Source organism: Microcaecilia unicolor, chromosome 1 (assembly GCF_901765095.1).
Source record: "Microcaecilia unicolor chromosome 1, aMicUni1.1, whole genome shotgun sequence".
NCBI lineage: Eukaryota > Metazoa > Chordata > Amphibia > Gymnophiona > Siphonopidae > Microcaecilia > Microcaecilia unicolor.
This window is the reverse complement of record NC_044031.1, coordinates 332,961,320-333,105,498: the sequence shown is the minus strand read 5'-3', so window position 1 is coordinate 333,105,498 and position 144,179 is coordinate 332,961,320.

Sequence of the window (144,179 nt, the reverse complement as noted above, 5' to 3'; positions counted from 1 at the left end):
GCAATCTGCTTAAGTGCAAGGGTCTAGGACCAAAGAAATGCATGCTGTTAACCGGAACGTGCACTTAACCGTTGTGACCCAAAGAAGCTTCACATCTGATAAACATATGTACAGTATTGTTTATTATTATATACGTACAGTATACAGTCTCCGTTAACTGACGTTAGGCTTACTTAAAGTAATCAGTTATAGTCCTCTGTACACTATTGGGTCTGTGAGTTCCATAGACTACGTCTGCCAGACGGTAAAAACTGTCATAGCACTGACATCCAGTGGCCTCCAGATAGGCCTGCATGGTGTTGAGACTCTCCAGCGCGCTTGCAAAAGTGACAGGAGGTTGTTGAATTTCATCAGCATGTGCCTCACTGCTGATTTCATCATCATCTGTTTCATCATCAGCCATTGCCTGCTGTTGTCAGCTGTTTGTAGATCGTAATCAACAGCTACATAGTGATGAAACTTCTCTTCAGTAACACCAGCTTGGATGTCAATAGTCTGTTCATCTGACATGTTTGCAACTGCTGCATCTGTTTCGTCCCTCTCCACATCCTTAACAAAACTTGTCCGCTTGTAGCAGTTCACAATGGTTGCCTGTGTAACATGATTCCAGGCTTCTTTCTGCATATGTAGGGAACAGTGATAAATTACACGCCAGTTCAACAGCACGTTTATCCTTGCCAGTCTGGTCATCCATAACGCTCATCAGACGACGTAGCAAAAGAGCCCAATAATGTTGTTTGAAATTAGCTATTATGCTCTGATCCATAGGTTGGATCAGAGAGGTAGTGTTTGGTGGCAGGAAGACCACCTTGATGTTAGACAGCCTGACATCATCTCTGTGTGCAGCACAATTATCACAAAGCAACAAAACCTGACGATTTTGTGCCCGCATTCTAGTGTCTAACTTCCTTAGTCACTGCTTCCAAATTTCCCCAGTCATCCATGAATTTGCATTAGCCTCATATGACACAGGAAGTCACAACTCTTTGAAGCAATGGGGCTGTTTGCTCTTTCCAATGACGAGGGGTTCCAACTTCTCACTCCCATCCATATTGCAGCAAAGGAGGATCGTCAGTCGGTCCTTCGACGTTTTATGTCCAGTAGTTTCGGCATGTTTGAATGCAAGTGTTCCATCAGGAATCGCTCGCCAGTAGAGACCGTTTTCATCAGCATTGAAAATGTCACGAGGTGCAAACTCGTTCAAGATGGTAGGAAGAACTGAAACAACCCAATTTTCAGCACCAAAGTCATCAGCATCTTGTTTCTCACCATGCTGTTTCTTGAATTTTATGTTGTTCCTCCCCTTCCATCTTTCCAACCATCCAACAGTGGCTTTGAATTCAGTTAGTCCAAGATTTTCAGCTAGCTGGTTAGCTTTCTCCATAAGCAGTGGACCACTGACAGGAAACTGTCTGCTCCTGACTTGAGAAAACCACCGAAGAAGAACATCTTCTACCTCCTCAGCTTTTCCCGCCCTTTTACGTTTCCTGTGTGGATTTGTATTGTTTTACCAGTCTTCCAGAAGCTGATCTTTCTGCTTCAAGACACGTGAAATCTGACTGGGATTGACACCATATTCTTTAGCAATAGATGCTTGACTTTGTTTTCTAATTTTTTAAGAACTTCTATTTGTTCAGCTAGTGTTAAAGTCTTACAGTTCTGCTGCAATGACGATGACTCCAGTGTACACTCTAACAACATTCTTTTGCTTATTCTGCCTATGGCAGTTAAAGGGGTAGTAAATTTGAAATCTCGTTGGTTGTTAGGTTCCAATCGGCTTCCATATTCCGTGTGCGTGCTTATGCGAAGTCTTTCCTGGAGCGGGCTTAAACCATGCATATAAGCGAATCTTGCACTTATCAGTGGTGCGCTAAACCAAAGTTTGTCCCCATAGAAATTGATGGCACCAAAAATGGGACCGAAGTATGGCATGCAGTTAAACAGAGCATGCGCTTATCCGACGTGCACATAAATGGAGTGCACTGTACTTATCTTCTGGGAAAGGCTCTCCAGGCTCAATGGAGCCGTCCATTTCTCTAGTCAAGGTTTCATCAGGAGCCAGTACAAATAGATCCTGCCTTCTCAGAGCAGGTCCCATGTTGTAACTTCCTACAGCCAAAGATAAAAGAAGTGACAACCCTCATACTGGTTTCACAAGCACACAAGCAAAAAAAACCACAGAAAGATCCTCCAATTTATTGCTGCATTAAGGCCCTCTGGTTCAATGGAAAACAGTCTGTTAATCCATTTCTGCTCCAGCTGTAGCAAATTCTTTCCCTGATCTTCATATCATTTATGGACCAAGCAGCTTATTACAGAATTGACAGATAGAGGGTATCCTCGTAAAGTCTTGAAAGCTGCCTATAAGTGAGCTAAATTAAATAATTATGCTTTACTATTGCAGTGTAAAGGTGATAAAGGAAGCAAGAATTGATCTTGCATTTGGACTGCAAAAACCTAAGGAAGTGGTACAGTATAGAGAGTGAAGTACTATAATGCATGAAAGAAGAATAAAACTTGAGTGTGATTGTATCTGATGATCTTAAAGTGGCCAAACAGGTAGAGAAGGCAACAGCAATGGCAGAAGGATGCTTGGGTGCCTAAGTAGAGGACTGACCAGTAGGAAAAGGAGGGCAAGGGGTAGTTAGTGGGGTTCCCCAGGGATCTGTGCTGGGACCACTGCTTTTTAACATATTCATAAATGATCTAGAGATGGGAGGTCTTTTTTTCCTCCTATATAAAAAGACTATGTTTTGTATATGAGGTAGGGATGCACTTTATATAGAGTTGATATTTATTGAGTTCTATATAATGTTAGGAGTTTGGTTTTGATTCACAGAGTCACAGGAGGTTGATGTTTACCAGTGATAATTGCAAGCATACACCAACCCCAAACGACTTTTTCAAGCTAAGCGATTTTTCAAACTTTGGAGGACATGGATTCAGTTATATGAACAGTGAAGAAAGTTTTATATATATACTACTAAAAAAGGCCCATTTCTTAACGCAATGAAACGGGCACTAGCAATGTAATGAGTTCCTGCCATTAATGTTTCCACGGTTGTATTCTGAATATAATTGTTGTTTACATGTGTAAGATTTCTTTATATACAGTAGTTTTTTTTGTAAACTGTGTTACAATGTGATAAAAGTTTTCCTTGTTCAGGCCCTTCAATCAGTTTAACAATCACATCAGAAGAGCTCCTTACTCGTGAGAATGCAACATACAGTTGCCCATGTGAGAGACTTGAGAGTGACAGTGTATTTTACAGACAGTGTAAGAGAGAGATACACAGAGTGATTGTGTGTGTGTGTGTGTGTGAGTGACAAAGTGATTAAATGTTTGTCTTCCCTTCCATTCTGTGCAGTTGCCTCCACTGATGTTCGTACCTCCCTGTATATCATTGTTTGTTAGAGATTCAATCCACTCCACTTCCCTCCTCCAGGTTCATTCTGTCTGATTGGTTCCTGTGATGTCGCTTTTGTTTGCTTGGCAACTATGCAGCATTCTGTTTCCTTGACGTGAGGGCGGGGGCAGTGAGAGCCAATGAAATGCTGAATGACAGACTTACGAACCCTTCACTGTCACAGTGCCACGGAGTCAGCTTCAGAATGTTGGAGGTGCTTTTTATTATATAGGATAATGCATAGAATGGTTGATACTCCAAAAAGTAATAACTAACTGAAGATTGCTTGAAATGGTAGGAGGCAGGGGAATAGTGCAATGATAGAACAGTATTTATACCTCCAATGATATGCACTTTATTCACACTGAGCACCAACAAAATCTTTATTTTTTATTTTTTTTAGTATAAATATAAGTTTATGAATAGGTTTATACTGATATAAATATAGTAGTAGTTTGAGTTTGATATTGGTATTATAGTATAGAGCCCAGACAAATTGAATATATTAAATATTAGCTGCCAAATTCTTGACTATTCTTCAAGCTTTACCTTGATCCCTCCTCATATTATCCACACACTATTGAAAATGTTGCTATCATCTGCAAAGAGGCAAACCTTACATGACAGCCCTTCTGCAATCCCACTCACTAAGTAAGATCCAATCTTTGTGGCTCATCACTGGTAACATCCCCTCAGAGTGAACTTCATTCCTCCAGTCCTCTGTTACCTTCCATTCAACCAGTTTACAATCCAGCCTGCCACTTTAGGACACATACCAAAGGCATTCACTGTGTGATTTGTCTGTCCAGAACCATGTTGAAGGCTTTGCTAAAATCTAAGTACTGCCACATCTATAATGAAGCTGTTCATGGAGCTAGGCAGGTCCTTGATCATGCAAGGCCTTATGATTAGACTCCTCACCTTGAATTTTATTTGAAAAAGCACTCAGAACAACTTTTTAATATATGACATAATGTGTTCCTTGAAACTACAGGCATACAAATCAAAATTGAGACATGTCAAGTTCCACTAGTATTTTATAACAAGAACTGTTGATGCAGTTGACACATGGAGAAATGGATATTAATGTGCCAGTTAAATAAGGCAGAAGCATCTGGGGCCCTTTTACAAAGGCATGTAAGGACCGATGCACACCCAGCACATGCCAAATTGGCATTACTGCCCAGCTACCATGTGCACCGAATGGTAATTCTGAATTTGGCGTGTGCCGAAAACACGCTGTAGAAAATAATTGTCTATTTTCTACTGCAGGGGCATTCCCGGCGGTAATTGGCAGTTGGCATGCACTGAATGGTTACAGAGTGAGTAATGCATGAGCCCTTACCACTAAGTCAATGGGTGGCATTAAGGGCTCAGGCCATATATATATATAGATACGCGCTGGTTTTCATTTTGTTGCACATCCATTTTCAAGTCCCAAAAAATGATCCACCACTCATCCAATAATGCACCCACACTACCACAGGCCAATTTTTGGTGTACCTTTGTAAAAGGGCCCCAGACCTCAACATTTCTAAAATGTCAATGGTACATAAATGGTTATGTGCCATTGACATAAATATATATGGCAACATATACATTTATATGGTGGGACATAAGAATAGCCATACTGGGTCAGACTAATGGTCCATCTTGCCTAGCATCCTATTTCCAACAGTGGCCAATCTAGGTCACTAGTACCTGGCAAAAACCCAAATAGTGCATTAAGGAAAAGAGGAAAGAGAGAGTAAAAAACACACACCCTCCCCTACGTAAAAATCAAAAAGAAAATTAGGGAGAAATGTAACATATAGAGGATCCTAAAAAACCTCCAGAATGTACAATCCTTATTTATTTCCATTAAAAAAATTTTTTTATTCATCAAGGGACAGAATGGCATCAGAAATAGGTGAAAGAAAGCTATAAGACCTCTTATTGCACTCAGCTATTTCAGGTCAAAGCTTATGTTGTAACATCAATCATTTGCCAGACAGTCCCTATAATTAATCTTACTGACTTTTATTCAATTTCAAAATATAAAAATATCATCACTAATGTCAAAAAAGTGACTACTTATCTTTGAGTGTGTGGCCTGCATAGTGCGCTAGTAACTGCAATTAATGTCACCCAATGCCCACTTGGAATAATGGCATTTCGGTCAATGAGAGGCCTACATCCAGGGCTAAAAGCAAGCAATCACAGAATATTCAAAGTTGCTAAAGAGCAACAACTGGCAAAAAATATTGTTTCCTTGAATGTAAAAATAAACAGTAAGGATTGTACATTGTAGAGGTTTCTAAGGATCTGCTACATGTTACATTTCTCCCTAATTTTCTTCTTGAAAAACCTAAATAGTAGCAACATTCCATGTTACTAATCCCAGGGCAAGCATGAATGTTTAAGGGGTCCTTTTACAAAGCTGCGGCAAAAGGGGGCCTGTGCTGGCATCAGTGCTTGTTTTTTGACATGCACCGAGGCCCAAGGTCTTTCTTTTTTTAAAGAAATGGCCATTTGGCAAGTAAAGCACTTGCCGTGCGGCCATTTCAGAGAGGGGGAGCACTTACCAGTACCAACTGAGGTGGCAGTAAGGGCTCCCGTGCTAACCTGGCAGTAACCGCTGAGTACACTCTGGAGAGAGTAGTGGATGCTTGGAATGCCCTCCCGCGGGAGGTGGTGGAAATGAAAACGGTAACAGAATTCAAACATGCGTGGGATAAACATAAAGGAATCCTGTTCAGAAGGAATGGATCCTCAGGAGTTTAGCCGAGATTGGGTGGCAGAGCCAGTGGTGGGAGGTGGGCTGGTGGTGGTGAGGCGGGGATAGTGCTGAGCATACTCATACGGTCTGTGCCAGAGCCGGTGGTGGGAGGCGGGACTGGTGTTTGGGAGGCGGGGATAGTGCTGGGCAGATTTATACGGTCTGTGCCAGAGCCGGTGGTGGAAGGCGGGACTGGTGGTTGGGAGGCGGGGATAGTGCTGGGCAGACTTATACTGACTGTGCCCTGAAGAGGACAGGTACAAATCAAAGTAGGGTATACACAAAAAGTAGCACATATGCGTTTATCTTGTTGGGCAGACTGGATGGACCGTGCAGGTCTTTTTCTGCCGTCATCTACTATGTTACTATTAGTCCCCTGATCCTCCAATCACCCCCCCCCCCATCCATTTCCTCATCTGATCCCCCAACACCAAGCAAATTCCCTATTCCAATCAGATCCACTCATTTCAATTCCCCACTCCCTGATCTGATCCCCTATTCGGATTCTCAACTCCTTGATCTTATCCCAAATTCCCCCAGCAACCTTGTCAAGTTCTTTCTACCTATCCCCAACCTAACCCTCCTATCATCCCCCTAGCCCCCCCCCCCCCCCAATCCATCCCAGGACTTAACTGGAGGTGAGATCTGGTGGTTCAGTAGCACAGAATGGGTGAAATCACCCTCTGCGCTGCTGTGTTTGGTGCCAGGTTCAAAATGGGGCTCTGACCCCTAGCAGTAGTCTTACAATACTACAGCTAAGGGTCTTTTATATATTGACATGAGACTACTGCTAGAGGTCAGCAATATTATTTCAAATGTTTATGTTTATTAAAAGCTTGCTTTATCACTAGTCTTGATCACTGCTGAATCAATGCAATTTACATAATAAAAATAACAGGACAAATGTAAAGAAAATGAAAAATGAACTCTATTCTCAAAAAGTAAAACATACACACCAAGAGCAAGCATACACTGAGTCAATAGAGTTTGCTGGTAGTATCAGTTCTCCAACTGCGATGCTAGAACTCAGTCAAAAATAATTTGAAATAAATTAGTCTTTAAAATGGCTCTGAACTGTTCATAAGAAGATTCAGAATATAAATCAAGGGGCAAATTCTTGCAATGGACTACCAGGCCTTAAATCCAGATAAGTCCTGGAGATAGATGTGGTATCAGGGGGATCCAGAGGGGTGGGTGAGAATTGGTTTTGGAGACAGATGTGAGTAGCTTGTGGGGTGGGGATTGTTGGATTATTTGTAGTAAATAATTAGCAGATTTTATACACACAGCTTCAGCTTTAGAAATGTTAATTTCTTTTCTTCATCTCTCTCACATACACCCCAGAATAATTCACTGCTGAGTCACTTTAAAGTTGAAGTAACAAAACATCTGTTTACTCACAGTTTGTAGTTAGATTATATTCAGACAGGCTTATATATACATAATACTATACATTTGGATTATCAGCTCTTTCCATGTGCTTAGATGGTAATGGATGCTCACACCATAGATCCTCAGGTTAGGAGAGATCATGAGCTCCATGTGCTGTGCCTAACCCCCACAGGAAGTTGCATGGCTGTGACCTCTCTAGGCAATTTACATCAGAGGTCACAGAGTAATCACAGAGAAAAAATTGGTGACAGGCAATGCATGTAAAATACAATACATTATTCCAACAGGGATTGGGAGGATTAGGATCAGAATGAGGAGGGGGGTCAGAATAAGTGATCTAATATAGGGGAAAGGGGATGGGATGGGACTTGATATACCACCTTTCTTGTGGTTACAATCAAAGCAGTTTACGTATTATATGCAGGTACTTATTTTGTATGTGAGGCAATGGAGAGTTAAGTGACTTGTCCAGAGTCACAAGGAACATCAGTGAGAATCAACCCCAGTTCCCCAGGACCAAAGTCCACTGTTCTTATTTTTAGCATGTGCTGAGAACGATAGTGCGCCTTTGTAGAAGGACCCCTTAATGTGTCCTCTTAAAGTGGCAATAAGTGCAATCATGCTATTGGCAGGAATAACAGCACACGGTACCAACCCATATATTGTCTATCACCACTGGCCATGCCTCTAAACTGCCCATGTCATATTTAGTTCTGACTCTACCAACATTAAGCAGTTAGCATGAGTGTGCCACTGCACTGCTGGTTTTAATATGCAGTAGATGTTAGCACATGTCGACAGTAAAACTCTTGCTAACTCCTTAATGCAGCTTATTATAAGATCCCCTAAATGCTTGCTCAGTAACAATGTGTGCTCAGTTACTAACCTGTATTAGGTACTAAAAGATGCCTAACACAGCTAAAAATAGAGTACCGTGGGATGCGCGCAGGTATCCTGAGGTAACTTTCAAATGTGCATGCACTATCCATGTGCTAAAAAAAAAATCAGGTTTTTTTTTTAGGCTGGTGTGAGCCCTTTCAGTCTATAAAATGGGTGGCGGTAAGTGTTCTAGCAGTAATTTTTTTAAATGGTCATGTGATAACGTGTTAGTCTCACTCACACACACAAGGAGCGACTCAGGCTGCACATACTGCAGCAGGACATGTGTACCCACTCCTACCCTAGCTGATATAATATTTAACCATCTCTCTGACCTCATGTGCAACTTTCTTTAAATCAGTCACCTTAATTTCTAACTCTTTTTACTCTCTTACCTATCTATATGTTCCATCTTTGCTTTACCCTTCACTATCAATTAAAATGTTCTATTATGCATGGTGTTGACTTTGTAAGTAGTATACCATGCCATAATTTGTATTGTTGTTTGAATATTTTTACTGCTGTAATTACCTATTGCTCACATTTGATTTATTTTTGCTATACACTGCCTTGAGTGAATTCCTTCAAAAAGGTGGTAAATAAATCCTAATAAATAAATAAATAAAAAAAAATTAGTGCCTGGCCATTAATACAAAAAATAGAAATAAGCCATTTTACAGCTGCAGCAAAAAATGGTCTTAGCACATGGGAATGACCCATGTAAGGGCACACTAAGGCCACTTATTGTCACAGCGTATTAAACGAATGTGAATTTGTTAGTGTAGATTAGGTTCTTTAACAGCAAGTGCAAAAAAAGGTTATTGCTTGCAACATTGATATAATGGGCATTAACATGGCTTTTTTTATGAATGTCTACAAGGAACTGACCCCCCCCCCCCCCCCCCTTAAAATCAAGAAAAAATCGAACAGAAATTAAAATGTTTTGACTGTGCAGATCCCTAATATATGCATCAACATACTTCTTTATTTCTGGGATTCTTGAGGTTATTAAAGGCTTGAGAAGTTACAGCTAACCAGTTACACCTAATGCCACTTTTGAAATGAACAAAGTAAACACAGAAAAGTCAGGCAAAATGTGTTAGTCAATAAATCATACATTACAATTTTCAACCTAGTGTAAGCAAGTTGGCTGACCCACTAAAGTCTATGGGCCAAAGCACCAATAATGCATGTAGTAAATTATAGATGAGGTGTGTGTTCTCTGAATCTTTTCTATTTCTTCCCCTATATTGTTTACACAAGTGTAAGTTTTATGTCGCTATACCTGCTGTACACTGCCTTCAATAAAGACAGTTAATAATCCTTAGTAAGTAAATAAAAAAGAAAATACAGTACAGTGAAAGTTGATCATTGCTGCTAAATGTTTGCATTTTCTCTAGGTGAAAAAGTATTGAATATGTTAAAATCTGTCCCATAACAATATCCTGAAATTATATTTATTATGACATGGCTTTCAAACTTATCTTGGGGGAATACCAGTCGGTCAGGTTTTAGGAAATTCACAATGATATGCATTAGATATAGTTGCATATGTTGCTTCCACTGTATTCAAATCTATCTTATATGCATTCCTTTTTGATGTCCTAAAATTCTGACTGGTTATGGCTGGTTCTCGCATGGTACAGATATAAGAACCACTGTATTAGAACATCTGTATTTTATATTTGTGTACCAACCTTACAAATTGCAGCAAATACAATCATATATAAACATTAACTTAAGGCTATTTTTAAGTTGTCTTATTATTTTACAATGTAAGAGGAAGTTTTGAAAAAGTAACCTGTCGTAAACACACTTAACAATCATTAGAAAATTAAACAAAAGCAATTGACTGTAAAGCTCAAAGAAATAAAAAAATGTAGGATGTGTGATTTGGTAGAAGAGGATAGAAACATTGAAGTAGGGAAAATGACAGATAAAAGCCAAATGGCCTATCCAGTCTGCCCATCCATACCATCTACTATCCTTTCCTCTCCATTAGAGATCCTATGTGCTTGTCCCCTGCTTTCTTGAATTCAGATATAGAACAGAATTATAAGCATATAGACATGTTGTAGATGTCAAGAGTTTACACAAAACTACAAGCATTTTCTTAATACTGATAATAATAATAATAATAATGATCATTTTAGTTTAATGGAATGTGCTTTTTGTTAAGGATTCAATGATAGAAATTAATATGTCCTCAAGTAGTTGTTCCTGGACATTCCTTCTCAAACAAGTTTCGCCTTTTTTATGAAATGCCAGACCAGACTGAATTATTATAGCATGATGGCTCTGAGTTATTGAACAAGTGCCAAGTAATACAAATCCTATTGGTCATGTACACAAGATTGATTAAGAATTTGACAATAGGGTCCTTTATTTTTTGCAGATTAAATTCCAAGATTAAGAATCCTAGGGTCATTTTGTATGGTTGCCTTCAAGAAATTTATTACATGACAGTGGATCAAATCCCCAAACACTTGCATAACTAGACTTTGAAAAAAAACACACATAACATTGTTTACTGTCTTCCATCTTCTTTCTAGCTGGTTTTTTTTCTAGAGACATTGTATATACTCTTGATTAGAAATAATGTCGGGATAGGTGCTATTTACATATGAGGTGGTTTATACATATAGATGGGTATACACGAGTTAAGTAGCAATTAAAAAAAAGCTGCTGACTTATGCATGACTCACCTGCTTTGAGTCATTCATAAGCATAGATAACTACTCATCTGATCCTTGATTTTGGTGGAGTGCTTGAGGTATAATTGTGCTTATTCCATTGGTGTTTAAAACCACCACAAATGTGAAAGAAAAAAAAGGACATTATTCAAATAAAACATATTCTCAAAGTTAAATCCTTTCAAATTTAGACCCTTGGAGGGTCTTTTACTAAGCCATGGTACTTGTTTTAGCTCATTGTAGAAAAACCTGTAAATTAACACAGGAATATAGCATATGCTGTACAGAGCCAATATCAGCTTGCAGGACCAACAAAGATTAGAAGCTTCTTTATTTACTTGGTTTTGTTTCACAGGGGTCCATAAAATCTTGTGCACCATAAAAAGTAAGAATTGCAGTGACTTGCCCAGAGTCACAAGGAGCTGCAGTGGGAATTGAACTCACTTCCCCAGAATCAAAGTTCACTGCACTAACCACTAGGCTACTCCTAAAGGTCTATTGGGGTTAGATTCTTTGCATGGCACAGAAAAAAAATCAGTGCCAAAATAGGGCTATTCAGATTGCACATAAATGCCAATTAAATCTAATTAGTGCCAATAATTGTTTGTTAAAAAACAATTATTGGTGTAAATTAGCTTGTTATTCAATTAAATTGTGCACAAAATTTGGGTGCTTACAAAAATTTGCGTGCACAATTTTTGGCGGCTTTTATAGAATTAGGGGGTTGATCTTGGACCAAAAGAGAAGCCAATGTTTATTGAATAAAAAGGTATTGGTTTTCTGAGACCATATGGATTATACCATCATATTTTTAGAAGAATGCTTCCTAATTATGAATTAATAGAATTTAGAGGCCAACCTCAAAAACAGCAATGCCTCTGACAGCAATAAAAAGAGTTCTGGATCAGATACATTGGAAAGGATATCTACAAAGTGGGCACTTGGCACTCATTCATTTCCCTTTAATGACATAGAAGACACCGGATTCCATTTTTTGGGGAGTATGTGGAATTTATTAAGGCTGCAGCTGGGAAACGCAAAACACAATGCTTAGTTTTCATCATAACAAAATTCCTTAACTGGTAAACCCTAACTATCGCTTCTTATAGGGTACACAGCCTTTCAAAATATAATCTTCTTGCATCACACAGGCGTTGCTGTCCAAGAACCCTGCCCATGCTTTATGTGCTGTCTATGGGCACCCATTGTCCTTGGGCTGCTCCCATCGAAGGAAGGGCCAATCCCACTTTGATAGCAGCTGGGAGATTACATAGTCCCAATGTTCTTTTCCTTTGGGTAGACACGAACCATGTGGCCATAACTTTCTTAAATCAACTTTCTATTTAAAGAACAGACTTTAATACTTAACTTTGAACTCTTATCTGGTGAGGTGCTGTGTACCCGTTCCTAACTGCACTAAACTACTCATGTATCCTCTGCAGCAACTAAATTTGAATTAGGGTGGGTGGGGAGGGAAGCTCCATCTTTTGAATTTCCTTTGTTTGCCTCTCCTACTTCCTCCCCCTCTGATTTTCTTTTCCTGTATATTTGATCCTTCTTCCTCGACATCCCTCCCTAAACCTTAGCCCTTTGCCTGCTGCTAACATCATTCCCTTTAATTCTAGCTCCCTGTCTCCCTAGCCTCTCACCATTTCCCCTCCCTCTTCTTTGCTGGCAATCCAGCCATTTGTAGGCAGCCCCCTCTTATTGCAGGTTGCCTTGTTCTTAACTAATATACAGGAATATCATCGAATATAACTAAAACATTGTAAGGGAGGTAAGGAATACTTATTTTGTAGTCTTAAAATGTGAGAAAAGATTTCAGTTATATAACGTCCTTTAAAAGATGCATTCCACAGTTAATCCAGCTAGGCCAAAAAATGGGTTTTCAATATACAGTGCAATCCACTTAAGTGCAAGGGTCTGGGACCAAAGAAATGCATGCAGTTAATCGGAGCGTGCACTTAACCGTTGTGACCCAAAGAAGCTTGACATCTGATAAACATATGTACAGTACTGTTTATTATTATACGTACAGTATACAGTGTCCGTTAACTGACGTTAGGCTTCCTTGAAGTAATCATTTATAGTCCTCTGTACACTACTGGGTCTTTGAGTTCATAGACTACATCTGGCATATGGTAAAAACTGTCATAGCACTGACATCCAGTGGCCTCCAGATAGGCCCGCATGGTGTTGAGACTCTCCAGCGCTCTTGCAAAAGTGACAGGAGGAGGTTGTTGAATTTCATCAGCATGTGCCTTGCTGCTCATTTCATCCTCTGTTTCATCATCAGCCGTTATTGCCTGCGTGTAGGCGCATATATCGACATCAGTGCTGTCGTCAGCTGTTTGTAGATCGTAATCAACAGCTATGTAGCGATGAAACTCCTCTTCAGTAACACCGACTGGGATGTCAATAACATGTTCATCTGACGCGTTTGCAACAGCTGCATCTGTTTCATCCCTCTGCACATCCTTAACAAAGCTTTCCCACTTGTAGCAGTTCACAATGGTTGCCTGTGTAACATGATTCCAGGCTTCGTTCTGCATATTTAGGGAATCCAACAGTGATAGATTACGAGCCAGTTCAACAGCATGTTTATCCTTACCAGTCTGGTCATCCATAACGCTCATCAGTCATCCATGATTTTGCATTAGCTTCGTATGACACAGGAAGTCACTTAACTTTCTTGAAGCAATGGGGCTGTTTGTTCTTTCCAATGACAGGGGGTTCCAACTTCTCACTCCCATCCATATTGCAGCAAAGGAGGATCATCAGTCGGTCATTCGACATTTTACCTCCAGTTGTTTCGGCATGTTTGAATGCAAGTGTTCCATCAGGAATCGCTCACCAGTAGAGACTGTTTTCATCAGCATTGAAAATGTCATGAGGTGGAAACTCATTCAAGATGGTAGGAAGAAATGAAGCAACCCAATTTTCAGCACCAAAGTCATCAGTGTCTTGTTTCTCACCATGCTGTTTCTTGAATTTTATGCTGTTCTCTCCTTCCATCTTTCCAACCATCCAACAGTGGCTTTGAATTCAGTTAGTCCAAGACTTTCAGCTAGCTGGTTAGCTTTCTCCATAAGCAGTACATAAGTATTGCCATACTGGGAAAGACCAAAGGTCCATCGAGCCCAACACCCTCTTTCCAACAGTGGCCAATCCAGGTCACAAATACCCAGCAAGATCCCAAAAATGTACAAAACATTTTATACTGCTTATCCCAGAAATAGTGGATTTTCCTCAAGTCCATTTAATAACGGTCTATGGATTTTTCCTTTAGGAAGCTGTCCAAACCTTTTTTAAACTCCGCTAAGCTAACCGCCTTTACCACATTCTCTGGCAACGAAGTCCAGAGTTTAATTACACATTGAGTGAAGAAATTTTAAATTTACTACATTGTAGCTTCATCACATGCCCCCTAGTCCTAGTATTTTTGGAAAGCGTGAACAGACGCTTCACGTCTACCCGTTCAACTCCACTCATTATTTTATAGTAGACCACTGACAGGAAACTATTTAGTACATGTTTCTTTAACTTCTATGCTGAGTGTATATATATTTACCTCAGTAGTATCTTGCATGGAAGTCCTAAGTAGAAGATCAAGTTATGTGCACCAATAAACAGGTATGGAAGAAAAATTGACCTGATTGCAATAGACATTTAGGACTTGATTCAGTAAATAGTGCCCAAATTTGAGTTCAGAAAAAAATGTGCAGTGAGCGCTATTCTATATACCGTGCTCTGAGTTGCGCACCAGTTATAGAATAAAGCTTAGTGTTGGGATCTGTGCCCGATTTTTGGCATGAGAATTTACTCCTACTGAAACCTGGTTAAAATCCTCATGCCTAAATTAGGTGCAGATCCCCCAAATTCTATAGTGAACACCTGGATCCCCCATGCCCCTACTATGGCCATGCCCCCTTTTCACTTGTGTACTCAAAAATGTATGCGTACATCTTTATTGAAAAGATACCATGCGTAAAATCAAATTGCTGCCAATTAGCACCAATAATTGATTGTTGGTGCCTGATTATTACTCGTTACTCAATAAAAGTTGTATGCACAAATGTATGCATACAATTTTGAGCACCATTTATAGAACTTGGGAGTATGTAGCTTAAGTTCTGTTTTAGTCCTATTGATAGTGTAACCAGATAAGGCACTAAAACCCTCAGTTTTGAATACTTCCACAACCATTCAGGGGGTGAAGTATATAACAATACATCATCTGCATAAGCAGATAATTCATATAACCAGTAAACCTGTTAAACTACCTCAATAGAATCAGATCCACATATACTGATAAGTAGGGGGTCTAACGTTACAATAAATAAGAGTGGGGAGAGTAGCAACCTTGTCTGCTACTCCTTGACAATTGAAATTGCCAGACAGGGTACAGTTAATGCTTAAGTGAGTGGAGGTATTGGTGTACAATATTTTGACCATACCAATAAACATTGTCCCCAGTTGGAACGTCTCTTAAAACTGAGAACAAAAAAAGTGTCATTCTATATAATCAAAAGCTTTTCTAGCATACAGAGAGATAATACAGACAAGAAATTGTTCTGAAATTTTTAGCCAATAGAAAATCTCAACCAGCTTTCTCTAATACCATTATTGAAGCCACAGTAAAGGTACCTTTACCCTGTTAAACTGGAAATAAAATAGCAATGAAGTGTTAACAATTTTGGTGATAAGAACTTATTAAAATGTTACTGTTAAACAATTTTCTCCCAAGCTTTTTTGCACTTGAGAAATAATATGACTGGATATATGTCTTAGAGTGTGATTGGTATATTAAATTGAGCACAATCAGTAAGAAAAGGTACCAAACGTTACTTCCTGTTCCGGGACAGAGGGAGCATGGAAACGAACGACGCTGACTGGCGCGCGGCACCCCCCCAGCGGCGTGCACCTGGGGAGGACCGTCCCCCCCCCTTGGTACGCCACTGAGATGGACCACTGGACTGACCCAGAATAGCTATTCTTATGTTCTTATATGCTTATACTCCCAGGTGCCTGCCTCACTGCTGCCTTCACTTCCAGACCGGTTCACCGTCACTTGGAGAGGGGAGGGCAGGGGAGATAGGGGACATGCTGGACAGGGAGGGGAGGGGAGGTGATAGAGAATTGCTGGACATAGAGGGGAGGGCAGGGGAGAGAGGAGAATCGTGACCAGGTAATATTTCAATGGAGCGCGGGAGCAGGAATGGACGGGAGTGGGCCCTCAGGAAAAAGGTGCCGGTACGCTGTACCGGCGCGTACCGGCACAAAAAAAGCACTGGAAACAACCCAATTTTCAGCACCAAAGTCATCAGTGTCTTGTTTCTCACCATGCTGTTTCTTGAATTTTATGCTGTTCTCTCCTTCCATCTTTCCAACCATCCAACAGTGGCTTTGAATTCAGTTAGTCTAAGACTTTCACCTAGCTGGTTAGCTTTCTCCATAAGCAGTACATAAGTATTGCCATACTGGGAAAGAACAAAGGTCCATCGAGCCCAGCATCCTGTTTCCAAAAGTGGCCAATCCAAGTCACAGATACCCAGCAAGATCCCAAAAATGTACAAAGCATTTTATACTGCTTATCCCAGAAATAGTGGATTTTACCCAAGTCCATTTAATAACGGTCTATGGACTTTTCCTTTAGGAAGCTGCCCAAACCTTTTTTAAACTCCGCTAAGCTAACCGCCTTTACCACATTCTCTGGCAACGAATTCCAGAGTTTAATTACACATTGAGTGAAGAAAAGTTTCTCCGATTCATTTTAAATTTACTACATTGTAGTTTCATCGCATGCCCCCTAGTCCTAGTATTTTTGGAAATCGTGAACAGACGCTTCACATCTACCCGTTCAACTCCACTCATTATTTTATAGTAGACCACTGACAGGAAACTGTCTGCTCCTGACTCGAGAAAACCACCTAAGTAGAGCATCTTCTACCTCCTGAGCTTTTCCCACCCGTTTTTGTTTCCATTGTGGATTTGTATTGTTTAGCCAGTCTGCCAGAAGCTGGACTTTCTGCTTCAAGATACATGAAATTTGACTGGGATTGACACCATATTCTTTAGCAATAGATGCTTGACTTTGTTTGTTTTCTAATTTTTTAAGAACTTCTATTCATTCAGCCAGTGTTAAAGTCTTACAGATCTGCCGCAAATACGACGACGACCCCAGTGTACGCTCTAACATTCTTTTGCTTATTCTGCCTGTGGCAGTTAAAGGGGTGGTAAATTTGAAATCTCATTGGTTGTCACACGCCAATCGGCTTCCACATTCCGTGCGCGCACGTATGCGGAGTCTTTCTTGCAGACAGCGGTCTTGAACCATGCATAAAAGCGAATCTTGCACTTATCAGTGGTGCGCTAAACCAAAGTTTGTCCCCATGGAAAAATTGATGGTGCCAAAAATGGGACCGAAGTACAGCATGCAGTTAAACAGAGCATGCGCTTATGCGACGTGCACTTAAATGGAGTGCACTGTATACTGAATAGAGGATATCCCCATAAAGAGCATCTGTTATAATTAAGATAGCAGAAGAAAGAGTCTCAATTGCCATGAGAGTATCTTGTAATATGGAGATGTCCTTTTTGTCTTCATTGATGCAGAACTAAATCTGGAAGGGGGTATGCAAGACTCTATTCTATTAACATCCAAATGGGCAAGTCATCCACAGTATAATCCTTAAAGCCACCAAGTCCTAACCCTTAATAAAAAAATCCCAAATATAAACTTCAAAAGCAGGAAAGCCTACTTCTCCTGCATCCCTGGGATGCTTTAATTTATGGTGGGAAATACAGGGTAGTCTGTTCTGTCATAAAAAGCATGTGGAATTGGATAGGGATCACTCACAAGTAATGTATTTGAGGTGCTTTCACCATTTTAATAGACTCCAGTCTGTCCCACCATGGGGACCAAGGTTCCAGAGGAGAAATTATGGACCGAGAAATTATAGACCGGTGAGTCTGATTTCGATGCCTTGCAAAATGGTAGAGACTATTGTAAAGAACAAAATTACAGAGCATATTCAAAAGCATGGATTAATCAGCAAGTCAGCATGGATTTAGTGAAGGGAAATCTTGCCTCACCAATCTACTACATTTTTTTGAAGGTAATTAAATTTGCTGATGACTCAAAGTCATTAAATTGTGGGAGAATTGTGAAAAAAAAGAGGATCTTACGAGACTGGGAGACTGAGCGTCTAAATGGCAGATGACATTTAATATGAGCAAGCACAAAGTGATGCATGTGAGAAAGAGGAACCCAAATTATAGCTACGTCATGCAAGGTTCCACGTTAGGAGTCACGGACCAAGAAATGGATCTAGGTGTCGTCGTTTATGATACGTTGCCTTCTGCTCAGTGTGCTGCTGTGGCTAAGAAAGCAAATAGAATGTTAGGTATTATTAGAAAAGGAATGGAAAACAAAAATGAGGATGTTGTAATGCCTTTGTATCGCTCCATGGTGCGACCGCACCTCAAATATTGTGTTCAATTCTGGTCGCCGCATCGTAAAAAAGATAAAGTGGATTAGAAAAGGTAAAGAGTAGGGCGACGAAAATGATAAAGTGGATGGGACGACTTCTCTATGAGGAAAGGCTAAAGCGGCTAGGGCTCTTCAGCTTGGAGAAAAGGCGGCTGAGGGGAGATATGATAGAGGTCTAAAAAGTAATGAGTGAAGTTGAACGGGTAGATGTGAAGCGTCTGTTCACACTTTCCAAAAATACTAGGACTAGGGGGCATGTGATGAAGCTACAATGTAGTAAATTTAAAACTAATCAGAGAAAAAGTTTCTTCACTCAACGTGTAATTAAACCGTGGAATTCGTTGCCAGAGAATGAAAAAATGGCGGTTAGCTTAGCATAGTTTAAAAAAGGTTTGGACGGCTTCCTAAAGGAAAAGTCCATAGACCATTATTAAATGGACCTGGGGAAAATCCACTATTTCTGGAATAAGTAGTACAGAATGTTTTGTACTTTTTTGGGATCTTGCCAGGTATTTGTGACCTGGATTGGCCACTGCTGAAAACAGGATACTGGGCTCGATGGACCCCAGTATGGCAATACTTGTGTACTTATGAGATACAATGGGGACTATTTAGTACATGTTTCTTTAACTTCTGTGCTGAGTGTATATATATTTACCTCAGTAGTATCTTGCATGGAAGTCCTAAGTAGAAGATCAAGTTATGTGCACCAATAAACAGGTATGGAAGAAAAATTGACCTGATTGCAATAGACATTTAGGACTTGATTCAGTAAATAGTGCCCAAATTTGAGTTCAGAAAAAAATGTGCAGTGAGCGCTATTCTATAAACTGTGCTCAGAGATGCGCACCAGTTATAGAATAAAGCTTAGTGTTGGGATCTGTGCCCGATTTTTGGCATGAGAATTTACTCCTACTGAAACCTGGTTAAAATCCTCATGCCTAAATTAGGTGCAGATCCCCCAAATTCTATAGTGAACACCTGGATCCCCCATGCCCCTACTATGGCCATGCCCCCTTTTCACTTGTGTACTCAAAAATGTATGCGTACATCTTTATTGAAAAGATACCATGCGTAAAATCAAATTGCTGCCAATTAGCACCAATAATTGATTGTTGGTGCCTGATTATTACTCGTTACTCAATAAAAGTTGTATGCACAAATGTATGCATACAATTTTGAGCACCATTTATAGAACTTGGGAGTATGTAGCTTAAGTTCTGTTTTAGTCCTATTGATAGTGTAACCAGATAAGGCACTAAAACCCTCAGTTTTGAATACTTCCACAACCATTCAGGGGGTGAAGTATATAACAATACATCATCTGCATAAGCAGATAATTCATATAACCAGTAAACCTGTTAAACTACCTCAATAGAATCAGATCCACATATACTGATAAGTAGGGGGTCTAACGTTACAATAAATAAGAGTGGGGAGAGTAGCAACCTTGTCTGCTACTCCTTGACAATTGAAATTGCCAGACAGGGTACAGTTAATGCTTAAGTGAGTGGAGGTATTGGTGTACAATATTTTGACCATACCAATAAACATTGTCCCCAGTTGGAACGTCTCTTAAAACTGAGAACAAAAAAAGTGTCATTCTATATAATCAAAAGCTTTTCTAGCATACAGAGAGATAATACAGACAAGAAATTGTTCTGAAATTTTTAGCCAATAGAAAATCTCAACCAGCTTTCTCTAATACCATTATTGAAGCCACAGTAAAGGTACCTTTACCCTGTTAAACTGGAAATAAAATAGCAATGAAGTGTTAACAATTTTGGTGATAAGAACTTATTAAAATGTTACTGTTAAACAATTTTCTCCCAAGCTTTTTTGCACTTGAGAAATAATATGACTGGATATATGTCTTAGAGTGTGATTGGTATATTAAATTGAGCACAATCAGTAAGAAAAGGTACCAAACGTTACATCCTGTTCCGGGACAGAGGGAGCATGGAAACGAACGACGCTGACTGGCGCGCGGCACCCCCCCAGCGGCGTGCACCTGGGGAGGACCGTCCCCCCCCTTGGTACGCCACTGAGATGGACCACTGGACTGACCCAGAATAGCTATTCTTATGTTCTTATATGCTTATACTCCCAGGTGCCTGCCTCACTGCTGCCTTCACTTCCAGACCGGTTCACCGTCACTTGGAGAGGGGAGGGCAGGGGAGATAGGGGACATGCTGGACAGGGAGGGGAGGGGAGGTGATAGAGAATTGCTGGACATAGAGGGGAGGGCAGGGGAGAGAGGAGAATCGTGACCAGGTAATATTTCAATGGAGCGCGGGAGCAGGAATGGACGGGAGTGGGCCCTCAGGAAAAAGGTGCCGGTACGCTGTACCGGCGCGTACCGGCACAAAAAAAGCACTGGAAACAACCCAATTTTCAGCACCAAAGTCATCAGTGTCTTGTTTCTCACCATGCTGTTTCTTGAATTTTATGCTGTTCTCTCCTTCCATCTTTCCAACCATCCAACAGTGGCTTTGAATTCAGTTAGTCTAAGACTTTCACCTAGCTGGTTAGCTTTCTCCATAAGCAGTACATAAGTATTGCCATACTGGGAAAGAACAAAGGTCCATCGAGCCCAGCATCCTGTTTCCAAAAGTGGCCAATCCAAGTCATAGATACCCAGCAAGATCCCAAAAATGTACAAAGCATTTTATACTGCTTATCCCAGAAATAGTGGATTTTACCCAAGTCCATTTAATAACGGTCTATGGACTTTTCCTTTAGGAAGCTGCCCAAACCTTTTTTAAACTCCGCTAAGCTAACCGCCTTTACCACATTCTCTGGCAACGAATTCCAGAGTTTAATTACACATTGAGTGAAGAAAAGTTTCTCCGATTCATTTTAAATTTACTACATTGTAGTTTCATCGCATGCCCCCTAGTCCTAGTATTTTTGGAAATCGTGAACAGACGCTTCACATCTACCCGTTCAACTCCACTCATTATTTTATAGTAGACCACTGACAGGAAACTGTCTGCTCCTGACTCGAGAAAACCACCTAAGTAGAGCATCTTCTACCTCCTGAGCTTTTCCCACCCGTTTTTGTTTCCATTGTGGATTTGTATTGTTTAGCCAGTCTGCCAGAAGCTGGACTTTCTGCTTCAAGATACATGAAATTTGACTGGGATTGACACCATATTCTTTAGCAATAGATGCTTGACTTTGTTTGTTTTCTAATTTTTTAAGAACTTCTATTCATTCAGCCAGTGTTAAAGTCTTACAGATCTGCCGCAAATACGACGACGACCCCAGTGTACGCTCTAACATTCTTTTGCTTATTCTGCCTGTGGCAGTTAAAGGGGTGGTAAATTTGAAATCTCATTGGTTGTCACACGCCAATCGGCTTCCACATTCCGTGCGCGCACGTATGCGGAGTCTTTCTTGCAGACAGCGGTCTTGAACCATGCATAAAAGCGAATCTTGCACTTATCAGTGGTGCGCTAAACCAAAGTTTGTCCCCATGGAAAAATTGATGGTGCCAAAAATGGGACCGAAGTACAGCATGCAGTTAAACAGAGCATGCGCTTATGCGACGTGCACTTAAATGGAGTGCACTGTATACTGAATAGAGGATATCCCCATAAAGAGCATCTGTTATAATTAAGATAGCAGAAGAAAGAGTCTCAATTGCCATGAGAGTATCTTGTAATATGGAGATGTCCTTTTTGTCTTCATTGATGCAGAACTAAATCTGGAAGGGGGTATGCAAGACTCTATTCTATTAACATCCAAATGGGCAAGTCATCCACAGTATAATCCTTAAAGCCACCAAGTCCTAACCCTTAATAAAAAAATCCCAAATATAAACTTCAAAAGCAGGAAAGCCTACTTCTCCTGCATCCCTGGGATGCTTTAATTTATGGTGGGCAATACAGGGTAGTCTGTTCTGTCATAAAAAGCATGTGGAATTGGATAGGGATCACTCACAAGTAATGTATTTGAGGTGCTTTCACCATTTTAATAGACTCCAGTCTGTCCCACCATGGGGACCAAGGTTCCAGAGGAGAAATTATGGACCGAGAAATTATAGACCGGTGAGTCTGATTTCGATGCCTTGCAAAATGGTAGAGACTATTGTAAAGAACAAAATTACAGAGCATATTCAAAAGCATGGATTAATCAGCAAAGTCAGCATGGATTTAGTGAAGGGAAATCTTGCCTCACCAATCTACTACATTTTTTTGAAGGTAATTAAATTTGCTGATGACTCAAAGTCATTAAATTGTGGGAGGATTGTGAAAAAAAAGAGGATCTTACGAGACTGGGAGACTGAGCGTCTAAATGGCAGATGACATTTAATATGAGCAAGCACAAAGTGATGCATGTGAGAAAGAGGAACCCAAATTATAGCTACGTCATGCAAGGTTCCACGTTAGGAGTCACGGACCAAGAAATGGATCTAGGTGTCGTCGTTTATGATACGTTGCCTTCTGCTCAGTGTGCTGCTGTGGCTAAGAAAGCAAATAGAATGTTAGGTATTATTAGAAAAGGAATGGAAAACAAAAATGAGGATGTTGTAATGCCTTTGTATCGCTCCATGGTGCGACCGCACCTCAAATATTGTGTTCAATTCTGGTCGCCGCATCGTAAAAAAGATAAAGTGGATTAGAAAAGGTAAAGAGTAGGGCGACGAAAATGATAAAGTGGATGGGACGACTTCTCTATGAGGAAAGGCTAAAGCGGCTAGGGCTCTTCAGCTTGGAGAAAAGGCGGCTGAGGGGAGATATGATAGAGGTCTAAAAAGTAATGAGTGAAGTTGAACGGGTAGATGTGAAGCGTCTGTTCACACTTTCCAAAAATACTAGGACTAGGGGGCATGTGATGAAGCTACAATGTAGTAAATTTAAAACTAATCAGAGAAAAAGTTTCTTCACTCAACGTGTAATTAAACCGTGGAATTCGTTGCCAGAGAATGAAAAAATGGCGGTTAGCTTAGCATAGTTTAAAAAAGGTTTGGACGGCTTCCTAAAGGAAAAGTCCATAGACCATTATTAAATGGACCTGGGGAAAATCCACTATTTCTGGAATAAGTAGTACAGAATGTTTTGTACTTTTTTGGGATCTTGCCAGGTATTTGTGACCTGGATTGGCCACTGCTGAAAACAGGATACTGGGCTCGATGGACCCCAGTATGGCAATACTTGTGTACTTATGAGATACAATGGGGACTATTTAGTACATGTTTCTTTAACTTCTGTGCTGAGTGTATATATATTTACCTCAGTAGTATCTTGCATGGAAGTCCTAAGTAGAAGATCAAGTTATGTGCACCAATAAACATGTATGGAAGAAAAATTGACCTGATTGCAATAGACATTTAGGACTTGATTCAGTAAATAGTGCCCAAATTTGAGTTCAGAAAAAAATGTGCAGTGAGCGCTATTCTATAAACTGTGCTCAGAGATGCGCACCAGTTATAGAATAAAGCTTAGTGTTGGGATCTGTGCCCGATTTTTGGCATGAGAATTTACTCCTACTGAAACCTGGTTAAAATCCTCATGCCTAAATTAGGTGCAGATCCCCCAAATTCTATAGTGAACACCTGGATCCCCCATGCCCCTACTATGGCCATGCCCCCTTTCACTTGTGTACTCAAAAATGTATGCGTACATCTTTATTGAAAAGATACCATGCGTAAAATCAAATTGCTGCCAATTAGCACCAATAATTGATTGTTGGTGCCTGATTATTACTCGTTACTCAATAAAAGTTGTATGCACAAATGTATGCATACAATTTTGAGCACCATTTATAGAACTTGGGAGTATGTAGCTTAAGTTCTGTTTTAGTCCTATTGATAGTGTAACCAGATAAGGCACTAAAACCCTCAGTTTTGAATACTTCCACAACCATTCAGGGGGTGAAGTATATAACAATACATCATCTACATAAGCAGATAATTCATATAACCAGTAAACCTGTTAAACTACCTCAATAGAATCAGATCCACATATACTGATAAGTAGGGGGTCTAACGTTACAATAAATAAGAGTGGGGAGAGTAGCAACCTTGTCTGCTACTCCTTGACAATTGAAATTGCCAGACAGGGTACAGTTAATGCTTAAGTGAGTGGAGGTATTGGTGTACAATATTTTGACCATACCAATAAACATTGTCCCCAGTTGGAACGTCTCTTAAAACTGAGAACAAAAAAAGTGTCATTCTATATAATCAAAGCTTTTCTAGCATACAGAGAGATAATACAGACAAGAAATTGTTCTGAAATTTTTAGCCAATAGAAAATCTCAACCAGCTTTCTCTAATACCATTATTGAAGCCACAGTAAAGGTACCTTTACCCTGTTAAACTGGAAATAAAATAGCAATGAAGTGTTAACAATTTTGGTGATAAGAACTTATTAAAATGTTACTGTTAAACAATTTTCTCCCAAGCTTTTTTGCACTTGAGAAATAATATGACTGGATATATGTCTTAGAGTGTGATTGGTATATTAAATTGAGCACAATCAGTAAGAAAAGGTACCAAACGTGTGTTTAAAATTAACAGAGATAAAAGCTATAAAAGTTTGGAGGGGTACATTTGGGCAGCGTTCATTTTTAAAAGTTTTGTGTTCTGTAGGGTCAAAATTGGTCAAAATGTATCTATAACTTCCTATTGATTGTAGAGATATCGATGTTTTAATTTCTCTATTATTCAAAAGTGGTTTTCTGAAAAAAACATTTGTTTTATTGATAACTTTCTAATTTTCAAAGACATAATTAGTCTATACTTGAGGCTAAAATTTGGCATGATTATTTAGTTGATATCCCTCTATCTTGTGGTATAAATAACTACTACTACTACTTATCATTTCTATAGCGCTGCTAGATGTACGCAAGTCACATACTTTATTTTTGATACCTTTTTGCTCAGTGGGTCACATTTAGGCACCTTAAGGCCTCCTAAAAATGCATTTATCTGTTGAGATTCAGATGACTTTTGGGAGCAATAGATAACTAGAATAGAAATCCAAAAAATGTTCAGAATAGTGGAAGGCCAACACAGAATTAATGGGTAATAGTAAATATCATGTAGGCAACCAGAAGCCAATGCTCAGTCTGAAAAAGGTGAGGGGGGAGGCGGGGAATGTGGTAAAGTTTTTGCATATCATAAAGTAGCTCAGTAGCTGGCTCTTACCCTGAGATTGGTAGCATGGAATGTTGCTACCAGTTTGAGTTTCTACCAGGTACTTGTGACCTGGACTGTCCACTGTTAGAAACAGGTTACTGGGCTAGATGGACCAGTGGCGTTCCGAGGGGCGCTGACACCTGGAGCGGATCGCCGATATGCCCCGCCCCCCGGGTGCAGCGCCCCCCCGTGCAGTGCCCCCCCAGCAAAGGGACACCCCCCCACCCCGGCGAAATAACTCCCCCAGGTGCATGCTGCTGAGGGGGCTGCCGCGCGCCGGTCAGCGTCGTTCGTTTCCATGCTCCCTCTGCCCCGGAACAGGTTGCTTCCTGTTCCGGGGCAGAGGGAGCATGGAAACGAACGACGCTGACTGGCGCGCGGCACCCCCCCCAGCGGCATGCACCAGGGGAGGACCGCCCCCACCACCCCCCCCTTGGTACGCCACTGAGATGGACCACTGGACTGACCCAGAATGGCTATTCTTATGTTCTTATATGCTTATACTCAGTTAAAGTTTACCATTATCAAATATCATGTTAATATGGGTAGTTTTTTTTTTCAAATAATTAGCTACAGCTCTTCCAGTTTCGTTCATGCTTGAATAGCATGTAGATTGCTCTGAAAACAGTATTATGCCAGCATTAGAACTCAGCGTTTGATTATATTTAAATTTCAATGTTTGCAAAGTGAGCAAATGAGTTACATTAGAGAAGCACTGATGTGATAGTCTTTCAAGAGATTTTATCTCAGCTTCAAAAGCAAATAATTGTTCTTTAGATGTCATGTTCTAAAGGCACTGGGGCCGATATTCAGACCATGGAGTTAGCCAGGTGAATCTTGAAAGACAACTCCAGAAATGGGACAAGGTTCGATCAGCTTGGCCACAGATCCAATCAAACCAGGAACATAGTCTTCAACACTCATTTCTGCATCTGAAAAACAAAAAGAGAACAGACCATGCTGTTATTGGATTAGATCGAGTTACCTTAGCAACAAGTCCCATTTTTTCCGGACACCGTGTGAAAGAGCCAGCATTTGCATGAGGAGTTGTGACATCACCTCTTCCAACTGTAAATTCTGACACTTCCACATGGAAGCTGCTAGGTCCATACTGTCTTTTTTCAATGTGTATCTTTGTAAAATGGGTGTTCCTGTTGCATTTGCTGGGCAAATACATTTGTACTCTTGTATGTATTTTAGGAAAGACTCTATGTTAGAAGATCCTTTTCTAAAATACCTCTGAAATTGAGCATGTCCTGGCCTTGAAGTCTCAATTCCAATTTCTACGTTCTGTGTTATACAGGGCTTCAAATGTATTATATGATATTAAATCACAGAAAAGCTCTCTAATACTATAGGTGAAGGTCATTGTACTAGTATCATGGCAAGCTGGAAAAGCATGTTCTGTGTGGCACATCCACATGCACTCCCTGCATGCTCCCCATTTGTATCACACCAACAAAACAAGTCAATTGACGGGGTGCAATTTTGGGCCCCCAGCTTCATTGAGGATCGTGGCTACATTGGCAGCACATAGCTAGTTATAGACCCACTTGGTCATGCTTGCTCTTACATCTAAAAACCTCCCAAAATTAGGGAGATAAAGCTATGTGTTATAATGTTTTTCTTTCATTTCAAAAATAATTACACAGCTAGTTGATTTTCAAAATGATATATGGTGGATGCCGCTCCTTGATATATTATGCAGCATATGCAGACTACAGTCTTTAAAATGTCATTAAAGGATATGAATCAGAATTAATATGAGTATGTAAATTTTCCTGGTTCAGTTGATAAGAATAAAGTTTCAGAGCAGAATATATTTTTTAAGTGCTTCAGATCAAGGGCAAATTAGAATTTTCACAAGCGAGGACAAAGCTCAATTAATACTCATGGCATGCAATCTTCATTATAACCACCCAAATGGAAAGAACTATTCACTAATCACTCTAAATCATAAGCAAAATAATAGGCATTGGAGGTCATTTTAGAAGTGTCAACAGGTGGAAACAGTAGTATTTACAAATAGAAATGCAAACAAGTATAGATACCCAAAGACGCAAAGATTTCAAGGGTTTGGGGTTTTACTGTGCTTTGAGTAATCTGTAAAATCATAGCTATTACATATTTTACAGTGGAAATACATGAATATATTGTGGGGGGAGGGGTTATAAGGGCACTGCCAACTCAAGCTCAATACCCTCCTACTACTATCTGGAATAAAGAGAGTGCAAGAAAACCAGTTGCAAATAAACTTGCAGCAAATAGAGGGCATCCCATGTCCTTTAATGAATGGCTGCTAGGCACCCAAAGAAAGAAGAAAAAGGTTTGGGAAAAATCCTGGTTACCCAGAGCAATAAGGAGGGCACTTCCTGAGAATGGGGAGGTTTTTAAAACTCATAAAAACTGGGACTGGGAGGGGGAGGAAGTGGAAAACACCAATGCACTGCATACCACCCCCAGACTAATGGACTTTTAGAGTATTTTAATAAAACCTTAAAAGATGTGCTTCACAAAGGATAAGATGGCCAGAAGGAAGACTGGGACCAATTACTTCCTTTTGTGTTGTATAGGGCCAGGGAGCAAGTACAAGCCTCTCTGGGTGTGTCTCCTTTTGAATTTTATATGGGAGAGTTCTAAGTGGAATTTTGGATATTATAAAGGAATGGATTACTGGAGAAGAATCTGACCCAGTAAATATAGTATCTTATTTAGAAGGCCTTAGGGAAATGTTAAATAATATATTGAAAGTACTTAGAGAAAACCCGAAGCACAGTTAGTAAAAGCAGAAAGTCTATTACGGTTATAAGCCTTAAGAAAGAGAGTTAAAAGAGAGAGACCAGGTACTGGTATTGGTGCCTTCCTCCCCCCATGAATTTATAGCACAATGGAAAGAACCTAATGAGGTAAAGAGACAGGTGGATCACTTATCCTATGAGGTCCAGAATGAATAAGGAAAGTGCAGACTTTCTATATTAATATATTGAAACCTTTGAAAGAGACTCTGTAAAGAAAGTAAGAATGATGATTTGGGAACCTAAATAAGTGACTTGAGAGAAGTGGAAAAGGTGGAGATGGGAGGGGATTTAACCCCTCAACAAAGGTGGGATGTGGAAGAAGTCCTAACGGACTTCCAAAATGTAATTTCACTAATATCAGACCTCACTCAATTGCTAGAACATGAAATTATCACCCCACCAGGAAAAATAGTGAAACAGCAGCCTTACCACTTACCAGAGACTAAGAGAAGAAAAGTACAAGAACAGATGAAAGAGATGCTAGAGATGGGGGTGATTGAGCCATCTAAATGTCCTTGGTTGAGTACTATTGTAGTGGTTCCAAAGCCACACAATGTTTCTGTATTGGCTTCTGTCAAGTAAATTCTATTTCACAATTTGATGCCTACCCATGCCTAGAGTAGATGAAATGCTAGACCAGTTAGGGACTGTCTTCTATCTTTCCACTTTGGACCTTATAAAGGAATATTAACAGATTCCCCTAACAGGTCCATTCAGAGTGAAAACAGCCTTCAGGACCCCTGGGGCCTCTATCAGTTTAGCCATATGCTATTTGGAATCCATGGGTCTGCAGGTACATATCAACACTTAGTAGATATCATTCTGAAAGCTCATCAAGAATACACTGTGGTATAAATGAATGGCATAATAAAATTTAGTGTTTCCTAGAAAGAACATTTAAGGCATCTAAGATGTGTGTTAACACTCTGAGGAATATGGAGTTGAATGTAAACCACCCAAAAGTGCTACTAGGTCAAACTGAAGTTAAATACTTAGGATACTTTATATGGGAGGGAAAGAAAAACCCTTAATAAATAAAGTAGAAAGAATGCAAAACTTTTCTCAACCCCAGTCCAAGAAACAACTTTGAAGTTTTCTGGGCTTAGTAGGATATTATCATAGATTCATACCAGACTTCGCTGACAAATCTTACCCCCTTATTGACATGTTAAACTGTAATAAACTCAACCATTTGTAGTGGGGGCTTCAAAAGATAAAAGCCTTTTAAATCCTTCAAGATAGTCTGTCATAAGCCAATTCTCCAAGGAGTAGATTTTTCTAAGCAATTTATCCTGCAAACAGATGCCTCTGAGTCAGGCTTTAGAGGCCAAACTCTTTCAAAGTATTGAAGGGGAGGGACCTCCCATATTATACTTGAGCTGAAAATTACTGCCTCATGAGTGCAAGTATGCCACAATTGAGAAAAAATGCTTAGCTATTCGCTGGGCAGTAGAAGCCTTATGATATTACCTGGTCAGTAGATCTTTCTTACTAGTGACAGATCATGCCCCTTTGAAATGGTTAAGGCAAATGAAAAATTCCAATGCCAGGTTAACACGATGGCACATGGCCCATCAGACATACTATTATACAATATAGCATAGAGAAGGCAAGGAGAATTGTAATGCTGATGCTTTGTTGTGCCATGGGAACAGGAACATAATTTAGAAAGGGCAGCAAGTAACATAAGGAGTGGGGTATATGAGGGGGGAGGTTTTGTAAGGATACTGTCACCTCAAGCTCAATACCTCCTACTATTCTGTGGAATAAAGATAGCCTGAGAAAAAAAAAGTTGCAAATAAACTTGCGGCCAGCAGAAGTCACCCTAGCAGGCTTATTTTCGAAAGAGAAGGGCGCTCATCTTTCGACACAAATCGGGAGATAGGCTTCCTTCTCCCAGGGTCGCCCAAATCAGCATAATCGAAAGCCGATTTTGGGCGTCCCCAACTGCTTTCCGTCACGGGGATGACCAAAGTTCCCAGTGGCGTGTCGGAAGCGTAGTGAAGGCAGGGCTGGGGCGTGCCTAACACATGGGCATTCTCGATCGAAAATGGAAAAAAGAAGGGCGTCCCTGACGACCACTTGGGCGACTTTACTTGGTCTATTTTTTCTTACGACCAAGCCTCAAAAAGGTGCCCAAACTGACCAGATGACCACCGGAGGGAATCAGGGATGACCTACCCCTCCCACCCTCAAATAAAACTTTAAAAATATTTTGTGCCAGCCTCAGATGTCATACCCAGCTCCATGACAGCAGTATGCAGGTCCCTGGAACAGTTTTAGTGGGAGCAGTGCACTTCAGGCAGGCGGGCCCAGGCCCATCCCCCCACCTGTTACACTTGTGGAGTGGAGGAGTAGCCTAGTGGTTAGTGCAGCAGACTTTGAGCCTGGCGAACTGGGTTCGATTCCCACTGCAGCTCCTTGTGACTGTGGGCAAGTCACTTTAACCCTCCATTTCCCCAGGTACAAAATAAGTACCTGTATATATGTAAACCACTTTGAATGTAGTTGCAAAATACCACAGAAAGGCTATCAAGTCCCATTTCCCCCTTCCCTTGTGGTGGGAAATGTGAGCCCTCCAAAACCCACCCAAAAGAAACCCACTGTTTCCACATCTAGGTGCCCCCCTTCACCCCTTAGGGCTATGGTAGTGGTGTACAGTTGTGGGGAGTGGGTTTTGGGGGGCTCAGCACACAAGGTAAGGGAGCTATGTTCCTGGGAGCAATTTCTTGTCCACTGCAGTGCCCCCTAGGGTGCCCGGTTGGTGTTTTGGCATGTCAGGGGGACCAGTGCACTATGAATCTGGCTCCTCCCACGACCAAATGGCTTGGATTTGGTTGTTTCTGAGATGGGCGTCCTCAGTTTCCATTATCGGTGAAAATTGGAGATGACCATCTCTAAGGTCGACCTAAATTTCAGGTTTTGGGCATCCCTGACCATATTATTGAAATGAAATATGGATGCCCATCTTGTTTCGATAATACAGGTTTCCCCACCCCTTTTACGGGACGGCCTGTGAGGACGTCCCCAGGAAAACGTGGGCACCCCTTAGGATTATGCCCCATCCACGTCTTTAAATGAATGGTTGCTAGGCACCCAAAGAAAGGAAATAAAAAGGTTCAGGAAAAATCCTGGTTACCAGAACAATGAGGAGGGTACATCCTAAGAAGGGGGAGGGCTTTAAAACTCATAACACCTGGGACTGGGATGGGGAAGGTAAGGTACAGGTTCACCACCCCATAGAAGTGGAAAAAACTAGTGCTCCAGAAGAAGTCAGGGAAGAGCTCATGGAGTTGGAGAGCTCAGTCCCTATTCCTCCTGAGGAAGGTGAGGAGATGGAAATAGAAACTGACATTTAAACAGCTTCTGGAAAAGTTGGGAATTAATCCAACAGCTATCCTGTGAGTAAATGGTTGGCAGATGTGGAATGGGTATAATGGAGTTCAGGCCTCTCCATTATGAGTGAGTATACATGGGACCTACAAGCTGTTTGAACCCTAGGCTTGTCAGAGGGGCCAAACACAAAAAATAACAGAGATATTTTAGGGGCTAGGTAGCTTTGGTTAGCACCAGTATTTTTGTTTTGTGCGTGTGTGTGTGGGGGGGGGGGGGGGGGGGGGGGGGCTCTCCCTCATGCCTAAGGACTGAACCATAGTTTGTTGCCTGGATAAAACTTTGATTGAGCTGAAAAGAGAGGCATTAAATTTGAGGAAAAGAAGGCCAATTGTTTCCCAAGAAATAATAGGAACTGCCAGAAAGAAGCTCATTTGCATAAATATCCCCTGGTCCTAGGTTGGATTTTATTTTTCTTTTGAGGACAATATATGGCAAATGAAACTGAAACGTACATATTGCAAAAAGGATACAGGCAGCCACCAAGCTGATGGGTTATTCCTTTTCGAGTTGTAATTCTTAGATTATATGCTTTTATGCCAACCTGAATTAAAAGGGAGTTCCAAAGACAATACCCTTATACTGTGGATTTCTCTGCTTATTTCTTGTTGTGGAGAGTTCTTATCTGTGTGATCTCCTGCTGGGAAGTGCTATATCACAATATTTAAACATTTTCTCTACTAGCTTTTTGCATGTCTGTAGTATCTAACATCACTTCAAAAATGAATTAAAAATAGCTATTTTGCTTGATTCTATAAATTTTGTATATGCAGATTACTAATACTTTTGCAGATAAGTGTACACTTTATTAAAGTTTAATTTTAGGTAATGAAGGCTCATTATGTATATGAGGGGGGGATCATTCCACCGTGCTTTTGGTGAAAGAAAAAAAGAAAGCTGAATGATCAGTGGATTAATATCTTGCTATTTTAGGACCTGAGAGAGCTAAATGGTATGAATTTAGATGGTATGAATCTAGAGACCAGAGGAGAGGAGGGTAGGTGGAGGCGAGTGGTTACAAGTGGTTACGAGTCAAAAGCAATGTTAAAGAGGTGGGCTTTCAGTCATCAGCTATAAATACCATAGCAGCAGCAGAATCAACATGAAAACAGGTGGGACCATTTCCCTGCATGCACCTCTGCTTGCACTAACAAGAACAAAAACAAAAAATAAATAAAAAATAAAAATATATAAATAATAAAATGTATATATTTAAAAATATAAATATAAAAAAGGGGATGACACTTTTTTAATATAAAAATTGAAAAATATATACTTTATTAACCATAGAAAAGTAGGGAGAAAGGGACTCACAGCTTTCTTTCGGCCGTTCAAGCCTGCATCAGGAGTCTTCTCACCATGTGATTGCTTATTCTATCCAAATATCAAAGGAATTTATATATCTCTTATCAAATATTGTAGCGCTAAAATACACTCAAGTATATATTTTTCAATTTTTATATTAAAAGGTGTCGTCCCCTTTTTTATATTTATATTTTTAAATATATACATTTTATTATTTTTATATTTATATTTATATATTTTTATATATATTTTTTAAATTTATTTTTTGTTTTTGATCTTGTTAGTCATCTTCGCTGTTTTGCCTTTTGTTGTTTTTTGTGCGAAGACTGGTTTCTTCTGTTTTTTGCATCCTCTGCTTGCTCTACCAGTCACACCCTCTGATGCGGGAGGGTGTGACTGGCAAAGCAGGCAGTGATATGTACAGGGAAATGGTCCTACATATCTTCACTTTATTTCTGCTGCTACCATGGAATTTGCAGCTGACAACTTGGAAAAGCAGCAAGGTGCATGGGGTTTGAGGAGAGAGAGGGAAGTATCACAATTCATGGGCCACCTATTGTGGGTGGGAGGAAAAAACTGGCATTTACATTGACTGGTTTGCTGGGCATCACATACCTAATGCTTAGGTGTCATGTACCCCAAGAGGTACGCATACTGTGTGTTGGGAACCTCTGGTTTAGAATGCAAGCATATACACATATAGCTGTGCACCTTTGCACATTTATGCCAGTATACCACCTATGTGTTTTCTGTAAATATGCAACTATCTTGCATAGCACATATTTGTAAGGGATATGTACACATGGCTGGGACACAGGCAGAGCTTCCACTTATTCATGTCATTTAGAGACTATACTGTAAGTTGCATGCATCCCTGCTCCATTCAGGTACTCACACTTACATCAGCTCTTCAGGCAAGTGTAAGTGTGAATGTTTAAATGTTAGTCATTCTGATAGGGGGTTACTCCAGAATACAGCATCCAGATTTCTTGGTAAAGCTAGTAAATATGATCACATCTCTCCCATTATCAAGCGGCTAAACTGGCTCCCTATTTGTAACTGTTTTCATTTCAGAATACTTACATTGACCCATCAAGCATATATGAAGGTCTTCTGACTTATTTTTCTTCTCTGATTACTCCACATGTCTCTCGTTATTCTCTTTGATCTGTTCAGGAACCACACAAGGTCCTTCCCTCTAGTGTCCGTGCCCACTTAGAATCCACTCTTTATGGTGGAATTCTCTTCCAGTTTACTTTAGAAAGAACTATCCTTGAAAAAACTTAAGCTTCTACAGAAGACTCATCTGGTCTGGCCTGTGCTCAGTAGTTTCTGGTGTGGTCTCTGTGAGTAGGGTTACTTGAAAGCATTTATATATATATATATATATATATATATATATATATATATATATATATATATATAAAATAAGGCCTTCGTATCAATCCATGGTATGACCGCACCTCGAATATTGTGTTCAATTCTGGAATTAGAAAGGGCACAGAGAAGGGCAACAAAAATGATAATGGGGATGGAACGACTTCCCTATGAGGAAAGGCTAAAGCAGCTAGGGCTCTTCAGCTTGGAGAAAAGGTGGCTGAGGAGAGATATGATAGAGGTCTATAAAATAATGAGTGAAGTGGAACAGGCAGACGTGAAGCTTCTGTTTACACTTTCCAAAAATACTAGGACTAGGGGGCATGTGATGAAGCTACAAAGTAGTAAATTTAAAACGAATCGGAGAAAATGTTTCTTCACTCAACGTGTAATTAAACTCTGGAATTCGTTGCCAGAGAATGTGGTAATGGCGGTTAGCTTAGCTGAGTTTAAAAAAGGTTTGGGCGGCTTCCTAAAGGAAAAGTCCATAGACCATTATTAAATTGGACTTGGGGAAAATTCACTATTTCTGGGATAAGCAGTATAAAATGTTTTGTGCTGTTTTGGGATCTTGCCAGGTATTTGTGACCTGGATTGGCCACTGTTGGAAACAGGATGCTGGGCTTGATGGACCTTTGGTCTGTCCCAGTATGGCAAGACTTATGCACTTATGTACTTATTTTTTAAATGAATGTCTTCCATTCTATATGTTAATATTTTTGTTTTTGTTGTGTAAAGCACTCTGACCTGACCATCAGAAAGGACGTTTTGGCAAGCTTTTAATAAACACAAATGTATTCTATAACAGAACCTAGGCTACTTCAGCCTGCCCTCTGGATGTCTAAATGGAAGTGCCCAGTTACAAGATTGACTCATTATGTAATTCTTTAAAGTGGGATCAATTTTTATGCAGCAAATATACATGGAAGTGATTAGAATATTATCATAGATGCATGTATGTATATGTTTGCATGTGAAAAATCTAAGCTCTATTCTATTAAAAACACGTATATCTTACATAGCACATATTTGACTTGGGCAGAGTCTGGGCAGATGATGGGACTCACACTTCAATATGTGAACTACATGAACCTTTCATAATACTTGTATAGCTTTAACTACAATAAATATGTATGCATTCATTAATTTGGCTACCTTGTTCCACTTTTCTTTCTATGGAGTTGTGTCAGGTAACTAGCTTAGAGAATATATAAATGAAGTAGTGTTGTGATTAAAATGCTTGCAAGCTCTTTTGATATCTTGCCCTTAGTTAAAGCTTTGATCACAGATTAATCACTTCACTCAGTTGTAGACGATGATGATATCAAAAGAGGAACTCTGCATATTGGAAAAGGAATAATAGGAGCCAGGCATAATGAAATTGAATAGATAATGTATTAAGAAATTACAAGCAAGGGCTAGAGTTAAAGGTTGTATAAAGCATGTTCACACATTATTTCCAAAATAGGTGGAGATGGAAGAAGGGATCATGTTTTTGAACTGTAGAACAGAACCCGTGCTGAAATTTAAGATAGCCCTTAGTAAGTTGCATAGGAAAAAAGAGAAGGAAAGAAGTGATTGCACTGACAACATGATCCTAGATATTCCTGGTAGAGCGTTCAATAAGCTTTTGACTGTAAAACTATTTAACAAAGCAATCATTGCTTCAAAAATGCATACCTTCTAAAATAATTGATGACTATAGTGGGAGCAGTGTGCCTTTATTAAGTTTACATCTTACAAGAACAGCTTTCTAAAAGTACTTAATGGAAAGTCATACTAATGTGCATACAGTAAAAATTATACTGCCATCTAATTATCCTAAACAGGCCACTGTAGTTCTGATTTACAAAGCTTTTAATCCACTAGAAAGAGAATGGAAAAACAGTCTTAGTAAATCAGTCTCTGTGTCTGTATTTTTATGACTTTCAGGTGTTATTATTTGTCAACCCCATTAAATTTGTTTCCATAAGCAAGTTATTTTGTTTAGTAGTCAGTTTAGTGTCAGTTATTTTATTTAAAATATCTTTTGCAAAACGTATGGCGTGCTAGATAGACCAAAGTAAATCGTATATCAGTAGAAAATAGAGACTGAGAAAAACACCATTCTAACAAACGTGTTCTATTTTGTGTATATTTTCTATTTGTATCTTTCTCTCACTGTACTAGGAGCTAGAACACCTATCTCAACTTACTGAAAGAATTCTATTGTGCCACAGTAAAAGAAGTGGAGGTGGAACAGTGGCATAAAACACAGTTAATGACATAACATGATCCAGTACTAGGTCATGCCCCCAGACTAAAAATTAAATCAATGAATTAGGGAGATATCAGGTTCTCTCCAAGGCTGCTATAATAATTTTACAGATTCCTAGACATGTGCAATATTTTTCCAATATAGATATATACTGTTTACAAACGTGATGGAATAAGATAGATTTAAGTACTGCGTTAAAACAGTAAGAATCCATCTTATTTATTGGCTACTCCATGAGATTATTTTTGCATCCAGAGAGAAAAATGAAAATGTACCAGGTTTAATGATTTTCAGAGCTGGGGCAATGACATAATGTAGAGTCATCATGTGTCAATAATCGTGGCACATACCATGATACTAACATTATTCCTTTAGTGTGGTTCTATTGGTTTAATTCAGTTTGAAGTGGTATATAACTGGTTAGTCCTTCTTTTTACCCCACCATTGACCATGGTTTGGAGACCATTTCCTTAATCAAGATCTAGGGCCCTTTTACTAAAAGGTGGCTGTGTGGCAACAGGCTTGACACACGGCAACCCGGAACTACCGCTGTCTCAATGCAGGTGCCAACTGTAGTTCCACCCCCAGTGTGTACCATTTTCGATGCTACAGAAAATCAAGTCTGATTTTCTAGCACAGGGGTTACCCAGTGGTAATTGCACAGTGCTATGTGCTGCCCAGTTACCGCCAGGTTACCGCAACAATCCTTTCCGCCACCTCAAATGGCTGCATGGCAAGTGCAAACTTAACAGATGGCCATTTCTATTTTTGGCTCAGGGCCCCTTTTAACGTAGCTTAGTAAAAGGGCCCCTCTGTCTGGCTCAGTAATTGAATCGTATGGTACCAGCGCTTATGTACTTTGACTCATCTCCATCACATTAAGAACAACTGAAACTCATCTTGATCATTTTGACACACTTCTTTTATACCGCACTTTTGATGTTTACATCAATGTCTGACTTTAGGATATATATGAAGTATAGTAGTTAAAGTTAAAAAGTATGCCTGCCGATATTCAAAATTCAAAGCAATTTAAGTGGGCAGGAGCTCATTTAAACTGCTTACCAGAGGAGTAGCCTAGTGGTTAATGCAGCAGACTTTAATTCTGGGGAACTGGGTTTGATTCCCACTGCAGCTCCTTGTGGCTCTGGGCAAGTCATTTAACCCTCTATTGTCCCAGGAACACCTGTATATACCATGTAAAACATTTTGAATGTAGTTGCAAAAACCACAGATATCAAGTACCATTTCCTTTTCCCTAAGTGGTGATATTCAATGCACTTAACCAGACAGTGCCACTGAATAACCACACAGTCAGCTCAACAAAAAGTAAGCAGGTGAAGGGTGGCACTGGGGGTGCTGTTAGGGAGGAGCCAGGCATTATTCAGGTGCTGGCAATATTCAGTGCTGGGACCTGAATAGCAAAGCAGGTTAATTTAAGACAGCTCAAATAAACCCACATAGCTATGTAGGCCCCTGATCCTCTTCCCAGCCGCCAAAACAGTCCCTTTCTATTACTCTCCCAGCACACTAGAATCAAAGCCCACCACCCATGAAAACAAGCCCCTCCACTCAGGGCCGTGCCAAGGGTCTGTGGCGCCCCCCTGCAGATGATCAGTTGGCGCCCGCCCCCCCCGCCGCAGATAAACAGTTGCGCCCCCCCCCCCCGTGAAGGTGATCGCTGCCTTCCCGCTCCCTGGGCCATGTCCCAACTGCCCGCCCTCTTCTCCCCCCCCCCCCCACAAGATCCCTTTTAAATTTACCTCCGGCAGCGAACAAAGGTGCAGCGTCAGTGAAGGAGGCGGCACTCCCGACATCTCTAGTCTTCCCTTTGCTCAATGTCCCGCCTTCTTCTGACTTCATTTCCTTGACGTCAGAAGAAGGCGGGACATTGAGCGAAGGGAAGACAAGTAGAGACATCGGGAGTGCCACCTCCTTCACTGACGCTGCGCCTTCGTTCGCTGCCGGAGGTAAATTTAAAAGGGATTGTAACCTAGGGTTAACGAAATAAAAAAAAAAAAATAAATACTTACCTGGGCTTCGGGGGGTTTTGGGCGGCAGCACAGAGAAGGACACCGGGAAAATGGAGTCTGGAGAGTGCCAGTGCAGCCGGGAGGTAGCGCTGATGTTTTGTGGACTCCCGGAGTATGATTGAGCATCCCCGGGAGTGAGAAGATATTTAAGGCCGATTTTGGGGCCGTTTTTCTAGATGGGAGTGCTGCGGTGGAGGAGTGGCGCTCCCCGAGAGATTTTGGGGTCTTCCGGTGGCCCATTCTCGGGCTGTGTCGCCGTTTTTGACTCCCGGGGTTGATTGGAACCGGCCCCGGGAGTGAAGAGGATGGTGCTGTTGTTTTCGGGCCCGTTTTTGGAACCGGAGTGCTGGAGGTGCTCCGGGTACTGCGTGGCGGTCGGCGGGAAGAGAAGACTCGGGCCGGATTTCGGGCCCGTATAAGAGAGAAGCGCCGAGAAGAGGGCTGCCGGGGGAGAGGACGTCGTGGGAATGACGTACGGGCGTGCATGAGGCAGCGCGCCTCATGCACATATCGCGGACGCGCGTCTTCACGTCTAGGCCGAAGCCAGGGCCTAAATTTTGGGCCAGCTTCGGTGCTTTTTTATTTTTGACTCCGTTTTCGGGCCAGGACATGCGGGATCGGAACTGAGGGCAGGCATCGAGTGTGCTGAAAATCTACGATAAGGTAAGGGTTTTTTTAATCTAAAATTTCCATTTATTTATTTTTAAATTGTGTAAATTCGGGTTTGTATTTTTAAAAAATCAGGGATTGCTTTAATTTAAATTTGGTTTTCAGATTCTTGATCGGGGAATTTTTTATGATTTTTCTGGTGATTTAGTTTTTCAATTTTAATATTTTTTTGGGGTGATTTTGAGGGTGGTGGTTTTGAAGGGGTTAAATGTGTAATAAGTTTTTAATTTTGACGTGGTAGTTTAAGGGGAAGGTTTGTGAATTTTTGAGGTAATTTTGAAATAATTTTGGGATTTTTAAGGGGGTGTTTTGGGGGAAAAATTAGGGCGGACGTGAAAAAAATGGTAGATTTAAATTTTAAAAACAGGGTTTAATAGAGGAGGTAAGGTTTAATATGTGGGTGTGATTTTGGGAAAATTGGGTGGATTGGGATTTTTTAATTTGGATTAGAATATTTTTCCCATTATTTTCTATGGAAAAGGTAAAAATAAAATGGAGATTCAGTTGTGCTGCTCAGGGTTCCGCTGGTCAGCAGAGTAGAGCAGAATCTTGAGGCGTACAACTGATTGGTTGAGGGAGCTGCGGAACTCTGGCCGCAGTTCCGTTGCTAAGGCAACGGGGCTGTGGACAGTTGGGGAGAGGAGCTGAAGACACCGAAGTGAGTGGATGCGTTTGGCTGAGTGTCTGAGGTGAATAGAGAATATAGGGGTTTAGAGTGACTGAATGGTGTGACAGAGAATAAGAAATAAAGGTTATTTGGATGTTGGGAATGAGAGAGAGAGAATGTGTGGACAGTTATATGTAATGGAGTAAAATTATAAAGAGGGTTGGTTTGAAGGTTAATAGGGATTAAAGTGACTGGGTTGAAAAGGAAAGTGGTGTATGAGTGGTAGGCATTAGTGCTCCTCTAGTGCAGGGAAAAGAAAAAAAGAATAGGTCCGGAAGAGTAGGGATTTTTAATTTATTTTATTTTTGAATATATATATATGGCCCAAGTATTTATAAATTGACACCTAAAGTTTTTAAATAAAAAATGCTAGCAGGGAGATAGTTTTTTTTTTCCATTTTAAGTTATTAAGGTTAGGTTTAGGATGAAGAGCCAGGCGTCTGGACGGCGAGCAGAGTGAACAACTGGGCCCCAGCGCAAGAAAGATTCCTGCACTACAGAGGAAAACAGCATTAAAAGAACAGCTAAGTGACTTGAAACACACATCAATTAAAAGTTATATACTTACCTGTGATTCTGGGTTCCTGGACGAAGGTGAATCCTAAAGAAAAAAACATAACAACAACACAGAAAGAATCAAATTCTTGTTTATAGAAATAAAAGGAAGTAAATTGTTGGTATAGAAAACATTAGTGATAAAAAAATAGAGATTTAAGGAAGAAGTAAAAATAATACTTATCTGATATAGTTGGGTTTGATGTGCAAATGGGTTAATTTCTGAAAGAAAGAAAATAGAATTAGTAATATTGAGGTTTGTGAACAGTGAAATAGTACAACTTGATTTTAATAGTTTATGAATAAAATTTTGTTCTGAATACATTGTTACTTACTAACTCTATTTTGAAAGTAAGAATTTTTTGATAAATAAAATTTCTGTGAACAATGTTACCAATAGTGTCTGGTGCCATTGAATTCGGGGAATATCATCATTACTAATCCTAAAATTAGTTTTCTTTTCCTCTTCCGTTCTTAGAGGACGGAAGACGAGGATAGTGTTTTCCTACAACATCTCCGGTGTTCTGTAGTGAGTTTCCGAAATCAAGGCCGACTACAATCATCTGATTTCGGAATTCACATAATAATACCAGAACACGGGAGGGGTTGGTAAGAGGATCTTGTTAGGGGGGAGAAGAGGGCGGGCAGTTGGGACATGGAAGAGGGCGAGGTAAGCATGGCGCGGCAGGGTGCCCCCCAGAGGACGTCGCCCTCCTGCCGTGCTTACCTCGCTTACCATGTTGGTATGGCCCTGCCTCCACCCTCAAGCCCCAGGCAGGCTCCGCTGGGCCTACCTGATTTCCCTAGCAGTCCATTGGGGTCGTTGGGGACAGGGGCAAAGGCTACTTGTTCCTGCCTCTTGTGACTTCCCTTAGAAAATGGCTGCCATGACCTTTCACCCAAGCTCGCAGTATTATAATACCGTGAGCTGCCACGAGAGGTCGTAGCAGCCATTTGCAGAGGCTAGCCATAAGGGACAGGAGCAAGAGAACTTTGCTCCTTCCCCTAATGACCCCCATTTATCACTAGGGACATCAGGTAAGCCCCGGGGGGGGGGGGGGTGTTAAGTAGAGCTCAGGGGGTTTGTGTGTGGGAGCTCATTCTTTGGAGATGGAGGCTATTTTGGAGGCAGTAAAGGGGATCAGGGACTAAGGGCTTTCATGTAAAAAATAAGTGATGCAGGACCCAATCAATATTCAGTTGGGACCACATAACTATTTTACCCTGGTCCTGGCTGAATATCAGTAAGCTCTATAGAAATTAGCCCCCAGTATACAGTCCAGCAAAAAACGGAAGCCAATAAAAACCACAAAGAGCAGTACAAGTAAAACACAAGAGTGGGAATGACCGATGCGATTAACCAAAAGCAATAAAGTTACATAAGTACGGATGGCCATTTCTTTTTTTTGGCCTTTTCACCCACTGCATTAAAAGGAGCCCTGGCGCATGGCAAAAACAGCCGCTGCCACTAGCGCAGGGCCCCTTGTAACGAAGCTTAGTAAAAGGGCCCCTCTGTCTGGCTCAGTGATTGAATCATATGGTACCAGCAATATTTGCTTGAAGACAGCACATAAAAAAACAACAGGCTCCACTGGTCCATGTTTCAACCTACACCTTCATCAGGAGTCCTTACAAAAATAAATAATAGAATGGTATAAATACAGTGCACTCCATTTAAGTGCACGTCGGATAAGAGCATGCTCTGTTTAACTGCATGCCGTACTTCGGTCCCATTTTTGGCACCATCAACTTCATTTTAGTGCACCACTGATAAGTGCAAGATTCAATTATATGCATGGTTCAAGACCGCTCCTCTGCAGGAAAGACTCCGCATAAGCGCGCGCATGAAATATGGAAGCTGATTGACGCATGACAACCAACGAGATTTCAAATTTACTGCCTCTTTAACTGCCACAGGCAGAATAAGCGAAAGAATGTTGTTAGGGCGTACAGCGGGGTCATCATCGCGGTGGAACTGTAAGACTTTAACACTGGCTGAACAAATAGAAGTCCTTAAAAAATTAGAAAACAAACAAAGTCAAACATCGATTGCTAAAGAATATGGTATCAATCCCAGTCAAATTTCACGTATCTTGAAGCAGAAAGACCAGCTTCTGGAACACTAGCAAAACAATACAAATCCACAACGGAAACAAAAACTGGCGGGAAAAGCTGAGGAGGTAGAAGATGCTCTTCTTCGGTGGTTTTCTCGAGTCAGGAGCAGACAGTTTCCTGTCAGTGATCCACTACTTATGGAGAAAGCTAACCAGGTAGCAGAAAGTCTTGGACTGACTGAATTCAAAGCCACTGTTGGATGGTTGGAAAGATGGAAGGAGAGGAACAACAAAAAATTCAAGAAACAGCATGGTGAAAAACAAGACGCTGATGATTTTGGTGCTGAAAATTGGGTTGTTTCAGTTCTTCCTACCATCTTGAACGAGTTTGCACCTCGTGACATTTTCAATGCTGATGAAAATGGACTCTACTGGTGAGCGATTTCTGATGGAACACTTGCATTCAAACATGCCGAAACTACTGGAGGTAAAACATCGAAGGACTGACTGACAATCCACCTTTGCTGCAATATGGATGGGAGTGAGACGTTGGTTGATAAGATGGAAGAGCTTAAAGAATAAGATTAAGGAAAAAGAAGATGACAAACAAGATCAGGTGCAGTTCCCTGCTTATGACCTGAGGAAAGAACAGGAGAAAAAATATGTCTTTAGCACCGACCTAATTTAAAATAAGATGGTTCTTGCTGAAGACATAGTGGAATTGAGTTCCACATTGTCAATGACAGAAAGAAAAAAAATGGAATAGTCAACCAGAAGCCGAATGCAGAGTGAAGTACACATATTAGGGTATAGGGAATTGTCAAAGATACAAGATATTGAGGATGGCCTACATAAATTGCTCTGTGGGCAAGTACCATAAGTTTGAACTGCATTTAAAATTTAACAGGTAACCAATGATTTTAGACAATAAATTGTGTCACCTGATCAAACTTCCTAGCATGACAGAGGGCTTGAATTGCAGTATCCTGTATAGATTGGAGGCATTTAAGCAGTGGCAGGATGGCTAGTACACCTTTATAGTGCACGCTTACAGCGCTGCACAGCTGCCATGTGCACAGTGACACCTGTGAGCACAATGGAGTGATGATGACACCAACTTTAACCATCTGTACAGACCAACTTGCCATACTCTCATTATCCCCCCCCCCCCCCCCCCCCCACACACACACCAAACCAATTACAGTGTTGTGAGAGGATGTGACAGAAATGCTCTGTAATTCAACTGTCAACATTATCCAAAATCCCCCATGTGCTGCCACAAGTTCTTGTGGCAGCACATGGGGGATTTTGGATAATGTTGACAGACTCTACTGTGTTTTATATAGTTTAGACATTTAGAGGTCCTTTTATTAAGCTGCACTAAAAAGTGACCTGCGATATCAGTAGCGTGGAGCTTTTCCGCGTTCTGAGGTCAAGTTGTAAAATGGCCGCATTTTTCATTTCTTCAATTAATGGCCATGCACTCATTTCCCAATTAGCATGTGGCATTAATGCGGGAGCTCATATCGACACCTATTTACTATGCGGTAAGAGCTCACATGCTAACCATATGCTAAACAGTTAGCGTGCAGTGATGTAACTGCACTAACCGATTAGCATCAGGCAAACCTACTCTCCACTCCCAAACACAACCCCAGCATGGATCAAACACAAAACTACCACTGGACACCTGAACTCACCTCACAGTAGTGGATTTAAACCTGCTTACCGCAGCTTAGTAAAAGGCCCCCTTAGACATGGAAATGCCAGGACATCCACATTTAAAACATGAAAACCACTTCTAAAATGCCCACTTTAGTCTCTGAGATTCAAGTAAAGGCCTATTTTATATGGTTATTAAACTGAAACTTTTCTCATAAGTAACAATTTCTTCCCTTCTTCCATTTTACAGATTTCTGAAACGATGTGACTTTTTTCTACCACCTTTTTACCATAATCTTAAGTTCTTTATTAGCATAAAATCAAGAAAATATACCAAAGACTAATGTTACATATTTGACATTTTCTCATACAATAGAAATTGTGTCATTCAAGTACTCAATGCTACTGTTAATTAGTATGTCTCTATCAGAAGAAAATGCCTTGTCACTGTCAATAGTTTAACTATATTTCTTGGAAGACATTTTTCAGAGATGTACTGCAAATTACCCTGTATTCCATCATGTCACAATTATCTTTTTATTTTTCCATTGATGAAATGGCCCCATTGCTATGCAAATCAACCTAATTCAGAATGCTTTTTTTTTTTTAAAGATCAGTGAAAACTGCCTGAAGATTTTCAAGAAATCCAGAAAAAGATTAATTTTAATCAAGAACCTCAAGCACTTTAAGAGGTCTCTGACTCAGGCTCCTTTTTCTCCTTGTCCAATGACTGTTTCCTCAAGATAGATGAAAATACACCTCTAGGTCTTAGGGCTTCTTCTAGTAAGCTGCATGAAGAAGTTAATGTGGGGTTTTCAGTGCAGTAGACAGTAGAGCAGGCCTGCACTACTGTCTACTATTCTAAAACAGGAGCCTTTGTGTTAAAAACTTGCCATTAGCTTCCTAACTCAGAGTGGCTGAGTCAGGGTGTAGCTGTCACAACTACTAATCATGCAGCCAAACGTACCACCACCTCAAGACAGTGGTGTAGCCAGACAGCCAATTTTGGGTGGGCCTGAGCACAAAGTGGGTGGGCACGAAATTTTCTCTCTCCCACAGCACTTCCCAATTCAAAATATAAATACTTTAGCAGATGAGGATCCCCAATCTCTGTCAGCTGAAGGTCTCCAGTAAAGATGGCCAGAACTCCTCTCCACCAAGCCCAGTAGGCAGCAGCAACTCCTCGAGCCACTGATGCCAGCACCCCATACATGCTTAGCTGTCAGTGGCTGCAGGATGCTGCCCCCATCTGCCAAGCTCAGTAGAAGAAGGCATCTCTGGCCAGCTTCAGAAGAGACCCCAGCTAGTAGGGCTTGGGATTCCCCACTAGCTACAGCAAGGGTCAGGGCTGCCCTTAGCCATGCTGGTGACCAGGGCAGAAAATAAAGCCCCTCCCCCAATTCCCTCTCCTCTCCAATCTCCTCATCTGCAGTTAAAGTCACACTGACAGACCCTCACAAATTAGAAATAAAAATAGACAAAATTGAACTGGGAACCTCAGCATGTACTGCAATACTGGAGAAAAAAAAAAAACCCAAAACAAGAGGCCACGGACTCAGAGGCCCGAGGTCAAGATGGCGGCTGTGTGAGAAGCACAGCTAGACGCGACCCACTCTTCTCCCTAAACACCAAGCAAGTTCGCTCCTTACCTGACCCTCTAGATGGGGAAAAGGAGAGGCAAAGTCAGGGAGATTCCCTCTCTCCCTGGCGGGTCAAGCCAACTTCGCCAGGCGAAAATGGAGGATTTTGGAATCCTGGACAAACTTCTACTCCTGTAGCTGAGGCTAACGCTGTGACGCTGGCCGACAGTGTAGACGGGGCTTCCCTAAGCCCCGTCGAACGTGCGGCTCCTCCACAACCAGGAAGTGGTTGTCTACTGATGAGTCCTGACGCTCTGACCCGAAGTGGATTACAGACCGAGCAGGGAGGGAGCCGTCGGGAGACCGAGGGAGAACGGAGTGCGGGCAGCCTGAAAGTTCCAGAGGTGAATTCTGCTCCTATGCTGTCGTTGCAGACTGTGAGTATCCTGGAAAACGCTGCCAAAGCACCCCTTCCTGAGTTGAATTTGGAGAAAATGAAAAAACCAGCCGTAGTGACGCTAGAGTCACTATGGGACCTTACCTTTACTGCCCACACCTCTTTACAAGCTGCAATTACTAAAAATGCTGTAACCATCAAAACTTTGTCAGAAACTGCTTTATCCCAATTGCAACTGACTGAATTTCAAACTGCCGCAGTAAAATCTCTTATGGAAAGAACTCAAAAAATGGAACTTGTGGGACAAACTTTGATAAAGGATAAGAATTTTACTCAAAGGCGGTTGGAATATCTTGAAAATCAGTCTAAACGCTTAAATTTGAGGCTAATAAATTTTCCAAGTTCACCATTGGTTACTCCGGTACAAATGGTTAAGAAATATCTCGTTGAAATACTGGGTATGTCAGATAACTCACTACCACCAATAACTAGAGCTTATTATTTGCAAACTGAATCAAAGTTTCCTCAAGGTGGAGAAGCGATGAACCTGACAACCTTTTTGGAGTCCTCTTTGGAGGTCATTACCAAAAGAGCAACTTTATTAGTCTCTTTTGCATTAGAGATGGATAGGGATGCAGTTTTGAGACTTTCTTTGAGACATTTAGATTCTATGTTTTTGGGGTCAAAAATAAGGATTTACCCGGACTTATCAAGAGAGACTCAAATGCGGCGCAAGGCCTTTTTGACCCTGCGCCCAAGAACTGTGGCGATAGGAGCTAGCTTCCTATTGAAATTTCCCTGTGTTTGCAGAATTGTATTTCAATCCAAACAATTTCAGTTTTTTGACCCCAAACAACTGGAGGAATTTCTGCTTAGTAGAGAAGGAGTTCAGGTGGTGGTATAGTCCCATATGTACACTGTTTAACAGCTTTTGAGTGAAGAATTCAGGGCATGTGCTTCATTGGTAAAGTTATTATTATACAATTATTTCATAGATTATTTAAGTAATCTTACATCTTGATCTGATTTCTTATATTGAGGTCGATAATTTGTTGAAACTTACTAGTTTATTATATGTTTGATTAAGTGTGATTTCCAATTTGTGTATTATCATTCATAAAGGTGAAATTATGTTTGTTAAAAAGCTTAATAAAAATAAAAATTAATAAAAAAAAAAAAAAACCCAAAACAAAACAAAAGCACATTTCCTTTTCTACTTAACACAATAAAAAGACATCCGCTATGCACATTTCCCAAAGTTAACATATTCCATTTGAAACATTCAAAGTAAAATGATTGTCCTACCTTTATTGTCTGGACATTTTATTTTTCCATCGTGTTGGTTCCAATTTCTCTTTCCCGCTTTCCTGTCTGTCTTCTGCTAATTCTTCAAGCGGTTGACCATTTGTCTTTTTTCTCCTGTTGTTTCATTTCCTCACTACACCTACCTCTGAAATATTGATCCTTCCATTTTAGCTCTTTCCTTTCTTTTTTTTTCTTTTCTGCCTCTGTACATACAAATTTCATCCTCTTTCTAAATCTTTTCCGTCTTTTTACTTTTCAGATATCTATCACATTTCCATCTCCTTTCACCCACTAGCTCTCCCATTCCCTTCCATCTTCGATCTACGCGCCATTACCATATTTCTACCCCCTGTGATCACTATTCTCTCATTTTTTCCTTGCCATCTCCACTCTCTGGGCCTCTCCCCCATTCCCAGTGTCTCCCTCCCTCCACCCTTCCAGCCCAGCATCTGTTCCCTCTTTCTACCCTCCTCACTCTCGTAGCCTGATATTTGCCTATCCCTTTTACCTCCCACCACCAGCATCTTCCTGTCCCATCTCTCTTCCCTCCCCCATTGTACAGCATTTTCCCCTTTCTCTTCCCTACCATCCATTGTCTATCTTCTCTCCCTGGATCCATCTTCCCTCTTTCTCCCCTCCCCCACTTGTGCATCTCTCCTTTCCTCTCCTCTTCTCCACCTTCATGTCCAACTTTTCTCCCTCTCCCTGCCTTGAGCCCCTGCTTTAACATCTCTCTACCCCCCTCCCACACCCACCACCATCTCTCCATCCTTCTTTCCCTCACCTCAATGCCAAGTTCAACATTTCCCCTCTCATCTCTCCCTCCCTTCCACTGCCATGTCCAACACGTTTTTTTCTCTCATGCCCTTTCCCTCCCTCTCCCCATCCCACCCATATCCAACAATTCTCCCTCTCTTTCCCCTTGCATCTCTCCGTCCCTCCCCCACCTAGCTGTACCCTGTTTCACTCCCTCATTCTCATCCCAACAGTGCTCCTGTCTTTTCCTGGCCCCCCCACCCCCACCCCCAGACACACACACACATACACACAAAACCACCCGCCCACCAGCATGCTGCAGTTTTGTTTCCCTCCCTTTCCCTAGCCACCTCTCACTGACACGCTGGCTGCAGCACTTCTTTCCCTTGGTCCTACTCCTGCCGTCAGCTTTCTCCACCCCGGAGGTCTGGGAGGTCTGGGCGTCGGATCGCTGTCGGACCTTGACACCTCCTTCGGTCTCGACTGGGGCTGATCTGGGCACCGCGTGGTCGTGTGACTGCGGGGCCTGCGGCATCTGACTCCTGTGCTTCCTGGTTCGCGCCGCTGGCCAGAGCAATGGAGAGGTGAGAGGCGGGCAGTGCGAGTCGCGAGGTGCGAAGCGGCGGGAGCAGTGAGATCAACGGCACGCCACGTGGCAGATGTTCTTCCTCCACTCCGCTCCGCTCCGCTGCACAGCTGAGCAGAGTTGTTAGTTCTTCTGCCTGCTTATCTGTGGCGAATCCGCGTGTTGTCTGCTGCTGCGACTGCTTCCTTTGCGCTGGCCCCGCCTCTAAAAAAGAGGCAGGGCCAGCGCAAAGGAAGCAGTCGCAGCAGCAGCAGGCAGCCCTGGCAATGTGCGGATCCGCTGCAGATAAGCAGGCAGAAGAACTAACAACTCTGCCAAAGATGATGACAACGGAGCGGAGCAGCAGCAGCATAGCGGCAGGACGGACCGGTAACGTGCAGCTTTGATGTAGACTGCGGTGCTGCCCAAAGGGGAGGGCGGGCCCGAGGGAAAGAAGTCCTGCAGGCCCGAGGGAAAGAAGTCCTGCAGCGTTCACCGTTGCTGGGTGGGCCTGAGCCCAAAGTGGGTGGGCCCAGGCCCACCCGTGGCTATGCCCCTGCCTCAAGAGAAGACAGTAAGTGCAACTGTGCTACCAGAAGTCCGGTGCCATAGTTGCAACATAGAACTCAGTGTCTCTTTTGACTCCTCCTCACTCTACAAATCTTCTCAATCTCCCTCTGTTTGGTTCCCCCTCCCACCCTGACCCCAAGCCCCAACACCATAATTGCCCTCTCTCTTGGTTAAAAACATCTAAGTCTGAATTTGGACGTTTTTTGTGAAACGTCCAAAATCAGAACAGAAAAGGTAATTTTCTACAAAAAAAAGTGTATATTTTCCTTTTGAAAATGCTGTTTGGAAAAATGTTTTGTGATTTGGTGGAGTAAGGGGAGGTGATCCCCAAGTCCCTCCAGTGGTCATCTGGTCATCTGGAGCACCTCTTTTGTGGAGTAGAGGAGTAGCCTAGTGGTTAATGCAGCAGACTTTGATCCTGGGGAAATGGGTTCAATTCCCACTGCAGCGGTTTGTTATAAAAACAGGTCTAGCTCAAAATGTCTTGGACATTTTTTGTTCCATTATGGCTGAAAGACATCTAAGTCTTAGGAACGCCCAAGTCCCACCTTGAACACACCCCTGACATGCCCCCTTGAGATTCAGACATCCTTCTGACGGACTTCAGAGAAAGACGTCTACAAATAGGTTTTGAAAATACTGATTTGGACGTCTTTGTGAGACAAATGTCCAAATGCAGACTTATGTCACTTTTTGGACCTTTTTCTCTTTTGAAAATGAGCCTGCTGGTCTGTGGTAATGTAGGCATCGGCATTTACACCAAGTTTTACTTGGCATAACTGCCTGCAATTATATATAGTCATGCAGATGGGAGCTAGTGTATTTTATTTAATGCATGGAAATTTAGGCTTACGTATAGGCCCACAAAACAGTCACCGCTCATTCAGGCCTTGCTTTTTTCGATTATGGGTCAAAGATGTCCAAGTGTTAGGCACGCCCACGTCCCACCTTTGCTACACCTCTGCCATGCCCCCTTGAAATTTGGACGTCTTTGCGACGGACTGCAGTTGGAGATGTCCAAAATTGGGTTTCGATTATACCGATTTGGATGTCTCTGGTAGATGGATGTCCATCTTCTGATTTATGTCGAAAGATGGGGATTACATACATTTAGGCATATTTCATTTTGGTGCTGATTTTTTAGGCATGATATATAGAATCTATTTCTTTAGGACTAACTGAAACATAGCTAGATGATACCATGGGATCACTGCTGTGTGAACTATGTCCAATAGTTTTCATCATTCAATTAAGACTTGGCAGTACTTTGTTATGTGTTTATTATAGGTTCCCTGTCCTATTCCAGGCAAGATGTATGCTATCTCCTTTCCAGTTTCCATCCATGGTTCTTAAGGTTCCAAAGATCTGTCAATCATCTAAGGAAACAAATGGAACTAAATTCAAGGTGTGCATTTGTGGGTGGTGCATAACATAATTTTTAAATGGTGCAGTTTTCTCTCAGGCTTATTTACGAATACATATGATGTGTTGTTACATGGTGGTCATTCCTTGAGCATCCAGATTAGTTTCTTCGAAGTGGATTAAAAGTGATTTTTATTCACTTATATGCAGGGAGGGGTAATTCTGTACTGTTTGATTGCATCCCAAGTCAGGACTGCTATTCCTCCACTCCTTCTTGGTCTTAGTTAAAGTTGTTTTTTTGAGGGTGGGAGGGGGTTAGTGACCACTGGGGGAGTCAGGGAAGGTGATCCCAAATTCCCTCTGGTGGTTATCTGGTCAGTTCGGCACTTTTTTGGGACTTGGACCTGAAAAAAAAGGGACCAAGTAAAGTCGGCCAAATGCTTTTTTTCCATTATCGGCCAAGGCCAGCCATCTCTTAACCACGCCCCATCCCGCCTTCGGTACACTGCTGTCACGCCCTGCGATGGAAAGCAGTTGGAGCTGGCCAAAATCAGCTTTCCATTATACCGATTTTGCCGGCTTCAGGAGATGGCCGGCCATCTCCCGATTTGTATCGGAAGATGGCCGGCAATCTCTTTCGAAAATAAGCTGGATTGTGTCCCAAAAGCTGTTGCCCCAGTTACAGGTTCTTTCTCTGCACACAGATAATATGATCCCAGGAGAGGGGCTGGTTTCATGTGCAAGATTTGTTCAGCTTGAATCCCTCATGAAAGAAGTGAAAGAGTGAGAGAGGAGGTGGCAAGGTTGAAAAGAAAATGAGAAATACATTGATGAAATGCTTCAAGAAGTATCAAAGATTTTCAGTAGTGGGGAAGAAGAAGCTTTGTTGAAAAAGGACAACTGAACTCAGATAACAAGACCCTGCAGGACCAATACCATGACTCCATCTGCCCTCCAACTGATGAACCAATATTTAGCCCTGGAAGTGGAGCAGGTGAGAGCATTCCAGAGAGAGAGAGAGAGAGAAGTAATTGGAACTCATAATCCCCAAAGTTGCTGGATCAGTGACCACTTTGAGGTGAAAGTTAGTGGTAGTTGGTGATACTCTTCTGACATAGAGGGTCATAATCAAAAGGGACATCCTCGTTTCGATTTGGACGTCCTCGCAGAACATCCCGATCCAGGGGCGGGGAAACCCGTATTTTCGAAAAAAAACATGGACGTCCATCTTTTGTTTCAATAATATGGTCACGGACATCCAAATTCTTAAATTAGGTCATCCCTAGATTTAGTTGTCCCTAGACTTGGTCATTTCTGATTTTCGGCAATTATCGAAACCAAGGACGTCCATCTCAGAAACGACTAAATGCAAGCCATTTGGTCATGGGAGGAGCCAGCATTTGTAGTGCACTGGTTCCCCTGACATACTAGGACACCAATCGGGCACCCTAGGGGGCACTGCAGTGGACTTAATAAATTGCTCCCAGGTACATAGCTCCCTAACCTTGTGTGCTGAGCCCCCCAACCCCCCCAAACCCCACTACCCACAACTGTACACCACTACCATAGCCCTTACGGGTGAAGGAGGGCACCTAGATGTGGGTACAGTGGGTTTGTGATGGGTTTTGGAGGGCTCGCTGTTTCTTCCACAAACATAACAGATGGGGGGTGGGGCTGGGTCCACCTGCCTGAAATGCACTGCACCCACTAAACTGCTCCAGGGACCTGCATACTGCTGTGATGGAGCTGAGTATAACATCTGAGGCTGGCATAGAGGCTGGGAATCAATATGTTTAAATATGTTTTTTGAGGGTGGGAGGGGGTTAGTGACCACTGGGGGGAGTAAGAGGAGGTCATCCCTGGGTGGTCATCTGATCAGTTCGGTACTAGGTAAAGTTGTCCAAGTGTTCGTCAGGGATGTCCTTGTTTCTTTCGTCCTAGTGTTAGGCATGTCCAAGTCCCACCTTTGCTACACCTCCAATATGCCCCCTTGAACTTTGGCCGTCCCTGCGACAGAAATCAGTTAGGAACGTTCAAAATCAGCTTTCGATTATACCAATTTGGACGACCCTGTGAGAAGGACATCCATCTTCCAATTTATGTCGAAATATGGGTGTCCTTCTCTTTTGAAAATGAGCCCAATAATGTCCCAAGAGGTATACTGTCTGCCAGGTGCCAAAATTCAATATGTTACGTGAAGGGGCATAATCCAACGCGGACGCTTATCTCAATGGGCGTCTATGTCAGAAAATGGGTACTTGAAGAGGTGGGACAGACCGTATTATCGAAAAAAATGAACGTTTTTTAGCTGGGCATTTGTTTTTTTTTAGCGATAATAGAAACTAAAAACGCCCAGCTCAAAAACATCGTAATCCGAGCCATTTGGTCATGGGAGGGGCCAGGATTCGTAGTACACTGGTCCCCCTGATATGCCAGGACACCAACTGGGCACCCTAGAGGTCAGTGCGGTGGACTTCAGAAAAATGCTCCCACATGCATAGCTCCTTTACAACGGGTGCTGAGCACCCAACCCCCCTCCCCCAAAACCCACTACCCACTGCAGTGGACTTAATAAATTGCTCCCAGGTACATAGCTCCCTAACCTTGTGTGCTGAGCCTCCCAAACCCCCCAAACCCCACTACCCACAACTGTACAACACTACCATAGCTCTTAGGGGTGAAGGGGCCACCTACATGTGGGTACAGTGGGTTTTGGAGACCTCCCATTTACCAGCACAAGTGTTACAGGTAGGGGGGATGGGCCTGGGTCCACCTGGCTGAAGTGCACTGCGGTACCCACTAAAGGTGCTCCAGGGACCTGCATACACGCAGGCCTCTAGGACTTGTTGCTGCTATATAACATTGGCACACCAGTTGACACCTGAAGACTAATCTTTCCAAAAACGTCCTTTATTGGAATAAGCACGCTTACTCACAGTTAACTGCAGATCAGAGGTTGTGCCCCACTAGCAACGAGTCTCCCTGGTACTGAGATGAGCAGTAGGTCAGAACTGGCAGAATGATGTACAATGCCCTCTTTCAGCCACATTCAAGGTAAGAACTAAGTTCTGTAACGTGGCTAACACGTGAAAGGGATCTAAAACTGGCTTACAAAAATGGCCACTACCTCATGGACTATCGGAAACAAAACAGGGCACACTCTGACCCAGTAAGCAGGGGGGAAAGCACCATGGGAGTAGAGCTTACCAACTACCAACATCGTGAGCATTTGCCCAATACCCTACACCCACATAATAGAAAAGGTGTCACACTCACCCGAGAGCCACATCAGAACCAGGGAAATGCTGTCAGAGGATAGAATACATTCTGCTGTCATGGAGGTGGGTATGGCATTTGAGGCTGGCATAAAGGCTGGAAAAAAAGTTTTTAAAGTTGTTTTTTTTTTTTTGGTGGGAGGGGGTTAGTGATCACTGGGGGAGTCTGGGGAGGTCATCCCTGATTCCCTCCAGTGGTCATCTGGGCAGTTGGGGAACTTTTGTGGGACTTGTTCGTGAAAAAAAAGGGTCCAAAAAAAGTGACCCAAAATCGCGGTAAAAACGCCTTTTTTTTCGATTATTAGCTACAGACGCCCATCTCTCCTCGGCCGATAACCACGCCCCAGTTCCGCCTTCACCACGCCTCTGACACGCCCCCATCAACTTTACCCGTTTCCGCGACGGATTGCAGTTGGAAACGCCCAAAATCGGCTTTCGATTATACTGATTTGGGCGACTACGGGAGAAAGACGCCCATCTCCCAATGGGGTCACAATATAGGCGTTTTTCTCTTTCGATTATAAGCAGGATAGATTGCTGAGACTCATCAACACTAATGAATATTATTCAATGCTCCATATTGGCACAAATGATACTGCTAGGTACCTCTCCGAACATATCAAAAGTGACGTCATGGCTCTGGGAAAGAGGGAGAAGCAGACTGGTGCACAGATGATGTTCTTGTCGATCCTCCATGTTGAGGGTAAAGACCAAGGCAGACAAGCTTGCTTCCTGGAGTTAAATATGTAGCTACGAAAATGGTGTTTATCTATCAAAGAATGGAATAAGGGGTTTCAGCAGCAGACTGGCTAATCTACTGAAGAGGGCCTTAAACTGGAATCATTGGGACAGGGTAATCAAATCCCCCATGTAAGTACAAACCCTCAGATAAGTGAAGCATTAAATGGGGAAAAGGGGCAATGTCTGGAAAGCAGTATATATTAATGCCCGGTATGGGAAATAAAATTTTAGATCTTGAGGCTATGATGGAAGAGGCTGAACTGAATTTAGCGGTGATCACAGAGACATGGTACACAGAGAACCGGGATATAGTTTTACTGGGCTATAATTTGTTCAGGAAAGACAGGGTAAGAAGAAAGGTAGGTAGCGTGGTATTATATGTTAAAGATAATATTAAAGCCACACAATTGCAGGTCCTATAGGGTAAGGAAGAGGCACTGTGTGATATACAGACCTTCATCACAGACAGAAAATGTAGACAGAGATTTAAATGAAGACATTCAAAATATAGCTATGAAAAGGGGAAGTACTAATAGGTGATTTTAATATGCCAGATGTTGATTGGAATATTCATATTGCAGGGGAGATCCTGGATTCTCTACAGGGAAAACTATTCCAGCAGTTGACAATAGAACCCCTGTGGGATTCTATTACCAATTGCTTCTTCAGGGCTAACTGGTTATATTCAGTGGCACTTAACGGGTTACTACTCTGAAAATGTCTGGGTTAGCACCCAACTCAAAACCAACTATTTTGGGTGGAGTCAGTACTTAGCCAATTAAGTGCCTATATCCAGCACTTAACCGACCAAGGTATCTGCATAAATATGACCGCATAAAAGACAGTCCTATCTTTATGCGGTTTTCCTTAGCCGGTTAAGGGGTCCTTTTACAAAGGCACACTATAGTTTTTAGCTCACGTTAAAAATAAGCACACGGTAACCGTTAGAGACATTCATATTTTCTATGGAAGTCTTTAGCATTTAGCATGCACTAATCAGAGCGCACTAAAAACACTAGTGTGCCTTTGTAAAAGGACCCCTAAGAGCTGAATGTTGGAATTAACCAGCTATGGTTTTGTCAGCTCTGTGAACACATAAATTTAATTCCAGAGCCTGGACATGGCCTGGTATTTAATTTCCAGACAAAATGCTGAATGCTGCTGGCTTAATATCAACCCCTTAATTTGTTAATGCCCTATACTATTGGAATCTGCATGTTTTTTAAGTACATTTAATACATTGGGGGACTGATTATACACTCATTCTTCACCTGGACTTGCTTGCTATATACACTGTAACTTAGATCAGTTTGTTTCCTACTAAGCTGTTACAAAGAACTTGCCTTGAGTTTAGCCACCCATCTATTTATCCCAACTGACTATCACCCATCTTACACCCAACTATATATCTGCTCTTAGTCTCTCAGTTATATGGTAAGCTGTATTGTAGAAAAGCATTAGCATCACATCTATGTTCGTTGAATGTTCTAATGCATGCTTATTGGGTGTATCACTAGTATTATGCTAACACCATATTATATATCCTTTTATTTGAATTTCAGTGCTGTTAAATGTGTATATTTTTGATACTGTTTTGTGATAGTTCCATTGGTTTTAATTTGTTGTTTTCAAATTTATTGATATTTATGTTTATACTTGGTCATGTCACTATTGTTATGCTGTTAGCCAATTTGTAAGTCTTATATTAAACTCCACCTGCTGTACACCACCTTGGGTGAATCTCTTCATAAAGGTGGTTAATAAATCCCAATAAATAAATTATCTTAAGCAGAATTATTTTCTTCTGATTTTCCTAACCAGTACTGTAGGAAGTTTGATGTTTAAGCTGATTTATTTATATGTTATTTATTATTTATGCAATTTTAGGACCCTGCTTACTAATCTGCACTAGATACGTTAGTGTTTTTAGCGCACGCTATCATTAGCACACACTAACCATGTAGATGCCCTTAATATTCCTATGGGTGTCTACACATTTAGTGTGTGCTAATTTTTAACATGAGCAATATATATATACTAGTAAAAAAGGCCCGTTTCTGACACAAATGAAACGGGCGCTAGCAAGGTTTTCCTCGGAGTGTGTATGTTTGGGAGAGTGTATGTGAGAGTGACTGTTTGAGAGTCAGAGTGAAAGTGTGAGTGTGTGTGCGTGAGAGAGAGAGTGAGTCTGGGTGTGAGTGTGTGTGTGAGCCGTGCCCTCCCAATCCATGCCCATCTGTCTCCTGCCCCCTCCATTCATCTTTTTCCAGCAATTCCCCTCTTTCCCTGAGCCCTGCCCTCCCAATCCATGGCCATCCATGCTCCTCTGTCACCTGTCCCCTCCATTCATCCCTATCCAGCAATTCCCCTTTCTCCCTGCCCTGCAATCCATATCCATCCATGCCCATCTGTCCCCTCCGTTCATCCCTATCCAGCAATTCCCCTCTCTCCCTGAGCCCTGCCCTCCCAATCCATGCCCATCCATGCTCCTCTGTCACCTGCCCCCTCCATTCATCCCTATCCAGCAATTCCCCTCTCTCCCTGAGCTCTGCCCTGCAATCCATATCCATCCATGCTCCTCTGTCACCTGCCCCCTCCATTCATCCCTATCCAGCATTTCCCCTCTCTCCCTGAGCCCTGCCCTGCAATCCATATCCATCCATGCCCATCTGTCCCCTCCATTCATCCCTATCCAGCAATTCCCTTCTCCCTGAGCCCTGCCCTCCCAATACATGGCCATCCATGCTCCTCTGTCACTTGCCCCCTCCATTCATCCCTATCCAGCAATTCCCCTCTCTCCCTGAGCCCTGCTGTGCAATCCATATCCATCCAATGCCCATCTGTCCCCTCCATTCATCCCTATCCAGCAATTCCCCTCTCCCTGAGCCCTGCCCTCCCAATCCATGCCCTTCCATGCTCCTCTGTCACCTGCCCCCTCCATTCATCCCTTTTCAGCAATTCCCCTCTCTCCCTGAGGCCTGCCCTCCCAATCCATGTCCATCCATGCTCCTCTGTCCCCTGTCGCCTCCATTCATCCTTTTCCTGCAAGTCCCCTCTCTCCCTTCCATGACCCCCCCTCGCATCCATGCTCCTCTCTCTCCCATGTCCCAGCCTGGCCCGCCCTCTTCTCCCCCCCCTTCGCATCCTTGCCCTCCCCTTTCGCATCCATGCTGTCGTTTCTCCCCTGCCCTCCCGCTCCCATTGTTCTTCTTTACTGCCCATCCTCTTCTCTTTCCCTTTTTTTTTTTTTTCTTCTTCTTTTTAAATTTACCTCCGTGGCGGTTCCGGCAGCGCAGCGTCAGGGAAGGAGGCGGCGTTCCCGACGTCTAGCCTTTCCTTCGCTGTGTTCCGCCTTCTTCTGACGTCATCTTTGACGTCAGAAGAAGGCGGATCTCAGCGAAGGGAAGGCTGGAGACGTCAAGAGCGCCGCCTCCTTCCCTGATGCTGCGCTGCCGGATTTGTTTGTTCTTGTTTCCGCTCCGCCCTCGACGTCATGACGTTTGACGCGAGGGCGGGGCAGAGACGGCTGGGTGGCTTCACACCACGAACGCCACGAACCCTTCAGGGAGTGTTTTAGTGACTTCAGAACGTTGTCCTCATTAGAACGTTCACGGTGCGTTTTATTATATTATATATATATATATATATACTAGTAAAAAAGGCCCGTTTCTGACACAAATGAAACGGGCGCTAGCAAGGTTTTCCTCGGAGTGTGTATGTTTGGGAGAGTGTATGTGAGAGTGACTGTGTGAGAGACAGAGTGAAAGTGTGAGTGTGTGTGTGTGAGAGAGAGAGAGTGAGTCTGGGTGTGAGTGTGTTTGTGAGACAGTGTGTGTGTGAGAGTGAGAGTGTGTGCAAGTGTGTATGTGAGACACAGTGTGAGAGAGAGAGTGTGTGTGTGTGTGTGTGTGTGTGTGTGTGCGAGAGAGAGAGTGTGTGTGAGACACAGATTCTCTGTGAGAGTGAGTGTATGAGACCAAGCGAGTGTGTGAGTGACTGTGTGGCACATAGAGAGTGAATGTGATACAGTGTGAGACAGAGTGTGTGAGAGTGAGAGTCAGAAACACATTGTATATGAGAGAGAGAGTGTGAGCCCTGCCCTCCCAATCCATGCCCATCTGTCCCCTGCCCCCTCCATTCATCCTTTTCCAGCAATTCCCCTCTCTCCCTGAGCCCTGCCCTCCCAATCCATACCCATCCATGCTCCTCTGTCACCTGCCCCCTCCATTCATACCTATCCAGCAATTCCCCTCTCTCCCTGAGCCCTGCCCTCCCAATCCATGCCCATCCATGCTCCTCTGTCACCTGCCCCCTCCATTCATCCCTATTCAGCAATTCCCCTCTCTCCCTGAGCCCTGTCCTGCAAACCATATCCATCCATGCCCATCTGTCCCCTCCATTCATCCCTATCCAGCAATTCCCCTCTCTCCCTGAGCCCTGCCCTCCCAATCCATGCCCATCCATGCTCCTCTGTCACCTGCCCCCTCCATTCATCCCTATTCAGCAATTCCCCTCTCTCCCTGAGCCCTGCCCTGCAATCCATATCCATCCATGCCCATCTGTCCCCTCCATTCATCCCTAACCAGCAATTCCCCTCTCTCCCTGAGCCCTGCCCTCCCAATCCATGCCCATCCATGCTCCTCTGTCCCCTGTCCCCTCCATTCTTCCCTTTCCAGCAATTCCCCTCTCTCCCTGAGCCCTGCCCTCCCAATCCATGCCCATCCATGCTCCTCTGTCCCTTGCCCCCTCCATTCATCCCTTTCCAGCAATTTCCCTCTCTCCATGAGGCCTGCCCTCCCAATCCATGCCCATCCATGCTCCTCTGTCACCTGCCCCCTCCATTCATCCCTATTCAGCAATTCCCCTCTCTCCCTGAGCCCTGCCCTGAAATCCATATCCATCCATGCCCATCTGTCCCCTCCATTCATCCCTATCCAGCAATTCCCCTCTCTCCCTGAGCCCTGCCCTCCCAATCCATGCCCATCCATGCTCCTCTGTCCCCTGCCCCCTCCATTCTTCCTTTTCCAGCAATTCCCCTCTCTTCCTTCCATGACCCCCTCTCGCATCCATGCTCCTCTCTCTCTCCCATGTCCCAGCCTGGCCCGCCCTCTTCTTCCCCCCCCCTTCGCATCCATGCCCCCCCCTTCGCATCCATGCTGTCGTTTCTCCCCTGCCCTCTTGCTCCCATTGTTCAACTTTACTGCCCACCCTCTTTTCTCCCCCCAACATCCCTTTTCTTTTGTTTTTCTTTTTAAATTTACCTCCGTGGTGGCGGTTCCGGCAGCGCAGCGTCAGGGAAGGAGGCGGCACTCCCGACATCTAGCCTTCCCTTCGCTTTGTTCCGCCTTTTTCTGACGTCATCCTTGACGTCAGAAGAAGGCGGAACACAGCGAAGGGAAGGCTAGAGACATCGGGAGCGCCGCCTCCTTCCCTGATGCTGCGCTGCCGGAACCGCCACCACGGACGTAAATCTATTATACTAAAACGCACCGTGCGTGGGTGCGATCAGTTTGTTTTTTTTTCCGCCCTCGCGATCCGTTTTTTTTTTCCCGCCCTCGACGTCATGACGTTTAACGCGAGGGCGGGGCAGAGACGGCTGGGTGGCTTCACACCATGAATCCACGAACCCTTCAGGAAGTGTTTGAGTGACTTCAGAACGCTGTCTTCAGAACGTTCACGGTGCGTTTTATTATATTATATATATATATATATATATATATATATATATATATATATATATATATATATATATATATATATATATATATATATATATATATATATATATATATATATTCAACCTCAAGGTTTCTAGAAGGTTGTTTTATTAGCCATTTTCATGCATGAATCACTGATTTATGTTTATTTATGGCCTTTTATAAAATTAGATCATGCATAAAATTACACATATACTTTACATGCTAACATTTATGCCTACTCTCCAGCAGGCATAAATGTCAGTGTTCACAATCTAGGCACTAGTTCTGAAGGATTTATGTTAGTACCTTGTAGAGAAACATGAGCTAAAAATAGGCATCTTCCTATCCTATAAACTTTAGCATCTTGATATAACAGCACCCAACTAAACTGTGGATAAGAACCAAGAAGTTGTTCTCAGCAATTTGTGGGCAAAGAGCAAAGTGAAGGAACCTGAAGGGAGAGAACTGTAAATCTCCAAACCAAAGCAAGCTCATTTTGTGTGTTTTAAAATTTAAGACAGTGATTGTATGACCTCATAAAGCTGTTGTGTATCAATAAAGTTTGATGTTGAATTGAAAATAGGAACAATGTGCATTCCCTTCAGGCTGATAATTTCACAGGGATGGTGATGGATTCTGAAATGGCTTTCTGGAGGAAGTAATAAGGGCAAAAAGTGTAGCATAGTTTATTTAGAAGGGTATTTTTGATATGATGTCTAAATCTGATTTTGGACGTTTTGCTGAAAATGTTCAAAAATCAAGTGGCGAAGATAGTGATTTTTGAATCAGAAAAATAACTTTTTATTTCAAAAATATTCATTTCCTAAATATTTTGTAGATGTTTTATGCTCAGTGCATTTTTCTTTTGTGATCATTTTTGAAAAAAAGAACCCAACATCCAAGGGAAAAATGCACAAAAATAAGTCATTGGGACGTATGGGGGCCAGCATTCTTAGGGCCCTGTTTACTAAGCTGTGCTGTAGGCACGCTAACGTTTTAGTGTGCGCTAAAAACTAGCTCATGCTAATGATAGAAACACCTATTATATTCCTAAGGGTGTCTCTAGCATGCTCTAATAAGTTTGCACTCCTACAGCGCTGCTTAGTAAACAGGGCCTTTAGTAAACTGGCTACACAAACATTCCAACAGAGCAGTGGGGATCCCTAGGGAGCACTGCAGTGAACTTCACATAAAAGGTTCCAGGTTTGCATCTCACTTCTACCCCCTTATATTGTATGGGGAGCCCTCCAAAACCCACCAATAACATTCCATACCCAACTGTACACTACTACAATAGCCCTTATGTCTGCAGATGTCACTTATATGTGGGTACAGTAAGTTTTTGATGGGTTTTGGAGGGCTTACACTTTCTACCACAAGAGTATCAGAGTGGTATTGTTGTCCCCTTCTCTACTGTCCACTGCATCGACCACTAGGGTACCCCAGGAATCTGCTTGCTGATCTAATAGGACTGGTCATAACTTCTAAAGCTGTCATAGAGGCTGGCATTTACTTTTCTTTCACATCTTTGGGGAGTAGAAGGCATTTAATGACCACTGGGGGAGTAAGGAGGAGTCATGCCTTAATCCCTCACGTAGTCTTCTGGTCATTTAGGGCACCCGTTTGTGACTTAGTCATGATTGAAACTGGTCTAGACCAAAACATCTAACTTTTAGCCCTGGATGTTTTTGCTTTGTTTTAGGAATGCTCAAATCCCACCCCCAACAAAACCCTAACCTGCCCCCTTGTGATCTGGATTTACAAGGACACACTACCACTTAAATAACATTGCTGGTATCACAATCTGTAATATCTCTAGCCTTCAATGTTTAATCTATGTGGGGAGGAGTACCTGGCCCATTAAGATACGGCTAACAGAACACAAATCTCGTATTACTACTAACAACACTCAAGCTCCTCCTAGTAGAACATTGGATCCAGAAGCAACATACTGTAGAACATCTCAGATGGAGGGTGGTGGAACATGTACAGATAGGTAAAGAAGGGGTTTGATAAATCAGCTATTAAATTATAGAGAACAATATCTATACATTAGGAACAGTGACACCAGCCGGCCTAAATGCGGAGCTGGAGTGGGTGTCACTTATTTGAATACAAAACGTTAGGCTATTTTATTGGAACCAGGGGGAGGGATTATGACATCAGAATTAAAACATAGTATAAATAAGTAGGAAGAAAATGCCGTCGCCATCTTTGCAGGGAGTTAGCCCGTTAAAATTAGAGCAAAGCTGACGCTGATAATGGCTGAGAGTAAGATAAATGTGATACAAGATTGCACGGGACACCACATGGGACTAGAAACGTATGGTGCTTGTGGAGAGACTCGTATTATATGTATATTTATATACATTTTGTCCTTACAGGGGTGAGTCCTTGATACAGCCCATTGTATGGGCGAAACATGCATGCCGGACGCTACTAACCCCTAGTCTGACACATCTAAAAGATGAGTATCGATTAAATCAGAGCAATATAATTAATGCATAAGAATACATAGAATTGAATTTGGGAGTGTACCGATGAAGAGGTGGGTGCTAGATCCATTACTATGTTCAATTTCTAGTAATGAGCACCACCGAGGACAATTTTAGTTAAGATATATATATATATATATATATATATATATATATATATATATATATATATATATATATATATATATATCCACACTATATATTAAGTGAACATTTCTGGGAACCGGAAGTCGAGCAGTGATTTTAAGTGTGGTTCCAGAGAGGAATATCTATGAAAATTGCCATTGGACTTAGTAGTCCAAGCATTTGTAGGCAGTGGTGGCCATACTATTAGGCCACCTGAGGCGGGGAACTCATGCGGCACTCTTTTGGAGTGATATCCACCCCCATGCCCGCCGCGCTCTGGCATTACCCCTTACCCTTCCTTCCCAAATTGACCTTTTTTTCTTGATTTCCAAAATACAGAGACAGTGGTTCCACTTTCCATATGCTGCCCTGCCACCAATCCCTTCTCTCTTAAGGCCTGCATCTCTGATGTACTTCCTGTTTCCTCAGAGGCAGGGTGGGCTACAGTAGAGAGAAGGGGCCAGGGCCAGCAGCAGGCCAGAGTGTGGAAAAACAGAAAAGAAGGTAAATTTGGGCAAGGAAGGAAGGGGGAGGGGGGGGTGTCAGACTGGGGGGGGGGGGGGGGGAGCAAAGCAGATCGTCAGACTGTCCCCTCTCCTCAGATGGTAAACTGTCTTGGGAAGCCCCTGTTTCTAAGGGCATTCTTTTAGAGGAGCAGAGGTAAAGTTGAGAGGTATATGTTATAAAATACATGTTTACACACACAGAATATATACACAAATGTATACCTTTTTTCAGAGATGGTATAAATTTGAGCATCAGTGTCTATTTTATTAGAATCACTTTTGTTACTAGATTTGGTTTGTTACATTTTTTGTTTCTTTGTATATATATCATTTTCGTTTTTTCTTTCCTTAATGAGATAAATTGTTAGTTAATTTCACAAGGATTTGTATCTAATGAATAAACCTAAATCTAAACTTATTGGAGCATGATCTTGATGCCTGTTTTATCAAGGCACACAGGTATCTATGTATGCTGCCTTTATAATCTACAGATCTGACAATAATCAAACCTCTATAGGAATGACCAACATAAATCTTCAAAAACAAACAAACAAAACATTCTACTATACATCATGTTCTCACATATATATCACATAAATATGCAATAACATTTATATAAAACCTTCTTATACAGGTTTTATTGGACATTTTGAAATTCAAGCCTCCATTAATAACCTAAATTCTAAAAACACGATCGTGTTTTGAGCAGTGTTCTGTGGCAGGGTGAGGTACTTCTTATCTAACAGTCGTGGGCAACTCAGGGGGATCTGTTGTGGATAAGAAGTTCCTCATTCTGATGCAGAGCACTGCTTGAAAGGCCCCCTATTCACATTCTCTTCCTAGCTCTGTCCCTTCCTAATCTTTTCCCTCACCCCCTACCTCTCTCCGATACAGGAACTCACTTCCCATCCATTGACTTCATCACCTCACCTTCTCTCCTACCCTCTTCCTCCCTCTTGGCTTTTAATCTCTGTCTCTTTCTTCCCTCCATTTTGCCTTCCCCATTCCACCTAGATACCTCTCGCCTTCGACGCCTTCGTGGCCACACCTCTCCTACTCTCCTCCGCTCTCTTTTACTCCTTCTCTTACTCTCAGCTGGTGACATCAATCCCAATCCTGGCCCTCCTCACCAACTATTATCCAAACTCTACAGATCTCACCGTGACCTCTCTAACCTCATCTCTATTCCTCTACTCCCCTCTTCTTCTCTGCCCTTCTCTTGCGCACTATGGAATGCCCACTCTATCTGTAACAAACTCCCCTATATCCAGGACCTCTTTATCTCACGTCACCTCCATCTGCTCGCCATAACAGAAACCTGGCTCTGCCCTGATGACTCTGCTTCAGTCGCAGCCCTGTGCCATGGTCATTATCTATTTTCACATACTCCTCGCCCTGCTGGCCGTGGGGGCGGTGTTGGACTACTTCTCTCTCCCTCCTCCAGATTTCAACCCCTTCTTCCACCTCAATCTCACTGTTTTTCCTCCTTTGAAGTCCACTCTATCCGCCTTTTCTCTCCTCTGCCTCTTCAAATAGCGGTCATTTATCGTCCCCCTGATAAGTCCCTTTTATCCTTTCTCAGTGACTTTGATGCCTGGCTTGCCTTTTTCCATGATCCTTCCTCCCCCTCTCTCATCCTTGGTGACTTTAATATTCCTGCTAATGATCCTTCCAACTCTTATATTTCCAAGTTACTCGCTTTAACGTCCTCCTTTAATCTCCAACTATGCTCCACCTCCCCCACTCATCAAAATGGTCACTGTCTTGATCTCATCTTCTCCTCCAACTGTTCACCTTCTAGTTTCCTTGCCTCTGATCTTCCCTGCTCTGATCACCATCTTATAACTTTCACACTTAAATCTCCTCCCTCCCAGTCCCATCCTATCTTATCTAATTTATCTAGGAATCTTCACGATATTGACCCTTCATCTCTATCCTCCCATGTTTCAAACCTCCTCTCTACTGTGGCACCATCCACGTCTGTCAACGAGGCTGTTTCTTCTTACAACAATACTCTATCCTCTGCCTTAGACACTCTTGCACCTTTGATGACCCGCCCTGTAAGGCGTACAAAACCCCAACCTTGGCTGACTTCTAATATCCGCTACCTACGTTCCTGTACCCGCTCCGCCGAACGCCTCTGGCGGAAATCTCGGGCCCTTGCTGATTTCTTACACTTTAAGTTCATGCTGACCTCCTTCCAATCTGCTCTTTTACGTGCCAAACAGGATTATTATATCCAACTGACCAACTCTCTTGGCTCTAATCCTCGACTTCTCTTCACCACATTGAACTCTCTCCTCAAGGTGCCCCCTCCTCCAACTCCCCCTTCATTATCTCCTCAGACCCTTGCTGAATTCTTTCACAACAAGGTTCAAAAGATAAACCTTGCTTTCTCTACCTCACCACTTCTCCCTCCACTAGTCCGTTCCCCTCTCTCTCCTTCCCCTCATTCCCTTTCCTCCTTTCCTGAAGTTACTATTGAGGAAACTACACTTCTCCTTTCTTCCTCAAAATGTACCACCTGCTCCTATGATCCCATTCCCACCCACCTTCTTAATGCCATCTCTCCTGCTCTTATTCCTTTTATCTGTCACATTCTCAACCTCTCACTCTCCACTGCGACTGTCCCTGCTGCCTTCAAACATGCTGTGGTCACACCTCTCCTTAAGAAGCCTTCACTCGACCCTACTTGTCCCTCTAATTACCGACCCATCTCCCTCCTTCCTTTTCTCTCCAAATTACTTGAGCGTGCTGTTCACCGCCGCTGCCTTGATTTTCTGTCCTCACATGCTATTCTTGACCCACTACAATCTGGTTTTCGCCCTCTCCACTCAACCGAAACTCCGCTTACTAAAGTCTCCAATGACCTATTACTGGCTAAATCCAGAGGTCAATATTCCATCCTCATTCTTCTTGATCTTTCTGCTGCTTTTGACACTGTCGATCACAGCATACTTCTCGATACCCTGTCCTCACTTGGATTCCAGGGCTCTGTCCTTTCCTGGTTCTCTTCCTACCTCTCCCTCCGCACCTTTAGTGTTCACTCTGGTGGATCCTCTTCTACTTCTATCCTACTACTACTACTACTAACTAGCATTTCTAAAGCGCTACTAGGGTTACGCAGCGCTGTACAATTTAAACATAGAAGGACAGTCCCTGCTCAAAGAGCTTACAATCTAAAAGACAAGAAAACAATCTAAAGACAAGTGAACAATCTAGAGGACGAGTGAACAGTTAGTCTGATAGGGTGGATAGATTGGGGTATTTTATATATCTCGAGTGGTTAGGCGCCGAAGGCAGCATTGAAGAGGTGAGTTTTAAGCAGAGATTTGAAGATGGGTAGGGAGGGGGCATGGCGTATGGGTAAGGAAGATTGTTCCAGGCATGGGGTGAGGCAAGGCAGAATGGGCGGAGTCTGGAGTTGGCAGTGGTGGAGAAGGGTACTGAGAGAAGGGCCTTGTCCTGTGAGCGGAGGTTACGGGCGGGAACATAGGGGGAGATGAGGGTGGAGAGGTAGTGAGGAGCCGCGGACTGAGTGCATTTGTAGGTAAGGAGGAGGAGCTTGAATTGTATGCGATAACTGATCGGAAGCCAGTGAAGTGGTTGAGGAGAGGGGTGATATGAGTATATCGGTTTTGGCGGAATATAAGACGTGCAGCAGCGTTCTGAACTGAATGAAGGGGGGATAGATGGCTGAGTGGGAGGCCGGTGAGGAGTAAGTTGCAGTAATCAAGGCGAGAGGTAATGAGAGCGTGGACGAGAGTTCTGGTGGTGTGCTCAGAGAGGAAAGGGCGAATTTTGCTGATGTTGAAGAGGAAGAAGCGACAGGTCTTGGCAGTCTGTTGGATATGCGCAGAGAAGGAGAGGGAGGAGTCGAAAATGACTCCGAGGTTGCGGGCAGATGGGACAGGGAGGATAAGGGTGTTATCAACAGAGATAGAGAGTGGAGGAAGAGGAGAAGTGGGTTTAGGAGGAAAGACGAGGAGCTCGGTCTTGGACATGTTCAGCTTCAGGTGGCGGTTGGACATCCATGCCGCAATGTCGGATAAACAGGCCGATACCTTGGCCTGGGTCTCCACGGTGATGTCAGGTGTGGAGAGGTATAGCTGGGTGTCATCAGCATAAAGATGATACTGAAAACCATGAGACGAGATCAGCGAGCCCAGGGAAGAGGTGTAGATTGAGAAGAGAAGGGGTCCAAGGACAGATCCCTGGGGAACTCCAACAGATAGTGGGATGGGAGTGGAGGAAGATCCATGGGAGTGTACCCTGAAGGTGCGGTGGGAGAGATAAGAGGAGAACCAGGAGAGGACAGGGCCTTGGAACCCAAAAGAGGACAGCATGGCAAGAAGTAAATCATGGTTGACAGTGTCAAATGCGGCGGAAAGATCGAGGAGGATGAGGATGGAGTAGTGACCTCTGGATTTGGCCAGGAGCAGGTCGTTGCAAACTTTAGAGAGTGCTGTTTCTGTCGAGTGCAGAGGGCGAAAGCCGGATTGAAGTGGATCGAGGATGGCATGAGAGGAGAGAAAGTCAAGGCAGCGGCTGTGAACAGCGCGCTCAAGTATTTTGGAAAGGAAGGGTAAAAGAGAGATGGGGCGGTAGTTGGAGGGGCAGGTAGGGTCAAGTGAGGTTTTTTGAGGAGAGGTGTGACAACGGCGTGCTTGAAGGTGTCAGGGACAGTTGCAGTGGAGAAAGAGAGGTTGAGGATGCGACAGATGGCGGGGGGTGACAGTATGGGAGATGGTGTTGAGTAGGTTGGTGGGGATGGGATCAGAGGAACAGGTGGTGCATTTCGAGGAGGAAAGAAGGCGGGAAGTTTCATCCTCGGTGATCTCAGGAAAAGAGGAGAAGAGACCTGGGTAGGTTGGTTGATGGAGAGGGTTAAAAGGGTGAAGAGGAGGTGGTGGCCTGTCGGCGTACCTCAGGGTTCTGTTCTTGGTCCCCTCCTCTTTTCTATCTACACTTCTTCCCTTGGTTCATTAATCTCATCCCATGGCTTTCCTACCATCTCTGTGCTGATGACTCCCAAATCTACCTTTCTACCCCTGATATCTCACCTTGCATCCAAACCAAAGTTTCAGCGTGCTTGTCTGACATTGCTGTCTGGATGTCTCAACGCCACCTGAAATTAAATATGACCAAACCGAGCTTCTCATTTCCCCCCCAAACCCACCTCCCCGCTCCCCCCGTTTTCTATTTCTGTTGATGGTTCTCTCATTCTCCCTGTCTCCTCAGCTCGAAACCTTGGGGTCATCTTTGACTCTTCTCTCTCCTTCTCTGCTCATATCCAGCAGATTGCCAAGACCTGTTGTTTCTTTCTTTACAACATCCGTAAAATCCGCCCCCTTTCTTTCCGAGCACTCTACCGAACCCTCATCCACACCCTTGTCACCTCTCGTTTAGACTACTGCAATCTGCTTCTTGCTGGCCTCCCACTAGTCACCTCTCCCCTCTCCAGTCGGTTCAAAACTCTGCTGCCTGTCTCATCTTCCGCCAGGGTCGCTTTACTCATACTAACCCCTCTCCTCAAGACCCTTCACTGGCTCCCTATTCGTTTTCGCATCCTGTTCAAACTTCTTCTACTAACCTATAAATGTACTCACTCTGCTGCTCCCCAGTATCTCTCCACACTCGTCCATCCCTACACCCCTTCCCGTGCACTCCGCTCCATGGATAAATCCTTCTTATCTGTTCCCTTCTCCACTACTGCCAACTCCAGACTTCGCGCCTTCTGTCTCGCTGCACCCTACGCCTGGAATAAACTTCCTGAGCCCCTACATCTTGCCCCATCCTTGGCCACCTTTAAATCTATACTGAAAGCCCACCTCTTAACATTGCTTTGACTCGTAACCACTTGTAACCACTCGCCTCCACCTACCCTCCTCTCTTCCTTCCCGTTCACATTAATTGATTTGATTTGCTTACTTTATTTATTTTTTGTCTATTAGATTGTAAGCTCTTTGAGCAGGGACTGTCTTTCTTCTATGTTTGTGCAGCGCTGCGTATGCCTTGTAGCGCTATAGAAATGCTAAATAGTAGTAGTAGTAGTAGAAATATGATTGTGTCTTTCCAATTTAAGGGCCCTGTTTACTAAGCCGCTCTATTGACGTGCTAGTGTTTTTAGCATGCGCTAAAATTATGGGTGTCTCTAGCATTAGCGCATGCTAAAAACGCTAGTGCACCTTAGTAAACAGAGTCCTAAGGTATTAATGGAGGCTTGGATTTCAAAATCTCCAAAAAATCTGTGTATGAAGGTCCTTTATAAAGCAGACTTAAAATAGGCCCTTTTCTAAACCTGTCACATAGATGATTGCTATAAAATTACCCTCTTTTAAAACCCTACAAATACTATGCTCTGAGTCAAGCTGAGAAAAGAACTTGGAAATGCTAAAGATTGTTATAGGTACAGAGGGGAGCTTATATTTCAACAACAGTGAAGTTGGAGGCGACATGCTTTCAGAAAGAAGCAATAACACAATACAGAAGGAAATCTTAAATGGTTACTGATGATACAATGATCTTAATGTTGTTTCAAGTGTATTTCAAATAGCTGTGACAGCAAATTGACAGTAGCCAAGGATAGAACCTTGATGACAGGTTGCTCATGAATTTTCAACATTTCTATCATATTCTGCTTGTGTTATTTGTGTGAGCTACCATGTGCCTAATTTATGCAAGTTTATTTTCTCTGTAAATACTACTTAAAGCATTTTGCACATTGTGATTTGAAGCCAAAAAGAAATGAATCCTGTTTTGATGAAAATGGTTGCTTTGTCGTTGAACAGTTAAGTGTCCATTGAAAATGAAAGCTTTTTTTTTCCAAGTAGGATATGCATTTTTCAGGTGCATTTTTCATCCTTTTATAAAACTGTACAGATATTTCCCATATTTTGATTTTCCTTGTACGAAGGTTGTTATATGTGTGCTCAATAAGCTAGAAAGTATGATATGGCAACCCCCCCTTTGGTAAGGGCCCATTGGCATCCTATCAGGGTTAGAATATATTTTAAAGCTTGTATCATTGTTTTTAAAACTTTACAGGGTTTCGCTCCAGAATACATGTTGTCATCTTTTACTCTCCCTTATCGGTGTAACTCCATCACTTTACAGGAAATGTTATGTTTACATCTTCTGTCTTGTAAATTAGTTAGATTCAAATCATTCTTCCAGTCTTCTTTTGCCATCATGGGAATACAATTTTGGAATGAGCTTCAGGGTATTGTCAGATCTTTTAATAGTCATTTGCTATTCAGAAAAACTATCAAAACATGGTTATTTGATAAATTTCTGACATAAGCTTTCAATCAATTTCTGTCCTGTGTTTTTCTGTTTTTTCTTTGTGTTACATTGCTGTTTGTTATTTCCAGGTATGCCTGGGTGTCTTTGATGTATAGCACATAGAACAGGCAAGGTGGTTGCAGTAAAAAAAGCACTGTTTAGTTTAGTACCAATAAAAATCTTCAAACTTCTAGTGTGAGTGGATAATGATAGCTTCATGTCTTCCTCAAAACTAACAACAGCAGTCACAGAATGATCAGTTGTTTCCCTCTATTCTATTTGGATAAACATTATATAAGAGAGGAAGGTACTTACCCTAAATGGAATAATGAAAGAGACTGGAGAATGAGTTCAGAAACAATAAGCCATCTTACCCTTTGGCAGCATATGCTGTTTTGCATTGTCCTCCAATGTCAGCACCATGGACTGGTTGATGTTTGGTTGGTTTCCTTTCTTTAATCTAGGAGCAGTTTCTGGTCATAGGATTCAGTGCAGTTGTCAGGATGCAATGATGAACAGCTTTGTGCAAATGTGGTCATGGCCAGCTGTGTTTCAGCTGGCACATGGGATGAAAGCAGGAAATAGCAAGATGGAGTTTAGAGTCCCATGTCCCTTTGCGTAGTGCAATTCTTTCTATCATTGCAGCTCTGGCAAGGTGGCATTGATTTAGGAATGCCATAAGTTGTAGTACCCACCTATTTATTTACTTATCGCATTTAAACCCCACTCTTTCCCACTTGATAGCAGGCTCAGTGCGGCTAACAACCTATGGTACAAAGTATCACAGAGATAACACAAAGTATGGTATAAGGTATGGTACAAAGTATCACATAGATACACAAAGTATGATACAAAGTATCAAGAGATGTTTAAGTTAAAAGAATAGAAACAATGGGGAGAGATGTGGGGGAGAGGATTGGAGTATGGGTAGTGCTGGTGGTGTGGAATTAGGTTTGAGAATTAAGTTGGGTTGTTTGGGTAAGCTTGTTTGAAGAGGTAAGTCTTCAGCAGCTTTCGGAAGGGTAGGTGTTCATTGGTTGTTTGGATGTGTCGTGGTATTGCGTTCCAGAGTTGGCTGCTATAACGGAAAAGTTGGAAGCATAGTAGGTTTTGTATTTGAGGCCTTTGCAGTTGGGAGGATGAAGATTGGGATATGTTTGGGAAGATTTGGACCTATTTCTGGCTGGAAGATCGATCAAGTTGGTCATGTAGCTTGGAGATTCGCAATGGAGGATCTTGTGGATCATTGTGTGGGCTTTGAAATTTATGCGTTCCTTGATAGGGAGCCAGTGAAGTTTTTCACAAAGTGGAGTTGCACTTTCAAATCGTGGTTTCTCAAAAATGAGTCTGGCTGCTGTGTTTTGTGCGGTTTGGAGTTTTTTCATGATTTGGGCTTTGCAGCCGATGAAGATGCTGTTGCAGTAGTCGGCATGAGTGAGTACTGTGGATTGTACTAGGTTGCGGAAAGTTTGCTGTGAGAGGAATGGTTTTACTCTTTTCAGTACCCACATCATGTTGAGCATCTTCTTCATCGTGGCTTTTGCATGAGTTTCCAAAGTTAGGTGGTTGTCTAGTGTTACTCCTAGGATTTTTAGATTGTCAGATATTGGGATTGTGACGTCAGGGGTGATCAAGGTGGTTGGGAGCAGAGTAGCATGTTGTGATGAAAGGATTAGGCATTGGGTTTTTTGTTTGTTCAACTTTCATCTTGAAAGCGTTGGCCCAGGACGCTAGGATGTTCATGGCAGTGATTATTTTCTCCGAGATTTCAGTAAGGTTGGATTGGAAAGGGATGAATATTGTGACATCATCCGCTTAGATGAAGGGGTTAAAGCCGGATTTGGATAGGGATTTGGCCAGAGGAATCATCATAAGGTTGAAGAGGATTGGAGATAGAGGTGATCCTTAGGGGACTCCACTTTTTGATGACCATGCAGGAGATATTGATGATATATTTGGTGTGATCCATTGGTGTATTCAATAACACTTAAACAAGGATAAGAAATAGTGAAGAAATGGGAGAAGGGGGGATTTTCAGGTTTAAAGCATCTTTTAGCTGGGGGGAATTTTATGAGGTAATTCTATAAAATAAGCACTAATATATACACACCTATTATGTGTGTAAATGTTCAAAATACGGGTATAAATAAGTATATGTATGCACATAAATGCTAAATATGGGCATAAATATTACTATATAAATAGACACATATTTATTTCTTTGGATTTTGCTCACACCTTTTTCAAATAGTAGCTCAATTACATTTGGTACACTGGGTATTTCCCTGCCCCAAGAAGGCTTGCAATCTAAGTTTGTACCTAAGGCAATAGAGGGTTAAGTGACTTGCCGAAGATCACAAGGAGTAGCAGTGAGATTTAAACTGGGTACTTATGGACATCAAGCCTGGTGCTCTAACCATTAGACCATGCCTCCACTCTAATATTTAGCACATATTTTACAGGTAGGTGTGCACATAGGTGGAGGCTCTACAGATTAATTGTGGGACTCACACTTACAGGTACAATTTATATAACATTATAAGTTATGAGTCTATCTCTAGCATTTATCCACAAGAACTTATAAAAGCTATATGGCTGGTATAAAGCACCCATACCTAACTACATACGTGTATGTGTGTATATATATATACATACAATGAAGGTTATTCTATCATTTGGCACCTCCAATAAGGTGCCACATTAGGGTGTGATGAGTGCCAATTTAATAAGGGCACTTTTGTGCACCTAAGACATTATAGAATACTAGCATAAACCCACTTTGGTATGGCAAAAGTTAGGCACAATCATTTACACTAGGTTAATCGCTGCTGTAACTGGGCACACCTACGTGTGCCATGTAAATCACACAAGTGATAGTATTCTAGAAGTTGTGTGTGTTGATTGGTGTCACACCCATGGTCTGCCCATGCTCTGCTTATGTGTACGCCTCCTTGTGGTTATGTGCCAATAACACTTATGTGCTACTTTATGAACTATGGATAAAAAAGTGAGGAATAGAATGAGGATACCAAATATGTTTATTCACATTAAAAATGACAAATTCTCATAAAAAATGACCCCAACAAGGCCTGCCTCAGGGTCTTTAAAACCTCAGAGAGTGTGGCTTGAAATATGTACTACAAGGTAAGTGATAAAACAAGATTCTCTTGGGTCTCCTCTCTTCTAAAAATATATATAAAAAAACCCTTTTTAGAAGAGAGGAGACCAAGAGAATCTTGTTTTATCACTTACCTTGGAGTACATACTTCAAGCCACACTCTCTGAAGTTTTAAAGACCCTGAGGCAGGCCTTTTGGGCCGAAACACGGCCGTGTCGGGTCATTTTTTATGAGAATTTTGTCATTTTTTATGTGAATAAACATATTTGGTATCCTCATTCTATTTCCTCACTTTTTTCTCCATATTTCACGGTTTCGTGAGGGTTTTTACCTCCTGTTTGTTTATCTTCTACTTTATGAACTAGCACATTATAGCGATTTCTGCCAATTTGGTGGTAGTGGGGCTTTATCTAGGCATGTTTTGGGCAGGACTAAAGAATATATGTGCAAATCACCATTTTAGAAAATGCAAACAGATTTGCGTTAGGATGATCTACTTTTCAGAAAATGCTCCTATTCAGCAGAGCTCCACTGAAGGGATCAGAGAAGGTCACCCAGTTCTTTATGCCCCCCCCCCCCCTTCTCAGAGACCACTGGATTGTGTGACAGTTTCAAGAAAATATGTGTATATTTCTAAATGACCTCAAGGAACAGCAGGGTAAGTGATCCATAAGATCCAAAACAGCAATATGAAAAGAGCAGATCACACAGGAAACGGTCTTTTGAGAAATAATTTTATTCATGTGAGGTCTATAAAAAAGCTTTTTTATTTCTCATATGAATAAAGTGTTTCGCAACTGACCTTTTCCTATGTGATCTGCTCCTTTCATACCACTATTTCTAAATGACTGACATAAACATATGTTCTGACACATGCCTGTGTATATTGCTATTTCAGAACATAAACATATATATGGAGGAGTGGCATAATGGTTAATGCAATGAGCTTTAATGCTGGCTACCTGGGTTTAATTCCCACTGCAGCTCCTTGTGACCTTGGCAAGTCACTTAACTCTCCATTGCCTCAGGTATAAAAGCTTAGATTATGAACCCTCTAGGGACACAGAAAGTACAACACTGCATACACCTAGTAGCACTATACAAAATGATTAGTAGTACATGTTTATGTGCCCATTTTGACTCCATTTATTTTAGATGTTTATGGTTTTATAATGGATGCTTTTGCAACATGCCAAACAGAACATAAATGTGCCATTCCCTCATGTGTTATAGAACAGGATCTACATCAACAGATCTTGTTCTGAAATGCTAGCGGAACTTGATATGTCCCAGTCTGAATGCCTTGATTTCAGTTTTTCCATTATTTCTAAAATGCAGCTCAATATGTCATATCCATGGGTAAGGTTCTACTAGGATATTCAGTGCTGCCAGTGCTGGACACAGGCTCTAAATATCATATATAGAGCAGACTGGTACCTGGATAGCTATCCAGTGACTTAGGTCTGATGTTATTGATCTTGCTTGTTGCTTTATACAGTATATACCCATTAAATAAGGCATTTTCCTTCTTAGGGATATGGACTCTGTGCATTCATGAGAAAAGCTAATACTAAGTCAACTTTCTTGTTATCTAGCAATCCAGATTATTTTTGTTGAGATTAAAGTCTGAATCTTAAAATTATTTGACTGATGCATGCCTATAGGCTGTTCAGGGATATCTGCTCACTTTGAATCTTCTGCAGTATTAACTTATTAATCAAGCCTCAGGTCATGGAAATATAGTTCAGGTTTAGATATATTCTTTAGTGGGTCCTTACAGTACTGATGTTTGTTCTCTCTTGGTACCACTTTGAGCAGGTGGCTGCAAAATTAAGAATTTCTTTAGCAACTAACAAATCTGTTGGGTTATGTATGGTACTTGCTGTCATAAGGCTGGAGCTCAACTATGAATTTATGCAGTCCAGCTTGCTTCTGGAGAAGGTGCTTAAATTATTGGAGATCAATGCATTGTGGTAGTCATAAATTGATCTTGCAACAGGTGGAATACAGATGGTCTGTCTACCTTCCTATGCTGAGTAGTATCAGTAGGAACACTTTTCACTAGACAGCTGTCAAGTTTTACTAGAGGGATAGTGAGGAGGCATCATTTTATTAAAATACTGCATAAAGTAAAAACAGATTTGCACCTTTTGAGATCCCCTTTGTAGCAGTTCAGTGAAATAAGAGTGTGACAGTTCCTAGCTGTTACAAACTGAGAGCTGAAACTATTTTTAGATGCTTCCAATAGGCTTAGGGTTAGGCATTTTTTGAGGTACCTGAGTGTGCTGACCCATTACTAAACCCATAGGTGCCAGCTCTGAGGGTGCTGTGTGTGCCTTGGCACCCCCAATATTTTAATAATATACTTTAACAAATTTGGAGCACAAATCTCGATGTTGCAGGTCAGCAAAGGAAGGCAGGAAGACAGTGTTTCTGTATCCCTGTTACTGTTCCTCCTCCCTCTGTAGCCTATTGGCTGGGCTATCTGACCAATAGGTATGGGTATAGGTGAGAGAGAGAGAGAGAGTGTTTATTAGCTGGCTGTTCCTGATTGATGAATTTAAGGGGAATGGGCTGCTGTTGTAACCAAGGACAAAATAAAGAACCCAAAACCAGGAAAGAAGTACTATATACGCGTACAAAAATCACTGAAGATGTATATATAAAGAGAGGCACCCTCAGAGATATAATCACCCATGTGGCAGTCACTTAAGACCACTTAACGGGTAAAGCATAGCACTTTATTCATGGGTTGCCATCTCACTGTGATTTTTTATTATGTGCTATAATGTGCTGTGAGTGCCCAGTGCTCAGTGTCTTTAATAATACAAAAATATGAACACAGCACAAAATCTGGATTAGCCAGCTTCTCGAATAAGTAATGAAAAAGTAAAATATACTTAGCTTATGAGCCCTGCATCAGAACTTCTGACGCCAAAGGCTTCAAGGATGCAGATGCTGAATAATTCCAAAAAGATGACTGCTCATCCCTCGCTGTCAAAATGATAAAAGATGACTGAGTTACATAATTTTATTGGCCTGACAATTTTACACGTGTTGCCACTGTAATACATTTAGCAATTATGGTTAAAAAATCAGCAAGAGGAAATACTTGGAGAGGAATAGAGGGGCTAGAAAGGAGTGAAAGAGCTTAAAATGGATTATTGGCTGGGAGATAGAATGCAGCACTGAGGAGCTAGAGGTAGCAGAAAACAGTTGTACGGAGGGGAAGGGATGGGGAAAGAAGCTGGGAGTGAAGCTGTGGAGAGATGAATAGAGGGGGGTAGCAAGGGATAAATAGATTTCCAAAAGGTTAATGGCAAGGAGAGAGAAATCTGTGAAACAGTGACTTACCAAGGGGGGGCAGTGGGGGCAGTCTGCCCCGAGTGCACGCCGCTGGGGGGTCCCGCGGCGCGCTGCTGTTGGCTCTGAGTTCACTAACTTCGCTTGTTCGCTGCAGCTCCCTCTGCCCCGGAACAGGTTACTTCCTGTTCCGGGGCAGAGGGAGCTGCAGCGAATGAGCGAAGTTAGTGAACTCGGAGCTGACAGGCGCGTGCCGTGGCACCCCCCCCAGGCGTGCACCCGGGGGGGGTGTCATTTCTCTGGGGGGGGGGGGTGCGCTCCACCCAGTGGGGGGGGGGACATCGGCGATCCACCCCGGGTGCCATCCAGGCTAGGAACACCACTGATGTGAAAAGCTATAAGAGGCAGAAAGGTGCTGAATGGGAAGAAAGGCTGGGTGATCCGGACAAGCTTTAGGGGTAGGGAATAGGAAGGGGTAAGTGAATTGAAAGAGGTTACTGCCTTGGGAGAAGAGAATTCTGCTCTGAAAGGCTAGAAGTAAAAAGGTGTAAGGGGGTGATGAGACAGGTGATGTGGGCATGTACTGGGAGTGGAGCTGTGGGGAGCACACTAGAAGTGACTAGGATGGAGTATAGGGAATTGAAAGGGGTTCGTGACAGAGAACAAATTCTGCTGTGAAGATGCAGAGGCAGAAAATAGTTGCAAGAGGAAAGAGAAAGTAGGTACTGGGGATCGAAGCTGGGAGTGCAGTTGTGGGAAGGACAAAGGAGGCTTTGAAGAAGTGAAGGGATTTTGAAAGGGTTATTGGCTGGGAGAGAGGAGCTGTGTGAGTGGAGAAAACAGGGTGTGTGAAGGTGACCGGAACTCAGAGATGGAGCATGGGCTGTGATAGGAGAAGGTAACTTGCAGAAGGAGACATGATTGAGAGAGAGAGAGAGGAAGAAGAGCAGACAGAGGGGAAATAAGATGCAGAGGAAAGAGGAGCTGAAGAGATGGAATATGTCTGTGAGGGATTGAGAAAAGAGGGGCTGAGAGAAGATGAGAGGAAAGAGAGATCACGAAGGAGGGAAGAGGACATGAAGGTGAGAAGGAGCATGAGGGTGTGACACCAGAAGGAGGTGAGATGAGAGAAGGTACAGAGACAGGCTATGGAGAGACAAACTCATGGAGTCAAGATAATTGAAAGAAACAAGAAAAAGACTAGAAAAGATTAACGAAGGCAGAGAAGACGCATGAGAAGACCACGACTAAGCAGACAGAGGATATACGACAACCTATCTGACTCCAACTTCTGAACTTATCATCGAAGGCTCACTCTAGCCCATTCAATCTGTTCAGAACTCGATGAGGGCACAGTTCTTAAAGTCTGCCAGCAACTGAATTTGCTTCCAAGTACTAGTGTTTGCCCTATAATCACCATTAAGTATGCTTGGTTCCATGCCTCTATACAGGATTCCTTTGTGTTATCCCACACAGTTTGAATTTTGTTCCATTTTCATCTCCACCACCTTCCACAGGAAGCATTCCAGGTATCTACATCCTCTCCATGACAAAGTACTTCCTGATATTATTTCAGAGTTGGCACCCCTGCAACCTCAATTCATGTCCTCTAGTTCTACCACCTTCTCTTCTCTGGCAAAGGTTTGCTTGTACATTTGAATATATGTATCATATCACCCCTTTCAGAAATCTAGATTTCATCATATGTACTACTTCTAAGAGAGCTACATGGCTCTCAGTTAACAGAAGAATAGACTTTAAAATTTCATGTTTTGTGTTCAAACTTTTCTGAGGGACATTCCTGGAGATTTCCTAACCATTGTTTCATAAGAATAACCCTACTGGGTCAGACCAATGGTCCATCTAGCCAGTATCCAGCTCCAGAGTGGCCAATCCAGGTCACAAGAATCTTGTAGAAACCCAACTAGTAGCATCATTCCATGCTACCAATCCCAGGACAAGCAGTGGCTTTCCCCATGTCCATCTCAACAACAGACTATGGACTTTTCCTCCAGAAACTTGTCCAAACCTTTTTTAAACCCAGATACGCTAATTGCCGTTACCACACCCTCCAGCAACTAGTTCCATAGCTTAACTATTCTTTGGGTGAATAAATGTTTCCATGAAAGTTCAATGAGTGTCCCCTGGTTTTTGTACTTTTTGAATGACAGAAAGTGTGATTCATCTCTACCTACTCCACACCACTCAGGATTCTGTAGACATGTTCATATCTCCCCTCAGCTGTCTCTTTTCCAAGCTGAAAAGCCTTAACCTCTTTAGCCTTAACTCATATGGGAGCAGTTCCATCCCCTCATCATTTTGGTCGCTGTTCTTTGAACCTTTTCTAATTCCGCTATATCTTTTTTGAGATACAGTGACCAGAATTGAATAGAGTACTCAAAATGAGACCACACCATGGAATAATATAGTGGTATTATAATATTTTTGATCGTATTTTGCTTCCCTCTCCTAATTATTCCAGCATCCTGTTTGTTTTTTTTGGCTGCCACCAGACACTGACCAGAAAATGTCAGCATATTGTCCACGACACCTAGCATTAGATAACTATGATTCAAATTATTTTTCCCAGTGTGCATCACTTTGCATCTTTCCACATTAAATTTCATCTCTGGCATTTATATGCCCAGTTTTCCAGCTTCCTAAGGTCTTCCTGCAATTTTTCACAATCTGCATGCATTTTGACCCAATTTGAATAGATTTATGTTGTGTGCAAATTTAATCAACTTGTATCATTCTGATTTCTGATCATTTATAAATATGTTAAATAGCACCAGTCCCCAGTACAGATTCCTATGGTACTCCACTATTCACCCTCCTCCATTGAGAAAAATGATCATTTAACTCTACCCTCTGTTTTCTACCTAATAACCAATTCTTAATCCACAACAGAATACTGCCTTCTATCCCATGACTCATTAATTTTCTCAGGAGTCTCTCATGAGGTACTTTGTCAAAAGCTTTCTGAAAATCTAGATAAACTATATCAACCAGCTAAACTTTATCCATATGTGTATTCACACATTCAAAGAAATGAAGCAAATTGGTGAGCCAAGACCTTCCCTGGCTGAATCCATGTTGACCTCTGTCCCATTAAACCATGTTTGTCTACATGTGCTGTAATTTTATTTTTTTTAAAGTTTCCACTATTTTGCCCGGCAGTGAAGTCAGTCTTACTGATCTGTAATTTCCAAGATCATCCTGGAACCCTTTTTAGAAATTGGCATCACATTGGTTACCCTCCAGTCTTCAGATACTATGGACGATTTTAATGACAGGTTACAGATCACTAACAGCATATCAGCAATTTCATGTTTGAGTTATTTCAGTACTCTGGGGATGTATACCATCTGGTCCAGGCGATTTATCACTCTTCAATTTGTCAGTTTGGTTTAGTACATCTTCCAAGTTCACTGAGATTTCTTTCAGTTCCTCCACATTGTCACCCCTGAAAACTATGCCTTTCCATAAAGACTGAAGCAAAGAATTCATTCAATTTCTCCACTATGGCCTTGTCTTCCCTGAGTGCTCCTTTTGCTCCTTCCTGATCTAATGGTTCCACATATTCCCTCACAGGCTTCCTGGTAGATGGTCAAGAATTTTGAAGCTTATGTTTCCCCTGCACCCACTAAAATCTGCTCCAGGGATCTGCATACTGCTGTCATGGCGCTCAGTATGACATTTGAGGCTGGCATAGAGGCTGGCAAAAATGTTTTTTATTTTTATTTTTTTGGGTGGGAGGGGGTTGATGACCACTGGGGGAGTAAGGGGAGGTCATCCCCAATTCCCTACCGTGGTCATCTGCTCAGTTGCACTTTTTTGAGGCTTGGTCCTAAAAATAAATGGACCAAGTGAAGCCAGCGAAAAGCTCCTCAGAGCCGGCCTTCTTTTTTCCATTATCGGCCGAAGCCGGCCATCTCTTAACCACGTCCCCGTCCCGCCTTTCATACCCTACTGAAATGTCCCCTTAAACTTTGGCTGGCCCTGCGACGGAAAGCAGTTTAAGCCGGCGAAAATCGGCTTTTGATTATACCAATTTTGCCGGCTTCAGGAGCTGGCCGGTCATCTCCTGATTTGTGTCGGAAGATGGCCAGCCTTCTCTTTCGAAAATAAGCAGGTTAGGCACTCAGTACAGTCTCCTACTCTGCAGCCATGCGAGTAACATTTCAAATAATATAAACATTATATTGCCCCTACTGATCTACAAAGATTTCTCGAAAAAAGCGCTTTTGGCACCACATGACATCTCTGCTAATCAACACATTTGTAAGTACCTTGTTACTAATTTTTTGCGAACCTCTCAATGCAGAATTTGCTTTGCTGCTATATATACTATCTTTTCTATATCATGTTATCTAATGCTGGCTGAAGCTCATATCGAGTATCTGCTCTGGATGCATGTGCCCCAAAAATGGTTATTCTTCTCCTTCTCTTTGGATTTCATCTTTTTTTTTTACTTCTATCACTTACACATATTGGATTATTTATCCTGCTCTGCTTATTGGCTTTTTAAAAAATATTATTCCTGAGGACTATAAGCCTGCTAATTGTCTGCAATGTTTTCACCATGCATATAAATGCTGATATTGTATTGATTAAATGGATGCAAACTTTCTATGATATTAATGGCAAAAATACGAATACTCTCCCTTAATATCAAAGGAATATCCAATCCTATCAAAGAAAGAAACTCATATTATACCTGAAAAAGAAAACTCTGATATTTGCTTCCTGTAAGAAGAAACTCATTTAGATGCACAGGAAGGCTCTAAGCTCTTGGGTAAATGTTGTGACCTGTGCTTTATTAGCCCAGCAAATGTACATAAAAATGGTGTTATCACACTCATTAGAAAATCTCTACCTTTTCAATTACTCTCTCAATCCATGACAACGAAGGTAGATGGTCTAGATTGGAAGGTACTCTAGAAGGCAAACCATTACACTAATCTATGTTTAGGCTCCAAATTCTGACAATCTATATTTTTCTACAAAATCAACACTTCAGGATCTAATGCTCTTGCTTGTCATACCATAATTGGAGGAGACTATAATTTTTCCAATTGACCCTTACTGGATCAGTCTTCAAATTGCAGGCCTGCCAAACTCAAAGTTTGCAAGTCTTTAATGTACGTATGCAATCCAGAGGACTATTCCTTTTATTCCGCTCCTCACAATACATACTCAAGAATAGATTATTTTTTGGGCCACCAAAGATTTGATCCCTATGTTATCTGATGCAAGATACATGAGCTATCAATCTCTGCCCATTGTAGCAATATCTTGTGACTTTACTTGGTCTTCTAGTGAAATGAAATCTTCTACTTGGAGACTTAATGCCTCTCTACTCTCAAATCCAGCTTTTCTGCAGCATATTTTCCAGAAATTTACCAAATTTTTTGCTGATAATGAAAATTCTGTATCATCTTATGTAACAGTATGGGAAGCATTCAAAACATGGTTGAGAGGTGAAATAATTAGTTATGATCTCAACTTCGTAAACCCAATAATGCAAACATCATCAATCTTGAGAGGGAAATTCGCCAACTTGAAATGATCTTATATACATCCTCATCTAAATCTACACTTCAAAAAACTCAGATCTCTTAAAATGCAGTATAATTCTCTACTATCAAGTATCTCTAATATCATTACTTTTAAGCAAAGTGCTTTGTATTATTCAGAATCCAATAAAGCTGGAAAACTGTTTGCATCCTATCTTAGAGGCAAAAGAACAAAACACCGTATAGCTACAATTCAATCACTTTCAGGAGCCCCGTTGGCTTCTTCACTTCAAATTCTTGAAGCTTTTGAATCATTTTATACATCACTTATTCTTCAGAATGCATTGCTCATGATCTTGATATTTCTAAGTTTCTCACATCACTAAATTTTCCTTACTTTTCTGAGCAGCAAGTGAGTCAACTTAATCTCATCATGAGAGATGGGATGATTATCTATGCAATCAAAAAAGTACCTTCAGCAAAAGCACCAGGTCCAGATGGTTTGCCAGTGGAATTCTACAAATCATTCTCTACTTCTATATCACTTCATTTAAAAACTGTTACATATATTGTACTCATTACTTTCCGCACGAATTGTGTCTAAAGGTGAACTCTTTGCTCCATTTATATTGCATAGAGGCACCAGATAAGGTTGTCCTATATCACCTCTCCTATTTAACCTGGCTCTTGAGCCCCTTCTGGTGGCTATTTGACAAAATAATGATATAGCTGGAATCTCCATGGGTCAAGAAAGGTTCAAACTTTCTGCATATACTGATGATATAATGCTTTATCTCACTAGAATACAGGCATCTATGAAGGCACTCATTCAACTAATATTCAATTTCTCAGAGCTATCAGGTTATAAAATCAACTGGAACAAAACTGAACTAATGCCTATTAATGCTGTCTGTACTCCTTTTAATATTCCAGGTTATCCTCTCAAATGGGTTAGTCTCCTCTATTAAGTATTTGGCTGTATTTTTTGACAGGGATCTTTCTAACACCATCAAAATTGATTGTGACAAAATTATAACTAAGGTGGAGGATTCCCTCTCATCTTGGTCTCCATTACATCTAACAGGTGGGGCACGCTTGATACTATCAACATGATGGTAGTATTTAACATCACATATACTCTGAGCATGACTCCTCTCCTTTTTTCCTTATACCTTTTATAAAAAGGTGGAAAAAATTACTCTCTACTTTTTTATGGAATTTTAAATTTCCCAGATTTCCTTAGGTAAATTGAAATTGACTAAATTGCATGGTGGAGTAAAATTTCCTGATTTTCTATATATCACAAAGCCTTCATTATTACGTCAGGGCTTAGAGTGGATTACTCCCCACAACTTTGCATGTTTACCTAGAGGCTAATCTTTGAACAATCCACTATAAACCCACTAGTACATTCTCATTTAATTGGTATGCACCTTCCTACAAAATATTGCCTCTAATCCCATTATTAACACCACACACACACATGTCCTCTTTTGATAAACAATTGACCACTACTACTACTAATACTACTTATCACTTCTATAGCGCTACAAGGCATATGCAGCGCTGTACACCATATACGAAAAGACCAGTCCCTGCTCAAAGAGCTACAATCTAAATAAGACCAGGTAAACAGACAGAACAATTAAGAGGTAAGGAAATAAAGAGGTAGGGTACAGGGCAAGTGAAGGTAGTGATAGGAGTTAAAGCGCAGTGTCCAAGAGGGTGGACTTTTAGCCTGGACTTAAAAGCGGCCAAAGATGGGGCTAGACGTACAGGCTCGGGAAGTCTATTCTCGGCGTGAGGTGCAGCAAGGTAAAGGAACGGAGTCTGGAATTAGCAGTAGAGGAGAGGGGACAGACAAGAGAGATTTATCAGCAGAGCGGAGTGCCCGAGGGGGGTGTAGGGAGAGACAAGAGTGGAGAGATACTGGGGAGCAGCAGAGTGAATGCACTTATAGGTCAATAAGATAAGTTTGAATTGAATGTGGAAACGGATAGGGAGCCAGTGAAGTGACTTGAGGAGAGGGCTAATGTGAACATAGCAACTCTGGCGGAAAATGAGTCGCGCAGCCAGAGTTTTGGACTGAGGCTAAGTGGGAGCCGGTGAGAAGTAGGTTGCAGTAATCTAGGCGAGAAGGTGATGAGAGTGTAGACAAGGGTCTGGTAGAGTGCTCAGAGATGAAGGAATGGATTTTGCTGATGTTAAAGAGAAAGAAACGACAGGTTTTGGCAATCTGCTGAATGTGAGCAGAGAAGGAGAGAGAAGAGTCAAAAATGGCCCCAAGGTTACGAGCTGATGAGACGGGGAGAATGAGAGTGCTATCCACAGAAATAGTGAAAGGGGGGGAGAGGAGAGGTGGGTTTAGGGGGGGGGGAATGAGAATCTCAGTTTTGGCCATGTTAAGTTTCAGATGACGTTGAGACATCCAGGCAGTGATATCACTCCCTCATCTACTACCACTTGGATAATCCCAAATTCATGATTGATAACAAACAAATTTCATGGTCTCAATGGCAACGCATAGGCATATGGGATCTTAATGCTTTCATTGATTCAAATAATCTTACTTCGAAACCTTTCTCAGATATGAAAGCTGAATTCTCTTTACCAGACTCTCAATTTTACCAATGACTGCAACTCAGCTCTGTGCTGAAAAAAAGTAAGTTACAAATTCAAAAGTTGCCTCATACTCCTGAGTTCCTGGATATATCTATGGGAAGCCAACTAATACATCATGTTGCCTCCCATATATATATAAATTTATCTTAAACAAATCTCCTGTAAAATGATTGGGTTTATGTAAATGTTGGGAAGAAGACATTCAGCAATACATTACTGATAAATCTTGAGTTCTCTATTTAAATTCTCCAGATCTTCTTCAACAATACAATCCCTTTACTTTTTCTCACACAGATCTTTATGGACACCACTCAAAACACACATGATTGATCCCTCTATTTCCAACTTATGCTGTCAATCCCAAAAAGGCACTATTAAACATTTCACATTTGATTGTATATGTATACAGAAATATTGGAAAGAAGTATGGTCTACATTGATAGATATATTCCATCTTCTGGTCCAATGTTAACAAAAATGGTATACCAAAGATCAATGCTTTAGAACACTTTAAAGGTTAATGAATGTATACTTCTTATACCATGTTGGCTTTATCTTTTAAAAGTGTTTTCTCACCTTGGAAATCCCTACACCAAGCCACCCATCAAAAATGGTTGGAACTTATTATTTCAAACCTATAACTATGAAACGTATGCTAAAAAATCAATTGTTTTGCTTTATATAAAATAAAATGGTCTCCACTGTATCTTGATTAATGAGATTTAGATGAGTGACTGCTACTGTGTGAAATATGCATGATTCATACCTTGATCCATGTCATCTTTTTTTTTTTTCCTCTCTTTTTCTTACACTTAATGTTAAACTAAGGTTTTACAATGTACTTCAGTTATTTATTTATTTGTTGCATTTATACCCCACTCTTTCCCGCTAGATAGCAGGTTCAGTGCAGCTTACAATGTATGTGTACAAAGTATTACATAGATAACACAATGTATGGGTACAAAGTATCCCAGAGGTAACATAATGTATGTAGCGTAATCTATGGGTACAAAGTATGGCATAGATAACACAATTATATAGAGAAGGATAAGAGGAAGAGATGTGAGGGGAAGGAATGAGTTATGGTTAGTGTTAGTGGTGTGGATTAGGTTCGTGGATTAAGTTGGGTCGTTTGGGTAGGCTTGTTTGAAGAGGTATGTTTTCAGCAGCTTTCAGAAGCGTAGATGTTTGTTGGTTGTTCGGATGTATCTTGGTATGGCGTTTCAGAGTTGGCTGCCTATAACAGAGATGTTGAATGCGTAGTAGGTTTTGTATTTTAGACCTTTGCAATTGAGAAGGTGAAGATTGAGATATGTTCGAGAAGATTTGGACCCGTTTCTGGCTGACAGGTCGATTAGATTGGTCATGTAACTTGGAGATTCTCCGTGAAGAATCTTGTGGATCAGTGTGTGGACTTTGAAGTTTATTCGCTCTTTGATAGGGAGCCAGTGGAGTTTTTCATGGAGTAATGTTGCACTTTCAAATTGTGATGTACCAAAAATGAGTCTGGCTGCCGTGTTTTGGGCGGTTTGGAGTTTTTTCAGGATTTGGGCTTTGCAACCGATGAAGATGCTGTTGCAGTAGTCAGCGTGGGTGAGTACTGTGGATTGTACCAGATTACGGAAAGTTTTTTGGGGGAGGAATGGTTTTATTCTTTTCAGCACCCACATCATGTTGAACATCTTCTTCATCATGGCATTTGCGTGAGTTTCTAGGGTTAAGTGATTGTCTAACATTACTCCCAGGATTTTTAGATTGTTGGATATTGGGATTGTAACGTCAGGGGTGGTCAGGGTGGTTGGGAGTAGAGTGGAGTGTCTAGATGCGAGGATTATGCACCGAGTTTTTTCTTTATTCAATTTCATTTTGAAGGCTTTGGCATCTGTTGTATTGTCTTTGTTACAAAATTCAATAAAAATACTAAAACTAAAAAAAAAATGGAAACAAAATGATTTTTTTCTACCCTTGTGGTCTGGTGACTTTGTTTTTCTTATCATGTTGGTCCCAGTCTCTGATTCTTCTGCTCTCTATCTCTTAACTCAGTTTCTAGGGCTTCCTTTCCATTTATTTCTTTACTTTCCTCTTTTCTTCTTAATTTCTTGCCCTACATCCATAAGTAAAAGCTGGGTCCTCCGCGGACTTGACTGGAGGAGGTATAAAGTGGATCCAGCTTTTGCTTATTTTCTCCAACCATGTGCAGTATTTCTCCTCTCTTCCCTTTCCCTCATATCCATTCATATGCATCTCCTTCCTCTCTCTTCCTTCCCCTCCATCCATAGCCATCACCTTCCTCTTTCTTCCCTTCCCTCCATCTATGTCCAGCATTTTCCTCTCCCCTCCATCTACGTCCAGTATTTCTCCTCTCTCTCCTCCCCTCCATCCATGTTCATCTCACTTCATCTCTCTTTCCTCTCCTCCACCCATGTCCAGCAATTCTCCTGCCCTCCCCCTCCCATCCATGCTCATCTCCTCCACCCATGTCAAGCAATTCTCCTCTCTCCCCTGCCCTCCCCTCCCATCCATGTTCATCTCCACCCATGTCCAGCAATGCTCCTCTCTCCCCTGCCCTCCCCTCCCATCCATGTACAGCAATAATCTTCTCTTCCCTGCCATCCGTGCCCACCAATTCTCCTCTGCCCTCTCCTCCCATTCAGGTCCAGTGATTCTCCTTTGTCCCTTCCTTCTCTCCCATCCATGTCCAGCAATTCACCCTAGCCCCCACCTGCCCCCTTTCCAGACCCTGATTTTCAGCCTTAGCCCCCTTCTCAGCTGCTGCTAGTTTCAGTTCCAACCCCAGCCCCCTATCTGCTCACCCTCTTCTCTCCCCCTTTTTGTTCCTGTCACTCTGCATTTACATCTGTTTTACCTCAAAGTCAAAGTGGCAGTGGCAACAGCAGCCAGTGAAAGAAGCAGGCTCGCCTTCAGCCTTCCATTCCCTCTCAGTGTCCCGCCCTTGCAGAAACAGGAAATTACATCAGAGGAAGACGGGACACCTGAGAGGGAAGGCTCGAGGCGAACCTGCTTCTTTCACTAGCTGCCACTGTCGCTTTGACTTTGAGGTAAAACAGATTTAAAATCAGAGGGTCAGGAAAGTAGCCATTTGGGTCTTTTCTCAGACTTTGTCTCCTTTATGGTGTGTGGTTATTGGTTGAGAAATAAAAAGGTGATAATTCCATCTGGCTGTAGTTCATAAAATTAAAGAGCAAGCAGTAAAACGCCCCATTCACTGGTGGGTGATAAGGATGTTAGGTTTTATATTGTTTGCATTTAAAGGAGATACTTGCTGCAGAACACGTGTCTGGAGAACATCATGACATTCTGGACTCTTTATCTTGTTTTCAGCACTCTGTTTGTGATTGCTTGTGCCAGAAGCAGACAGATCCCCTATGAAGATGCCAGATGGTCTATGGAGCATGATTCTGCGTTAATTCAGTTTGTTGGAATATTCATTACTGGAGGGCACTTAGAAAGCCTATAACCAGGGGTGGGGAAGATTTATAGAATTTCAATTGTCATTTACTGGATGGGCCTATTTACAGTTAGCAAGTAGCATGGGGGGGGGGGGGGGGTTCAAAAATCTATGGCTTCACTCATCTAACAAGATCTTCTTCTTGGTAAAGAAGTAACTACGTGAGTATGTTTACAGAAACAGTGTGTTTATCTTCCCATTTTTCATGTTTACAGAAACAGGGAATTACCATCCCATTCTACGTGATGCAGGACTAACTTCATGCTGACCTTTATCTGGTACATGTTAGTGGCTACATGTCTTTATGATGCATGGGTTTGCTGCAATATGTTGTCTGGTTATCAAAGAGAGGAACCTTTGTGCACATTTGGGGAGCAATTCTATAAAGGACACTAAATATTAGGTGCTCAAGATCTGTGCACCAAGATAGGATTGTATAATAAATTCTGGGACCCCAGATTCTGTTATAGAATAGAACCTAACTTGAATCTGGTGTAAATGTTAGTACCCACATTTTGGCACCTAAGTGCATGATCCACCCATACCCTGGCCGTATGTATTCCCCCTATGTTATTAAATGCTAAAGTGGCCCAACTGACAGTTACCCTCATTTGAATACCTAAACTTTCTTTTGAGTGCCTAAAGTTAGATGTTTAATTGGTGCTTAACTTGTGGTGCACTATATAGAATCAGTGGGTTGATGCTCCAAGAAACATCTACTAGGAAAAGGGATTTGGATTAATTTATCTTGTGTGCTAGGTATTCTGCCTGTTGATTACAATGGAACAATTCTAAAAATGGGGCTAAAATTAGGCACTGAAAATTTGTGCACTAAGATGGGTGCCCAGACTCCATTATAGAATAGAGTGTAAATCAGCTTTTGTGTGCCAATATTTAGGCGCTATCACTTCCACCATGTAAAAGGCAGGTGTAAATGTTAGCAGCTAAATGTTGGCATTTGCATAGGCTCTATATGTAGATCCTTCAAAAGGTAGTGTGTCAAGATTTAGGCTCTACACCCTTTCTGATGTTTTGGTGCCACCTCAGAAAGGCCAGCACGCAATCTCTCCACTGCAAAATGCTATACACAAACTTGTGCAAAAACACACTCATATCCTTACTAAACCATTACAGCACTAATTCCAAGAACAGGACGAGCTACAACCTTATGCGTGAAAAGGCAGAACTGTAATTACACCAGGCTCTAAAACACCATACACTACCTCGTGAAAAAAAGCAAAACAAAAAGGGCTGCAAATACTACACGCTAAGCAGAATACTGCACCTTAATCACACATGAAAAACACATGACACAACAGACATGACACAAGGAATTAGAAATAAAAAAGTATGAAGGCAAAATACTGAACTGGAAAGTTACCTCAAGAAGTCAGACTCAGCATGCAGCAATACTAGAAAAATTGAAACTTACATGCAAAATATCACAGATGCACATTTCAAAAAGCTGACATATTCCAATTAATAAATCTGAATAAAATACTTTTTTTTACCTTTGTTGTCTGATCATTTAGTTTTTCTATTCGCTTTGGTTCCAGTGTCTTCTGTTTTATGCAGTGTCTTCTTTCCAGTAGGCTTCCCTCTGCTCCCCACCCTCCCAGTCCCATCATCCATCTCCTGCTCCTTCCCTCTGCGCCCCACCCCTCCCAGTCCCATCCATCTCCTGCTCTTCCCTCTGCTCCCCACCCCTCCGTCCCATTCATCTCCTGCTCCTTCCCTCTGCTCCCACCCCTCCCAGTCCCATCCATCTTCCCTCTGCTGCCCTCCACGAGGTCCAGGATCGTGACTCCGTTTACCCCCTCCCTTCCTCCCTCCCTCCAGCGCAGTAGTCTTCAGCCTTTCTGTGCTCCTGGCAGAGCAACGTATACATGCTGCCTTCGGTCTGCCCTGGAAGCCTTCTCTTCAAGTTCCTGTTCCCACCTATACAGGAACAGGAACTGAAGAGAAAGCTTCGGGGCAGAGCCGAAGGCAGCATGTATACGTCACTACCACTGCCAGGAGCACAGAAAGGCTGAAGAAGACTGCTGCCTGCACCGGAGTGAGGGAGGAAGAGAAGGGGTAGACAGACCACGCGCTCGTCTCTGTCCACTTCGCTTCCCCTGCCCTCTCTGTCTGCGTACCCGCCTTCCTCTGATGTCATTTCCTTTCGGGCGAGACGCTGAGAGGGCAGGGAAGCGAAGTGGATGGAGAGACGAGCGTGCCTGCTTGTTTTTTTTACTACTGGCGCCAGTCGTCATCTTTGTTTGGGGGGCATTGCCCCCCTCGCCCCCCCCCAGTCTACGCCCATGCTAACAATTTATTGTAATTAACAATACAAAATGTGATGCAGGATAGTATACATTAAGTAGTAATAGCAAAGTAAATGAGGATTGAGTATTACAATATGTAATATGGAAAAGTTACTTGCATAATTGCTGTTTACGCCCCCCCCCCCCCCCCCACACACACACATTTTGGTGCTAAACTTCCGTTTAAGTGCCAAAAGTTATGATCTAAAGAAGAAGGGTACCTTTGAAAGCTAATCCAAAGATGTATTAAGTTAGTCCAATAAAAAAGGTATCATCTTATTTTCTTTTCTATGTTTTGATTTATTTCTATTTATTACTTTAAAAGTGGACCTAACAAGGCTACCATACCACTTTACTCAGTGACATAAAGAAATTGTGACAATATTCATAAATCCTACATGGTTTATGTACACATATATGTATATTGGAGGAGTTATCTATCTATCTATCTATCTATCTATCTATCTATCTATCTATCTATCTATCTATCGATATAGAGATAGAGATATGAACTCCAGGAGCTTGAGTGAATTGGACTGAGCCAAACCCTATGCCATATCCAGTCCAATAATAGAGGTACAGGTAGAGATTATACTCTGCCTACAAGCCTCGAACATATCGGGGAGTAGGAAGCGGCCCAGCTTCAAGCATCATAACTTGTTACCCTATAGAACTTGAAGAACCAGGTGAGGCAAAGCCACTACTTACTACTCAAGTGAGGTCTACAGCATGAGGCCTTCATTAAACCACACAAGTTGCTGGGGTGCCGACCTCTCTAACCCCGCCACCACCACCTCGGATTGGACCAAGTCTAATCTGACACCAAATCCAGCCACAAAACCCTTGGCAGACCAATAAATAGAGTTAAAAATTATACCCTACCTGCTAGCCTCCTCGAACGCATGGGGAGGAAGAAGCATCAGAGCATCGTGACTCCTTGCCCTGCTGATTTCGGAGAGTTGTGTGGGGCAAGGCCTCTGCTTGTAGCTCGAGTGCCTGGTGTCTGCAGTGTGCGCCTTCACTGATCTGTACCAGCTCATGTGATGCTGACATCTCTAGTCCCACCATCATCGCCTCCTGAAGGAATTCTCTTTCTTTGGGACCAGTACCACAAGGTGGAGCATGTCTGCTGTTACCAGCAGGTGTGAGGTGAATGAGCACCAACTCCGTAAGAGGCTTCGCTGCCTCCTACCATTGGGAAAGGAAGTAGCCGATGTGCAATCTCAAGTGTAGTTCCCACAGTGACCTTTGAGACTGGTACCACAGCAACCATCACATGGTGCCAAAGAGAGCCACCACCCAGCACTGATGATGGAGTGCCATCTGGCCCAGACCACCAACCACACACATGTGCAGGACTACAGTGGATCCGGTGACTGCCACCAGTGTGACCAAAGAAGAGCAAAAGTACCTGCCAAGAAATATCATCAAGAGCCCAAGAGGCATATTTTCAAAGCACTTTGGGAGGCTAAGTTCCATAGTTTTCTATGGAACTTTGGGAGGCTAAGTGCTTTGAAAATATGCCTCAGTGTCTCAGTTCTTGAGCAGCACATCACAACCCTGCAAGGCCCTTGTCTCTGTAGAATAGAGAGCCCCTTCACACTTAGCTACTGCTCCTTTCCCTCACCTATCTTGCTCAGCGAACGACTTACCCAGATAAAGCAAAAAAAACAAACAAACAACAACAACATCATGTCTACCTAAATCTCAGACATACACATGCAAATATATAAGTAAATAAAGATCTTCCCAAAACTTACACACACTTTCACACCAACCTCCTCCACACTGCAAAGAAGCAAACTGTACCTTATAAGAATTCTAGTAGGGCTAACAACCGTAACGCTAATACCATCCATGAAACACTTACTCAAAATGAAAACAACAATATACCAATACTATGTAACCTTATCCCCCCCCCCCCCCCCCAGTGAGGAGAGCTGCCCTCTTCCCAGGTTGACGCCAAACAGAAGGACAGGGAACTCCAAAAAACAGTAACCATTCAATCAAAGTCTAAACATAACAGACAACTGAAACTTAGATCAATGACAGAGAAGACCCTATTATTCTGGACCTATGCCCACCAGGCTATAAGACCTTACACTGGACCAGAAATGGGAAAAGAGGCAGGGGAATTGCATTGATCTACATATCCTTTCTAAAGACAGAAGCTATAGTGGAATCTATTACACTGCAGCTGAAAATCACCTCAATCAAAATTCAGGACCAAACCTGCACAGTCAACTATGCTGCATCCTATTCTACAGACTCCTAGGAAGCTGGAAAGTGATGCAAATAATATTTATGGATTTCATCTCTAACACACGTGTAGCCAACCACAATACCATGTTAATAGGAGATATCAACCTACATCTATATGACCAGCTAACAGACAGCTCCAAAGAATGTGCCACATTCCTTCAACTATGGGACTTCCAATGACCGTCAGTAAACACAACCCATGTCAAAGGCCATCCAATAGACCTACTAGCCTACGGATTCTTACAAGACAGTGACTTTAAAATACAGAGCCTGAGATGGACAGAAATACCATGGTCTGACCACGTCAAACTGATCATGACCCTCTACTGGAAAGAACAAAGACCCCACCCAACATAAACACACATACATACCATACAAATCACAAGGAAAGATTGATGTAAGGAAATTCTGGACAACCATATATGAAGATCAGTGGTCACCAATGACAAATATGGAAGAATTCCTATAGGAATGGGATGAAAGAAGCACTAACATACTAGACACAATAGACCCTATGAAAACAAAAAAAAACAGACAGAGGTGCAAAGCATTCCCATGGTATGATGAACTGAAAATAGTAAAATCTCAATGCAGAAGACTGGAATGGGCCTGGGTGAAAACAAAAATGAAACCAACAAAACTGTGTGAAGGGAAGCATGTAACAAGTACAAGATCAAACTAAGACAGGCTAAAAAGAATTTCTATAAAGAACATTTAGGCTCAGACTACAAAGACACAAATAAACTATACAAACTTATAAATAATCTAATAAACACCAAACCTCTGATGATGATGAACGATGATCCCCTGTTAGCAAACAAACTCACCAGATTCTTTGATGAGAAGATCCTCAACCTAAAGAAGAGTCTACCACAAGACAGCACAAACTTTGAAACCCTCATTGATGAACTTGACCACCCACCATAAGATGCCCCAGTGAACAGGACATGGATCACCTTCACACAACCTACAAATGAGACAGTAGCTCAAGCATTAAGAAACTTCTCCTCCGCCTTCTGCATACTAGACACATGCCCCAACCATGTACTAGAATTTGCTTCTGACCGATTCATAGACCAACTCACCTCCCATCTGAACTACATGTATCAGGAAAGCTGCTTCCCACTGGGAAAAGGCAACATACTTCTCACAAATTAATCCCAAAAAATTCCAAGAACAACATCAATAATACCTTGAACTACAGGCCAGTGATATCCATACCTCTAACGACTAAAATAATAGAAGGCGTAGCACAAACCATCTAACTGACTAGTACAAATCCCAATTAGGCTTTAGACCTAATCACAGCACCAAAACAGTGCTGACTACACTATTGGCCAACTTCAAAAAGGAAATCACGAATGGAAAAAAACATTCTTATGCTACAATTTGACATGTCAAGCACATTCGACATGGCCGACCATCAGATTCTCAAAAGAATACTTGACAATTGGAATTGGAGGGGAAAGTACTCAAATGGCTACTAGGATTCCTGACTATCAGATCCTATCAAGTGAAGACAAAGTCCTCTTTCTTCCCTCCATGGAAAGCCAAATGCGGGGTCCCACAGGGCTCGCCCCTCTCACCAATGCTATTCAACTTAATGATGGTCCCTCTTGCCTGAACACTATCCAAACAAAGGTTTATCCCCTTATATACGCCTTATGACGTGTCAATCTATATCCCGTTCAAAAAAAATTTGCACAAAATCGCAACCAGGATTACTGATGGCATAACTATAATGGAATCCTGTGTGTCATTCAAGCTTAAACTAAACAAGGAAAAAACACACTGCCTGATACTCACATCACCACACAATACCGACCACTTCACAGTTATCAATGCCTTCCCAATATCTGACAATCTAAAAATCGTAGGAGTCACCATAAACCACTATTTATCCTTTGATAAACAAATCTTAAACACTATGAAGAAAATGTTTCAAACCATGTGGAATTTGAAATGTATAAAAAAAACTACTTTCCAAGAGATGTATTCTGCACACTAGTCCAATCCATGGTCCTCACCCATGCTGACTATTGCAACGGAATGTATGTCAGATACAGGGAGCAATCATTAAAGAGACTGAAAACAGCACAAAACACAGCAGCAAGATAATATTCAGGAAAAATCAATTTGAAAGTACAAACCGTTACTGCAAAACCTCCACTGGCTACCCATTAAAGCACGTATACCTTCAAGATATGTTCCCTGGCATACAGAATCATCTTCAGACTTGCACCAGAATACATGACAAACCTAATAGAACTACCTATGTGCAATGCAGTTAGGGGGGGCAAGAACCTATCTCACCTTACACTATCCTAAATGTTAAGGCCTAAAATATAAATCTTCATACTCAACCAGCTTCACTTACATTTGCCCCAAGATATGGAAAACAATACCAAAAGTCATAAAATGCACGAATGACTACATAACATTCTGAAAACACCTGAAAGCACACTTTTTTAGACAATTCTTCTTTGATGATCCCACATAGTCAAGATGACCACCGACAAACACTCCATGTTCCTTGACTACAAACAGAAACTGAATCAAGGCATGTGTCTACTCTAAAAATCTAAATAACACGTCTAACAGAAGTACATTGTAAGCCACATTGAACCAACAACTTAATTGTAAAATGTGGGGTACAAATACAGAAAATAAATAAAATAAAATATATAAACTTTAGTACCATAAAAATTAGTAATTCAATCATTATCTTTATTAAAATTTATTTTGTAGATGAATATGTGTTCATTGAGCTCATACTTAAAACTGGCAATTTCATTTGAAAACATAGCAAAGCATGATAGATTGGTGGTTTTAAAGACTGTCTTACTGATTACAAATAGTAATTTAAATTAGAATTTTCAAGGAACGATTATTGAGTAGGGCATCAAGGATTGTAGTGAGGAAGGGAAGGTTGAAGTTCTCAGTGAACAAATTTATATTTCTAATAGCTAGGAAACTGTCCTGGAGAGAGGTACTAAACTATAAAATAAAATAAGAATCCTACACATTATTACTAACCCCACCATGCAACATACCCTTTTTTAAGCTTGGCTAATTCTCTTTTGGCTGTTACATTGTCCAATTTAATTAAAATACATTTCAGAGAAACTTAACTGCACAGTGAGAAAGAGAACATGACAGTGAAAGGATGTAAACATAGCAGGCATGTATAAGCTAGAAAAACTAAAGTTGAGGACTGACATTACAAGAGTTTCACTCTTCAACAGCATGGAAAGCTATCAAACCTACAATGTACTTCCTACTTAAATCGGAAGTAGGGGGGTCGCTCTTAAATGTTCCTGTTCAAGAGCCACAATACACATAAATCCAGCCCTGATGGCAGGGAAAGTGGTAATGGATGATTTCTCCCTTATTTGTATTTTATCTCAGCTCCAACTTCTTATCTGCAAGCTTCTCTTACTTATTCATATTTAAATTTGTTTTTTAATTTTTTATTTATAACCATTTAAATTGTTACAAGCGATAAAACAACTTGCTGGAAATACAGAGAAAGAAATATATAGGAATTATTTCAGTCAGGTAATTCTATTCTCTTCCTTAGACCACTAAATAGGGAGAGTGAAACAAGATAAGGAGATCAATTAAACAGTAAACAGAAAAAAATTTGGTATTAACCTGATCATCCCCAGATATTACTCGTCTAATTTGTCATTTCGCATTGATCATCTGGTTGGCTTCTTCAAGGCCAATACGGTGTATAGTCAAATCATTTCATTGAAAAACATACTTATTGTCCAATATTAGTTAGAAATAATACATCTGATTACATTCTTTCTCTTTTAAAAACCAGAAGTTATTTAACAATACATATACTTAAGTCTCTAATTCAAATCCCACTGATTAAAGTAATCCCAGTTTTCACTGGCTTCACTCCTTTTAAAGTAATAATTTGAGGAAATATTTCTGAGGAAAACTTTAGGAGTCATACCCGGAACTCTGGGAAAAACAATAATCTCGATATTAATCATCTATAATAATATTCATTTTATTATTCAAAATTTCTGGTCTATTATCATAACCACTTCTTGCTCATTTAGAATAATTTGTTATATCAATTTTTTACTCTCAAAGGGTTCAGTTGAATTGTCCATGTAACTCTCTAATAAAATTATATCTGAAACAAAATTATTTACTGCCCCCGTTAGGTCCCAAAGCGCCTTCCAGATGGTATTCTATGTAACCTCCATTGGAGCCAAAAACTCCAAGTTGATTTCTCATAGATGTTTAGGAGTGGTTCTGCCAATTCGGGTTCTGCTGTAAACGTCCTCCGTTTCAGCATATACCTCTAACTCACTCCTCCACTCCTTTGGACATATTTAAATTTCCTCTTATAGTAGTATTTAAAACTACAAATCTATCATTCCCTAATCTTTCTTTTATAAAATCAAGCTTCTGCTATGATTACAATCCCCCGGATTCTATATAGCGTGACCTAAGTTGCATGCACAAATCCAGTCATATTATTGATTTGCACATGCAACTTAATTAGTTAATAACCCAATCAGTGCTGATAATTGCCAACAAACAAGCAATTATTGACACTAATTGGCATTAATTAGAATTCACATGCACAACTGTGTAAGCATATTCTGTAACACATTACACATAAATTCTAAGTCACATAGCTGAAAACGGGGTGTGACCATGGGCGTAGAATGGGCGAGTCATCTGCATTAATAAAATCTATGCGCATTGTTATAGAGTATACCTGGTCCACACCTAATTTAGCTGTCAGCATTTAAACCAAGTTTTACTTGGCATAACTACACACAATTAAATTTAGTTGTGCAGATGCCGCTCAGCGTATTCTATAAACTGCACAGAAATTAAATATCCTATATAATAATTCTCACCTCCAACATTCTGAGGCTCCTTGGAACCGTGGCTTCCGGCCAGAGGTGGTCTACTTAATGGAGTGGGGTAGATCAAACTGACGTCAGCAGCAGCAGCAGCAAACAGCGACACAGGCAGGGGGAGGAGTAGCAGCAAGGGGGAGGAGTAGGGAAACACGTGGAGCGTGTTTCCATACTCCTCCCCCTGCCTAGGAATCGCTCCAGAATGGCTGCCAACCTCCCGAACCACCCGCGCACACTAACCGCCCTCAAAACCCCCCAGCCCGACGCACAGCAACAAACAGCGACCTAGGCAGGGGGAGGAGTAGGGAAACATACGGAGCATGTTTCCCTACTCCTCCCCTTGCCTAGGAATTGCTCCAGACTGGCTTCCAACCTCCCGAAACACTCTCAGGAAGCGCCCTCCCGACCAAAAAAAGAAAGAAACACCTAAGGAGACTGCCGCTCTCAGGAAGCGCCCTCCCGACCCTGCCGTCCAAACAGCTGATCCGCCGCGATCCCGAAGCTGCAGCCCTCCAAAAAACAACGAGGTACCTGTGCCCTCCTGACCCTGCCGTCCAAACAGCTGATCCGCCGCGATCCCGAAGCTGCAGCCCTCCAAAAAACAACGAGGTACCTGTGCCCTCCTGACCCTGCCGTCCAAACAGCTGACGCCAGTGCCACGATCCCGAAGCTGCTGCCCTCCAAAAAAACAACGAAGCACCTGAGGAGACTGAGGAGAAGGTGAGTGTGTAGCAGGCAAGGGGAGGAATAACGAAGATCGTGGATCAAGAGGCAGGAAAGGCCGGAGGAGGAGGAGGTAAAACATGTCAGTGCTAGCAGGCAGGGGGAGGAGTAGCGAAGAAAGTGGATCAAGTGGCAGGGAGGGCTGGAGGATGAGTAGGAGGTGGGGAGAGAGGGAGAGGGGGAGGGGGGAGGCCCCTTGGCAGGCAGGCAGGCAGGCACTGGCACACACTTTCATTCCCCCCACACACACACTCTCTCTCTCTCTCTCTCACAAACACACTCTCACAAACACACTCGCACACACTCTCTCTGTCTGTCACAAACACACACTTGCATCTGGCAGGGAGGGAAGAGGGAGGGAAGGGGGCCACCTTGGGGGAGGGGGGCACCCTGGCACACACTCTCATTCTCTCACACACACTCTCATTCTCACACACTCTCTCTGTCACAAACACACACACTTGCTACCACCTGTTTCATTACACACACTCTCTCACACACACAAACAAACACAACACACTCTTTCTCTCTCTCTCATTCTCTCTCTGACACACACACTCCATCTCTCACACACACTCTTTCTCAAACATACACTCCGAGGAAAACCTTGCTAGCGCCCGTTTTTTTTCTGACAGAAATGAGCCTTTTTTACTAGTTCTATAAAGTACAACTAAATTAAGGCAAACTTTATAGAATAAGCCTAGGCATATATATATTTTTAGCACCAATTATTTAGGCATGATATATAGAATTTGGCCCAAAATGGGTAAATACAAACCTTTTCTTAATTTTTGAAACATTTAGGGCTAGTTTTACTAAGATGTACTGCCATGTTAACACATGCTAGCACATTTTATGCAAATGCAATTAATGCATTTTTAACAGACTTGCAACAAATACATAATCCTCAGATTCTATATAGCACAAGTTAAGTTGTGCATGCAAATCCAGTCATATTCTGGGCTTGCATGCAAAACATGTTAACAAGCCAATTAGTGCTATAATTGCCAATTAAGAAGCAATTATTCACAATAATTGGCATTAATTAGAATTTACGCACACAACTGTCCAAGGACCCTGTTTAATAAAGAGGGGCATTTTCGAACGGGGACGCCCATCTCCATGGCCGGCCATGTCCGGGACCGGCTCCATAAATGGATGGAGCCAACCTTATTTTCGAAAAAGATGGCCGGCCATCTTTTTTTTCGATAATATGGTTGGGGCTGCCCAAATGTCAGATATGGCCGGGTTTGAGATGGCCGGCCTTGGTTTTTGCCCATAATGGAAACCGAATCCGGCCATCCCAAACCCGGCCAAATCCAAGGCATTTGGTCGTGGGAGGGGCCAGGATTCATAGTGCACTGGTCCCCCTCACATGCCAGGACAACAACTGGGCAACCTAGGGGGCACTTCTAAAAAGTTAAAAAAAAAAAATTAATAGCTCCCAGGTGCATAGCTCCCTTACCTTGGGTACAGAGCCCCAAAAAAACCCCAAAACCCACTCACCACAGCTATACACCACTACCATAGCCCTAAGGGGTGAAGGGGGGCACCTACATGTGGGTACAGTAGGTTTTGGGTGGGTTTTGAAGGGCACACATTTTCCTCCACAAGTGTAACAGATAGGGGGGGATGGGCCTGGGTCTGCCTGCCTGAAGTCCACTGCACCCACTAAAACTGCTCCAGGGACCTGTATACTGCTGCGATGGAACTGAGTATGACATTTGAGGCTGGCATAGAGGCTGGCAAAAAAAGTTTTAAAAGTTGTTTTTTTTTAGGGTGGCAGGGGGTTGGTGACCACTGGGGGAGTAAGGAGAGGTGATACCCGATTCCCTCCTGTGGTCATCTGGTCAGTTCGGGCACTTTTTTGGGAATTGGACCTGAAAAAAAAGTGACCAAGTGAAGCCAGCGAAATGTTCATCAAGGCAGGCTTTCTTTTTTTCCATTATCGGGCGAAGCCGGCCATCTCAATGCACGCCCCCGTCCTGCCCCCGTCCTGCCTTCGTTACTGTGTCGACATGCCCCCTTGAACTTTCGCTGGCTCTGCGACGGAACACAGTCAAGCCGGCCAAAATCGGCTTTCGATTATTCCGATTTGGCTGACTTCAGGAGATCGCTAGCCATCTCCCGATTTTTGTCGGAAGATGGCCGGCGATCTCTTTCGAAAATAAGCTGGAAGGTGAGCTAGCATTTTTAGTGCATGCTAACCATATAGATGCCTATAGAAATATTATGAGCATCTACACAGTTAACGTGTGCTAATTTTTAACGTGTTAAAAACGCTATCGCACCTCTAGCGCAGCTTAGTAAACAGGGCCCTAAGCATATTCTGTAATGTGATGCACATAAATTCTAAGTTGCATAGTGGAAAAGGGGATGTGGCCATGGGCGTGGAATGGGCGGCTCATAGGCATTTCTAAAATCTATGTGGTTTGTTATAGAATACACCTGGTCCATGCCTAATTTAGGCATCAGCATTTACACCAAGCTTTATTTGGCGTAACTGTCCATGACTAAATTTAATTGTGTGGATGAGCACTCGGTGTATTACTACTACTACTACTATTTAACATTTCTATAGCGCTGCAAGGCATACGCAGCGCTGCACAAACATAGAAGAAAGACAGTCGCTGCTCAAAGAGCTTACAATCTAATAGACAAAAAAAAGTAAGCAAATCAAATCAATTAATGTGTACAGGAAGGAGGAGAGGAGGGTAGGTGGAGGCGAGTGGTTACGAGTCAAAAGCAATGTTAAATAGGTGGGCTTTCAGTCTAGATTTAAAGGTGGCCAAGGATGGGGCAAGACGTAGAGGCTCAGGAAGTTTATTCCAGGCGTAGGGTGCAGCGAGACAGAAGGCGCAAAGTCTGGAGTTGGCAGTAGTGGAGAAGGGAACAGATAAGAAGGATTTATCCATGGAGCAGAGTGCACGGGAAGGGGTGTAGGGAAGGACGAGTGTGGAGAGATACTGGGGAGCAACAGAGTGAGTACATTTATTCTATAAACTATGCAGAAACTTAGGCATATTCTATAAAGTATGCTTAAATTTAGGCATATCTTTTGGCATTGATTTTTTAGGCGTGATATATAGAATGTATTTAAGGCATGTTTACAAAAAGTAGCACCTATTGTATAATGAATATTTCTCCGAGGACAAGCAGGCTGCTTGTTCTCACTGATGGGTGACGTCCACGGCAGCCCCTCCAATTGGAATCTTCACTAGCAAAAGCCTTTGCTAGCCCTACGCGCGCCGATGCGCACACGCGCATGCGCGGCCGTCTTCCCGCCCAAAACCGGCTCGTGCCGGCCAGTCTTCTTTTGTCCGCGCTCGGTACGGTTGTGTTTCGCCATTCGTGCCCCAGAAAGTTGACCTCGCGCGTCGTTTTCGACTCGTTCTTTCAAAGAAAGTTTGAGAAGTGTTTCGGGAAGATATTTTTTGGTTTCCCTTCCCGTATTTCGAGCTTTTCGCCCCGGTAAGTTTTCTTTCGTCGTTGGGGTAGGCCTTAGTTAGGCCTCGGTCGAAATTTTCTTCTCCCTATTTTTGTGGTGCCAATTTTCGCCATTTCGAGTTTTGATCTCGCCGGCGTGATTTTTCCGCCCATGACATCGAAGCCTTCCAGCGGCTTCAAGAAGTGCACCCAGTGCGCCCGGGTAATCTCGCTCACTGACAGGCACGCGTCGTGTCTTCAGTGTCTTGGGGCTGGGCACCGCCCTCAGGCCTGTAGTCTGTGTTCCCTTTTACAAAAGCGGACTCAGGTAGCGAGGTTAGCCCAGTGGAACATTTTGTTCTCGGGCTCTTCGTCGGCATCGGCACCGGGGGTATCGAGTGCATCGACGTCTCCAGCGTCCAGACCTTCATCCTCGGCCGCCAGTGCATCGAGTGTATCGAGGCATTGACCCTCTGCATCGACGCTGAGACATCGGACGACTGTGTCGACGTCGGTGGTACCGGGGACCTCGTTCTGCTGATGTCGTCGGACGGTGGTGCTTCGTCTGGAGTGCAGGTGAGGGCTGTCCATTCCCCTGCTGGTGGCGGTGAGCCTTCGGGTGGGTCTCCCCCCACCCTGAGGGTTCCTGTGGTATAGCCCCCCCGAGACCGACCCTCTTTGGTCTCAGCCCCGAGGAAGAGACGGTTGGATTCTACGTCCTTCTCGTCGGTGCCGGGAAGCGCCGGTGACGTGCTTCGCTCCAAAAAATCGAAGAAGCATCGACACCGGTCCCCTTCCCGTGTCGGCACCGAGAGCTCTGGGTCGCCGAGGGAGTCGGCACCCAGCAGGCATCGGCACCAAGAGGACCGCTCACCCTCTGTCCAAGAGGTGTCGATGCGCTCCACTCTGGACAGGCCCGGAACAGCCTCCAGCCCGGAACAGACTCTGACATCGACACCTGCATCGACCTCCATGCCTTTTTCTGCAGCCACTCTGAACGAGAGCCTCCGGGCCGTTTCTCCCAGAGATCTGGGAGAGCTGGTTGCGCCCTACCCCTCGGTACAGGGGGTGCTTGCGCCACCGGTTACCGTGAGCCAGGCGCCGGCTGGTCCATCGCCCGGGGGTGAGGTCTCCGGCGTCGGTGCCCGCGTGCGGTACCGACTGCGGTCGCCTCCCAGGAAGGCTCACAGACTACGTCGGCGGAGGGAGCTTCGCCGGTGGTACAGGCTAGGGAGTCTACTCTCGGACGCTCCCACCGTGGCCGTGGTTCCACGGAGTCGAGCCGGGCACGGTTGCAGACACAGGTTCGTGAACTTGTGTCTGACACCGAGGGTGAGGCCTCGTGGGAAGAAGAGGAAGACATCAGATATTTCTCTGACGAGGAGTCTTCCTTCTGATCCCACTCCCTCTCCTGAAAGACAGCTTTCTCCTCCCGAGAGTCTGTCTTTCGCTTCCTTTGTCCGGGAGATGTCTACGGCCATCCCCTTCCCGGTGGTTGTGGAGGACGAGCCCAGGGCTGAAATGTTTGAGCTCCTGGACTATCCTTCCCACCTAAGGAAGCGTCCACAGTACCCATGCATCATGTCCTAAAAAAGATATTGCTGGCGAACTGGACCAAGCCATTAACTAACCCCCACATTCCCAAGAAGATTGAGTCCCAGTACCGGATCCATGGGGACCCAGAGCTGATGTGCACTCAGTTGCCTCACGACTCTGGAGTTGTGGATTTGGCCCTAAAGAAGGCCAAGAGTTCTAGGGAGCATGCTTCGGCGCCCCCGGGCAAGGACTCTAGAACCTTGGACTCCTTTGGGAGGAAGGCCTACCATTCTTCTATGCTCGTGGCCAAAATTCAGTCCTACCAGCTCTACACGAGCATACACATGCGGAACAATGTGCGGCAGTTGGCGGGCTTGGTGGATGCGCTCCCCCCTGAGCAAGCCAAACCTTTTCAGGAGGTGGTCAGGCAGCTGAAGGCGTGCAGAAAATTCCTGGCCAGAGGGTGTATGACACCTTTGATGTTGCGTCCAGGGCCGCTGCTCAAGGTGTGGTGATGCGCAGACTCTCATGGCTGCGTGCCTCCGACCTGGAGAATAGAATCCAGCAGTGGATTGTGGACTCGCCTTGCCGTGCGGATAATATTTTTGGAGAGAAAGTCGAACAGGTGGTAGAGCAACACCGCATTCGACAAGTTCTCCCGCCGGCAGCCTTCAGCCTCTACCTCTACAGGTAGAAGATTTTTTGGGGTAGACTGTTCCCTACTCTTCTGGTAAGCATAGGTACAATCCTCCTTCTCGACAGCCTGCGGCCCAGGCTAAGCCCCAGCGCGCTCGCTCTCGTCAGCAGCGTGCGCCTCAGCAAGGCCCCTCGGCTCCCAGCAAAAGCAAGGGACGAGCTTTTGACTGGCTCCAGCAGAGCATAGCCGACATCCAAGTGTCAGTGCCGGGCGACCTGCCAGTCGGAGGGAGGTTGAAAGCTTTTCACCAAAGGTGGCCTCTCATAACCTCCGATCAATGGGTTCTTCAAATAGTCCGGCAAGGATACACCCTCAATTTGGCCTCAAAACCTCCAAATTGTCCACCGGGAGCTCAGTCTTACAGCTTCCAGCACAAGCAGGTACTTGCAGAGGAACTCTCCGCCCTTCTCAGCGCCAATGCGGTTGAGCCCGTGCCATCCGGGCAGGAAGGCTGGGATTCTATTCCAGGTACTTCCTTGTGGAAAAGAAAACAGGGGGGATGCGTCCCATCCTAGACCTAAGGGCCCTGAACAAATATCTGGTCAAAGAAAAGTTCAGGATGCTTTCCCTGGGCACCCTTCTTCCCATGATTCAGGAAAACGATTGGCTATGCTCTCTGGACTTGAAGGATGCCTACACACACATCCCGATACTGCCAGCTCACAGGCAGTATCTGCGATTTCAGCTGGGCACACGTCACTTCCAGTACTGTGTGCTACCCTTTGGGCTCGCCTCTGCGCCCAGGGTGTTCACAAAGTGCCTGGCTGTAGTAGCAGCGGCACTTCGCAGGCTGGGGGTGCACGTGTTCCCATATCTCGACGATTGGCTGGTAAAGAACACATCCGAGGCAGGAGCCCTGCAGTCCATGCAGATGACTATTCGCCTCCTGGAGCTACTGGGGTTTGTGATAAATTATCCAAAGTCCCATCTTCTCCCAGTGCAGAAACTCAAATTCATAGGAGCTCTGCTGGATTCTCGGACGGCTCGCGCCTATCTCCCAGAGGCGAGAGCCAACACTTGTTGTCCCTCGTCTCGCGGGTGCGAGCATCACAGCAGATCACAGCTCGGCAGATGTTGAGATTGCTGGGCCACATGGCCTCCACAGTTCATGTGACTCCCATGGCTCGCCTTCACATGAGCTCTGCCCAATGGACCCTAGCTTCCCAGTGGTTTCAGGCTGCTGGGGATCTAGAAGACGTGATCCACCTGTCCACGAGTTTTCTCAAATCCCTGTATTGGTGGACGATTTGGTCCAATTTGACTCTGGGACGTCCTTTCCAAATTCCTCAGCCACAAAAAGTGCTGACCACGGATGCGTCTGTCCTGGGATGGGGAGCTCATGTCGATGGGCTTCACACCCAAGGAAGCTGGTCCCTACAGGAACGCGATCTGCAGATCAATCTTCTGGAGTTACGAGCGATCTGGAACGCTCTGAAGGATTTCAGAGATCGGCTGTCCCACCAAATTATCCAAATTCAGACAGACAACCAGGTTGCCATGTACTACGTCAACAAGCAGGGGGGCACCGGATCTCGCCCCCTGTGTCAGGAAGCCGTCAGCATGTGGCTCTGGGCTCGCCGTCACGGCATGGTGCTCCAAGCCACATATCTGGCAGGCGTAAACAACAGTCTGGCCGACAGATTGAGCAGGATTATGCAACCTCACGAGTGGTCGCTCAATTCCCTTGTAGTGCGACAGATCTTCCAGGTGTGGGGCACCCCCTTGGTAGATCTCTTCGCATCTCGAGCCAACCACAAAGTCCCTCAGTTCTGTTCCAGGCTTCAGGCCAACGGCAGACTGGCATCGGATGCCTTCCTCCTGGACTGGGGGGAGGGTCTGCTGTATGCTTATCCTCCCATACCTCTGGTGGGGAAGACTTTGTTGAAACTCAAGCAAGACCGAGGCACATGATTCTGATTGCTCCTTTTTGGCCGCGTCAGATCTGGTTTCCTCTTCTTCTGGAGTTGTCCTCCGAAGAACCGTGGAGATTGGAGTGTTTTCCGACCCTCATCACGCAGGACGAAGGGGCGCTTCTACATCCCAACCTCCGGTCCCTGGCTCTCACGACCTGGATGTTGAGAGCGTAGACTTTGCCTCTTTGGGTCTGTCAGAGGGTGTCTCCCGCATCTTGCTTGCTTCCAGGAAAGATTCCACTAAGAGGAGTTACTTCTTTCTATGGAGAAGGTTTGCCGTCTGGTGTGACAGCAAGGCCCTAGATCCTCGCTCTTGTCCTACACAGACCCTGCTTGAATACCTTCTGCACCTGTCTGAGTCTGGTCGCAAGACCAACTCTGTAAGGGTTCACCTTAGTGCAATCAGTGCATACCATTACCGTGTGGAAGGTAAGCCGATCTCAGGACAGCCTTTAGTTGTTCGCTTCATGAGAGGTTTGCTTTTGTCAAAGCCCCCTGTCAAGCCTCCTACAGTGTCATGGGATCTCAATGTCGTTCTCACCCAGCTGATGAAACCTCCTTTTGAGCCACTGAATTCCTGCCATCTGAAGTACTTGACCTGGAAGGTCATTTTCTTGGTGGCAGTTACTTCAGCTCGTAGAGTCAGTGAGCTTCAGGCCCTGGTAGCCCAGGCCCCTTACACCAAATTTCATCATAACAGAGTAGTCCTCCGCACTCACCCTAAGTTCTTGCCAAAGGTTGTGTCGGAGTTCCATCTGAACCAGTCAGTTGTCTTGCCAACATTCTTTCCCCGTCCTCATTCCTGCCCTGCTGAATGTCAGCTGCACACATTGGACTGCAAGAGAGCATTGGCCTTCTATCTGGAGCGGACACAGCCCAACAGACAGTCCGCCCAATTGTTTGTTTCTTTTGATCCCAACAGGAGGGGAGTGGCTGTAGGAAAACACACCATATCCAATTGGCTAGCAGATTGCATTTCCTTCACTTACGCCCAGGCTGGGCTGGCTCTTGAGGGTCATGTCACGGCTCATAATGTTAGAGCCATGGCAGCGTCGGTAGCCCACTTGAAGTCAGCCACTATTGAAGAGATTTGCAAAGCTGCGACGTGGTCTTCTGTCCACACATTCACATCTCATTACTGCCTGCAGCAGGATACCCGACGCGACAGTCGGTTCGGGCAGTCAGTGCTTCAGAATCTGTTCGGGGTTTAGAATCCAACTCCACCCCCCTAGGCCCATGTTTGTTCTGTTCCAGGCTGCACTCTCAGTTAGTTGGTAAATTTTTTAGGTCAATCTCAGTTATGTCCTCGCCGTTGCGAGGCCCAATTGACCATGTTTGTTGTTTTGAGTGAGCCTGGGGGCTAGGGATACCCCATCAGTGAGAACAAGCAGCCTGCTTGTCCTCGGAGAAAGCGAATGCTACATACCTGTAGAAGGTATTCTCCGAGGACAGCAGGCTGATTGTTCTCACAAACCCGCCCGCCTCCCCTTTGGAGTTGTGTCTTCCCTAGTCTTTGTCTTGCTACATATGAGACTGGCCGGCACGAGCCGGTTTCGGGCGGGAAGACGGCCGCGCATGTGCGGTGCGCATTGGCGCGCGAGGGCTAGCAAAGACTTTTGCTAGTGAAGATTCCGATTGGAGGGGCTGCCGTGGACGTCACCCATCAGTGAGAACAATCAGCCTGCTGTCCTCGGAGAATACCTTCTACAGGTATGTAGCATTCGCTTTATGAAAACTGTTTGATAGATCAGTTACCAGGGTTAAAGCCTTGATGACTGGTGCAACTGCTGACAAGTGACAACATTATATAAATTCAACCTTTTCTTTGCTGGTAAAAGTAACATAAATTACCTGATTTACGGAGGCTTTTCTCCCATTCAATGCTTATTGATGGTGATGGTTATGCTGGTGTGTGTGGGGAGGGAGGGGTTGCTTGAAAATCAGGGAAACAATGTATCACTTATATTGGAAATATTGTAATTAAACAAGGTTAAGATTAGCTTTAAAAATATATTGCACTGTTTAGTCATAAATGTCTACTCAAAACGTATACATATTATAAAGCTTTTAGAATATATAAAGTACAATCATTGCTCCTGGAAAATAGAGGCTAGATTTGCTTACCTGCATTAATATGTTTACCATGATAAATAGGGCCTATTGAAAATAGTGGGGCTTGAGTTAATTAATATCCATTAAAATGTATTACTTCACATTAAAGTGCAATAACATGCATTGATGTTATTAAACATCAGTATATCTAGCCCTAAGTTTAAAAGGCATATCCTACTATGACCTCTGAAAAACGCTCTCATAAACATAAATATCGATCCTCTGTAAAGATAGATTCTTTTTTTCCCTTAGATGGAACAGAATGCCAAAAATAAACACTGTTGACTTATTCTTGCTGCTGACGATATATTGACACACAAGTTACTTGCTATAAGTAGAAATCACTAGTGCCCTCTACCAAATTGCAATTCAAATTTTCATGAAGCAATTTATTTTGAGCACAGTAACTCAACTTGTTCTAAATAAACTTCACAATGGTGGGCACATTCTCATGTATTCATTACATGCTGCACTGTAACTGTCAATAAATGACAGCTGTCTGAGTGAAATGGCTTAGATCCTTCCTTGTTTGTTTCCCATTTTGCCATTGCATATGCACAGTTTTGAAATCAGTCTGTAACAAAAATGAGAGACGCATGTCGTGTTGCAGTGCTTTTTATCTCTTTCCTGGAGGCACATCTAGCTAGTCAGGTTTTCAGGATTACCATGATAAGGTGCCCTTTTACTAAGGACCCCTTTTACCAAGCTGTGGCAAAAGGGGGATTTTGCTGGCATCAATGTTTATATTTGTTGCACGCCGAGGCCCCCTTTTACCGCAGCTGGTAAAAAGGTAGCCTTTCTTTTCTGCAGGAAATGGCCATGTTGCAAGTAAAGCACTTGCCGCATTGCCATTTCGGGGGGGGGGGGGGCAGGGTAGCCCTTACTGCCAACCATTCAGGTGGTGGTAAGGGCTCCCACATTAACCCAGCAGTAACCAGGCAGCAAATTGCACTGCCCGATTATTGCCGGGTACACCCCGGCGCTAGAAAAATAAATACATTTTTGTAGCACTGGATATGACAGCATGCTGGGGGTGTGAAGTATCACTGGGCTTCTGCAGTAGCCCGGCGGTATTTCCTGTTTAGCCAGCGGTAAGCCTGCATTGGGCTTACCTCCGCTTTGAAAAAGGGACCCTAAGGCTTAGTGTGCCCTAACAGACTTTAGTGTACTAATGGGGGTCCTTTTACTAAGCTGCGGTAAAAGGGGGCCTGCACTAGCAACAGTGTGTGTATTTGACACACGCTGAGATCCCCTTTTCCCACAGCAGGTAAAAGGTTCTCTCTCTTTTTTTAAAGAAATGTATATGAATATTTATGAAAACTGTTTTATAGTTGTCAGGGTTAAAGCCTTGATGACTGGTGCAATTGCTGACAAGTGACAACATTTTATAAATTAAACATTTTCTTTTTTGGTAAAAGAAACATAAATTACTTACCACTTACTTCATGGCCATTTTGTGGGGGGCACTTACTGCCACTCATGAGGTGGTGGTAAGGGCTCCCACACTAACCTGGCGGTAACCAGACAGCACGTGGTGCTGCCCAATTACCACTGAGTAAGCATCAGAGCTAAAAAAAATAGAAGTTATTTTTGTAGTGCCAGACATAGTGCGTGCTAGGGGTGGGATCTCCCTCCAGACTCCTGCGGTACATGGCGGTAGCTCTAGATTGGCACACAGTAAGCCCATTGCCGCACGCCAACCCTTTAGTACAAGGGCCCCTAAATTCTGCACATAATACTTTATACCTACAGAGCACATGGCACTTAGTGCATGCTAATGCCTGTTAGTGCACACTAAGCTTTAGTAAAAGGGTTCCAGAATATGCTTGTGATAAATTTGCATATAACAAAGATGCATTATATAAAATCTACCTCATTCATATTCATTGTGGTGATCCTGAAAACCTGACTAGATAGGTTTGCCTCCAGGGGACAGTTGAGAAGTACTGATCAACAGTTTAATTAAATATAGTTTCAAGATTTCAGGTTAAACAGAAGAGTAAAAGTAGCCTGCACAGTTTTGCTTTAAAAAACAATTTTGATTTATATATTTAGGGCTAGATTCTGTATATGGTGCCTAAAAAATTGGCAACAAAAATACCTGCTTAAGTGGTATTCTATAAACCATGACAAAAGTTTGGCACAGTTTATAGGATAATCGCTTAAATGGAGAGGTTGTGCGTAAATGTAAATGCCACCGTTTGCACTAATGAAAATTATATTCTATAATTACATACATAACTCAAAACTATGCCCATGTTCCAACCTGAAACACCCATGACCCTTCCAATTTTCATGCCCCTTTTTTTGGACCACATATAAATTTTAGGCACAGATCCATACCTAACTTTACAAGCATTACTCCCAATTAAATCTAATTAGTGACAATAATTGCTTGTTAAAAGCCAATTATTGGCACCAATTGGCTCATTATTCTATTAAATTGCACGCACAAATCAGGAATGCACCTAAATTTGCACACAAAGTTTTGGGCAAATTTTATAGAATCAGGGGGTTAATATTCTGTATTGTCTGTAGCTTTTGGTATCCTATGTGCGCAAACTAGTATACAAAGAAGGGCATTTTTTATAGAACGTCTAAATCAGAATTTGGACGTTTTACAAAAACGTGCAAATTCTGAACAGTAAAGAAGGTAATTTTCGAAAAAAGATAGGCGTCTATCTTTTGTGTTTGACAATGCTATGGACGTCTTGTGATTTGAACGTTTTGTGATTTGGACGTCCTTTTTTTAGTCCATTTTCGAACAAAAAAACGACCAAATGCAAAACATTCAAAACAGAGGAGGAGTGGCTTAATGGTTAATGCAGTGGGTGTTGATCCTGGCAACATGGGTTCAATTTCCACTGCTGCTCCTTGTGACTTTGGGCAAGTCAAATGCACAAGGGGCATTTTTGGATATGACATCTATGTCTGAATTTGAACATTTTTTGTTAAACATCCAAAATCATAACAGGAAAGGTAAATTTCTACAAAAAAAGTCTCTCTTTTCCTTTTGAAAATGCTGTTTGGAAAAATGTTTTGTGATTTGGATGTTTTATTTTTTGGTCCATTTTCAAACAAATACATCCAAATGCAAAACATACAAAATAAACAAGAAAATCCACAATAAAGTGAAACCATTCACATGTTCTAAGTGTGGTACAAGCTTTGGTTGTAATGTAAATCTCAAACCAGCTTATTTTTTAAAGAGAAGGGCACCCATCTTCCGACACAAATCGGGAGATGGGCGTCCTTCTCCCAAGGTTGCCCAAATCGGCATAATCGATAGCCGATTTTGGGCGTCCTTAACTGCTTTCCATTGCGGGGATGACCAAAGGTCCTGGGTGTCGCGCCCCTCACCTGTGGTGCGCTCATTGCGACCCACCCGCTCTCTGGCTCCGCCCTGGTAATGGGGAACGTTGGCCATGTGGGCTGGGCTGACACTCCCATGTCCCAACCTCTCACGGCTCTCCTTGCTGGCCACATTGGCGGGGTCAACGCGTCGCTTCTGCCTCCGGGACCACCGGCCATGATGACAACACCGGCGGCCCGAAGGGGGCCTTCCTTCCGGGCACTGAGGCCTGGGAACTCGAACCAGTTCCCTGGATTGGCCATGGCTGGCTAGACTCTGCCTCCATCTCCTGCCGGCTGACCAATCCGAATTTCCTTGTCCTGCCTCCCTATCGCCCCGCCTTCGGCTCCTCGGGGTTGGTCTGCTGTCCATGCTCCTTCGGCTGACATCCTATGAGAAGCCATCCACTACCAATTACTGCCCGGTTAGCGCTGCACGTCAGGAATTTTCCAGCGCATGTAGTGGATGTGCGTAAAAAATGAAATTATCACCTGGGCCTCGTGGTAGCTGGGAAATAGTTCCAAATTGGCACACATTGGGCGCATGTAGGCGCCTACGCAGCTTAGTGAAAGGGCCCCTTGTACCCAAATATCAAACCCCTATTTTGCTTCCATGTGCAGCATTGCTCTCCTGACTACTTTCAAAGTTTTCCAAATATTGTTGCCTGTCTTCTTTCTGCTATCTCTTGTAGTTTAAGGGTTACTCAAAAGGCGGAAGGATGCTTGTGTGCATAGGGAGAGAAATGGTCAGCAGGAAAAAGGAGATGATATTGCAACTGTATAAGTCTCCAGTGAGTGAGAACTCAATCAGGGGGTCTTTTACAAAGGTGTGGTAGCATTTTTAGCATGTGCTAATGATTAAGTGTGTTAAATGCTAAAGATGCCCATAGGAATATATTGACATTTCTAGCATTTAGCACAAACACTAGCGTGCCTTTGTAAAAGGCCCACTCAGTGTACCGTTGTGGAAACAGCACCCTCAAAATATAATAAGCAACTTGGACTCAGACCAGAGGATAATTACTAAACTAGTAAGTGGTCTTTGTCATGAAACATATAGGGACAGACTTTAAAGATTTCAATATGTATAGTTTGGAAGAAGGCTAGGAGAGATATGATGCAGACATTTAAATATCTCTAAGACATAAATGCTGAGGAGAAAAGCCTTTTTTCAATTAAAATGAAGCTTTTGAAACAAGGGATCATAGGACAAAGGTAAAATGGTATGGAATCAGAAGTAATCTAAGGAAATATTTGTTTGTTGAAAGAGTGATAGATGCATGGAATGACATCCCGGCAGCAGTGGTGGGGACGAATACCATATCTGAATTCAAAAAAGCATGGGACAAGCAAGTTTCCCTTACTCTTTCAACTACTTCTTTAGAGAACCATAGCAACCTCATTTTCCTCTTATTATCCTAACAACAAAGCTTGTTACCCTTACCATGTCTCCTTTCAGTTTTGAGCATTATTTTTCTGCTTCCCATAGATATTTTTTTCCATTCCTTGAGGTACTCCTCTATCTTAACAAAGTTAATTTTCCTGAAAGTTAGCATCCTCACCTTCAGATGAACCCTCATTCTGTGATTACTCATTTGAATACATTTATTCAAATTAAAGCATAAATATAAATAATCAAACTTTAATAAATCATTGGAACCAGGAGAAGTTACTGTCACAATTCCCCTTCTGTTTCAGTTAAAAACATTGGGGCCCTTTTACTAGGTGGCCGTAAGCACTACCGCGTGCTTCTCATGCACCAAAATATACTACCACAGGTACTGCTTAGGTGCCCTGTGTTAGTTCAGGCATCTGCACACGCTTCTCCAGTGTTTGGGGGCAGAGAGTAGGCTTGCTCAGTTCCAATCGATTAGCGCAGCTATATTGCCACATGTCAATCAATTAGTGCATGGTTAGCGCGTGAGCCCTTTCTGTCTATTAAATAGGTGTCGGTAAGAGCTCATGTGCTAATGGCCACATGCTAATTTGTAAGTTAGTGCCTGGCCATTAATAAGAAAAAAATGGAAATGTGGCCATTTTACAGCCATGTTAAAAGTGGCCTCAGTACATGGGAAAACCCACGTGCAGAGTGCATGGTCTCTGTTAGCACAGCTTATTAAATGGTCCCCATTATTAGATTACTTTAAGTAAAGACTAGACCATTTATTAGCCAGATAAACTTGGGAAAGCCACTGATTATCCCAGTAAGTGAGAAAAAAAGGAATAGTTCCACTCTTTATAATGTGCCAGGTACTTTCTTGTCCAACTTGGAAGAATACTGAACAATAATTACTGGGAAACTGAAATATATCAAAAAAGATACCTTCCACTGCTAAACTAAAAGCTGTGAAGCATCTGTTCACACAGATGGCATTCTTTATTTGGATAAAGATCAGAGCAGAAATAAAAATTTCAAAGGAATAAATTCACATACCAGAATTAGCTTAATTTAACCTGCCTCTAAAAGGGAATATCAATGAATAATATAAAATGAGCATACATCAATTTGACACTGTTGGCTATCTGTGGTTAAGAGAAAATTTATCTATATTGCAAACACAGCTATAACTGAAGGTTAGGTCCCTTAATCCCAATATTTTAGTACTGAATGGTAATATAGGAAAACAGGCAGACCACACAGACAACTACAAACTGTTAAAAACAGAACTAACATTAAACACAACATGTATGTCCTGATACGAATAGGTTATATAAACGCAAGATCGGCAGTAAATAAGACAAAACTGCAAAGAGACTGGATAGAAACAGAATGACTCGGACTACTGCTCATAACTGAAATATGGCTGCTCCTCAAAGACGACCCTGCACTATAGACTTATGCCCACCAGGATACAAAATAATACATATCAACAGAACCAAAAGGAGGGGAGGAGGCACTGCAATAATATACAAATCCTCCTTCATAGCAGAACCGGTCGCTAAACATACATCATCAACAAACAAATCCTGGCATGCAAATCAATGACAAAACACTAACTGATCAACTATGCATCACATTATTCTACTGCCCTCCAGGTATGATGATTTCATGGACTTCGTATCAAATATCTGCACCAATCACCCAAATGTCCTATTAATAGGTGACATAAACCTACACCTAGAAAAAATGACACAAACACCAGAACACTAATGAACTTCGTAAACCAACGGAACTTCACAACAGCACAAGGAAGTTTCATCGCACACAAAAGGACACCAATTAGAAACAGTAGCCCACAGATTCTCAATAAGTAACAACCACATATTAACCACATATTAACAAACCACACATGGGAAGAGGTACCATGGTCAGCCCATAGCAAGCTCACTTTTACACTACAATGGAAAGAAAGCAGCAAGAAAAGAGAGCCAAGAACCCAACACACATTCACAACCAGGGGAAAAGTAGACAACCATGCATTCTGGACAACAACAATAAATGAACTCATTGACATACCACCTGAGGATAAACACTTCATGAGAAACTGGGATGAAACGAGTGAAAACACACTAAACAAAATAGCATCACTCAAAACAAAACCAAAAATCACAAAACAACCATGTCCCTGGTTTAATACAAACTACTACACATGAAGAAACTCTGTAGGAAACTCGAAAGAGCATGGGCAAAAATCAAAACAGATGCAAACAAAACTATATGGAGAAAAGCCATAAGAACATGCACAAACAGCATAAAGAAAGCAACTTGGATAGTGTAAATTAAGGTAGGATCGAGCAGACACTGAAGCATTTCTGGATGGTAGATCTATCAAATCTAGCATATAGGCAGGGGCTTCCCCATATATTATCCTGTGAGTCAATGAAAAGATTTTAAAGGTAATACAGTCTTTAATGGGAAGCCAGTGTAGAATGTAACGTAGAGGGCGAGCATGGTCAAAGCACGATTTGCCCAAGATTAGCCTTGCAGCAGTGTTTTGAGCGGTCTGGAGTTTTTTTAGAATGCAATCACGGCAACCTGCATAAATTCCACTGCAATAGTCTATATGTGATAGGACCATCCAATGAATGAGGGTACGAAAGAGCTCTTTTTTGAGGAATTGCCTGATATGCCTCAGCCTGCACATTGAGTGGAACATTCTTCTTGTGATGAGCTTAGCTTGATTATCCAATATCAAGTGATTATCCAATAAGACTCCAAGGATTTTCAGACTTTTAGAGATTGGAAGGGTATAATCCTTAATGACGAGGGATGACGGGAGATCCTTATTATGCTGGGACGAGAGGATTAGACTCTGCGTTTTTTCTTTATTGAGTTTGAATTGAAACGCATTAGCTCAGGAATCCATAATGGAAAAAACTAGCAACTATAGAGTCATAGACTTCAGCTAATGTTGATTTGAAAGGGATATAGATGGTCACGTCATCCGCATAGATGAATGGGTTGAGGCCAAGCTTTGATAAGGCAGTCGCAAGAGATGATGATGTTGAAAAGGGTAGGTGAAAGGGTTGAGCCTTGAGGTACTCCACAATAAGCATTCCAAGGTTTTTAGATGATAGATTCGCCTTTGACTTGGTATGTTCTCGAGGACAAAAAGCACTTAATCCAGCTAAGCACATTGCCACCTATTCCAAATGTATCTAGCAGGTGGATTAGAAGAGTGTTGTCTACCATGTCAAACGCACTAGACATATCAAACTGAAGTAGCAACACTTTGTTCCCAGTAGATAATAATCTTTTAAAGTTTGATAGGAGGGTCACTAATACTGTTTCAGTACTGTACTGTTGACGAAAACTCGATTGTGAGCTATGTAGAATACAGAATTTACAAAATCCTCAATTCTTCATAAATCTCAATCAGGTTTCAAACCATAATGCAGCATTGAGACAAGCATAACCATCCTGATAACAAAATTCAGAAGTATAATATACCAAGGACAAAATGTATTACTACTACAACTTGACATGTCAAGTGCGTTCGAGCTAGTAGACCACACCACACTAATGAGACTGCTCGATAACACAGGAATCAGCGGTGCAGTGGAAACATGGTTCAATAGCTTCATAAAGACCAGATCCTACATTATAAATATGTCCAACCAAACATCAGCCTCATGGATCTCTGAGTGCTCCACAGGATCACCAATATCACCAATACTGATGGCACCACTCAAAATAAAACCTGGAATTAATGGATTTCAACCCATTTATATATGCAGACAACATCACCATCTTTATACATTTCAAAAACAATATCACAAACATACAGGACAAAATAAAAAACAGGATTGGACCTAATGGAATGGGCAACAACTTTCAGACTCAAACTGCAGAGACAAAAACAAATTTCTAGTACTATCCAGCCCACACAACGCCACATCCTACCAAAAATTCACAATCAACCAACAAACATACCACATCAAAACACAACTTTAAAATATTAAGAATCATTCTTGACTAACCTCTAACAGTGGACAATCAAATATTAGCAGTAACTTCAAAATGCTTCAGAACACTATGGAAACTGAGAAGAATAACAGACTATTTCCTACCTCATCTAGACAACTAAATTGCAGCATACGTAGGGTGCAAGGAAAGCATACTAAAATTGCTGCAAACAGTCCAAAACATGGCAGCATGACTGATTTTCAAGAAATTGAAATATGAAGAGCAACCCCACTGCTTGAAACACTACATTGGCTACCATTCAAGGTAAGAATATTTTTCAAAGCAAATCTTCCAGATACTATTTGAAATGGCACCCAAATATATGATTAACATGCCAATCCAGTAAACAGGAACTACCTACTTCTACATCTACCCAACTGTAAAAACACCATCTACAAAACTATCTACACAGCAGGATTTAGCTACCTGGGTTTGAAATGGTGGAACTCGATACCAAAAACCATAAGAAGCATCACAAATTTCCTCCAATGCAGAAAAGAAATGAAAATCTACCTCTTCAAAAAATTCTACAGCTAATCAGAAAGATATTGTTGCCTTCCTTTCAAATCTACCTCTTCAAAAACTATATGAATAAACATCACCAAAAAGCTACCACTAACTTTTCCTCTTCAAATCTGTCTCTTCAAAAACTCTATGAATAACCACACAAACTGTAGAAGCCCTCTCCACATTGCATAACACTATTGTAACTCCACCAAACGTAAATTGTAAGCCACTTTGAACCAAAATTTGTTTTTTGATAATAGTGGGATACAAGAATGCATAAATAAACAAATAGTAAATCTGGGTTTCTGTAGAGACTGCTACAAACCTATCCTATTCTGTAGGGTACACCTTTCCTCCAGACTGTTTCTCATGGGGTTTGTAACTATACCACAGGAATAATAAAGGTTTTATACATTGGTATTTTGAAGGTAAATAGAGAATTAAATATGAATACTATTACTAATATTGAACTAAACCTTATTCAGACCCAGTAGCAAGGAAAGCCTCTAAAGATGTTTCCTTAATATCCTTCATTCTCTCTATAGATTTCTTTGAATAGGCGCATTCCCATTCAACCAAATACCAAAAAAGCCTCTTGCAACATTTAGGGCAGGGGCATAGCCAGACAACAGCTTTTGGGTGGGCCTAAGCAAGAAGTGGGTGGGTACCAAGTGTTCTGCCCCCCTCCCCCACTACGATCAGAAAAATATCTCAGCTGGCGGGAAAACGCTTCTTTCCACCTTGGCAGTCTGCAGCAGGCATGCACTGAAAACTGAGCGTGTGCAGGTGCCAGTATCGTGCAGAGTAGCATTTTCATTACCATCAGGGGGGAGTCTTCTGCTGGCAGAGATTGGGATCCCTACCAGCTACCGCTAAACATGTACTACTGTTGGGTGAGCCTGAGCCCTAGGCCCACCTGTGGCTACGCCACTGATTTAGGGTACATATATGTTTTCATAGAAGCTGAAAATATTGGCATAAAACACATCTGAATAGAGTACAACAGAATCCCCTTTCCCCAGTGTGAAGTTCAAGTTCAGTCTCTCCTGAAAAGAAAAATATACTTTTTTATCCATGTCTGTAGGAACAACATATTCAGAAGATAAAGTATAGGAGAATATCAGGCTTATTTTTGAAAGAGAAGGACGCCCATCCTTCGACACAAATCGGGAGATGGGCGGTCCTTCTCCAGGGTCGCCCAAATTGGCATAATCGAAAGCCAATTTTGGGCGTCCCCAACTGCTTTCCATCGTGGGGATGACCAATGTTCCCAGAGGTGTGTCGGAAACGTAGCAAAGGGGGGTCTTGGGTGTGCCTAACACATAGGCATCCTCGACCCATAATGGAAAAAAAGGGCGTCCCTGATGAGCACTTGGATGACTTTACTTGGCCCTTTTTTTCTTATGACCCATCCACGAAAAGGTGCCCAAAATGACCAGATGACCACCGGAGAGAATCGGGGATGACCTCCCCTTACTCCCCCAGTGGTCACTAACCCCGTCCCACCCTCAAAACATTTTTTAAAAATATTTCTTTCCAGCCTCTATGCCAGCTTCAAATATCATACCCAGCTCCATGACAGCAGTACGCAGGTCCCTGGAGCAGTTTTAGTGGGTGCAGTGAACTTCAGGCAGGCGGACCCAGGCCCATCCCCCCTACCTGTTACACTTGTGGTGGTAAATGTGAGCCCTCCAAAACCCACCACAAACCCACTGTACCCACATCTAGGTTCCCCCCTTCACCTGTAAGGGCTATCATATGGTAGTGGTGTACAGTGGTGGGTAGTGGGTTTTGGGGGGCTCAGCACACAAGGTAAGGGAGCTATGTACCTGGGAGCAATTTGTGAAGTCCACTGCAGTGCCTCCTAGGGTGCCAGGTTTGTGTCCTGGCATATCAGGGGGACCAGTGCATTACGAATGCTGGCTCCTCCCACGACCAAAGGGCTTGCATTTGGTCATTTATGAGATGAGCATCCTTAGTTTCCATTATCGCCAAAAATCAGAAACGACCAAGTCTAAGGACAACCATCTCTAGGGATGACCTAAATGTCAAGATTTGGGCGTCCCCGACTATATTATCGAAATGAAAGATGGACACCCATCTTGTTTCGATAATACGGGTTTCCCCACCCCTTTGCCGGGACATCCTGCGAGGACGTCCTCAGAAAACCTGGACACCCCTTTTGATTATGCCCCTCCAAGTCTCTTCTGAATTTCATTCAGTGTTATGTACTGAGTATGTTCCTAAAATCAGTGTTGTGTACTGAGTCTATTCAGAGATTTAAATCTGGGGATTCTAGTTACCAAGAATAAACTTCAATCCTTAATCCCATTCTTTATTCAATGTATTTGGTGACAAGATAAAACAAATGACTAACAGTTGTGTTGCAACAGATTAGAAATTCTGTACATACAGAGTGAGTTTGTGTCTGTGATTAGCCTCTCTCCCTGAGAGGAGGAACTGTTAGTGCCTGGTAACTTGAATACTGAAACACAGGATTAACATAAATCGTAGCAGCAGCACTGGTAACTGCACAGCTACACAGGTAAAAAAAACACAATGGCTTACTACTCTGAGAGTTAAAAACATGCAGCAGTTTACTGCCTCAACATGTTGGATGGATGACCTAGGCACAGCTATTATCTCTCTCAAATCTCTCATAGAGAGCAATCCGAAAGATGGGGGGGGGGGGGGGGTTCTGCTCCTCCCAGCATGGCCTGAGGCAGGCAGCAACAAAGTTCTAAAAAGACATTGAGTGCAGAAAATAGGTGCTCATAAACACTAATCACAGAGGACTGCAGAAATACAGGGATCTAGTCCATATACATAGCTCAATAAATATACAATTATATAATCTGTTACACACAGACAGCACAAGATACCCTATGTAATGGGGGCAGAACAATGTCAAGTAAAGAGATTAATGCACTTAAAACCTTTCGTGATGAGAAGCAAGCACATATAACACAAAACCCAGGGAGAATTGAAGAAGCTCATAAAATTCCCTCCCTTAAAGAAAAATGTCCTCTGCAGTAAACTACAGCTCCCACAAGGCAGTAGAAGTGGATGTCAGCACAGGTACACTTAAAAAACTGCAGCTATCCTGATGATGATGATGATGAGAGAGAGAGAGATTTGTCTTCTATTTTTGTTCAGGACCTGATAAGGAAAATAAAAGTACAGCTTTTTTTCCCCCTAAATACTATTTGTTTTATGTTTAAATCATAAGAGTGTCTAAGCATTCTTCTAGAGTGGAGCAGGAGTAGAGTGGGGATGGGGTAGGTAGGAAGGTCATTGTTTCAGAGATAATGGAGAATACAGCCAAAGAACTTAAAAATCTATATACCATAAAAGCTGACCAGTGTTGACCGGAGAGATGTGCTCTGCCACAGTTTATTAGATGTAATATAAATTTAGTTTTGAATCATAAGAGATAACTTTAGAAGGGTTAGGTATCAAAAGAGAGAGAGAGAGAGAGAGAGGGTGCAGGTGGATTTTAGCCATGATTGTGAAGGTTTTATGAGGTTATTTTATAAAAGACACATTTGTGACTAGTGTCATCATAAAATAACCTTAAAATAGGCATCTACTTGAACATCTTACCTATCCCATCTTTAACCTCAGTTGGAAGCTATTCCCATGGAACATGAATTGAGTAGTAATGACACAAAATGAAGTTGCTTTTTATTTTTTTCTTGATACAGATCATGCCTACTCATATGTAGGGATTGGCAGCCAAAAAACATTCTTGTGTCATTTCTGGTAATATACATTTTATTCATTTTTGTTTGGACATTTTGTCATCACAGGAGCAAAGCTGTTGAGTGCATGCTTTTTCAAAAGAGCATACACTAGTTTGTGAAGAAAGAGCACTGTTTCTGAAAGAGTGCACATTCTTTCCTGATAGTACACACATGCATATACATTGCTTTGAAAAAGATGCATTTATTTAGATTTTGCTCACACCTTTTTCAGTAGTAGCTCAAGGTGAGTTACATTCAGATATGGTGGGTATTTCCCTGTCAGGTTCATAATCTAATTTTGTACTTGAGGCAAGGGAGGGTTAAGTGACTTTCCCAAGATCACAAGGAGTAGTAGTAGGATTTGAACTGGCCACCTCTGGATTCCAAAACCAGTGCTCTAACCACTAGGCCACTCCTCCATACCACACTTCTAAAAGAGTGTATACTATTATCAGCAAATAAATAAAAAATTCTGCTTGTTTTCATTTGTTAATGACATGCAACAGCATGGGGTATGCTGTATTTAACATTTCCCATATTGATGCAACCAACAACCCATCCCTACTCATAATCCTAGCAAAGAAGCATGAAAGGGAAGGTGGAGTTCTGTGACATTGTGGCAGTCATATGTTCATGGGCACACAGTCTAAAGACCACCAATAAATGTTGGCAAATAAGAAAAAACTAAAGGGAATCCCTGGGAGGAGTTTGTAAAGAGGAAATGGATCAACATTCATCTACAAACAACCTATTCAAGGACTGCAGGAATAGACCTTATCTCAGACATATCCACAGAAGCTGAACCAGAGATCCAGGGTCAGTGAGACAATAACACAGATCACAGACCTGAACATTGACACTGCAGTGACAGTAGGAGTCTTTAGTGGAGGTATCAGATATGAACAAGGGAGAAAAACATCCCCCAAACCTTTGCCAATCCCATTTTTAAAATATACAACAAAACCCACAGAAATAAAGAGAAAACAGGTTCCAAGATAAGAGCCCATGCAGCAGTAGGTGCATATTTAAAATATCTGGAGAGAAACCAGAAGATCTCTACATGATATCTGAATTAAAGCTAAATGTATATCCCAATATGAGGATAAAGTGGTGATGGGAAAACTCTTTGAAATATTCAATTGTGGATCTTGATTGCAGAAATAATGTATTGGATATTTTTGTAGTTCAGATAAAGTGTAGTACGTAACTGTTTCATAGTGAACATCAGGGTTTTTTTTTCTAGATAATACTTTGTGAAATTGAGTTATCAGCACCTTTCCCCATTGCCTGCTAAAACAAACTCATGGTCCCCAAATATTAATGAAATATCTCTGGCCCTCTATATCCCAAATGCATACATAGAGAGTACCCCTCATGGGGAAAACAGTGTCTTCAGTCAACTGTCTCAGGTTCACAGGATAACATGAAGCAAATGCTGCAGCCAGCATATAATAGACACAGGCTACAGATGTTGATCTGTCCAGATAATAAAAGTAGAAATAGCAATAACTTGTATTTAGTGATTTCAATATGCCAGCTTCGGGAATCTGAATGTGCAGAATCTCTGATATATTTGTGAGCTGCAGAATATAAGAAGAATATATTTCAGATTCTACTTTTCTAGTGTTGCTCTACTTGCAGAGTTTGGCTTATTGGAGTCTCCAGTTCAGTTTGTGTCTGCACATTCCTATTTCTATTTTGTGGTCATTTATTCTGTATTTGGTAGGGGTTCATGATAATAATATTAAAAAAAAATGTTTAGTTTCCTATATTATGGCTGCTCTCCCAAATAATAATAATAATAATAATAATTATTATTATTATTATAAAAAAAGAAAAACAGTTTCTGGCAACCCACCCCAATCCTCCTGATGACAACTCAGACCTCCCTAAGAACATCACCCCCACCCCCCCCACCGGCACCAGCATTAGGTAATTAATCACCTCCACCTTCTATCAAAGAGACAGCCAAACTCCCCTGGCACTTACCATGAATATTAAATTTGAATGGTTCAGTGTCCACCCTTCTCTCTGTCTTATGAGAATACAGAAAAGGTTTGAGAAACACACAGTTCAAGCTTACAGAGATGAAAGGTGTAGGTTGAAAACAGACCAACTGATATGAATGTAGTACCAGTAGCAAGTCTCTGGGATGGAAGAAGAAACTAAACTCAATCCAGGGTTCTACCAACCTCACTAGAAATGAAGTGAGAAGTCCAATAAATCCCACAGAGCCTTTCTGCCACTGAGCATGGGTAGGAATCAGCCACTGCATTTGAGTCAGTTGAGAAGGAGGCTACTAAAATGGGCTGTAGTCTCAGTCATGAAGTGTTTGGGTACAGACTTACAGACCTCAATGTGATTACTTTGGTTGAAAGGCGGGATAGAGAAGATATGGTAGGACATTTAAATATCTCTGTGGTATAAATGCAGAGCAGGCAAGTCTCTTTCAACTGAAACAAAACTCTGGAATGAGAGGGCATAGGATGAAGTTAGATTACTTCTGAGTCTAAAACCTTCTAAGGAAATACTTTATGGAAAGGGTGGTAGATGCATGGAATAGCCTCCTGATGGAGGCTGAGATGAGGACTGCATCTGAATGCAAGAACGTGTGGAACAAGCACATGGGATCTTTTAGGGAGAGGAAGATATAGTAGATGGTATGGATGGGCAGACTGGATAGGCCATATGGCATCAGGTTTCTCTGTTTAATCAAAATTCTATACTTTATGAATAGGTAAGGTGATTTCTGCTCATGCAAGTTAATCACTTATGACAGTGTTTTCTGCTCTAATCCTCCTACATCCGTTGCAGCTGCAGTGTTCATGTCAATGGTGATGTAAGCTGTGAGCACAGCCCTGATTGGTTCCATGCTACAGATGCTGGTATCGTAACTGGTAGATTAAAATCTTAATGTTGTAAGCTGGCTATGGACACTAACAGCCCCAGATTCTTATGGATTCTTTTGGGGTCACTTCCCCTATGGTGAATAGTGGGGGTACTGGTTTATCACTTGAATACAAAGCTGATGTGACTGTTCATTCACAGTAATACCATTTTTGGCAAAGCAGTATATCAGTAGGCTTATTTTCAAAGCACTTGGACTTACAAAGTTTCATAGGTACTATTTAACTTTGTAAGTCTGCTTTGAAAATATTACTACTACTACTACTATTAAACATTTCTATAGCGCTACTAGACTTATGCAGCGCTGTACAAATTAACATGAAAAGACAGTCCCTGCTCAACAGAGCTTACAATCTAAATTGGACAGACGAACAGACAGCTAGGGGTGGGGAAATTGCAGTGGTAGGGGTGATAAGTGAGGGTGTTGAGTAAGAGAGTCATATATGCCTAAACTGTCAACTAAACTAAACTTGGGCACCAATTCTGCTCACAGTGGCTGACTCTTGCCCATGCTGTGTGGCAGGCTCTCTACATAGGAATTATTGGACGTAATTTCTACTGAGGCTGGTAGAAGAATGGGTGGAGATGTTCAACCCTAATCATTTAGCTTTAGTAGGATCTCCCCTGTGCTCAGCAAAAAAGGGTAAGCTCAGACAGCGCTGCTGTCAGCTCTTCCAACCGGTTTACCATGAAACTCTCATGGCTGGTGGGGGCAGACTGAATAGGCTATATGGTCTTTGTCATTTTTTTTTCTGTGTCTGATTAGGCCTCCTCGCTGGTAGCACTCCAGTATTTTACTGCATCTCCTTAAGTGGACTCCAGGGTATTAGAAACTGGTATGTCCTTATTGCCCTTAATGCACTTCATGACTATGCGGTTGGCACTGACACTGAGCCAAAGGGGTCATCAGGATGATTACAATTGACTGGATCTCAGTTTCAGACAAAATCACTATATGGTCACACTGCCTCCAATTGTGATTTGTCCAATATTTCTCTAATACAGCAATGGTGGTACAGCATGCATCTCTAGCTGTTTGACTACTTCACTGTGGTTTTTCCTCTACCACATCTCCATAGGCGTAGTTTGACTGTTTCATTTGGGGGGGGGGGGGGGGCAAAGGAAGGGGCGGGGCATATTAGCATATTCATTTGCATATATGTATATGCAAATTATGCTAATATGGAGGAAGGAAGGGAGCAAGAGCTGGCTTTTTTGGGAATAACCAGTGTTCGTTTGCCAATGGATAGCCACTGAATCAGAGAGGCAGCGGGTTTGGCGACAGGCAGTGGTGTGCTGGCAAATGTTTAACAACAGGCTCTCCCCCCAGTCCCCCTCTGCGCCCCCCCAAATTGCAGAGCTGGCTATAGCCGGGGAGAGAGCCTGTGGGGGGGGGGTATAAATAAGTAAATATAAACTTTTAATGTTGAGCACCTGATTCTCAAAGTGAACATATTGCAAACACTATAATGAAAATAAAATGATTTTTTTCTACCTTTGTTGTCTGGTGACTGTTTTTCTGATCATGCTGGTGCAGTATCTGATTCTGCTGTTATCTGTCCTCTTAACTCCGTTTCCAGGGCTTCCTTTCCATTTATTTCTTTCTTCCTTTCTTCTTCATTTCTGGTCCTCAGCTTCTGCCTATTTTCTTCATCCATGTGCAGTTTTTCTCCTCTCTTCCTTTTCCCTCATCTCATCTCCTTCCTCACTCTTTCCTCCCCTCCATCTATGTCCAGCATTTCTTTTCTCTCCCCTGCCCTCCATCACCCAGTCCAACAGTGACCCTCCTCTTCCCTGTCCCCATACCCAGTGGCCCTCCTTTCCCCTGCCCTCCATCCACTCAGTCCAGTAGTGACCCTCCTCTCCCCTCCCCCCATGCCCAGTGGCCCTCCTTTCCCCTGCCCTCCATCCACTCAGTCCAGCAGTGACCCTCATCTCCCCTGCCCCCATACCCAGTGGCCCTCCTTTCCCCTGCCCTCCATCCACTAGTCCAGTAGTGACCCTCCTCTCCCCTGCCCCCATGCCCAGTGGCCCTCCTTTCCCCTGCCCTCCATCCACCCAGTCCAGCAGGGACCCTCCTCTCCCTGCCCCCATACCCAGTGGCCCTCTTTTCCCCTGCCCTCCATCCACTCAGTCCAGTAGTGACCCTCCTCTCCCCTGCCCCCATACCCAGTGGCCCTCCTTTCCCCTGCCCTCCATCCACTTAGTCCAGTAGTGACCCTCCTCTCCCCTGCCCCCATGCCCAGTGGCCCTCCTTTCCCCTGCCCTCCATCCACCCAGTCCAGCAGTGACCCTCCTCTCCCCTGTCCCCATACCCAGTGGCCCTCCTTTCCCCTGCCCTCCATCCACCCAGTCCAGCAGTGACCCTCCTCTCCCCTGTCCCCATATCCAGTGGCCCTCCTTTCCCCTGCCCTCCATCCACTTAGTCCAGTAGTGACCCTCCTCTCCCCTGCCCCCATGCCCAGTGGCCCTCCTTCCCCTGCCCTCCATCCCCTCAGTCCAGCAGTGACCCTCCTCTCCCCTGTCCCCATACCCAGTGGCCCTCCTTTCCCCTGCCCTCCATCCACTTAGTCCAGCAGTGACCCTCCTCTCCCCTCCCTTCATTCCGCCCTCTCCCCGTTCCTTCCCCCCCCCCCCCAGCGAGCCAGTTCTCCTCCCTCCCTCCGGATCCGTCCCTCACCAACGATCTTCAAATTTTTCACCTGCCCGGCCCGCTAGCGCTGACTCTCCACTGCCGGTTCACGCTTCAAAATGGCCACCGAGACTTCTCGCGAGGCCGCCTCTGAAAGTCTCGGCGGCCATTTTTAAAGCGAGAACCAGCAGGGGAGAGAGCGCTAGCGCCTAGCGGGCAGGCAAAGGATTCGAAGATCAGGTCGGTGAGGGACGGATACGGAGGGAGGGAGGAGAGCCGGCTCACGGGGGGGGGGGGGCAGGGGGGGAGGAGAAGGAACGGGGAGAGGGTGGGGTGAAGGGAGAGCTGCCTGTTGCCGGCCCTGCGTTTGGGGGGGCATTGCCCCCCCTCGCCCCACCCAGTCTACGCCCATGCACATCTCTCTCTTATTCATGTTTTTTTTCAATGCAACAGCTCTATTGTTTTAGAGGCAGGCTGCACCTTACTCTGAACTGAACTTTCCTTCATACTCTTGTGCATTAGCATACTCCTTTCTTCTATATGCACATTCATCCATAAGTTGACATCTCACTCCTTACCCTGGATTGTATGCATTATGAATGATGTCACTTCATATTGTCTCCTTCAGTACACAACAACCATGCACACTTGCCCTCCATTTTAAGATACTGAATCTGGAATAGTAGCTGTCTTGGATAGGGGTTTGGTATGAAAGTCAGAACATCACAATACAAATACATCTTTACAGAAATATTCAAAACAGACCAAACCCATTAAAATGAGAATGAGACCCTCACTAATGGGAACCCATATTGACTCACATTTTGTGTAGCTTTCTGCATATCCAGGATCTGCAAACATCTTTATTGACAATTCATACAGGATCCTTCCCTGAAAAAACAGACATTTTGCTCCCAGTGTCTCTATTAAGTCTCCATTTTAAACCAGATATTGGGGCCAAAAACTCCTGCGGTCAGCGCTAAACCTGGGTATTCAATGCCAGGCTGTTTCCAGTGACTGGCATTGACTATCCAGTTTATTGCCTAAACTAAGAATTCCCCGCTCCACACAACCGAAGCACACTACACCCCCTATATAGGATACACAACTCCGTTAAATATGTTATCAATCTAAGATTTTTGTTAGCCTGTTAGCCACATTGAATATCTTTGACCCGGCTGGTCACAGGCCAACCTCAGTGAATTGCAAACAATTGTGCTGTAACTCTGGGGAGCCAGACCAGAGCCCAGTCATATATGTATGCTGTGGCCCTATAGCAGGACTTCTTTTGTGAACAGCCAGCTTTGGAACGCACTACCAAGATCCATCAGAACAATCAACGGCTATTTACCCTTCAGGAAAGTGTTGAAGGCCCATCTCTTCAAGAAAGCCTACCCTAATGACCCAACTTAACGAAAGACCACCCACGATTCCTGTCCTACGATTGTTATACCTTAGACCATTGTCCCCCAATCTCCTTATGCTCATCCTCAATCTTTTCCTCTTCATCCTTCCTGTGCCTTACCCTCCCCAAATTCTTCTCCTTTTGCTTTGCCTTACCCTCCCCAAATTCTTCTCCTTTTGCTGTGCCTTACCCTCCCCAAATTCTTCTTCTTTACATATCCTTTGTTTACCTCTCCATGTTCAATTTACATAGCCTTACCCTACTATGTTTACTACAAATTGTAATAATTTCCTTCAAGAGTTTTTGTAATTCTATTTACTTTTTACTATGTAAGCCACATTGATCCTGCTCTGTGTGGGAAAGCACGGGGTACAAATGTAATAAATAAATACATTAAATAAATAAATAGGACCACCACCTGACTCCAAAGCCCGAGCTCGTTTGCGTTACCACTGCATACTAACTTGCAATGTGGAGTCAGGATTGGACTGCCACTTCTGAATAGCCTTTGTGATGTCATTCACCTCATTGGCAATACAAGATTGCTGTGTCTCACAGAACATGCTGTTTTACCTTGAACTTTCCACTCATCAGACTCGCTTGGTTAGTAGTCATGCTTCTATGAATGCATTTTTTTTCTTGCCTCTCCATCAGTTCTGAGTCATTTCATAAAGGATTATGCTACCGACTTTTTTTCTGATCATTCATTTTTTTTGTCCTAGGAGTCAAGGTCTTGTTTCTAAAGGCCCTGAATCAAATTATTTTGCAAGGCGATTAGCTAAAGATTCCCTACAAGTGAATAGACTCAAACAAGGTCAATATTCAACGGCAGAGATACCATATAACTTAAAATAAATAATTAACTATGGGCTTATTTTACAAAGCAGCGCTACCGATTCCCGGTGCAGCAAATGAGAGGAAGCCCATTCAATTCCTATAGGCTTCCTCTCATTTGCCGCATGGGAATCACTAGTGCAGCATTGTAAAAGAAGCCCAATATATTTAAAATTATGCATATTTTCATCAGTGAAGAAAGTGCTGCTTTGAAAGATGCATGTATAACTTGAGTCTGGCAGCATGTTGTTGAAGTTACTCTTTATGCGATTAAGCTTGTGCTTTTAAAACCTTCTACTGTGAGTAATAGTGGTTGATCAATATATAGTTTATGAACTCTCACCCCTGACACAGCCTGAAGGTAAAACATGACAAAACATCAGGTATTTTAATAAAGACTTACATTTCTCATATTGACTGTAGTTATACTGATTTTTTTTCTTATTAGCTCAAAATAAATACTTATAAATTTAAAACTAGACTTGCTATATAATCAGCACCACTTAGATAGATAACTAATTATGTTCAGTGGCTGAATTTGGCCATCGACAACACAAATTTTTCATCACCCTCTGACAAACCGTGCCACTTTTTAAAAATGTATAATTTTGGCCATTTTCCAATTAAAACAGCCAAATTATATGTAAATCCAGCACAATATTTTTTAAAGTACTTATGCAGTTGGCACCACTGCTGACAGCACAAGTGCTTTTGGATGTTAGCCTAATCATTTTCAGCTGCCAGTCTCTCTACTTCATTTCTGCCTGCCTGTCTGATGGCAAGCCTCACTGCTGCCATCCTATTCTTCGTAACGTTTTTGCCCACTGATTCTTTTTGAAGTAGCTCGCGCGCAGACTGTACGAATTTGTCAGTGGAGTTGGTAGCACACTGCCATTTCCACCATGAGTATCACCACCATGACTATCACTGCTTACTATGGATCAGAAAATAGGATTGCAACTCTGAGTTGTTAACATGTGCTTTCCCTCTGGTGAGAATAACTTTCAGCTTCATATTGATTATGGAAGACAAAAAAATGCTTCTTCTTGAGGTCTCATATAATAGCACATCCACCAGAGGCCTTAATAGCCCTTTCAGCTTTCAATAGCTAAGTGTCAGCTTTGTCCAGCATGATCTGTATCCAACCTGTAATTTTGCCCTCACTCCTGCTTCAGAGGAAGCACATGTATATACAGGGTGAGGCAAAAAAAAAAAAGACAGTAACCCCCTACAGTTTTTTCAGAAATTATTTTGAATTTCAATATTTTATGTACTTATTTTGTTCATCATACTTCGGTATTACTGTATATAATGGGGTCTCAAGGCCATACAGAGGGTTCTACTGTTACCAGTGACCACATACCTCAAGCCCAATGCACACTTTGAACCACAGCAACAATTATACTATCCACATTCCCACCATTCAAAATGATGGGAAGAAAATATTAACTAAATGGATTTTGAGTCCAGTAACCAGTCAGATGTTACACTATGGTGAATAAATTTTATTGAAGTTTCAATTTTTAGAAATGTAAAATTAACTGTGGGATCCTTTTACTAAGGCGTGCTAACAGATTTAGCACATGCTGAATGATAAGACACTTATAGGAATATAATGCAATCTTAGGGGCCCTTTTTCTAAGCCGCATAAGCGTCTACACGTGCCCAACATGTGCCAAAATGGAGTTACTACCCAGCTACTGTGTGGCTCTTGCAGTAATTTCATTTTTGGCGCACGTCCGATACATGCATCAGAATATTTGTTTTTCAGATGCACATATTAGATGCGCATAGGTCATTACTGCCCGGTTAATGCGTGAGACTTTACCACTAGGTCAATGGCTGGCAATAAGGTCTCAGACCCAAAATGTATGTGCAGCAATTTTCATTTTGCCACATGTTCATTTTTGGCAAAAATAAAAAAAAGGTGCACTGAAAAATGATTCTGCTCGTGCCCAAAACACGCGTCTACACTACCGCCGGCCATTTTTCAGCGCACCTTTGTAAAAGGGCCCCTCAGCGTTTACTGAATGCTAATTGTTAATGCACACTAAATCCATTAGTGCGCCTTAGTAAAAGGGACCTCTATGTTTTAAATTTGAACAGAATTTGTTCTTTTTGCTTATTCTATTGAACCACTTGCATTTAAACCAAAGTTTCTTTCACTATTAGATTTCAAATACATCAGTTACTATCAGGAATGTCAAGCAACTTTAAAGAAAACAATCAGAAGTATTACTAAAGTTTCTCTCTCTCTCTCTTTCCTTTCTGTGCAGCTACTTTTTATTCACTTTAAGAAATGACTCTTTGTGTACAGTTCTGTCTTTCAGTTACTCAGGATTCTCACCCCTGAACAGGTATTTCCCTAAATTTATTTGTTTATATCACAGTCCTTTTTCCTTTCACAGGTGTCAATGAAGAATTATCTGTGTTTTGATGTCTCCTGATCTTTGTTTATTCACCTTGTTTGAAACATTTGAGCTCTGCTTCTTTTCTTCCAGCTTTAGATGTACCTACAAACCTATGCCTTAATTAAAATCATCAAAGAAATCTGTCTCCCTGTCTAAATTCTGAAACAGTCCTAACTGAAAATGAGAAATTACTAGCAAAACAAATAAAAAAATATTTCCCTATTTAGTTTACCTGATTTTTAATTACTGTCTCTGTCCTAAAGAAGGGTTCTCTTTTTCTAGGTTGTAATAATCAGACTCCTGAGTTACCAGCAGGCTTATTTTTGACAGGGAAGGGCGCCCATCTTTTGACACAAATCGGGAGATGGGCGTCCTTCTCTCAGGGTCAACCAAAACGGCATAATTGAAAGCCAATTTTGGGCGTCCCCAACTGCTTCCTGTCGTGGAGATGACCAAAGTTCCCGGGAGATGTGTCGGAGGCGTAGCGAAGGCGGGACTGGGGCGTGCCTAACAGATGGGCGTCCTCAAGTGATAATGGAAAAAAGAAAGGCATCCCTGATGAGCACTTGGCCGACTTTACTTGGTCCATTTTTTGATATGACCAAGCCTCAAAAAGGTGCCCGAACTGACCAGATGACCACCGGAGGGAATCAGGGATGACCTCCCCTGACTCCCCCAGTGGTGACTAACCCCTCCCACCCTCAAATATCATACTCAGGTCCATCGCAGCAGTATGCAGGTCCCTGGGGGGGGGGTGTGTGTGTGTGTCAGTGGAGGCATAGCGAACGCATGCACGTCCTTCTTTCAAACATTTTGGACGTCCTGAACTGCCCCCCCAGGGACAGCCAAATTTCAAGCAAGTGAAGTGGATTGGAAGCATGGCCTAGTGGTTAAAACACTGACCTTGCAATCCACAGGTGGCCAGTTCAAATCACACTGCTGCTACTTGTGATCCAAAATAAATATGTAAAGGAGGTATCAGAAGCATAACAAGGCATGGGCATCCTTCTCACAGAAACATCCACATTTTGGACTCACCCATACTAAAAAAAAAAAAAAAAGACCTACCTGACAAGCACTTGGACCTTTTCACCTGGACTTGTACTTTTTTAAGGTTGCAGTTGGCTATTATACATGCAGCTTGACAGCGTTATGAAGCCGTCTTTGGCATGCGCAAAGCAGCCACGCATAACGCTTGGCTGCTCTGCACTGGCTTCCCCTCCTTAGGAAGGAAATCATGTGAAAATGAGCTAACAGCGAGCAGCTCATTTGCATGCGATTTCCTTCATGCCTGCCTGTTCCTTTCTGAATTGCTAAGGGATCGGTAAGGGAAGGGCTTTTTCCGTTCAGTTAGTGCATCAGTTAGTCCACTGCAGTGCCTAGGGTGCTCGATTGGTGTCCTGGCATGTCAGGGGGACCAGTGCACTATGAATGCTGGCTCCTCCCATGACCAAATAAGTTGGATTTAGTCATTTTTTAGATGGGTGTCCTCGGTTTCCATTATCGCTGAAAACCAGGGACGACCATCTCTAAGATCGACCATCTCAACATTTCTGTCAACCATCTCTAAGGTCCACCTAAATGTTGAGATTTGGGCGTCCCCGACCGTATTACCGAAAAGAAAGATGGATGCCCATCTTGTTTCGATAATACAGGTTTCCCCGCCCCTTTACGTAGCCGTCCTGCGAGGATGGCCCCAGGAAAACATGGGTACCCCGTTCCTGATGGAGGCTATTTTGTTGGGGGGTCCCTGATGGAGGCTGTTTTGTTGGGGAGGGTGGTCAGGGGATCAGGACGGAGAGTCAGTAAATGGGGGTGGGGTGGGAGAGAAGATCTTTTGTGGATGGTATACAAGGTAGGGATGCTCTTGGGGAGGGAGTATGGGTGCAGAATCACACAACTATTTGGCTGATATTTGGCCCACTATCCAGTTAGCAAACTAGGTAAAGTTAGGACATCCATTTTTCTGTCCTAACTTAACTTGATTAGTTAACTGGTTAGTAGGCTAAATATCACCGCTGTCTGGTTAGCTACTGGCTCGATCCTGACTCCATCCCTGGACCAAACCAGTACTAACCGGGTAGTATCAACATGGTCACAGGCAATATTCAGTGGTACTATGCTCTATGTGCTGCTGAATATTTGTGGACAGCCAGCTCAGTAGGGTTTAACTTTTTTTGTCACATACCTGTACCAAAGCTTACCAATATCTGCTGGGTGCATTGCAAATTCTCTCCCATATTTACTCTTTCCAATAATGCTAGGACTAGGGGACATGCAATGAAGCTACTAAGTAGTAAGTTTAAATCAAATTGGAGAAAATATTTCTTCACTCAATGAATAATTAAACTCTGGAATTCAATGCCAGAGCATGTGTTAAAAGCTATTAGCTTAGCAGGGTTTAAAAAAGGTTTGGCTAATTTCCTAAAAGTCTACATGACATTATTAGGATGAACTTGGTAATATCCACTGCGTATTCCTAGGATAAGCAGCATAAAATCTGTTTTACTGTTCTGGGAGTTTGTCAGGTACTTGTGACCTGCATAGACCACTGTTGGAAACAGGATACTGGGCTTGATGGACTTTTTGATCTGTCCCAGTATGGCAATATTTATGTTCTTATGTTCTAACCAATCATGTTCACAACAGAATTGGGTAAATGGAGAGAGAAGCACTGGAAACAAAACCTGTTTATTTCTTCCGAACTTCTAATGGAAACGTGAGTAGCTTAAGAGTATTAAACAAAGACAATGCCTTGCTATACATCAGCATTCTCAGTTCTCACTGCAATGTAACTATGTCCAGACATCATTTCTTCAGAGAATCCACATTAGTTTGATTCATGGTATAGAGTTCACAAATTCACAGCACAAGTTAGCATAGGCTGTGACCCTACAATGGTTATGAAGTTCTGCCCTGGGCTTCTCCCTTCTTCCTCCCTCCCTTTCTACTTCTGAAGTGGTGCTATTAATTTGGCTGAGTAGCAAAAGTTGGAGTTTGTGCATGAAATAATTGGCAGATTTAGTACCTGTAAAAATCAGATTTTATGAGCCTTTATTGGGCTGGCTATTACTTTCCTTTGATATACAGTTTCCAGCCACTAATGAGTAGAACTTTGAGAGAGTGAACATGATTTTTGGCAAGTCTATAAGCTGTCTCATGGCTCAACAGTGGTTTAGAGATAAAATTGACCTTTTTTTTCAATAATTGCTGTTTAATTCTTTAATGGTTAAGAACACCACTATCGTGTGTGGAATTTCTGATATGTGAAAAACAATGGCAGACAAAGGATGACAGTCCAGCCTTGAGGGAGGGGCTTCGTTACTCTGAACAGGTATCTGCTAAATTATCAATTTAAACAGGGAATGAGATGATTAACAAATTTAGAATACTGTTGTGGGGAGTGGTAGGAATGGGATCTTCTACTAAACACACAAAATCATAGAACCATTCGATCATAAACACACACACACATTGCTTTTTTACAAGAAACTCACTCAAATGTTCTTGAATTTAACAAAATGAAGAGAGAATGGGTTGCATATTCAGTAGTCCCTATGCTTCATTTGACTCCAGGAAACAAAGGGCAATGATACAAATCTATAAACAAGTGCCCTTTGAATGTAGGAAGCTGATAAAAAAAAAAACCCTGCTGGAAGGTTTATTATAACTGAGGTTAAACTGTTTAGAAAGCCTTTAACAGCATGTAATATTGACACTTGCAAGGTATGGCCACATATGTATTTTTCTACTCATTTAACTGTGTTCTATGAGTGGAAATGACTTTTGAAAATTGACCTCAATGAAGACAAGCACAGCTTTTTGAACAATTGCAACCACCAAGAGTAGATCAATTGACTGAAAGAAATCAATAAACTTAAAACAAAACACATACCCATCTAAGCAAGGATTTTAAACTTCAGGCCCTTTGGGCACAGTTCAAAATAATGCAAGACTCTAACAGACCATATCCCAATACCCATGAGAGAAATGTGTGAGACAGTATTATTTCAGCAAAGTAGTAAGATTGTTCAATTGCCAATAACAATAAAATTTCCTTTTTTTTCTACTGTTCCTGTCTTCACCTACATATAGTGCTGCTGCTCATTTTGGCCTCTCCCTTCTCTTTTCACCTCTACTTTCCTCTCTTCTCCGTTTTAGTAGTCTTAGCATTGCTGTATAATAAAAGTTGGAGTTTATGCATAAAATCACTGGCAAAGCCAGCTAGCTGAAAAAAATGTAGATCATATTGGACCAAGATTTACCTTCCTTTTTACAAAGTCGTGCTAGCGGCTGCTGGTGTGGTAATGCCTACACAACCCATTCAAAGTGAATGGACTGTGTCAGCATTACCACATAACAGCTGCTAGCATGGCTTTGCAAAAGGGGTGGGGGGTATCTCCCAGGCTACTAATAGATATATGAGAAGGACTGGATCTGTAGCTAAAAGACATAAGCTTCAGAAATGCATAGTGATTGTCCCTCAGTTGTACATCAAGCTGAGATAGCTACATTTGTACCCCACATTTGAACCCCACATTTTCCCACCTATTTCCAGGCTCAATGTGGCTTACATAGTACCGTAGAGGCATTTGCCAATTCATATGATAGCAGATACAAAGTTATATTGTGGTCAGATGAGGTAGGTGTGGTTCATGCGTCATGGGGTCGAAGGAAGTGAAGATTATAAATTGTCTAGTACAATCATTAGTTATTGTAGAAACAGGGCCGTGCCAATACGGTAAGCAGGGTAAGCATGGCAGGGGGGTGCCGTCCTTTGGGGGCGCTGCCCTCCCGCTCCCATTGCCCAACTGCCTGCGCCCTCTTCTCTCCCGCAGCAAGATCCCTTTCCTTTTTTAATCCTTTTAATTTTACCTCCGCCCAGCAGCGCAGCGTCAGTGCAGGAGACGGCACTCCCGATGTGTCTAGCCTTCCCCTTCGCTCATGTTCCGCCTTCTTCTGACATCATTTCCTTGACATCAGAAGAAGGCAGAACATGAGCGAAGGGGAAGGCTAGACACGTCAGAAGCGCCACCTCCTGCACTGACGCTGCACCTGCGCTGTGATAGATTGCGGAAGGAGTAATTAGTGGGGTACTCCAGAGTTTGCTATTAGGACCAATAGGTGAAAAGAGGGAAGGGGCTTGGGTGGATGTCCACTCATAGCCAAAGAGGAAGAAGTAAAAGCAGTGGGCACAGAGTGGTAGTTCGTCTACGCTGGGCTTCCATTAAAGCTGGGGTAATTTGCACTCAGCAGTTGTGGCTACTACCCTAATAGCCAATGAGCCTGGGGCTGCCAGATGTTTGGACAACAGCTTCACTGTTTTGGTGACTTTGGACTGTTGCAAGGCTTTGTGGTAAGATGGGGCCCAGGTATTGCACTAAGTATAGGTCTTATGAGAATCAAAGAGGAAGATGATGAGTTCCGTGAAGTTGGTAGACATTAAACAAAATTAAACATTACTGAGGAGGGAGGGTGAGATAATGTTTGATCTATGTATAGAAATTAATATGTTTTCTTACCCAAAGTGTTAGAGAAGCTGATGGAACTAAATAAGTGGGTTGGTCTTTTATCCATCTGCCGTTGTCTTCTGGGTTATGTAGTGTCGCAGTAAATTTTAGTCACTGAGGCTAAGGAAGGAGCTAATTTCTTCACCTTTGGCAGTAAATATTTGCTGTTTGTTGGCAGCATAGTACTGGGTATAGAAAACCCAGTCATTTCCTGTTTAAAATATTTGAATGATAAATCATCAGCTGAACACCGAAAATAAGAAATGATCCACCTGGGCGCCTTTTGGAATGCACCTTGTGTGCTTGGCTGAAGTCCAGTGCTGGTCTTTTCCTAGTATTGCAGTGCTTATGTGCTATACAGGCCTCCAGATTAATAATTACATCCTCATGCCTCCTTAAATAAATCCCTCCCTGCATCAGTTATTGAAGTGTCATTGAATATTTAATAGTTGTGCTACACCCTTTCTACTGTTCTATGTTATCCATCTTGTAAGATTGCTACAAGCAACATCCTCTGGAGTAACACTTGCCAGGCTTATGCGGTCTGTGCCAGAGCCGGTGGTGGGAAGCGGGACTGGTAGTTTGGAGCGTTCATTTTCACCGGGGGGGGGGGGGGCGCCAACTGATAGTCTGCAGGGGGACGCCAGATACCCTAGGCACGGCCCTGTGTAGAAATATACTAGCCCTTGCTCTCAGTGAAGTGCAGGCCAATGGCTCAGGTTGAAGAGCTAGGCCTCTACAGGCAAATGGCTCAGGCTAAGAGCGAGGCCTTTAAAAATCAGAGATCACCTTTGACACAGTTACATTTCACTGTGGCAAGTGCTGAAATGAGGTAATTGAGAGCTGACAGAGGGTGGGGGAAATCTATTCTGTAAACAATGAGGAGACTGGCACCTATAAGATGTCATGAGCAAGATTGTTGTGGTTATGTAGAGATAGTACTGGGTCAGCTGCACCCCGGGTGAGAACATCCAAGGGGGGGGGGGGCTAGGGGAAGGTTTGGGGAACATGTGAAATCATCTCACAAGATGCGCTCTGAGCATATCTTGTTTATACTTAGAGCTTGATAACATGTGAACTCATTCTGATCAACTGATAAGGGCCAAGAGCACTGGTGACAAAGCTGGGGTCCATTGGAATCAATGGGGCTGAAATAGTATATAAGGAGCAGTCTGAGTGGTATTAGATCAGAAGTCTTCAGAAGACTCCAGAAGGCCAGAGAGAGAGGACATGTCTTGTAATGCTTTTCCACCATATGGTTGCCTGAACTGCATGAACTACATTTGGGTAAGATATCAATGTCAATAAACTATATTTCTTTATCTACTAAATACTGAGTTCCTTTCTAATTACATAGGTTTATACTGCCTTGACTGTGTAACACTATCATGTGCAGATACAAGGTTGGGGTAATTAAGTACCTAGAGGGGATGGACAATTCTGTCCGGGGTAGTAAAAGGGCCATGGCTCGGCAGACCTAATAAATAAACATTATGCTGTGTTGCTGAGTGCTGGGATTTATGTTGGATCGGTGGGATAGGCCTTTTTGAAGAAGTGAGTTTTGTGTGATTTCCTGAAGTTTAAGTGGTCAAGGATTGTCCTCACGGCATTTGGGAGTCTGTTCCATAGTTGTGGGCTTATGTAGGAAAAGCTGGATGCATAAGTTGTTTTATATCTTAGTCCTTTACAATTTGGATAATGTAGGTTTAGGTATGATTGTGATGATAATATACGATATACGGTATCAGGAGAATTCTATATAAATACATAAGTATTGCCACACTGGGACAGGCCAAAGGTCCATCAAGCCCAGCATCCTATTTCCAACAGTGGCCAATCCAGGTCACAAATACCTGGCAAGATCCCAAAAATGTTCAATACATTTTATGCTACTTATCCCAGAAATAAGCAGGGATGTTCCCCAAGTCAATTTAATAATGCTCTATGGACTTTTCCTTTAGGAAGCCATCCAGACCTTTTTTAAACCCCGCTAATCTAACCACCTTTACCAAATTCTCTGTCAACGAATTCCAGAGTTTAATTACATGTTGAGTGAAGAAAAATGTTCTCCAATTCGTATTAAATGTACTACTTTGTAGCTTCATCACATTCCCCCTAGTCCTAGTATTTTTGGAAAGCGTAAACAAATGATTCACGCCTACCCATTCCACTCCACTCATTATTTTATAGACCTTTATCATATCTCCCCTCAACTGTCTTTTCTCTAAGCTGAAGAACCCTAGAAGCTTCAGCCTTTCCTCATAGGGAAGTCGTCTCATCCCCTTTATCATTTTCATTGCCCTTCTCTATACCTTTTCTAATTCCACTATATCTTTTTCGAGATGCGGCGACCAGAATTGAACACAATATTCGAGGTGCGGTCACACCATGGACCGATAAAAAGGCATTATAAGGTCCTCACTTTTGTTTTCCATTCCTTTCCTAATAATACCTAACATTCTATTTGCTTTCTTAGCCGCCGCAGTATATTGAGCAGAGGGTTTCAGTGTTTCACCAACAACAGACACCACAATCCCTTACTTGGTCAGTGACTCCTAACTTGGAACCTTGCATTATGTAGCTATAGTTTGGGTTCCTCTTTCCCACATGCATCACTTTGCACTTGCTCATATTAAACATCATCTGCCATTTAGACGCCCGGTCTCCCAGTCTCGTAAGGTCCTCTTGTAGTTTTTCCACAATCCTCTCATGATTTAACAACTTTGAATAACTTTATGTCGTCAGCAAATTTAATTACCTCACTAGTTACTTCCATCTCTAGATCATTTATAAATGTTAAAAAGCAGTGGTCCCAGCACAGACCCCTGGGGAATCCCACTATCTACCCTTCTCCATTGAGAATACTGACCATTTAACCCTACTCTCTGTTTTCTATCCTTTAACCAGTTTTTAATCCACAATAGGACACTACCTCCTATCCCATGACTCTCCAATTTCTTCTGGAGTCTTTCATGAGGTACTTTGTCAAACGCCTTTTGAAAATCCAGATACACAATATCAACCGACTTGCCTTTATCCACGTTTGTTCACCCTTTCAAAGAAATGTAATACATTGGTGAGGCAAGATTTCCCTTCACTAAATCCATGTTGGTTTTGTCTCATTAATCCATGCTTTTGAATATGCTCTGTACTTTTGTTCTTTATAATAGTCTCTACCATTATGCCCGGCATCAACGTCAGGCTCACCGGTCTATAATTTCCTGGATCCCCTCTGGAACCTTTTTTTAAATATCAGCACAAACCAGTGAGGTAAGTCCGAGGAGGATAAAAAGGATGCATTATTGTAAAAGATAAAAACGAACTGACATGGCCGTGTTTCAGCCCGAAGGCCTGCCTCAGGGGTCTTGATCAATCTACATAGAAAACGGATAAAAAATAAATATAAACACATAGAGTAAATGTATAAAATTACATTTTTATTATTTGGACGGAAGGGGAAGAAACTCTGAAACAATTTTACTATTCCTTCAATACATACCATCCTACAATCAGATTCAAAATTGACTACTCCCCAGAAAAAGTCAATTTTTTGGGCACCACAGTCTCAATCAGTGATGGATGTATACAAACATCTATATATAAGAAACCCACAGACAGATGCAGCTACCTCCACAACTCCAGCTTCCATCCTTCACATACAAAAAGATCCATTATTTACAGCCAAGCCACAAGATACCACCATATCTGCTCGGAACCAGGGGATAGAGCCAGACACCTTGAAACCCTGACTGCATCCTTCAAACAGAAAGGCTACAACCCCAAAATAATCTCCAAGAATATTGCCTCTTCCCTCAAAACACCCAGGGAAAATCTGCTACAGTACAAAGAAAAAAAGCCACAGACAGAATCCCCCTTGTAGTGACATACAACACAGAGCTGGAGAAATTGAGGAAAATCATAAGAGACTTACAGCCTCTACTCCAGGAAGATGAATTACTGAAAGAGATATTCCCATCCCCACCAGTGCTTGCCTTCAGACAGCCACCCAACTTAAAACACAAGCTAATCAGAAGTAAACTCCCAACACAGACTGAAAAAGAAAAGAAGGGCACATTTCCCTGTAGTACATCCAGCTGCAAGCTATGCCAAAACATTTCACAGGACCTCACAGTCATTCACAAAGGAAAAATATTCAACATAAAGGAATCTTTCACATGCTCATCTTCCAATGTGGTATATCATTCAGTGTAAAAAATGTAACGAAGGATGCTATATTGGAGAAACAGGCCAGATGCTTAAAACAAGATTCAATCTGCACAGACATCACATGAAGATAGCCGGTGCCAGTCAGGTTCCCACCCTGGTGGGCCAGCATTTTACAAGACCAGGACACTGCACCAGTGATTTCATAGTTAGAATCCTGAAAGGTAACTTTAAAACAATACAGGAACGTAAGACCTTTGAAGTCAGAATGATTGAATATTTTGACACCCAACAGACAGGACTTAACAAAGATCTAGGCTTTCTAGCCCATTATAAACCATAAAATTGTATTTCTCTGTTTATCACCATCCTTCAACTACCCACACCCATCCTGTTAGAATATCAATGAAATGCTTTGATGTCCCCATGCATACCTCCTACCCACCCCCCCCCCTCCCACCCTGTCAGACTGTCAAAGTAATGCTTGGATGTTTCACTTATATATACTATCTGCTACCACATTTGCTTATTTCCGATCTGACGAAGAAGGGCAACCTTCGAAAGCTAATCAAGAAATGTATTAAGTTATGTCCAATAAAAAAGGTATCATCTTATTTTCTTTTCCATGTTTTATTTTGTTTGATTTCTATTGATAACCTTAAGAGTGGACTAACATGGCTACCGTGCCTCTTGCTGAAAAACGAAACCGCCCAGCTCAAATCCGCACATATCAGATGCATTTGCCGGGCACAAACTGTATTATCGAAAAAAAAGATGGATGCCCATTTTTTTGAAAATACGGTCTGTCCCACCCCTTCACCTACCCGTTCTCGGACATAGACACCCATGGAGATGGGCGTTCATGTTCGATTATGCCCCTCCACATGACACTGAAAGTTAGGCGCTACATTTTGCACCAAACTGTCAGCATGGAAAAGCATTCCAAGAGATTCTAGGCACCAAAACAGGGCAGAAACAGCAGATCTGCTTAAAAACACACTTACACGCCTATTTATTGCATATATATCGCCTCAGTGTTTCTACATGAATCTGCAAAGGGTCATGGCCACAGGTCAGGGTTGTTCCCTTAAAATACGCAGTGTTATTGAATAATATGGATTCGTACCAACTTGCACATTCGGACTTACAACTGCTTTTAGTTGGTTTAACTCCTCGCATCAACTTTGTGCACATATCCTGGAGCTCCGTGCTATTCTATAAAAGGCACTGATCCCATTATAGAATACCATTTAGCGCCATTTTTTTTTTGGCACTGAATATGCAGCACCATTTACTGACTTCAGTCCTTTGTGCGTAGACAATGGATCTTTTAGCCAAACTCATAGCAATAGACATATGTAAGAAATGCATACTGGTATCTGGAAAGAAAAACAAAGAGCTGCAAGCACAAACCAAATGTGGAGTGGAAGTCACCACAACCAGAAGTCCAAACGTTTCTAATGGGACTCTGTTTGCATTGTGATCATCCCGTTTGGAGCGTTTTAGGATTAAATATCCTGCATCTGTTTTATAACAGTGGTGTGTGTTCATAGACATAGCTCCATGCAGGACCCCTGATGAATGCCATTGTGCCGAAACATGGCCTTGTTGGGTTTTGCCTGTATGTATCATTGACAAATAAATAATTTGGAACATTAAAATTGTAAGTCCTTGGAATTTAGTAACCTTGGACTTGTGGTTGTGGTCACTTCCATTCCTCATTTGGTTTGTACTGGTATGTGATACATTCATGCACTTGTGGTCTTGTTACCTGCATTGTAATTCAGAAATCATAAAGAGCATTATTTAATTATATGCAACACCTTGTACATTGTGTAATTCCAGTTAATATTTATGAAGATTTTTTTTCTGATTTGTCTCCCCAATTGCAACAACAACTCAAGGGAATGTAGACAGCTCATTAAAACACATACAATAACAGAAAATAAGAACTTAAACCCGTATGGCACAAACCTCCAAAACCAACCCACATTACCAGAAGCCAGACATTTCATTGCAGTCAGTGTTCGTTCAATCTTAAAATCTTCAGCTAGATTCCCCACATTGACTGGAAACAATCAAATTTTCACTTGTTTCCTGAAACATAAGTAATTTTGCTCTAGCCTTATTTTCAGTGGTGGTATTTTCCATAGCAGTTGAACAACTATAGAAAAAGTTCTTGCATTGCTTCTGACCAGAAACATCACT